The sequence below is a fragment of the Labrus bergylta genome, chromosome 10 (assembly GCF_963930695.1).
Source record: "Labrus bergylta chromosome 10, fLabBer1.1, whole genome shotgun sequence".
Classification (NCBI taxonomy): domain Eukaryota; kingdom Metazoa; phylum Chordata; class Actinopteri; order Labriformes; family Labridae; genus Labrus; species Labrus bergylta.
In genome coordinates, this window is record NC_089204.1 from 11,164,615 (window position 1) to 11,308,793 (window position 144,179).

General features: G+C 39.4%; 6 protein-coding genes across 7 annotated transcripts in view; 4 read left to right on the plus strand and 2 right to left on the minus strand.

Moving 5' to 3' along the window:
- Window positions 1–10,435: 10,435 nt before the first annotated feature.
- slc30a6 (solute carrier family 30 member 6) lies at window positions 10,436–73,459 on the minus strand. Its single transcript, XM_020626883.2, has 15 exons — window positions 73,259–73,459; window positions 71,334–71,380; window positions 69,293–69,379; window positions 62,107–62,191; window positions 47,068–47,110; window positions 46,703–46,768; window positions 40,904–40,984; window positions 38,824–38,859; window positions 35,196–35,290; window positions 27,685–27,733; window positions 17,902–18,021; window positions 16,928–17,030; window positions 16,792–16,839; window positions 15,576–15,644; window positions 10,436–13,155 (listed from the first exon to the last, which is right to left on the minus strand). The coding sequence occupies exons 1-15, from the start codon at window positions 73,440–73,442 to the stop codon at window positions 12,526–12,528; spliced, it is 1,743 nt and encodes a 580-aa protein (XP_020482539.2). The 5' UTR covers window positions 73,443–73,459; the 3' UTR covers window positions 10,436–12,525.
- An 8,391-nt stretch (window positions 73,460–81,850) lies between these two features.
- On the plus strand, window positions 81,851–95,218 carry sult6b1 (sulfotransferase family, cytosolic, 6b, member 1). The gene is made up of 7 exons (XM_020626273.3): window positions 81,851–82,237; window positions 87,334–87,446; window positions 90,418–90,507; window positions 92,257–92,383; window positions 93,138–93,232; window positions 93,644–93,797; window positions 93,903–95,218. Exons 1-7 carry the CDS (start codon window positions 82,042–82,044, stop codon window positions 94,028–94,030), a joined length of 903 nt encoding a protein of 300 aa, XP_020481929.2. The 5' UTR covers window positions 81,851–82,041; the 3' UTR covers window positions 94,031–95,218.
- A 1,053-nt stretch (window positions 95,219–96,271) lies between these two features.
- znf365 (zinc finger protein 365) lies at window positions 96,272–109,852 on the plus strand. The gene is made up of 6 exons (XM_020626866.3): window positions 96,272–96,408; window positions 97,366–98,051; window positions 99,051–99,360; window positions 100,129–100,300; window positions 100,565–100,611; window positions 103,395–109,852. Exons 2-6 carry the CDS (start codon window positions 97,376–97,378, stop codon window positions 103,615–103,617), a joined length of 1,428 nt encoding a protein of 475 aa, XP_020482522.3. The 5' UTR covers window positions 96,272–96,408; window positions 97,366–97,375; the 3' UTR covers window positions 103,618–109,852.
- A 9,137-nt stretch (window positions 109,853–118,989) lies between these two features.
- adob (2-aminoethanethiol (cysteamine) dioxygenase b) lies at window positions 118,990–122,157 on the plus strand. Its single transcript, XM_020626972.3, has one exon. The coding sequence runs from the start codon at window positions 119,134–119,136 to the stop codon at window positions 119,893–119,895; it is 762 nt and encodes a 253-aa protein (XP_020482628.2). The 5' UTR covers window positions 118,990–119,133; the 3' UTR covers window positions 119,896–122,157.
- A 2,294-nt stretch (window positions 122,158–124,451) lies between these two features.
- Window positions 124,452–127,806, minus strand: LOC109976714 (early growth response protein 2b-like). Its single transcript, XM_020626725.3, has 2 exons — window positions 127,346–127,806; window positions 124,452–127,211 (listed from the first exon to the last, which is right to left on the minus strand). Exons 1-2 carry the CDS (start codon window positions 127,512–127,514, stop codon window positions 126,115–126,117), a joined length of 1,266 nt encoding a protein of 421 aa, XP_020482381.1. The 5' UTR covers window positions 127,515–127,806; the 3' UTR covers window positions 124,452–126,114.
- Window positions 127,807–143,003: 15,197 nt separating this feature from the next.
- The window catches only part of kif11 (kinesin family member 11), a 17,006-nt gene continuing 15,830 nt past the window's right edge, over window positions 143,004–144,179 (plus strand). For both annotated transcript variants that reach the window (XM_020626374.3, XM_020626379.3), the window contains exons 1-2: window positions 143,004–143,150; window positions 143,375–143,472. In XM_020626374.3, coding sequence (XP_020482030.2) covers window positions 143,399–143,472 — 74 coding nt within the window. In that variant the 5' untranslated portion in view covers window positions 143,004–143,150; window positions 143,375–143,398. The remainder of the gene's footprint in view (window positions 143,151–143,374; window positions 143,473–144,179) is intronic.

Genomic DNA, 144,179 nt, shown 5'->3' on the forward strand with positions numbered 1-144,179 from the left:
GCACCACCTCCTCCTGCGTTTGATTTTTCTTGAATATTACCTGCCGGTTTCAAATTGTATTCTTTATTTAACTTTACAATACATTTACATATCTGCAGCTGTCCTATACATGTATGTAATGTAAATTAATCTTTGTTCAAAGTTGCATCTTTATATAATAAAGCTGTTTTCCAAAATAAACCTACTGAAGCATATTGGAGCATTTCTGATTAAGTAATGTGAATATCACCGTCAGTGGAACAATCTAGAGATGTCATTGTTCATGCAAAAAAAAAACATTGCACATTATGTTCAAGGTGATTTGGCTGAAAGTCAGTGTTCTCTTGTAGGGAGACAAATGATGTCAGAATTCATGTAAAAGAAATGAGATGCAGGTTTGTAATTAAAATTTCAAGATTTGACATTCAGGCAAAGTAGGATTTCTGTGAATAGTATAAAAAAAAAAAAATCAATGGCAGACATTGTATTCCCCTGAAGGATGAAGTTGTCAGAGATGATACATTTGTCAAGGTTGCTGCTCCCTTTATGTTGTATTTTTCTGGTATGTTATTTTCTCTATGTTAGACGTTCAGTTCATCAAAATACATTACTTATCTTATTAAACAGGTGTAGTTCAATTGTGTTTTTTTATATAACAAAAATTGTGTTGAAGATGTGATGTTTATGAGAACATAATGATAAATTCATTTGGAAGGTAAATGAATTATCATTAGAAGAATTGACAGTGGTTATATTGATAAAGAACTTTTTAAAATGATATTAAAAAGATGAACTGTGCAGTAACGGGTTTAAATTTGGTTTAAATTCAAATTTAAAATTAATTAAAACATTAACATTCAAGCAAGAATAATTGGCATATAGGAAGTAACAGTCGGATCAAATACTAAAGTCAGTTCTTGAATAACCAAACTGTCTCCCACACACACACACACACACACACACACACACACACACACACACACACACACTGCATTGTTAATGGGAGGAAAGTACTGTGACTGTGAGTGAGCAAGGAGGCGGTGACAAGTCAAACAGTGTCAACGTCAAACAAAGCCATGTTCAAATTTAGTTCAATGGCGCCGCCCTGCTGCTGCAACAGAGACACTGCACCACATAAATATGATCTTGGTCTGGACTTAGACTCTCTCTGACCTGTGACCTCTTATACACAATTTGCAGCCAGGCAGGTGTTTGTCTGTTTGCTAACCTGGACACAGAAAGATGCGGAGGGTTGTTTACATGGATACAAGATTTAGAAGACACCTTGCAGTGAAAGGACAAGTTATTGACACTTCATAATGAATACTAAATTGCAAAGCTAAATATAGAGGTAGCATACTCTGGTGAAAGAGAGGGAAATTAAATGAAAAAATACAAAACAGTGAAAGGAATATGTCCGTTGAATGTATTTCATAATTTTGATGGGTCAGGTAGGATTTGGCCTTTCTAGACTTCAGTAGTTTTTGGGTGCAGTGTTTAAGAATTAACATAGGTAGCTGAATAAAAACTAAATGGTGAACTGATCACCTTGTCTTTAAGTAATACCAAAAGTCATTAAATAAATGTTTTAGGTTGTCCTGTAGTGACTTGTTAATTAAAGGGAAACTTCCAATATCTGCTTTCTACATCTTACATTTAAAATAATGAATAAATAAAGACCTCATGCTATATTCAAGATGATTTGAAACTAGAAATTAAGTTGTACAACAAAGGAGAAAACACACACATCCAAAGCAAATAGGGGAAGTGCTGAGTCGAGCAAAAAATCACCACTGAAATGTATTTCACCAGGGCGAAATACATTTCCATAAGAGGAGCCCTGCAGTGTGCGAGCCGTCTTTCTCTTTGCTTTAAATAAAAATGAAGACCATCAACTAATTCGGGAAAATATTTAAGTATATAAACCAGTTTTGAAGTAGGCACATATTCTCAGATACTTCTACACAATTAGATAATTTCTTTGCAACCAGTATGGAGTCACTCCCTGCTGGTCATTATTTAGAATTATGGATTTAATACGTCCATTTTTCAAAACAGTATACAAATCACATTCAAGAAAAACACGTAAACAGATGTCAAAATAAAAACTTGAAACATTCAGGATTTTGTGTGTGTTTGTTTGTATCATCATAGAGCAAGAGATTACTGTTGCGTTACTAATAGAGAGAGTATGTACATGGGGAGCTTGGTTTGTGTTTTCAGTACACAGCAGCTCCATGATTACTAGTGTGACTCTAAGTGCTTCGATTTGAACTTTGTGGATTAGGTCAGCGACTTTAATGTTCCCGCTGGACTCAGAGTGTGTCTGTATGAGGATGTGTGTGTGTGTGTTTGTTGGATTAGTCTCTATTTGAAGTGTGAGGTCTCATCTAATCCGGAGGTTGCTGTAAACAGATGCAGTGATCCTGCCTGTCTGAACACAGTGTTCACTGCTAGTGTTACACAACATGTATACGCAAGCACAGTCACACAAATGCTGCATCAGCCACATGCACTAAAGCACACACACACACACACACACAAACAATGCATTCATCTGCTTTCTTTGGAGAGTGATGTTATAAGATACAAATAAACAATATATTTCTCTGTAAGTACGTTTGAGGAACAAATGTGTCTGCAATGTCACAGGCCACGCCCCCTCTGTTTTCTGACCCAGTTTTCACACTCTCTGACCTCATGCCACCTCTGACAGTATCAACACTATGACCTCACTGACCCTTCAACTGTACTTTATGGGGACATCTTAATAGTCTCAACTGTAACTACAGTCGTTTGAAGCGGTGTATGACTTGGCTCATGCTGGAGAGAGAGAGAGCTTAGATATCCTGTTTGTGTTTCTGTGCCAACTTGTACCAGGATGCATTGCAGTTAAGCAGCAGCAGCAGCTTAGCATTATTTCATAAGTTCTCCATCTGCAGAATGACCCAATATACTACATGAAGGAGTAAGCACTGTATAAGAATCTTAGTATTCTCTGTACTCATATCGTGCGAGGCTATTTTCTAGTAGCTAGTTAGCTAGTTGCCAGTACAATCAAATATCAAATGTCATTAATGGTCAAAAAAGAGCAACCCATTTTGCAGCTGCAACCCAAAAGCACAGAGAATATCTATAACATATGTAGCAGTTTTTAAAAATATATAACTCATAATTAAAAGAAGAGCTAAGACTGGAAACCCTTAAACCATCCCTATAATCACATGTATAGCTGTGTCTAAAAACATTTCCAGTCTCACCTTTCCCTCCTGGACAAGGACATTGTTGGTTAAACTTTGGATGCTTTTTCAAAAGTGCGTGTCATAGTTTGTCAAAACATTGACAAACATAACTCCCGCTTTTCAAACCATTGCGACTGTGATTAGGATTAGGACATACTGCGTCATAATATAACACTTTTGACTTGGATTGCCTCTTTGTGTCTTCAACACATCCTTCTGTGAACCCTCTGAAGATCAGCTGATTGGGACATATTCCCACTGTGCAGAGGCTCGTGGGTCAGAGTAGACAGAAAACATGATGTACTTTAGAGCACTGCATTTGACAATTATCAAGACTTAAAAAATCTGTACTATTTAAGTTTTGGTTCTGAATCTATAGTCATTTATGATACATTTTGAATATTGTTACTTTTGCAGACTGGTTAACACTGTACTGTGTTTACCAGTTTTTAAAAGTCTCTAAAAGAAGCACAATTATATCATTAATTATTCATCACAAGTTGATGACACACTGCTAATTAATTGCATTTTTTACACGGAATAACATCTTTTTTATGTTCCTTTTATTTATTCAAACTTTTTATTTTTGTTTCATTTTGTTTGCTTGTTGATCGAAACTTCGAGCAAATAAGGTGGATGGATGGTTCTGTTGAAACACTGGCTCAAAGTCACAGTGAATTGTCTGTTGGAACTCCGACCACAGGACCCTTGTAGAGAACCCGTCTTTCTTCAGATGCTGCAGCTCGCTGCTCGCCACAGGGCCCAATGTGTTGTTTTGAGGAGGCTGACAGGTCGAGTCAAAACAGAGAGAGTGAGGGAGGAAGACGGAGGAGGAGGAGGAGAGAGAGAGAGGAACAGAGCGGCCAGAGCTGCTGGGAAACCCACTCAAAAGGCTACGAGCCCCGAGCTGCTTATTTGGGACAAACATGGAGGTGCTGGGTTGGTAAAAGTCAAAACGAAGATTTTGTCTAGATGTTTTATAATGTGTTATCTTTATATTCATGATTGTATGTGTTTTTACTGCTCATATGATGGATTTGTTGGAGAGATCACAAAGAGTCTGTGAAGTTTAGGTCTTTTCAACTAACAAAATTTGAGTTATTCATTCACTGTTACACATGTTTGTTGCTGATATGGTGGAACAGCCTTTCCCAGCATGCACTTGGATAAAAGCAACTGCAAAGAGTTGCCAACAGCATAGACAACAAATCAGTTCACAGAGTAAGGCTAACTGTGTAGGATTTATTAGAATAGTGTGGAGGAGGTATAGGATATTTAGTTCATGAATCACAGATTTACTGATGTCATGCTAATGTAAAGCCAGCAGGATGAGCATGTGAAGAAAGCTGCACAATGCAGAACGATTTACATTTATCTGAAAGGGTGAAAATCAGAAAGAGTGCCACATCATAACCATAAGACAATGACAGGCTGTGTTTGTGTTTCCAGTTTTTGTTCCTAAGCTCCTGTAAGGGCGCGGTCACACTGGCCATCCGTATCGTGCTGTACTCAAGCACGATTGGCCCCCCGCTTGTGTCATTCCCACGCTGGCCGGTACGGCCTGCAGTCACACTGGCCAGAACTAACCGTGCCTAAGCACGATTACCTCTTGTACGTAACGTCGTAATACAACACATGTATTACATTTATGTTATTTATCTTATTATGAAGCGTGCTCAGTTTACAAACAGGCGGACTCGAGAGAAAGAGAGAGAGAGAGAGAGAGAGAGAGAGAGAGAGAGAGAGAGAGAGAGAGAGAGAAAGGGACGCACAGGTGAGTCTGCGGCTGCACATCAGAGAACAACACAGAGAGCATGACAGCTACTTTGCGGCTTATTGAGTCATGTTAGTCAGATACAGACATGAAACTCTGGATTTCTCCATAATGAAGGCTGTCAGCATTGTGTACCCGCGTGCTTGTGCTCGTGCATGAAGTGTACCGTGCTGAAGCACACCTCTCCAAAGTGTACGGAGGCATGGAGTGGTCACACTGGCCAAACGAACTGGACTTTAGGGTTGAATCGTGCTTGGGCACGGTACGGATGGCCAGTGTGACCACGCCCTAAGGTACTGGTTGCTTTCGCCTTTCATCTAAAGGTAGGGTTGGTTATTTTCACCAGATAGACTTTTTATTAAGATTTTGGTTGAACTTGTCTTTAGGTCCTGAAAGAAATTAATAATTAATTAAAAGCAAGGAAAATCGGTCATCTGTAGAAGTTGTAAGTTGGTGAAAACTGTCCATTTCCACCAAGGACAAGAGATTAATACATTTGAGAGAGCTTTTAAGATGTGTTACTTGACATAGCACTTACAGTAAAGATGTGTTTTAATAAATGACCACTAAATTAGTACAATTACATCTGTAAAACCTCCAATGTTAACCTGTATTCCGCAGCCTCTGACCCGCACTTGTCAGGACACTTGCTCCAGCCTGGGTTTTTTTTTTGTGTAAAGCTGCCCCAGCAACATGGACATGATGACCCCAGCAGTGTGAAGTGCCTGCTTTAGGATGACCCAGAAAGCCGAGAGGCAAGCAGGACAGATCTCGTTCATTTTCCAGGGATTTTCGGCACAGATTACAAAGGCTCTACCCTATTTGTTTTGTAACAAGCATGTGAAGTCAACACTAATACAAACGCCGCAGCTCTGAACTTTAAAATGCCAGGGGACCTTTTTTAGAGGCTTAGGGCCGTTGAGCACGTCCAACGCTCAGGGAGCAGAAGCCTCGCTAAGCTCCGAGGGCAAAGTCCTTCTTTGATTGTTTGTTGAAAATCTCTACCAAAAGCCACCGAACAAAAACAGAGGAGGGATTATCCCCTTTTGGAGAGGAAATGAAATTCTTCAGACGAGGCACTTAAACAGGTTTCAGGATGAATGAGGGGAGTGTTGTTTGGGTGTCGGATTGTATGTTGGGGAAAATATGAGCAATAAACATTTACATCATTGTAGCTTCAACAATTCTAAGAATCATAAAATAACTTTTATCAACATCAAATGAGAGTATAAATTCTGTTACAGTCCCACAAGGCTGTAAAGCTCATTACACAGCCGAGAACACAATCAGAGGTTGAGAACAACTGAAAGAAAAGTCTGATATTCTCACATCTTTTCCACTAGTGGGAAAAAAACTGTAAAGTATGTCCAGAGGGTGGTGCGAGAGGAATGGCTATGCTACAACTTAAAAAAACAACAAAATTTGAAATACACAACATGGCCAAAGGTATGTAGACTGTCAAACAGGTCAAGCATGTCATCAGTATACATGTTCTTAGAGCCTAAAGGGATTAATCCAATATCCAAGTTTCTGCCTTCTGTTTTATTTCGCACTATTGGAGTCTGCATGGATGCAGACATTTGTTCCCTGTTAGCAGAAGCAGAACTGACAGAAGCTTCAGACTGAAAACAGAGTGCTGTTAAAACAATGCAAGGGGCTGAATTTGTTGAACGTGTTGGGTTTGGAGGTCCACCAGTGGCCATGGTGAATCTCACTATAGAGCCCCTGGAAGCAGTAGCCAGTTTTGGGGGTTTATGGTTTATCCAGCAGTTACCTTTACAGGACTCCTGGCCAAGACTTCCTTTCCCATGTATTGTCTTTGTTTATTGTCTTTGGTGGCGTGGCTCTGACACGATGCTCGTCCTACAAGGCGATGCTGTTCTTATTGAGAGGACGGTTTTTGGCAAAAAAAATTCGGCTTGCAACATGTCATCCAATGTCAGCTGCTGGCCGTGACATCATGCCGGCAGCGCGTCTGCTCTACAACCGAGACCAACTCCTACTTCTATGCCCGAGCCACACACCTGCCCAAGGTTTTGTTTTTTAAGTGTGCCCTAAGCCTCAGACCTTTTTATCTTCTTTGTGAATTTGTGAACATCTTAATATGCACTGTTAGGAAATTCATTCATCCCTGTCTGTAAAACCTTCAAATAGCGGTTAATATGGCAGGAAAGGCACTGGATGTGTTTTTGCACTGCTATTTTACGATGCTATTTTATTTTTATTTGGACCATATTCAATGTTTTATGTTTAATATGAATGGTGCTGAATGTTGTCTTTAACGACATATAACGGTAATCTTAATCTTGATCTCATAGTCAGGCAACTTGAGAGGCGAGAATGGAGTTGGTGTAAAGAAAAGACCTCTGAGAGCAGATTGTTAGCTGCAGATCCATGCAGATATCTGTTAAACGACATACAGTATATCCCAGTTAACACATGGGCAGTCAGCCAACATTGGTTATAAATCTGCATTTGTAAGTAGATTCTGTAAATAAAGGTTTAAAGCATTTTTAACGCTGTTTGATCATCATTTGCAATGTTGTTTTGTTGAAAATAGTGATGTTGTGTCAATTAAATGTTTTCTTTTTATGAGGTTAAAATGTGTCTAAAAAAGCTTAATCATGTTTTTTTGTGATAAGAGGATTTGGACGGCCGCTGTATTACTTTAAGATTTCAAATTTAGTATATTCTGTCTTGGAATGGCAAATCTCCAATTTCAGGGTGTTAAGAATTATACAGGTCAAGGAGAGATGCAACATTACAGCCAATTGTCTTCTCTGCTGAGTGAGTGATGTGCTGTGGTCTGACCTCGTCCTAGGATGTAAAATACCAGCTAACAGAGGAGGTAAGGATGGACTCAACACTGCCAATGTCTTTAGCAGGTTGAATACCTCAGCCTCGGCCAGGAAGTGAGAGAAGTGAGTGATATGTTTGAGTGAGTTTGAAGTCTTATCAGACAAATACTGCAGCACAGGAGTTAAAAGACTGGATTGTAAAACTCTGGTTGTCAAGGGCCTTGAATTGTAAACAGAGCTGCAAATGAGGAAACCTCACAGGGTAGCTTTAATTTGTTTTGAAGAAGGAGCCAGAGGTCAAGCGGTTTGTCAGCGAGCATCTCGTAATGTTTGGCACTTCCACGGTCGCTGCATTTAATCATGTTTTGGAACAAAGCCCACAAACATCCACCTTGTGAACTGATTTAACTCTTAGGAAAGCTTCCCTCGGAATGTGCCAAATCTTCTTCTCTTTGTTTGATATTAAACAAACACGTTGATCAATGAGTACTGGTCTGGAAAAGAGTAGAACTTGTGCCTATTAATGTTTTTTTGGAGACCAGGCGGGTCTGTCAGTAAAGGGGTCAGGAGCCTTTTGGCCTCTTAACACATTGCGGCTCTGCTGGACTCAAAGCTGTCTCCTCACCTCAGCCTCACTCTGCGGCCCGCAGCAGCGCTCATTCATTTGAATATTTTCCGGGCTGATAAGGATGCGAGGGCGATGAACTGCAGGCCAAAAGGGTAACATGATTGCAGGGGAGAAAATAATGACCAGACGCTGCTAAGTCGCTAAAGTGTGTCATACATTATTATGCAAGCATGGCGACGCGTGGCTGAAATACAAACAAGGGGAGGAACATTGCTAGGGTTTTGCCAAAAGAGTCGTCAAAAGAGTGTCCTGGGTTGACATGTAATGTTGTGTCTTTATTGAACGGTCCCATGGTCAGGTATAGATAATGTACTTTCTCAAAATTAAATCAGTTCTTTTATATTTGAAGTATTTTAAACCAAAGAAAGTATCTTCAGTTCGGAAAGTATTTTGGTTCTACTTCAGTTTTTTTTAAATTATATATTTATTTTTGGGCTTTTTTGCCTTTAATGGAGAGATAGGACAGTAGATAGAGTCGGAACTCAGGGAATGACATGCAGGAAAGGAGCCACAGGTTGGATTCCAACCTTGGAGGACCATGGTCTCCATACAGTGGTTAGTGCGCGCGCATGGACTATTAGCTCAGTAAACATTACCCTGATGGTTTTTTTTTGGTCTTCATAGGTAGTTTCATGCTCCTTTCATAATACACGTACCCATCCTGGTCAGTATAACAATTTCCATGAATTGCAATTTGCTAACCAATTCAGAGATACCTTATAACTGATTTTCTAGTGTTTGCTAACTCCCGCCTCACTTCAGCCCCAACCAGTCAACCAAACATGGTCACACAAAACTGTAGTCCACAAACCGATGTGTAATACCACAGGTAAAGAAATCTAAGTTTGTTTCACGATATCTTTGAGGTGATTTAATACAACGCAGACTAAAACGAGTTACATAGTATATTTTGTAACATGTGCATTGTAAAGCTTCTAAAGAAAAGGAGGGCTGTAGCTTTTATTGCGAAATATCTCTGTGGTATGTTTGAAGTGTTGCACTTCAATGTATAGTTGTTACAATTAATTAAGTTTGCCACAGGAATCAATGCACTGCCCTTCAGGTCTGTAGTCTGATTCAAGGACTTGTTGAACTACCACCACTCTTGAGCTGTAAATGGGGAATTACAGCAGGTTTGTTTTAAGGTTAGGTTAAAATCAAGAATCTTCACTATGACAATGGAACCACTTGCATTCACGTCACATATCAGGACATTTTTTTTGCAGGAAATGCACAGAATTGTGAGAATGCCTTTGCAAAACGAGGATCTCAACTCTTTCGTACAGTTTATCTGAAGTTGATCTACTTACTTACTTATCAGCTCTGTAACAGGAGAAGAGATATCGCCTTTACAACAGATGCTGTGAGGTCAGGAGGTCATCAGTTCATATCAAGATCTGATGAAGAGGAGAGGTTTCCCATTGAGCCTTGAGGGAGCAAACAGACTCACACTGATGTAGATCTGTGACGCCTGCAGAAGTAGATGGACGAATGAAAGGCATCTGGATGTTTTCTTCTGATGTCTTTTAAATGACCATATGTACAGAATGATGGGAGCATGTTAAATGAGAACACCTCTTTGTCATTTTAACTTAATAGCCTCCAGTTCAGTCCCTTAAACTGTAAACCTTAAAAAACCATTGACATGTATCTCTATGTATTTACAATGTGTGACACCATTTTCAGTGAAAGTAAAAATTCAGTCTATATTTTTGTTAACAGCAGGTGGATTAAATGAAGGTTCCCTTCATGCTTTGTCGAAAAAAGGCAAAGAAAACGAGTTTATATGCCCCATCTGAATGTTTCGACTCATTCATCGTTGGTTTTTCTGCGGACGTTGTGTACTTTTACTGAATTACCTGTTTTAAGTGATGTATATGCACAGGACTGAGTGACACTTGGTGTGTTTTTGTCACTTAACAAAAGTCAAACAGATTATATGGAACGATTCCTGAATGAATGCAAAAATGTGTATAGTAACTCAAACTCAACGACAAATAAACCATATAAAGCGTCACAGAATAAAACAATAATATTTTCTTTGCTCACTTCAGGTCATGGTACAGACTGAACAATGGCTGTCCTTTCATAGCCAGGTGACAGCTGTGATGCATCAGAAGAGAAAATATAAGAAAAAAGCTGGATAGCAATTTTCACAACATTTTTTTTTTTTTTTTACATCATTCTTTTTTTTAATAAGCATACCATGGTGTATATATCCTCAATGCTCAGTGTAACTCAAAGTGTGTCCTCTGTAAACAGCATTTCTCTGACTTGGATTAGCACTGTGTTTTACTGTTAGGTCCAAACTACATATATTTCATTTCTCAACTCCACAGGGAAATCACTGTTTTGTGACACTCAGCCCGAGTCCAGATCGAAACTTCCCCTCACTCATGAACATCTTAGACAAACAATACACTCTGAAAGGTATCCCATATTCTTAACCACAGGCTCAATAGTTCATATGGAAATACAAAGTAAAAATAACTGCCATCAACTTTTCTTCTCAAAGCCTTTGAACTGCGACTGGAGAAGATCAAATGTTTTTGCTGAACACGTATGAAGGAGTTACACATACACAGACTGTAGATGAGAACGTTATGTCATCTGAAGAGCTGATGATGCAGTCAGTGTGCTGCCTCACTTGTTCATATTTGTTTAAAGTGAAGATTTCAGAACAATCCTTGTGATTGTGTTGTTAGTCAAACAATACATGATAAATTAAGAATTCTGCAAAAAATATTGATTTGACGTTTCACAGTTTTAATCAAGCAGCGGTAGTAGTTCTGCAGACTAAATCTTGTGATGTAATAACTGTGCCAATTAAAGAGCATTTATTTTATTCCAAGAACAAATTTGAATCTGAAAAAAAAAAAAAGGGAGAAATATTATCAGAACAGAGGGCAGGACAGATCTCAGCCTTTACTTACACATATAAACAGTCACATGTTTTTGTATGGAACAATACATTTTGTATGAATCCAGGACAGGTGACTGTAAAAACACTCAGGACACTTTAAGGCAACACTTTGAAGCAGATGAATTAATGCTTTTCAAGTGACAACAGAACATTTAACTGTTTGTTTTTTTTTCAAATCATAATCAGTTTCTAACCGTCAATCTTCTCACTCCATTTGGTCCAGTACGCTGTTTTGAGTATTGAAACCCCTTTCCTTTTCAATATGAGTTTTCTTGTTATTGTGATCGAGGACTTCCCTCATGTTAACTGTCAAACTGTTTGAGTTTAAGTCTCTCTGAAATGTCTGAAGCCAAATCTTTTTTTTAAATTCTAATTGGAAGATTTCTCTTTTCGCTCACAAGGAATGTTTAACGCTGTCTCAAACAACTTTCCTCCCAGTGTTTCCTCATACAAAAGTTACAATTAGTATGGACACATTGTTTGTCCCACAATGAGGTGGTTTTGCAAGTTCCTAATAAAAAAACAAAAAGCATATCCAACCAGAAGTCCTTCTCTTACACTACAAAAACTCAAATCTTAGGAAGTGCTTTTGTCTTATTCTAGTAAAAAAAAAAAAAAATCTCATAACACTTATTATAATCCATTTTCACCTGCTAAGTCCAGATGCAAATCATATTTCAAGACAGAAAAAGCAAAATATAAGGAATGCGTTGCTTTTCAGTATTTTCAATGTTGAAAGCAGATTTTACTTAGGTCATAAAATGAGATGCACTCTAAATTATTTGGCACATCTCATTTTAAGACACTGAACATGGACAATTTGCTTGCTGCATTTGCAGTGTAGTGTGTAAGTGTATTGAGATATTTTGGACTAGAAATGAGACAAATACACTTGTTAGATTTGAGTTTTACTGGCACTGTGGTCCCCGTTTCAGTAAAATAAATACCCCACCACACCCACCATCACTCCTGAACATTCAGGGGAGATGCACACTACAAGATTTTACACCAAACTCAGATTCTCTAAAGTTACCGTCCTGTTGTTGCATTGGGAACCAACGGTTGTAGCGTAGACTGACCTGTCTGCCAAAGAAACAAATCCCATCAGTTTTAGAGACCTTGACCTCCATCATGAAAAAAGTCTTTGGGAGGTACAGAGGCAAAGTTCTAGCTCAGCACAATCAGGGTCTGTTCTGTCTGTACTGTGACTGTGAAGCCAGAGGGTTGCTGGTTCCAAACCTGAGTGGCGCTGTCGACCCTCCATAGGCAGTTCTGTAGCTTTGAGAGGAAGGCACGCCGCTCCCACCCACACCCAGTCCATACCCCGCCCCTAAGCCCTGCACACCAAGTCCAAGTCCACCTCCAGGCCGAGCAATGCCCTGACTCGGCATCCCTGCATAGGGGTACGCTCCGTAGGCGAGTCCCAGGCCTCCATATGGCCTGTGGGTGTGCTGCCCTGGCGTGGGGAGAACCATCGGCTGCATGTTCCTCCCAGGTGTGTCGAAGGCGAACTCTGGAGGAGGGCTGCTGGGTTTGGAGGGCGTCGAGGTCAGCGGGTCCAGCTCTCCAGCGGAGGAGTACAACAGAGGAGGCATAGAGGAGGAAGAGACAGAGGTGTAGCCTTCAGCAGCACCCAGGGGGGGCGCAGAGGTGGAGGATGAGAGGGCCCCTGTGAGGAGCGGTCTGGTCCAGTCATCCTTAAATATCTGGACGGTCAATGTGGAGACGAGCGGCAGCAGTCGGTTGGTGACGTGAGCTAGAACTAGCTGCTCGTTGGCATCCCGGCGAATACGGACGTGAGCGGAGCCAGCCTGAAACAATCAGAGGGGAAGAGAGGCAAGGTAAGAAACAGAAAGACGAGAGTATGAGCAGAGGCAGAGAGTGAAAAGATCAGGGATGAAGGGCAAAAGGGTAAGAACTGAAATATAATTGGACATTAAAACAAATTACTACAACATCCTTTGAAAACATAACAGAAGTGTTAAGAAGAAACATTTGGTGTTTCTGTCCTCTGATATTTTTCTATTATTAAACCTTGTTTCTGACTTTACCTCTACTGTCCTGTCTGAATAAAGGCATACATAGTTAAATAATAAATCTTAACCAACAATAATTATATGAATCCATCACTGATAATTACTGTTACTAGGGCTGGGTATCACTTGTGATTGGGCTAAACACAGATGGTAATAATTATAATGTCTGATTTTGAATCACCTCAGACTGTTCTGTAATGATGCTGATTTCCTCAGCAGTCTCTATGGAACAGAAACTTCTAACATAGCTGGTTAAATAAACGTCTTGAAGACTAGATGACCTTCATCTCAGCACATCTCATCTCAACAATCAGCCTCTGACTCTGAAATCTGACCTTAAAACGCTAAACTGAGCTCTACATTTTGTCAGTGTTTGCTAATTTCCCCATCCTCATGGGAACATTCAGACCTTAAAAGGACAGAACACACACACACACACACACACTGAGTCCCCCCGTGGGGCAGAAGTGCAGTCAGGGGGTCAAATCAGTTTGGACAGCTGCTCTGTTAGCAGTGGGCCAACAACCAACAGTTGTGTAACTGCAGGAACATCATAGGAAACAACAACAGGAGCAGCAGCATCGCTGACAGACATAAAAACAGCGATAAACGTCAAGGAGGAGGTAAATAGAGGACGCTGCTCCTCCTGCAGGCAGCATGTGGTATAACTGCTACATACACACAAACACACAAAAACACAGGCATAGCATGGAAGAGTGAGGGACAGGAACACAGCCCTAGCAGTGGGGGCATGCGAGTCTGCTCATCAACTCAGATGTGTTTTGTGGAGTTGGAGAAGACTTATGACCGTCACCCTCGGGGGGGGGGGCATTTTTCAGAGCCATCGGGTCTCTATTTGACCAAAGTGGAGTTGTGTCTCTGCACAAAGTCAGACACGTTCCTCCTGCATGTTGGCCCTCGCCAGGGTTGGCCCATGTCACAGATTATGTTTGTGATTTACATGGACAGGATCTCAAGGCACAGCTGGGGGAGGAGGGTTTCCAGTTTGGGGATACAAGCATGAGTTTCCTCCAAATGGTGTCTGGGCTCAGCCTTAGAGTTAAGGTGAGAAGCAGAGTTAAGGTGAGAAGCTCAGACATTCGGGCGGGAAATCCGAGTAGAGCCACTACTTCTCTGCATCACAAGAAGCCAGTTGAGGTGGGTAAGGCATCTGATATGGGCGCCTCCTGGTTGCCTCTCTGGAGGTTTTCCAGGTATGACCAAATGGGAGGAGACCCCAGGGTAGACCCAGAGTTTGGTGGAAGAATTGTATATACGGTCTGGCCTGTGAATGCCTCAAAGTCCCAGAAGAGGAGCTGGAAAACATTGCTGGGGAGAGGGTAGCCTGGGTAGACGTACTTCTCCTGCTGCCACCGTGACCCTACCTTGAATTAGCTGAAGAAACTTGATGGAGTAAGGACCCCATTAAACTTTAGGGTAAAGAGCAGTTAAGCTCTGAATTATCATTTGTCTTGCTGATTGTGTATTTGCAAAAAGGTATTCAGATACCAGTGTGTGTGCATGCTGTTTGTAGATGCTTTGCATGTCTGTGTGTTTTTTTCCAAGACACGCCAGCTGGGCTTGTTAATCGCCGCTACTACAAAATAAAACATACATGATGACAACGTAACACAGACATCACCAGTGTTCCCTCCAATATCTGGAGAAAGAGGGGGAGGAGAGAGACAGCGAGGACATCTCCGCATGAATGACTTGTTCCTTCTTTCTGTCTGAGTGAACAAATCCACTGCTGATCATCACTCAGAACTGACGAATGACAGAGAAGGATCAACGAGACGGAGGGGGGATCGAGATACAAACACAGACAATCAAAACAAACAAACGGGGGGGGGGGCAGGAGGAATGAGAGATAGAGAGAATAATAAAAGAGCAAAGGATGAAGAAGAAGTTTGGAAAAAGGAGTCAGAACGGACCAAGGTCACAACCCTAAATCTCGTTAGATTGGGACTGCCTCAGCTGCACTTCATGACAGTTCTATTAGCCTTATAGTTTATATTCGAAGTGTCAAGAATCACAATAAGAGCTAGAAGACAAGAAACTCCTGTTTTAACCTTAAGTTTTACACTTCACTGTTTGACTGAATCTGGTTTTACAATGTTAGAAATACAAGCTGAAAAAGACGCTTCATTTCAACTACTGCTCTGCATCTTTGGATCCTTGGTGGAGAAACATACCAGAGATCCAAAGCCAACAGTCCAGAAGTGCTCGTTGCGAACCTCAAGAACTCCTTCCAGCGTTGACACCTGATTGGTCACAAAGAGGAACAATCAACCAATGACCATGTTATTACTGTAACTTCACATACTGGTTGTTTATACAGACATTAATACCTTGTTTGTTTTCCTACACATTTAAAATATGTCATGAGAAAAATATTCTCTGTATTTCTTCCTGACTTTAAGATACAGATTTTTTTGTGTGAAGCTGAAAGGCTGAAAATGTAACAATCACCCAAACGGTCATTTTTAAGTCTTAAACAGCTCATATTATGCCCTTTTTGAGGTTCGTATATTTAATCTATGTACCTACTTTTGTACGTTCACAATAGCTAAAATCTGAAAAAAGTGTCTGTTTTCATGTACTGCTCCTCCTTGTTCCCTCTACGCTCTGAGTCCGTCAGCTACGCTCTGTTGAGCCCACACTGTTAAGACCCCACGTGGGCCAAATCTGCTCTGATTGGTCTGCCGATCTGCTCTGTTGTTATTGGTCAGTTGCTCAGCACGCTTCTCGGAAATGTCCCGCCTCTTTTACTATATTTGGAATGCAGCCACTGGCTCCGTCCGAGGGTAGCATAAACATTAGCACCTTAGCACTACTGTGCTACCGCAGGCTACGGCATATCGTGGTCGTGCTACAGAAGTTAACGGGTGTGCAACATGAGCTGCTGGGCTTGCCACAACGAGCCAATGGGCTTAGATCAGTGATCTCACATTGACAATGACGTCGGACTGACAAATTTTTATCGAGGCGGGCTAGAACCGAACGTTACATGCAGCTAACGCTGCAGCTAACGCTGAAGCTAACAGGAGGACGTAGGAGAAGCCGCGTTTCCGCGGACTTTGAATTTTTGCAAATAGATGTGCCTAAACATGCACAGGACACTTGGAAAACACACTAAAGAGCATATAAAACCAGAAAAAGCATAATATGGGACCTTCAACTTTTGGTAATATTAGTAGGGATTTTTTAAATGATATCCTTAAAATCATCTTTTAAAGACTTTTAAAATAATAACCCAATAATGACTTTTATTGTCTTTACAGAGATAAATCAATACATATTTAATGTCTCTGAGAGGCGATTTGTCTAACACACAGCGATAATAATGATAAATACCTGAAGAGGAACACGTTCAGAAATACAGTTCAGCTGAATATCACTAAGCCTCACCTCTCTGAGCAGTTTGTCCAGCTGGCCAATGATGTGCGACGGCGTCGTCTGTGAATGAGACGCGAGGCAGTTATTAAAATGACCCTACTTTGAATATGTCAGTGTTGGTCTATGAATAAAGACGAGATGGTCGTACCTGCAACAGCACTTTGCCGCTGTAGACGCTCATGGGATACATGGTGCCGAAGGTCATCAGAGCGATGGCGACTGCAGACGCTGTGTCCACTGCATTATAGTTACTGAGAAAACACACAGAGCAAAGGACATGAGGAACTTCTAAATATGAACAACATTGAAGAAATTAAAGAAACATGAATACTGAAGGAACACTGTAAGATCTTATATTTACTGCTTTGTTTGCAATTGCCTCAATCAGACACAAAACGTTTAACAAGGTTATTAAATCTTTAGATCAAGAGATTCAAACATTTGTTTTCCTATATGCAGCCATATGTAAGCCTGATTCAAAGAGACACCAATAAGACAAAAGTCTTCATAGGCAATATATTACTTCATTTTGAGGTCAGGGTTAGTGGGGTTCTTATGACTTTCGGAGGCACAAATCCAAGAGGGCGTTCCAGGTAATAAAATATAGAATGCCACTGTTTCATTATATCTTTGAGGAAACGTTTGAACCACAAGCTCCATTTATGAGCTCTTCTGAAAGAGGATGGAGTTTGATGTTGAATTTTGTTGTAAAGGTATGCTGAGATATTTGGTGTTTTCCATAACCCGAGCTAGCTAAAACATGTAAATGTTGCACAAAATGAACCCTTGGTGACCCTCTCCCCCTCCTCTTTCTTTTATATTTTTATCACCATCACTCTAAATATTTCAAGGAACAACTAACTACACTTTTGCCACCAATTCAAAAGTCTCATTTTCTATCCCATCTCTGCATGTTCTTTTTCCCACTGGGACGTCGAGCATGTGGATACATTTTAAGCTCAGTGAGAATAAACATTTAGGACAGTTTAAAGCAGCGACAGGAAACATTGAAACAACAAACTAGAGCAAGACGACCTGGTTTCATAGTAATTATGAACAGTTTTGGGCGCTGGTGATTTGGAGGGTTTTTCCAGCTGTTTTCATTGGGAGATATATACTCACTTGATTTCTATCAGCATGTAGGTGATGCAGAGGGAAAGAGCTCCTGCCATATTGATCAGGACGAACGGATTCATACGAGGCAGCAGCACACTGCTCAGACCTGGAATGATGCCACACAAACTGCACAAACACACACCAAACAAAGCAAAACCGGATTAGTGAACATGATCAACTCCAAATATTTTCAATAAAGACTAAATCAGAAAAACTGAGATTTTCTTTTTCATTTTTACTCACATTCACATTTTCAACCCAAACACAGCTAGTTAAAGGTCACAAATCATGAAAAATACATTTAACCATGGTTTTCTATGTGTGTGCACCTGACTTGTCTACAAACCCCCCAATTATGAGTCCATCCTCTCTGGCTTTTGCCTACTCCACTTTTTAGAAAATGTGTGCTCAAACAGGCTGTTGAGATGTTCCCTTCATGACATCACAAAGGGCAGTAACCCCTCCCCCAGTTGGGTGACACTCCCACAGCTAGGTGTTAGTTCTGTCCTCTGAGTCTGCCTCCTCACTGTAAACAATTGGGTATGATGCAAGAAATCCCAAGCCACAAAAGCCCTTCCAGAGGGGCGTGGTCAACCACAGCTCATTTGCATTTAAAGCTGCAGACACAGAAACAGCCTGTTCTGAGCAACGCTAAAATAGAGGTTTATAGGCATTTTAAAATACAGGATCAGAGTGGATGTTGAGCCAGAAACTTCAGAGACACGGTTTGGGGAGCTCTGAGACTTATTTAGACTGGTTGAAAATTAGGATAATATGTTACCTTTACAGTTAACAAAACATTGATTATCATTAAAGATTAGTGCCTTAATTGATCAAAAGAAAATAATTGTCTAATGCTTTGGTGTTATTATACTAGCTAATGAAAAGTGTTTTGGTGTTGGACAGTTAAGTGGACTAAAAGATTTATTTAAACGTAGGACTTGAAAAATTTGACTTTTTATACACCAGCTAACAGTGTAATCTGTGTTAGTATTCATCAAAGTCAGAGTAACATTAAACAAAACAGCACACTGTACACACTGTGAAAAGGGATTAATGTTAGCCTGTAACAATGAAGAAATGAACTCTTTACATTTAAACAATCTAACAGAACTAAGTTTCATGGACTTAATTGTATCAGTATGTGTGACATGACGACCCTTTTTACATCTTATATAAAATAAAAACATATGTTTGTCAGTACTTGGGTGCAACTAGCTCAAATTATTTCTGCTAAATTAATACATGTGAAGTAGCAACTAAGTTGATCTGTAAGTGCTCCACTACATATAATGTTATGGTTTTAATACGCTTTTGAGGATCTGTGATGTTTATACATTTGTCTTTTTGTGGATCAAGTTTGTTTATTACGATTCTATTTTTTTTTTTTTTTAAGAATCATTTAGCAACAGTAAATCCATTAATAGACTTTTGGACAACAGTTCTATCCAAGCATACATAAGTCAATTGACCCCAGAAACTAAATAACAAAAAATATAATAGATAATAAATAATAATAGAAGTTGACTCATATTTTACTGACTGAGCCAGCTTCTCCATCTGTTGCCTGTGGTCTCTGGAGGTCTGAGTCTTTTTCCTCATCCTCTCTGTAGTAGGCTGTAGCTTCTCTGTGTTTATGTTTGTCTTTGGGATTAGGCCTTTAACCCGATCACACCGCCTTAATTGACTTTAGTGGACTTGAACCCGAGTTGATTGGATCATTCTTGTTTTGTTTCATGTTATGTTGGTCTTTGGCAGGAGCCTAAGCTGCATTTTACTACATTTAACTGTGTTGTTAAATGATAAAAGAAAATGCCATTCATGTTGTCTAGATGGACCAGAAAACTATTTCATGAATGTTTCCAACAGAATGAATATGATTCTTCGCTGAGGCTTAGCACTTTGTTTTTGCTGTAACAATGAGATTCATAGTACAGTTCTGAGACTCTGATAAATGATCAACAGATACTTACATTCACTGCACTGTAAATGTTAAACTGCAAGTTTCTTTGCTTTTTTTAATAAGTGATCAACAAACAAAGAGCTGCAATGATAAGTTGATACATTTTGGGGGAAATCATTGGTAAAGATTTGAACATTAACATTTTCTGTTCTAAATATTTCCTGTTTAATGTTTGTCCTTTATGATATTCATCAGAATTGTTTTTTGGTTCATGGGTAAAAAACAAAGAACAAGCAACAAAGAAAGGAATTTTGTAAGTCTATTAGTTTTTTACATTTGTATGACAACCTCGATGCATCAATCAATATTGGAAACATGTGTAAACTAATCCTAATGGTTCAATTGAACTAAGCCAAGGTCCAATCTGAGCTCCAATTTTCACTAATGTAAATTCCATGTTTTGAATTTAGCAAAAACAATTCCCAACTTCCCTGCTCAGCATAAACCCAAACTACATTTTGGCTTTGATTTCCTTTCTCAAGCATTTTTATCTATCAGGACTTCTCTGTGCACTTCAACTCGTCAACAAAGGTCGGGGTGGTCTACAAAGTGTTGCTCAAAGGCACTACAGCAGGGAGTGATGTATATGAAAAGGTTTAATGTGGTCTGACAGCTGGACATGATGCAGAATGATGTGACACATGAGAGAGAACCATGTGACGTTGGAGGTTTAAACAACAGCTGTGTTATCTGAATGTCTGAGGAGCAGATTTAATTGTCTGGAATAATGCTGTTAGATTAATTAAACAAGGTCAATGAGGACACATATCAATAACTCCTCTTCCATTTACTGGGAAGGAATGAAGGCTGTTAAATGATTTGTTTTTTAAAATTGGTAAAATATCACTAAGCTGAAGCAAAATCCCGCTCACTGATCTGTTGATTAAGAATCCTCTTCAACAGAAGGTTTAAAAAAAATCTCTTCATAATTTAAATAAACCAGGCATGAGGGGAAGCCAACGGGCTAAGAAGGAATGAGTTGATACAATATTGATGAATTCATCAGTCAATTAAAGGTTCTGTAGTTCTTGAAAAGATTTGAAAGGTTTACTATTCAACCAGAGGAGATTTTCAGACCTTATTAAACAATCTCTTCAGACACACCTCCTTCATCCCTCAGCTCCCCCCACCACCCCTCCTGTTTCACTTTCAGGTTTTTGTAAGAAAATGAGCAGCAGAATAAACATCTGAAAACAAGATTCTGAGATCAATTGAAAGTAATGATATGAATAAGCAAAGTTCAATCTATTTTAAAGAAAATGTTTTCTTCGGCTTGGAAAGCCTGTTGTTACTACTTTAAAGCCAATTAAAGTCACTCAAAATGTGATATTTTGAATTTCCCTTCCTGCATAAATAAATTACACAGCTAACACGACTTAGCACTCAGAGGCTAAGTGTAGCTGCCTGCTGGTCTAGTTCCCTCCCAAAACATTCGGGTGATTCCCAAAACACGGCATCATCCAATTCCAATCACTCTCTCTGTAAACATCCGGCCCGGTCTTCCTGAAACAGATTAATAGGTCAATGAATGCACACCCAGGCGGATGGTTCCTGGGCTGTGTGTCAGATTGAATTTCCAATACGTCAAAGGCCGGCGCTCTGTGGCTGCTATCGCCTATAGCATCAAACACAGTCACAAACATGAGGAGGAGCGCAGAGGCAGAATGACGCAAGGTGTCTGTCATCGGATAAAAGTGAAATCACAAACAAGTGACATGATTGTCAACATGTTATTAATGTAATAAAAAGTAAGCAAGAGGGGAGAAAAAAAGAAGCTGGGCAACCAGATTAAGATTGATTTTAACTACATTTTACTCTACAAGACAACTTAAACTTTTCACATAAGCTCATTTTACATTATCGTTCAGCTCAGTTATAACCACAAAATCTGAAAACTGAGGATTCTCAAGTCAGAGTCAGATAGTGATTTTACACTTGCACAAGCACATCTGAACACAAACAGCAACATCATGAAGTCAGTGAAGCTAATGTGAAAACACAGAAGGTCATATTTAAGGAAATCTCATAGTGTCCTTATTGTAAAGCACTTTGGGCCACTCTTTTAGAATTAATGGTGCTTCATGTACAAAGTTTGTGACTTTGAAGATTTTATTTATCTAAAAACCCAGTGCTATTTAATAAAGCCTTGACAGAAAGAAGATTACATAAAGCCATTTTAACTGCAATTAAAAAACACACCTTGAAAATGACAGATTATTTTTGGGTCAGTTCCTGTAGCCAAAGCATTTTACTGAACCCAGTGAACCCGTTGTGAACCCATTTCATTATTAACACAACAATGGGAATGAACTGCCAGCTTTGACTGTGCAGAAGCTTAATGTGTGTAACAGGCAAGAACAGTAAAGACAACTGAAAGACAAAAAAGACGGAGGGCAAGGAATATAGAGAGAGAGGATAAGGGAAAAGAAAAGGGGAGAGTTGGGGATGAGATTGACAATCCCAGTGATCCCATAATCCCTCTTGATGCATTGATATAATTTGACATGTGACCTCATCTGTGTTTGTGTGTGTTAATCCAAACATGTTGCAGACAGAGAGCGACGGATTAAAGCACAGCAACAGACAACACTGGATATACTTGGGTCTCCAAACTGGACTAAGGACAACAAAACGGTTACTAGAAAATATCCACAAAATGACATGCTTTTTTCAGTTGTTGCCAGATTTGAACCTTGTCCTTAAGAGTATTTGATTTAGAAAAAGGTTTGTTGATAATATTGCCGTTTAAACTTTAAATGACACATTTTGCTTTGGTGATAAGTTCTGCATCACACTTTGTTTCTGTTTACCTCCACAGTGCACCCTCATGCCCCTAAAGACTGCACCATGGGGGAGTTTATCAGAGCTCAGTGGGACACACCTGATTAACCATTCAGGACATCCCTTCATTGACGCAAATACAAAAACGGTACGTTTACATAACCAAACCCATGTGATAGGATGGGGGAATATGCAAGAAAGTTTGTCACATAACATTTAAAAGACACATCTAGGAGGTGAGAGGAGTTATACAATTGATTATACGGATAGTGAGTTATATCATGATTTCCATCTGTTCAAGATGAAGAAGAGGATGGAACATTTCTATAATGAAAGGATATTTATGCCGTGTTGTTATTATGAAAATGCCAACAGAGTGCTCAGAGTAGGGTTTGGACCAAGTGGCAATCTCAGGTATTGAAATGTCATGTCATTATTCGTGGAAAAACTGCAAGAGGGGGGTGGTTTAACTCATCTGTTTTGATTTTATAAAGTCTTTGAGATATGCAGAAATCTGCATAGAGTTGGGTGTGTACGACTGCCAGGTGGGTGCGTTGTAGCCGATTGCCAGGAGGCTAAAGGCCCACCTTATCTCCATCTCTTTGCCTCTTTAGGTGGTTATCGCCATCGCTGAGCTTCAAAACTCCTCTTTAGAAACCAATGGGTGTCACTGAGACGGTATTATGATGTTCATTTTGTAAAATATGGTCCCATTTGGTGTAGATATTAAAGCAGGGTATGTGTTGAGGATTGGCTATTTGTGACTGACAAATATACCACAGTGACATATCAATCCAGACAGATGAAAGCAAACACAGCTAACCTGATGTCAAAACATGATCACTTCAGCCTACTAAAGAAAAGGGTTGGCAATGGCTAAACTTGCCAAGCTTCAAAACTTTAGCCCACAGACCTATGGGTGAGGTCATGCTTGACATTTCAACTTCCTATATTTGGTCTATGGTATTTTCATAATCTCAATTACAAATCTTGTGATTAGATGCAAATAAGAAGTTGGCCTTGGTCAATAATCGCAAAGCAAAATTCATTGCTGTTTTATTAAAATTACGATTGAGGTCATTACCTGATGATAAATACAATACAAATGTGAACTTAAATGAACTTCACTTACATAAAAATGACATGATTCTTTTAGATTAAACTAATGTGACATAAGCAGAATTTGCATTTGATGAAATTCTTCATGAGCCAAACTTCTTGTCCATCATACACAACATATTTGCCCTTCCTTTCTTGACATTGCTTACTTTCAAAGACACACTAACATACACAGGTTTCAGGCCATTGGTTGGTGTGGCCGACAGAACAGCAGGCTTTACATAACCCAGTTGGCCCTCAGACCCTGCTGGGGTTAAATAGGGAAACACTATTACCACACAGGCACACACGCACACATACACATTCTCAGAAACCACAGAGACGCACACAAACAGAGACACAAAGACACATTACAAGCCAACACACACACACACACACATACAGGCTTCTACAAACACATGCACGCTCGCACGCACGCACGCACAAAACTAGGCTGGGACGTCCTGTTCTGTTCTGCCTTCTTATCCAATCACGGCTCAGTTCGGCTGCAGAACTCTCCAGGCTGTCGGCCCGAGAAACCTGCACTGCTGATGAGAGAGAGTGTGTGTGTGTGTGTGTGTGTGTGTGTGTGTGTGTGTGTGTGTGTGTGTGTGTGTGTGTGTGTGTGTGTGTGTGTGTGTGTGTGGGTGTGTGGGTGTGTGTGTGTGTGTGTGCGCATGTATTCTTTTCAATTCAGATGTGGGAACCCACTATTGGATGTAATATTAATCACAACAGTTGACACTCAGCATCAGTCTGCTCTGCTCAGATGTGAACTCCTGAGAATTTCAAGATAACTTTCAGGAGGACTGCTCCTGAAAACCTCCTGACCTGCCTGTTCACATACACACCTCACAGTGGGGGACTATCCCCGTCCAATGGGAGGAGGGAGCGAGGTCTCCTGAGGCAAGACATGACGTAGAAAGACTTACGCGAAAGTGGCAGTTAAAGAAACGGAGTCTGCTATAACAAGCTATAATGACAGTATTTGCTTTTATCAATGCTATGGGTAGTTTGATGGAACCACAATGTCAACAAAACACAACAGAAAACAGGGCAGATGTTTCAAATAGTGCACAGAGATCAGAGCGGCCACGTGCATACAGTCTATAATTGTGCACTGATCGCAGGGAATAAACGTCACCACTCCCTCTCACTCGCTCGAGGTGAATTCTCCTGATAATATCCTGCTGCGTTCTCGTATCAGCTCCCTGAGGTAAGATACTGTAATCCTATTGTCTGTAGATTTAGTTGTTGTTGAGGGACAAATACAGAATTGGGAACCAAAGAAAATAGATCTAAGGAATAGAATTACTTGAAATGGAAACTAGGATTTTTTAGACATGTAAGTCTAGAAAGAATACATTTGTAATTTGTAATTTATTTCAAGGATAGCCCCTTGAGATGCATCATCTCACTTTCGAGGGGGTCCTCACAAAACATAAATATAATCATCAGTAATACAAAATCAAAATGAAAGGTAAATCTAAAACATAATACCAAAACATTTAAACACAGAGACACCCACACAACATACACACACACACTCACAATCACTCACACGTAATGCTCCTCCAAGTCTAGCCACCCACCAACCAGCCAATATTACACAATCAGAAAAAATCTGAAGAAACAAAAAAAAGAAAAGAAAACCTCTGCAATAACAAACATGTAAAGGTAGAGGTAGAGCTGTGTACACCCATGCACACATATGCACCATATAAATAAATAAACTATTCCAACACTAACTGAGGTCTAGTAGAAAGTTTTAGGTGATATGCCTTGTATTACTTGGTTGGTTGGTGTAGTGTTATTATTGTGTGGAGAAGACTTTCTCGAGTTATAAATAGTACAGAACACAGAGTTTTGTCTACTAGACTGCATACCCCCTCACCCCAACCCCACACAGACACACACAAAATGAACGACAGACTTGGGACATAAAAAAATGAACTTGTGTTGTATTAATTTGTCTTTTATCCGATGTGTCACAGCGGAAGAGCAGTAATTCTGCCCTTAGGACACCTACAGAGACCCTGAACACGTCAGACTTTCTTTCTCCTCCTTTGCCCTCTTTCACAACATCGTCGCTGATCAAGAGATTTTAACATGTCAGGTCAGGAAAGTCAGAATTTGTGTCTGGTTAATCAGAGCAGGTTGTAAAAAAAGGAAAAATGCTTCATGATAAGAATTATATACTTTTTTTTATCATCCCTGCTGACGCATTGTCTGAGCTTTAAGATCTTTACACTTTCAACAATTTATTTTCCAAATTTTAACATGTCTAGCAAACTGTTTGAAACTGTGATATTGTGTTGAAAGTTGAAAACCAGTTTCCATGTTTTCCTTGACTGGCATAGAATACTACTCCAGTGAACATTGCAGTTCTGTAGGGAACAATTTTGCAGAATTTCAGCGTTATTCAACCTTAGTGCAAAGTGTCACCTTGCTGTCAACCACAAATATCAGGTTTCCAGAAAGAGTCAATGGTCAGAGTTTTAGATCCCTGCATACAGCAAAGCATCAGAGTCTCAAATTTGCAAGGGAGCAAACACAGAGAAGACAAGACAGTGGGAGAAAATGGGGGCACAGAACAAAGCTCAACAAAATATAATACAAGAAAGGTGTTTATTTGTTGAATTTGATCAATTCAGTTAAGATAATCACATATAACTGTCACATAAAATAATCCTGGCTGCTTAGGGGTCAGCCCAAATTGTAAATCACTCCTTCGAAAGAGCCTCATTTACACTTACAGTTGAACACTGATTATGAAACAAGGATCATCTCATTTCAGTTTTTGTTGTTTAATCATCTAGTTGTTTCTCTGTGTGCAATATAGATAGATAAATAAAAGTCAAGTACCTTAATACTCTAGTATCATTTTTACTTCAACCCTTCTGTGTTATAAATGGGCATGTGTAACATCGTTATAAAGTCACCATAATACTGCAGACTTAATGAGTCTATCATAGAAAAACATTTTATTCTCTTATGTTGCAAATGAGAATATGTATCAATGAGCGCAAAATAAAATAGATATATACATTCAACGATCAGTCGACTACAGTGAGAATCTGATTAGATCAGATCACATTCGACTAACCTTAGTCGTGGAAACACCTATTGTTCAGTTGTAAACTGTCATTTTAAAAGTGAAGGAAAAGCTCAAATAATGAACTAATACGGTGGACTAATCAACTAATTTTTGGATTTAATAAAAAGCCAAAAAAATAACAATAACTGGTTTGAATCTTTCTGTGGGGTTTGCATGTACTACGACCTCCTACCGTAGTCCAAAGACCTGCTCATTAGGTTAATTGGTGGTTCTAGATTGTCCATAGGTGTGGATGTGAGTGTAACTGGTTGTTTGGTCTTTGTATGTCATCCCTGTGATTGACTGTACCTGCTTCTCACCCAATGACAGCTGGGCTCCAGCACCCTGTGACCCTGAGCAGGATAAGCAGTAAGGATAAAGAATGGACGGATGGATCAATCAATGAGCTCATCTTTTTGCCTGCAGGAGAACTAAGGACCCAGTCCCACTGTCCCCCTGACTCTGTGACATCATGTCCACCACATTGACTGACAGGAACCTTTGACCACACGGGAAGGCCATCTGTGCCTGTTTATACACACACACACACACACACATACACACAGATTCACACTGTAGGTAGTGACACACACAGGAATGAGCACTTTTCCATCGTGTGTGTCTGTGTGTGAGTGTGAGTGTGTGTGTGTTGAGTCAGTGTAAGAAGATCTGTCCTGTTCCTACCCGAGAAAGAAAACTGCTGATAAAGAACAGAAAATGAGACTGAGAGTGAGAGAGCGAGAGAGAAAGCGAGAGAGAGAGAGAAGGACTAAAAAACACAAAAACAGAGAGGGGTGATATCAGAGGAAGAGATAAGCAAATAAAAAAAAGTGATTCAGACGTTTCTTACCTTCGACTTAGATCTGCCACATGTTCCTGAAGCCAACTGCTGCTGGCCGCTGGAGAGAGAGAGAAAGAGAGAGGGATGCCTTTAATGTAAAAAAAGTAACAATATAGAGGAATGAAGAACAGAAACCAAAGTCCTTATAACCCTTAACATATATATAACATATATTATCTATGTTTAGATACTGTCCTGGTTCTAGTTAGTAGATTTTCTGAATCTTAGGTGTTTGGGTTTGGTGCTTTAAAAAGCAATGTCTACACTCACTTCACATTTACCTTTATATATTTATTTGGTCATGTATCTTTTATTCACACGTCACAGACTCTTTCTGTCATTCTGAATTTGCCATATCCAAACTGACGTGGTTTACACATTTGTGTCCTCAAATTGAAGCATGAACTCTGCTTCGGGCTGTCGCCTAAATTCAGTGACTCACCAGTAGAAAGGACCCCAAGTCACCTCCCTTCTTTTCTACTGATCTTTGCACTTCAGTTTGACATGACAGGATATAACTTTAGAAACTTAATTAAACATAATTAAATGGCAGCATTACGGTTTCTGTGTGTCAGTATTTTGTTCTTCCCTATTTGAATTACACGAAGCATTGATATAAAGGAAAATATTCTCATTATAGCATCGTATAGCCAAGTCTGTTGCTTGTCCGCGCCGTTTTTTTTTTTTAAATTACGTCTCACCTCAGGAGACCCCCTGCCCCCCCCTCCTGTGTGACAGGGCAACCCAGTCTCATGTCAAAATGTGTAATACCTACATTGGTCCACAGCGCAAAACGTAGTAGTTTCACAATAAGGGCTCTAAAATTGTGACATGTCTACGTTTCCTTTTGTCTATTCTTTTGTATAGGCATACCTCAGGTCAAGTGACTGCCCAGTTTTCCCCTGGCGCAAAAAAAAAACCATGGCGGACATCCCTTCTATTTTCGGCGGAAAATGCAATATTTTAAGATAGTTTGAGGCTTAAGTGTCGTTTTGATAACCTTTTCTGGCGACAAATGTACATTGTATCTTCATAATCTTCGTTCGGTTTATGTTTATGATCTTCAGTTTGTTAGTTTCTACGAAGATTCTTTCAGGTCTCGCTAGACAAACGTTGGACTGTTACGTTTTCTACTGTTGCTACGGTGGTTGCTATGGATGCTATCAACAACGAACGGGAAGGAAGTGGACGTTCGGTTCGCAGCTCTTTTTTTGGCTGCTTTGGTTCCGGAATTAAATTTTCCCATTCAAATCCTACATTGATTTTTCACAAAATCTTTATATCAAGAGATTGGCGCTTGGGACCAAGACAACAAGCTACCCCAACACTCGTGACTATAGTACATTCAATTCGGCACCAAAACGGCGTCAAAATTGGAAACAAAGGTATAGGTTCAAGACTGTGTACATCATTTTCGTCCAGAGTCCACAATCCATTGCGAATGATATCGTTTATTCAGTCTTTCAGGTCTCGCCAGAAAAAACGTTGGGATGTTACGTTTTTTACTGTTGCTATGGTGGTTGCTATGGACGCTATTAACAACAAACCGGAAGGAAGTGGACGTTCGGTTCGTGGCTCTTAAAACGGGTTACACATCAAACTAAGCTCCTATCCAATAAATAATGATTTCTGTTACATTTTTATGGATGTCTTTCATTACAACCAAATTTAATAAAACGATTGGAACAGATCGATGCATATTAGCAACATTATAAACTATAAAATGTAACAATCCTTAATACATAAAGACAATACTGTACAGTTTGTGTGATTTATATGATTTAATAATTTTATTTAACAAAATAATCCTGACAGATTAATACTATCTTTTAAAACAGGTTTGATTTGACCACTTTTTTACAATATATATAGTCTAGATTATTTTACAAAACCCATTCGCTTTAGTAAATATTTGATATAGTGGGTAGATATACATTTTTTACAACCCTAATTATGTTCCCTCTGTGCACAATGCCAGACATAACTACCAAAATTCCCATTTCTAGAATAACAGTCAAAATATCCGAAATTAACTGATATATGTACTTTATTTTAACATAGATCATATATGTACTATGCAATAAATACTTCGGCCACACGAGATCCATGACATATTCAGTGAATATATCTTTAGTAAGCCTTTTATAATCCTAGTTACAACCTTTTTTTGGAAACGGAAAAGACTACAATTATGGTGCCATTCAGTATCAAGCTGTATGACTTGACTCTGAGGAATTGTAGTCTTTTAGACAAATCTCAGTGTTTCCCCAAGAAGTAATATATATTTAATTGAGGGTACACAGGGGAGTTTAATTGGATGGTTAACACATTTATGTTATCAGATAATTAAAAAATAATTGATACATTTGTTAAAATGTATTTTAACCATATATAGCGGCTCCCCCTGTTGTTTTGGTGAGCTGACTACCCTCACATGGTACTTTGTTCCAAGACCTCTCTAAAACAGTTATTCCCATATCTGTAGCCCCTTTTGTTGCTGAGGTATAAGCCTTCAAACATGCCCTTGGGTCAAGATTCAAAGGGCATTATTTTATGTTGAAACCTCATCTTCACATATGTTCAGCTCTAAGCCAAAAACTTAAATATTCTCATTTCATAGGCAAGGGGTCTTGCAGTCATACTTTCATAGAGCGCTTTCAAAGCCCAGTACATAAAATGTATTTTTTATTTTTATTTTGTTTGTTTGTTTTGGTTTAAGTATATCATAAAATCTGGGGACCTATATGCTTGGAGGACAGCCTTAAGTGCTTGGTTTAGAATTATGGCTAAAAGTAAAAATCTCTTATGCTCTTGTCCATATTAATTCATCCTAGTACTTTTTTTTATCCTTCTTTCCTTATAGAAGAGTTAATCTAATTTGTCATCAGTCATTGTTTTAATATTCAGTTTAATGTCTTTCATAGAGCAACAGGGTTGAACAGGTCAAAAGGTTTCATGTCTCTGCTAGGCCTCAAATGGTCAAATTAGCTCTATTAAGCACAAAGCATACAGCATATAATGGAGAATGACCCTCTGTCTTTTGGAACATTTTCACACTTTTTAACACCCTTTTTTGATGTTTTGGTAAGTGTTTCAATTGTGAACGGTTTGGCAAATTGAGAGTGGGGCCTTAAGTGACTTGTGATTTTTGTTTTGGTGACAGTTCCCAATCTCACGAACAACTGGTGAAAATTTGGGGGTTCTAGGTCAAACATAAGTGTATGAAAAAGGGATTTGTGTGATTAGTGTATTGAAGAGCTCAGCTCTCTGTGTGTGTGTGTGTGTGTGTGTGTGTGTGTGTGTGTGTGTGTGTGTGTGTGTGTGTGTGTGTGTGTGTGTGTGTGTGTGTGTGTGTGTGTGTGTGTGTGTGTGTGGGGGGGGCGTTGAATCGATAGTGAACGCGCCATCGGCCTTTAAACCGACAGTGGGCGTGACTGCACGATTGCGCATGTCAGCAGCACTGGCAGACCATAGCATATTGGGCTTTTTGAATGGGTTTTTGCTTAGATTCCTGGAATGGGATCTTTGGTTAACACAGATTTAATATGTGTTTTTGCAACCAACCTTAAAAAACAACAGTAAATACCCCCTGAAAGATCTAATAAAGAGGTCGCTCACAAGTGACGATTATCAATACGTCATTATTTGATGTCAGTGTCATGCGCCCGTTTGTAGTTCTTATCGCCGGCCGTTTACTTTATTGATTGCATTTTGTGGTATTAATCTAATCCGTCAGGATTATTTTGTTGAATAAAATTTTGAAATCATAAATCACACAAACTGTACAGTACTGTCTTTATGTATTGTTACATTTTATAGTTTATAATGTTGCTAATATGCATCGATCTGTTCCAATCGTTTTATTAAATTTGGTAGTAATGAAAGACATCCATAAAAATGTAACAGAAATCATTATTTATTGCATAGGAGTTTAGTTTGATGTGTAGGGTCTGATGTAACTCGTTTTAAGAGCCGCGAACCGACCGTCCACTTCTTTCCGGTTTGTTGTTAATAGCGTCCATAGCAACCACCATAGCAACAGTAGAAAACGTAACAGTCCAACGTTTCTCTCGCGAGACCTGAAAGAATCTTCGTAGAAACGAACAAACTAAAGATCATAAACATAAACCAAACGAAGATTATGAAGATACAATGTACATTTGTCGCTAGGAAAGGTTATCAAAACGACACTTAAGCCTCAAACTATCTTAAAATATTGCATTTTCCGCCGAAAATAGAAGGGATGTCCGCCATGTTTATTTTTTCGCCAGGGGAAAACTGGGCAGTCACGTGACCTGAGGTATCCCTATACAAAAGAATAGACAAAAGGAAACGTAGACATGTCACAATTTTAGAGCCCTTATTGTGAAACTACTACGTTTTGCGCTGTGGACCAACGTAGGTATTACACATTTTGACATGAGACTGGGTTGGACAGGGACAGTCTACCACTGTGGCGTTTTTAGTGCATATGTGAAAACGGTTAAAGACGCAAAATAAAACATAATACTTAGGAGTTTTAAGTTGGAAAAGCTTTGGCATTTGCATGTCCTGTTTGATTCATTTTCTTACGATCACTCAAGTTACCTAGCTGCTCCAACTCTGTTTCAGATTACATTTTATACTAGAGACTAAAATTACACTTCCGCTCATGTGGACAATCACTTTTTTATTGGCCTACATGTTATGTCAAAAGAAACAAACCTCTCTGGGGTACAAGTACTCTGTAGTCTGACATGATCTGAAGAACAGAGCAGAGAGCTTTACATTTTCAGATGGAGGCAAGAACAAAAACATCATTCTTGTTCACAGCTCCATGAAACATTGAGACACACAGATGTTTTATTTCACAGCTGACTCCCTCAGCTCTGTCCTATGGATTTAAGCATCATGTGCATGCCTGCAGTTTAACATCAAAACTGTTTCACTCACTCTGCAGCATTAAACTGTTTAAACAGAGACTAGCAGAGAGCAGTCATCCTCTCAAACCCTGATTTGGGATAAAAATACTTGATGGGTGTGGGGGAAGGGGGGGAATGGGATCACTCACTTCTCTTTCTCTAACATGCTGTCTAACCTTTAATGTTTGACGACACTGTGAGGCCTGAAGGCTCAGCATCGGGTCAAAGGCCCTTCAAATTCCATCCTGCTCAGACCTGAGAGTGTGTATATGTTTGTGTGTGTCTGTGTGTGTGTTTCTATGTGTCTGGGTAAGGTTGGGGTGGGGGGTTTGTTTGTTTTGTTTGGAGGTGAGTCAGTATAAACAAACATTTTAATAGAGTGACTTATTTATGATCCGTGTGTACAGGGAGAGGGTACAATGTTTCTGAGAATGTGTGTGTGTGTGTGTGCGTGTGTGTATGCATGTCTCTGAGCCCGCCTGGCCCTCTGGCACAGTACATTACCACTGTCTGGAACACAGTTGCGTAATGCACTTTTAGTCTTGCTCTGTCAGAGTCTGTGTGTGTATGTGCATATGTGCACGTGTGTGTGTGTGTGTGTGTGTGTGTGTGTAACGAGTGAGATATATTGTGTGTTTTGGCAAAGTAAAGTGCCTCTGTGTGTTTGTGTGTGTAGTTTCATCCCCCTCCCATTCCGAAATGTCAGATGTTAAGTGATGTTGAGACTGTTCCGAACACAACAGCAGACAGCTGACACGCACAAACACAAACACACTCACACACACAGACACACACACACATGCACACACCGACACAGACACACACTGACCTCATTCATCAGTACAGACTGCTCATACTGATAGTGACTCAGAGAGAGGAGAGGAGAGGTTTAAAGGAGGGGAGGAGAGGAGAGGAGAGGAGAGGAGAGGAGAGGAGAGGAGAGGTTTAAAGGAGGAGAGGAGAGGAGAGGAGAGGAGAGGTTTAAAGGAGGGGAGGAGAGGAGAGGAGAGGAGAGGAGAGGTTTAAAGGAGGAAAGGGAAGGATGAGAAAATAAAAGCAAAGGGGTGGTAGTGAAGGGAGAGGAGCAGAGGAGAGAAGTAAACAGGGGAGTTCCTCTATTGTATTTAAGTTTCTGAATTTATTTTCATCTGCATCTTCCTACATGTCTGTGCGTACAGTCGTAGCTTCTGTCAGTAAATAAGTTAAATAAATACATTTGACTGAGGCTGTAGACTTAATGTGTGTTTGTATTACAGATGTACCTATTGCAATTTCTTAAACTGGGTTTTCAAGTTTTCAAGTAAACTGGTGAAGGAATTCTCACTTTCATACAAGTGGAGCGAGTGCCAGGAGTCGGTCTTTATTTATCCACCAGCTTCTTCACCTCACCTGACGGGCACCTCACGTCCACACTGCCGACATGTGAGCTTGTGCTTGTGTGGCTGTCCCGTTAGTGTTGTCGTTGCTGTGTGAATGGCACAAAACACTTGAAACACGGATGGCTCGTGTGTGTTAATTTGAGCGGACCTGCCAATCACTGTACAGGCTGGAAATCTTCCAATTCCAGTCAGTAGCTGGTCAACCTCTGCACCTTTCTTTATGTATGTTTATATGCGTGTGTGTAACGGTCTGTCTGTTTTGGCAGTAGACAGGGTCTCAGACTAAAATGGTTAAAACTTCAGGTTATGTCAGGTTGAAATGTCCTGGGGTCGACATTGGCCAGGCATGGCCTCCCTGTCTGCAACTATGCGTGTGTGTGTGTGTGTGCGTGTGCGTGTGTGTGTGGCCACTGCATGTTGATGTGTTCATGCGGCCTTAAATACAATATGTATATTAGTTTTAGTGCTTCTTTTGTGTAAATGTGTATGTGTGAGGACTGGAGACAGCTTTGGAAAGTGAGATCATTATGTTCAGTTTTTCTTTTTTTAGAAGTACAAATTATTTTGTTCTTTTGCTGTATGAAGTTTTGGACATCCATTTAGTCATTCTGTTTAGCTCTGGGAAACTGTGATGACCATGTTTTGCAAATTTGTTAAACCTTTTGTAGGAGGAACTATGAATCAAAAACTGTGAGCAGTTCATTCTTGAATGGATTATGCATTGAATCATTAGTGTCATCCCTAGCACAGAAGTAAATCTAAGTAGTCTTAGTGGCATGGATGTGTTGTCATACGACTCATTCCTTTAAATTAATTTCAGATGTGGGGACGAATGTTCACTCACAGGCCACTCCTCCTCCTCTTTTCTTTAACACCCAAAACTAATCTGTTGAACATAATCTCAAACACTTAATTCTTCATATTTAAAGATCAAACTGTGTTTGGTTTTATAACCTACTGATTCCTGCAGTTACAGAAGAAGGGACTAACCTCTGATCTCCCTGCTGCTTATTGTGGTTTATGTAAAGACTAAACAGTGAGCAAGCATTTCATTTGACTTCAGTAATCCCTGAAAAATATAACAAAAGCCAAATTGTCCGAGCTCCCCAGTGACACAAAGGATTACCAAACCACAACTGACCGGAGGAGAAAACCCAAAAGAAACTAAAACAACTACTGTAAATCCAGCCTCCCTCTATATAACACAGAGAGGAGAAGGAGAAGAAACGGGTGGCTGTACCTTCAGAGACGTAAGCAAAGGGTTTGTTCCTGACAGACAGCAGAGTCAGCAGGTTGAAGAAGAGAGCGACAAAGGTCCCGACCAACAGACGACCGCTGCAGAGAGACACAATGAACTGTTACAGTAGAGGATTTTCTTACAAAACAGACATTTCTCAAACTGATATAAACAAACATTAGCTGCTTAGTCGGTAAAATGTCACATGAACATTTTTATTTTTTTCCCCAAGGAACAATGTCAAATCTATTCTCAACGCCAAAATAGTATTATCACTGTCATAGAAAATATTTCATTTTACTTTTTGGAGTGTGCCGAAAGGTACAAAAGAAGTAAGAAGCTGGAAACAGAGAGCTCTGTCTTTTTTTCCTTAAACAATACTGAAACTGATATATTGGTTTTTCACATGCTTGGGGTGCAATGTGTGAATGCATCCCAAACCTCCAGGTATCCAGCTTTAACCAGACAGATTATAAAGAAGAAGTAACTAAAATAAAAAGGATTACTGTACTTTGTTCTATCATATGTTGTCATGTATGCAAAAATAGATGTGATGGTACTGTGACATTGTTGTCGGTCAAGTGTAAATACACAAAGGTGATGTAACAGTAGAGCTTCATTATGGCATTATTGTTGTGTTTTTTAATGAAATATGGGAAATAATAGAAGGAGAAAACTTCACAACTATAAAGGCTAATTGTTCAAAAGAATTTGGCCAACTATTATACTTTCTAAAGCTTTTTGTTGTATTGCTGAAGTTCTGGGTGAAATTAAGGATTGTATGGGATAGGCAGAAATAATTATTGGGCTTCAGCCTCAGCCTATTCCTTTTATGGTCATCGATCGATTGGATTTGATCGTATGAAACGTACTGGTGTAAACATGGAAAGTGTCTTTTTCTGTATCTGTAAGTGGACTATTTACACATGTGTTTGACTCTCCTTGTTTCTTAATGGATGGCCAAATTACAAAATATTCATTCATTCACTTCGAGCAGTTTCCACTGAATACCAATCTTTATTTTAGAACAACAGGCAGCAGATGATTTGATGACATTCATTTCTAAATACAGAATTTCAAATTCTAAGAACTGTTTTACCTCTCATCCTCTGAGGTCAAGTAAATATCCCTTCTAAACCTGTCTAGTCAATGTACTGAGTTTGTAGAGAAGTTCTTTGCCTTTCTAAGTATTTTTATGGCCTAAAAGTTCAAATATAAAGCAACAACTGGCTGACCTTTAAAAGTTCATTTTCCAGAAATATTGAGAAGTGAATTTTGCTTTGTGTCTGCATTGCTCATGCAGAGGCAGTCCTGCACATGCTCAGCTTCAGCAGCTAGTAGAAAGGAATCAGAAGCTGGTGACGTTGCTGGTTTATTTATTTTTTTCCAATTCCAATAGTTGAAACGATCTTGTTTGAACAGAAAAAAAACCTATTTATCAGTCCTAATTTTATTTCTATTTATCTTATCAAGTTCAACTTTGAAATAAACCACACACACACACACACACACACACACACACACACACACACACACACACACACACACACACACACACACACACACACACACACACACACACACACACACACACACACACACACACACACACACACACACACACACACACACACACACACACACACACACACACACACACACACACACACACACACACACACACACACACACACACACAGAGCTAGCTCACTAATCACACAGGACAATCCTTTTAAGAGCCTAAAAATTGTTCTAAACAATCAGCAGGAGGTGAAGGGCTGCCCGACAGTGAGCCACAATAACGTGATGACCCCGACCGATCACCCCCACCTCCCTGTAAGAACAGATTAAAAAGAGAGAGAGAATGTGCGAGTCTGTCTCTCCGCCCAGCAGACACCTGTCCCTCTGGTTAGCGTCTGTCTCACATGCTGACCAATCACATCCACTCAGAGAGGAAGGGAGCGAGAGAGAAGAGGGGAGTGAAGGGAGAGGGGATGAGGGGAGAGAAACGAGGGGGGTAATCTTGTCACAGGAGACAGGTTTAAGTCTTGCTGTGTTTAAGGTTATAAAAGCCGTCACTAATCTGTTTTATTATGGAGAGAAGAAGGGAGACAGAAAGGGGAAGAGGGAGAAGAGCTTGTGAACTTCCCATAATGATGATTTTGTTGGGCAAAAGAAGAAAAAAGAGCAATCAAAGACAGAAAACAGAGAAAGACTTGAACATAGGAATAATTAGCCTCGTTTATCCACTTTGTTTTAATTCTACAAGGTAACTTAAAGGTCACATATTATTCTCATTTTCAACATGTTTAAATAAGTCTCAGAGCTCCCCAAAAGATGTCTGTGAAGTTTCTTGTTCAAAATCCACTCTGAGCCTGTATTTGATCATGCCTATAAACCCCTCTATTTCAGCCCTGCTCAGAACAAGCTGTTTCTGTGTCTGTAGCTTTAAATGCCAGCGAGCTGTGTCTTTACACGCCCCTCTCTGGAAGGGAATGTGGCTCATGCCTTCTTCCACCATGCCCAATTGTTTACAGTGGAAAGGCAGACTCAGAAGGCAGAACAAACACCTAACTGCGGGTGTGTCGCCCACCTGGGGGAGGGGTAACTGTGATGTCACAAATGGAAAATCTCAGCCCAAATGCGAAATGTTTTCTGCCTCCAGCTTCTTAAAGCTCTTGTGAGGAACTTTTGGTTTGTGTAGATTTTGGGGACCCCTGTGGAGATCTTCTCTTTTATGGATTTTTCCCTCTAAATGTTTCACGAGTGCTTATTTAGAAAAAAAATCTCATCCTGCTTTCTTTTCACTGTCAAACTTGTCACTCATCCTGAATCTTTGCTGTAGAAAATGTAAAGAAAAAGGCTGGTTTTGAAGGAAGGTTAATCACTTAGTCAATAACTACCACACAAAAGCAACTTCAGACATTAAAAATAACTACCGGTACTATTATGTAGAAATAATCAAGTTTAATGCTGATAATCTTGTTTGTTTTTGTAGCTCATGAAGAGTTATGATTAATTTTTCATAATCAGCTAAAAAACCCTGAAAGAAGCTTTAAATGTGACGATCTGCTGCTTTTTTGTAAGTTATGAAAGGAAATAAAGAGCTTTGGACATGTGGCAGTTCTTGGGAGAGAACAAGTCATAATCATTATGTGAGCTAGTATTTGAATGAATGAGACGAGTCTGATTTTTTTTTGAGTAAAAGACTTATTTCTGTTAACTGTTAGCTAATAAACATTTGTGCAGGTCAGGTCTTCCTCTTTTAATTTAGTTGGATTATTGGGTGTTTGTTCTGTGCTGGTGAAAACCTGAGGCAGGTGAGTGAATGAACTGTGCTGGTGTGAACGCTGTCATAGTAGGACATTATCAATGTACACTCAGTCACTCAGATTCTTGGAATCTCTGACTGTGTCATTCCGTCTGTTTCTCTGACCCACATGTTTGGGGATGTTCTGTTCAGACAACAGCTGGCATGGTGTCTGTGTGTGTGTGTGTGTGTGTGTGTGTGTGTGTGTGTGTGTGTGTGCGAGACTGAACCATGTTGTGTCTGTTTTATTTATGGATGTAATAAGGGAATTTGTTTATCTGTGCAAGTGTGCGTGTGTTTGCATGGAGTGGTTATACTTACGTGTGGACCTCGGGCTGCTCCATGAAGCGCTCCACACTGACAAAACACACAAAAACACAGTCAACAACAGTGGCCAGGTGGGATTACTCTCTGTGTGTGTGTGTGAGAGTGAAAGTGAGAGAGCGAGGGATAGAGACAAGAGACAAGGAGTGAACAAACAGAGAGAAACAGGAAAAAATTAACGCACTCAAACACAAAGACACAGCCCGTATCTCCCTCTGTGGAGCCATAAACAATGTCTGTGGTTGGAGTGTGTGTGTCTCTTTTCTCGCTAAGAGAAAGAGATTAATTCAGAGAAACCTAAAAATCAGATAGTTTGCACAAACAGCGGGAGAAACTTGGAGTTAAGTGTCTTGCATAGTATATTTTCTGATACTAGATACCACATTCACAGCTTTATCCAATGGATTCTGCTACTGGTATTCAGATATACTCATACGTATAGGGACTTTGAACTGCAATCATCTTACAAATAGAAAAGATGCAATACAAACAAAGCTCTTTACTATTGATACAGTTTATGATGTAAAAACAAACAAACACTAAGCTGTGTCTGAATCCTGAAGAGTTTAAAATCTATCTCAGTCACTTTGAATTAAAATGATGAAGTTACGGCCCTATCAGTTTATTGAGTCTGGAGCATCCCGACTGCATCACGATGGACTTTTTTCACTGTTGATCTAATGTTTGACAATATTATGAACTACCCCTCGAAACAAGTCTGTTATATTTCTATTTTATGAAATAGAAGAAAATAAACTTTAGTTGCTTTGGTGGATTAAGTGTCTGCAAATTTTAGTTGAGCAGCCAAACGCACACAAATATCTGCACATGAAATTGTCAGCATGCCAGCTGCTTGACCTGCATTTGCGTGTGATTGTGTGTATGTGTTATAATATTGGAAATACCCCTCCCTTCCCTGAGAACTGACCGCAAGACAACCCCACACGGGATGCCTGGAGGTAACTGTGTGTGCGTGTGTATGGGTAAGAAAGAATGGCACAGCCTGGCAGTGACATTCCCACAGCCCTAAAAAATTCACAAGTGCGCACACACAAACACACCCCAACCCCCCCCCCCCCCCCCCCCCCCCCACACCCACACACACCCATTCCCCTTTAACAGTAAATCCTCGACCACCCCTTTAAAGCATGACTTTGTACTAATATGATGACAGACATTGGTGTGAACAGATTTCAGCAGACACACACAAACAAACATATAGTTTAGAAGTGTCAGTGTTTTTTAAAGGATTTAACAAGTTTAAAAGCAATTTATCAAACCTGTTGTACTTTATCTGTTCTTTAACTTAAATGTCATTAGTGAAGCACACTATAAACAATAGCATTCTGATATTAACTTCTAAGCTTGTTCTATTACAAAGCATGACATACAAAGGAAAAAATAACAAATAAAAGCTTTTGGCAGACTAATTAATGGACCCATGTTATTCAGATATTGTATGCTAATTTAAGGTGAAGAACATGAAGGAAACTATCTGGATACTGTATGAAGCTGTACTCAAACAGTAACAATTTCCCTGAGTGAGGATTGTGTTAATTATCCAAGTTAGAGTAATTACAGCCTTTGTTGCCAGATTGAAAGTGTAGAGAAGTGGCACGAATATCCTGGGGTGTAATTACAACATTTTTTTCCATTGTTGAAAGGCGAAGTTTAGCTGAGAAGGAACAAAAACATGCACCCTGGGTGGAAGAAGGACTCTGGTGAGATTATTAGTGAGGAACATGAACAAAGATAAGAGGGAAAAACAATTGAAAATATTCAGTGTATTGCTCTGGAAATTCTAATTCAGTGGTTACGCTAAGTCATGCTAAGAGAATAATTGATATTTTAATTAAGAGAGACAGAATGAGGGAGACAAAGAAGCACAACAAAGACAAAGATGCAGACATGGGATCTTAATCTGGCTCAAATTGCAGACAAAATCTTTTTTTATTTATTTATTTTTAATCAAAAGTATTAGTCACATTTAGGGCTTCTTGTCTTGTTTATAGTTTTTAAGTGCTTTTTGTGAGAATGAGCGAGTGTTTCTGTATATGTGTAAGGTAGAAACACGCACCTCTCCTTCAGGATGAACAATGCTCCCAGTTGTATAAGAACAGTTGAAGCAAACACCGCCAGAACCTCCAATCTTTCAAACCTGTGGAGTGGAGAGAGGGAGAGAAAGAGAGCAGGAGAGATTGTTAACCAGAGTGAGAGAAACCTTTCCAGGCAACATCAAATCTCTCTTTCGTTCAAAGACCAGCATTGACTGGTCCACAATGCAGAGACTCGACTAGTCCAGGTGGTGGATGCACTGGATTTATAAAACAAGACATGGCAACATCGGGAAACAGATTACAGAAAACAGTAAAAGCACCATTTCTCTTTCTGGGAGTTCTTGATCTACCTTTACTATTTTCCTTTGGACTGCTGGAGTTGACGGCCTGCTGTCGAGGACATGCCTGACTCCTACATCAATTAATATCAGTCATACTATTATTATTACTGGTGTAATGCTAAAATCCAACTGCTTTAATTGATATCATCAGTCCATATATCAACATCATAGTTAAAAAGTAGAGCTGCTGACCTTAACTTCTCATGATGTTGTCAATACTTTGCTGTTCCTGCTGATATTACACATACCGGTACTTATACCATTATTTTTTTCACTTTTAGCTTAGGTTTTATGAGCTGTTGTTGTTGCTCTGTTTGTTTGTCTCTATTTTTCTGCATCCCACGTTTAAAGCCTAACACAGTCTCAGCAGACGGCTGTTCAACCGGAGTCTGGTTCTGCTCGATGTTTCTGCCTGTTAAAGGACATTTCCTCTGCCACTGTTACTTGCTGCTAAATGTCACCAAGTGTTTTGCTCACTTCATGGTGGATTCATCTTGGTTGTCCGTAAATAACAATAAAAACAAAAAGTATTGTCTAGACTTGCTCCTTTTGAATAAATTGGTTCCACACAAAAAATATATTTTCCTAATCTACTTTTATTGGAAGCAAAGATCATAATTGAAACTAGAAAATTCCTTTTAACATTTGAGAGATAAATTGGCTTATTTCGTCGATTCCCATGGGTTGTAGTTTGTGGGATTTTTTGTGGTGTTTTTGCTATTTTTGAGATACCCATGATGACGAGGGTAGTCTCTTAGATCGTCACACGCCATTTAAGCTGCACATTGTGATGTATCAGTTGTTCAATTTGTGGTGACCATGTCGAAACAGAGGGTTGAATATTTGTTCGGAAGACGAATAATAATGGAAACTTTGCAAAGCAGCCACAATAATAAAAGTGGAATATCAACCTTCATAACCTCCCCCTCAAAATTACACATACAAAAGGAAGTTTTGCAATATTTATTACAACCTACAACATGCCTCAGAATCTCCCTACTGTCTTGGTAAAATCAAGAATTTTAGGTCTCCTTTTTCCAAAGCTCAGCAAGTATCAATCGAACTTCAAGGCCGGGGGCATAGATATATCGCCTCAATCCAAAAGTGTTACACGACATACCAACAAATATCAGCATTACTTCAAACATTATGTCATCTTTATTGTTAAAACGAAAATGAGCCTGCGTATTAACATGTACAATCATCAACGTTTTTCTTGACTTCATAAAAAAAACATTATTGAGAGAGGCCCGGTGTGTTTTCTTACCGCCTTAGTATTTATAGCAGTACATGTGTGAAAGAAGTAAAACAGTCCCCAGTATTAATAGACATGCATCATTTGAGAGAAGAAAAAGAAGCAAGAAGGCACCAGCAACAGAACGCCAATATACAGTTGTAACTGTTGCCGACCTCCTCACCTCATCACAAGGTCACGGGGTCGATCCCGTCGCAGTCTGTCCATGAGCCGCTTTGTCTCAGTGAGCGGTCTGCTGGGCTTATGGGGGTTAAAGCTGATGCTGACTGTCAGTGATCTGATGCACTGTGTCTTTACAGAAGCTATAAAGACTATAAGACTATAAAGAACTAAACTGAGAGCCTTTGTGCATGCTAAGTGAAGTGCATTATACATGTATACATGACACATCACCACATCACATGCGGAGGCAACTTTCAACAAAGTGCTCCATGCAGGCCTGGATATGCAGAGCTCAGTGTACAAGTGTTTGTTCTTTCTTTTACAAGCAGTTCCCATATTGTACCTATATGGAAAGTACTTTTCTACTAGTGGTAGATATATTAGAATATATAATACACATTACTACTAGAGGCTACATTCACATAACATCTACTGTAGTCCTTTAAGAATGCTATTGTCTGATGTCACCCCAGCCTATGATACAAGCCTATGCTAAGAGTGAAAGAAACTACAATAACATGTGTGTGTGTCTTCTCGTGTATGTGAGTCAATCCTCCATCCCCAGTAAACATAGACAACCTATTAACCTCTACGTGTCTGCTCGAGGTCATTGGTTGGACAAATGACTCTCTTTAACACACACACACACACACACACACACACACACACACACACACACACACACACACACACACACACACACACACACACACACACACACACACACACACACACACACACACACACACACACACACACACACACACACACACACACACACACACACACACACACACACACACACACACACACACACACACACACACACACAGCGCTGTTTAGCCTGATCACTTCTATGCTGCTAAGTCAAAGGTCGAGCTCTGTACCACCAACAGCCTGTGGTTAATCTAAATGGGCGCCACAGAGACGTCCTGCCGTCTGCTGGATGCTGACATACATACAAGGTTTGTAGAGAGATGGTGGTCTATACAACTGCTGCCTGTAACATTCAAAACCCTTTAATGACACCAATAGTTCGTATTCCTTAAAAAACAGCAGATAAATAACTCCACCAATCTATTTATCTTCTATAAAAGTTGATCACTATATAATCACAATCTGTCTAATAGATATTAAAGAGCTCATATTATGCCCTTTTTGAGGTTTGTATATTTCATCTATGTAACTACTTTTGTACGTTCACAATAGCTAAAGTCTGAAAAAAGTGTCTGTTTTCATGTACTGCTCCTCCTTGCTCCCTCTATGCTCTGAGTCCGTCAGCTACACTCTGTTGAGCCCACACTGTTAGACCCCACGTGGGCCAAGTCTGCTCTGATTGGTCTGCCGATCCGCTCTGTCCTTATTGGTCAGTTGCTCAGCACGCTTCTCGGAAATTTCAACATGCGCTGCTGGGCTTGCCACAACGAGCCAATGGGCTTAGATCAGTGATCTCACACTGACAATGATGCCGCACTGACACATTTTTATCGAGGGGGGCTAGAACCGAGCGTTACATGCAGCTAATGCTGCAGCTAACAGGAGGAGGTAGGAGAAGCCGCGTTTCCGCGGACTTTGAATTTTTGCACATAGATGTGCCTAAACATGCACAGGACACTTGGAAAACACACTAAAGAGCATATAAAACCAGAAAAAGCATAATATGGGACCTTTAAGACATGGATTGTATTCTTCACTCTTCAAGTACATTTGGTTCACAATCATTAATGACATTATTATGACGTTTACAGGGGGACAATCAGGCCTGAAAATGAAATCTCACGGCCAATTCAGAATTTTAGATGTGATTCTCTGGATTAAACTATACAACATTCAGAGGTTTGCTAAAGGACCAAACTTTACTATTTTTAGACTAATCAGGAGCCATTTTAATATATTTGGGTCCAAATGACCAAAAGTAGATTGCTTTAGCTGGCACATGCCTAACACACTCTGTAGTGCTCCTTTCTGCAATGATGTCAGACACTAGAATCTTACTCTTGTTCTATCAGTGGCTCAAACAACCAGTTTTTTGTGGCTTTACTTTGAGCATCTCCAGCATATGGGTGGTCCAAGGTAGGAGAGTCTCCCAGATAACAACTATGACCTAATGCTTAATTTCTTTCTGTGTTCTACATCTAGTAACTTCTACAGAACACACAATATTCACTTATTCAACCCAGCCAGACCAAATCAAACAACCTGAGCCATTGAACACGAGAAAAAATCTGAGGGGAAAGCTGATTTGAATATTTCCCAGACAAACTGGCTCTGCTCCTACAAGGTTTAAAAAGAGTCAAAAAGCTGCTGCTAGTTAAACCGGCCTATCTGAGGTGTTGTTCAGCTGCTGGCAAAACATACGCACCAACAGGAGGCTGAATGAACACACACTTTCATGCATAGATTCCACACATGTATACACAAACATAGGCTTTATGAGGGCTAAGTGAAGCATTAAATCAGATTTCCACTCCATCACCACTCTCCCACACCTCAGGGTTAGAGGTCACCCGTCAGCTGCAAATACGCACATGGTGAATAAGAGAGTGCAAATGATGCGTTAAATGCTGAGCAACTGGATTAACAAAGTTAACCTTACATAAAGCTATATTCAGACCAAAAGGTGAGATATGTCCTTTCTTTACATGATATTTGAATTCCTGATCATTTGAGGTTATACACATTGGTTTAAAAAAACTACAAATGTATCTTTCCAAAGATGCCAAAAAAAAAAAAAAAAAACTGCTGTTGTGTCTGGATTCATATGATAACATTGTGGTGCACACAGTTCAGTACATGTCACCTGCATCTCCATGAACTGTGTCTGGATTAATCTATTGCCTCATCAAACTACTTGAGGTTGATCAGTGCACAGTTTGATGACTTGTTAGCTGGGATCAGTGCCAGGGTTTCTTGGAAGGAAACCAAACACCTGCTTTCCGTTTCAATTGCAGAGCGCCTGTCCATCTGTGTCCTCTAAGAGACAGTTTGACTGGGTCCAGAAGTTCACACAGAGGCTGAAAGCTGGCTGTTTGTAGTGCAATGAAAACAGAATAAACACATTCTGTTGTGATTTCATTGAAAGGAACAGGTTGAATGGTCAAAGATGTTTGGATCAACTGTCCTGGTGCAATCTGAGGGCACTGGGAGAGTTCAACGCTGATAGGTTGTGTCTGTGCTGAAGGTGTTGGCATGCTCAAGACAGGCGGGAATCTGAATCTATCTCTGTCCTTGCTTTTATTTTGTCTTTAAATTGTGCAACACGAAAGATCTGGTTACCTTTTCGCTGTAAATTTTCATCAGGATAATATCAACATAGAGAAGCTTTGGCAGCACATTGTCATTTGATGTATAACTCCAGTTGTTTGTTGTTGGGATATGGCCTTCAAACAAATTAAAAAATATCACATTTATTGGGAGACAATTACTTTCTAGTTCTTTTTGGTGAAAAGGTAGAATAAGTAGCATTGCTTGTTGCAGCTTGTGAACACAACTTTCAAACTGGGCCTCTCCTCCTGGGCTGTCCATCACCAGAAGAACACACTCACTGCAGCACGTCGTGTGTACGTTTACTGTTTGTAGCTACACTGCAAGCTACCACATGCTAGAATATGTTAACCCCCTGATGTTTGGCACCTGTGTGTCCAACAGAAAACTGGCCAACTGAGCATCCGCTATACTCGCCGGTTTAAATCCAGTCCAATCACTGAATTGTGTCCACTCCCGAAAAACATGAAAATCCAGGCAGAGTAGAGGGTCTCTGAAGACACCACCACATGTGTATGGAGGCCCATACGTGATGATTGAGCAGCATTGCTTTTGATTTCTCTATTTTATATTTTAGGAAAAAGCTACTGACTCTATTTTTAACCCTGTACTGCTGCACTTTTATTTTAACAGACACTGAATTGACACTTATGTCATATTAAAGTATTACATGATACTTTTACAAGTAATACATTTGCCTTCAGGGCCATCAAAGGGTCTGTGTGGTATTGCTTGGATGACATGAAGTTTATTCTCAGAGAGTGGGTGTAATGTGCAGATGTTCATGGTGAACTCACCCGAAGGAGTAGACCTGACTGGGTTTCTTCATGGTCACCCAGGAACTGATGAGACAGGTGATCAGACTAAGAGAGGGGAGGAGGGAAGGAAAGAGGAAGGATAACAGGGGAGGAGTGATAAGTTATTGAAGAAGGGATGGAAGACAAGAAAAACACAGTGGTCATCCACAGTTCATCCACAGCTGAATGTTTAATAGTGTTTCTTTATTGATTACATTTCCAATTTAAAGTTAAGTTATCCCATTATATTTTTAATAAATGATGAAAGATTCAATAAAAATAAAAAATAGATAATGTTTTAATAATCCAAACAATGAGGGTCACAACATTTACATAAGTTGTTTTTTAAGGCAGAGCAAACTCACCTAAAAAGGTCGAAGATGGTGAGGTAAGTGTAGGCAGTTAAGGCTGAAATAAAAAAAACAGAGAAAGAAAGACATCAGAATTCATATATTTTGTGCATTGCAAAATCATGTAAACGCTCAGAACCAAGAACATGTTTGATCAGTAGATCTCAGGGACAGAAGATGTTTAAGCTGCAGGTTCAGGACGACGTTTGGCTGATCCAAACAGATGCACACAAGAGAGAAAACCTGCTGTCTGATGTGGAAAAAAATATCTGGTTTTAAAGATATTCAAAATAAATATAAAAAAGTTCCATTTTTGTAACAAACTGATTTGACCCACTGAAATGCGCCCCCAAAAAACACAAGGGTAACAGTTGCTGAACACATGCACTACTTGATTTTAGTTCAATGTAGTTTATATTAGTTTGTTTATAATTAATCAATGTTATCCGACTGAAAGCCATAAATAATCTGCTTAGAAATTACAAAAACATTTCCTGTTATTCAACAAGCCTTAGAATAATATAGATTTCATGTTTACTCAGACAACTTTATTTATCTAACAGGACAATTTGGTTTGTAAAGTCTATCCAGATGATGAACACACACTGTCAACCGCACAGCAGACAGTTTGCCAACAGATGAGACAATAGATGAATCAGTACATTAACACAGATACCCACTGGCACCCTCGTGTTTACTTTGATATACAAGTAACTGCTGAATTTGATTCAGTTTCCAGGGCAACAGGCTTGTTTGAAGGCTTTTGGGGGCAGCCAGCAGATAACAACCCAAAACTAACAACCAATATAAAACTTCCTCCTCTGTGTGCTGGTCATTGATTACAGTCGTACAGTCAACGTGAGACACGAGAATGGAGATGATGTTCAGACATGTTGTCTAAAACTGGATTATTATCTGCATGACAATCTGTATGATATCTGTTAGCGGGATTAATTAAACAAACTAACTTCTATGTAATCGTTTACTTACTTGCTCTCCACGTGGATATTTTTCTCCATACAACCAATGCTTGCACTTGATTGGAAAATTCCAACCAGCAAGAAGACTCTGGTCTTTTGCCTAAAGATTGTGCATTCACCTGTAAAAATATATGATTGTGTCTTAATGAGGGTTTCACTTTCAAGTCATTGAGTCAGCCCACAGTCAGCCAGTCACTCGGGCATTCACTGAGGCAATCACCTGGACTACGACCTGGCTCGGAACCGATTAGCCAGTATGCAAACAGGTAAGCCGAGGGGTCAGTTAGCCAGTTAGTAGGCCAATTAGTCAGTCAGCCAACAAGCCAATGAAGTCACTGCACACTTCCCCGTCTCATATTTGTCTGACAGTCTGTCTGCCTAACTGTCCATCTTACAGCCTGCCGACCTGCTCTCTGTAATCAGGCTGTGCTTTGGGGGATGAGGAGAGCGGATTAGAGCGGCTTTGTGCTCAGAAGAACATTTTGTTTCCCCACTACCGGCGTTGATGTTGGCCAACCTGACGCTGGGTAATCCTGATAAAGCAACTCGCAACAATGACCTGGAGAGACAGATGCACAGAGAGAGAGAGAAAGCGAGCGAGCGAGAGAGAGAGAGAGAGAGAGAGAGAGACGGGCAGCAGGACTGAGACTGAGTGACACAGCGACAAGCAGGGAGAGAGAGAGAGAAAGAGACTAAGAGGAAGGCAGATGGGTAACTGGGTGACTGAAAGGTTGAGGCAGACAGACGGGCAGAGAGAGAGAGTTTAAAAGACAGAAAGACAGGGTGGCAGACATGAACACAGACAGGCAGACAAAGAGAAAGTGAATGAAAGAGAGTGAGGGACAACCCCTTACATTGATGAAATAGGAACAGAGAGTAAGGAGGAAAACATCTAGGAAAGGAAAACAAAAGCAGAACCGAACCAAGTCAAACACAGCTGTGTAATGAACTTGGTATATTAACCTACAATGCCAAACGTTGACTCCACACAAAACGGGATAAAGAAATGTTAAACGGTCACATGCAGGGTTACTGCTATTCATTTTACACTGAAAGCTCAACTTTCACCGCTACACCGCTGATTGTGAGTGAAACATTCTGACTTATTTCCAAATCAAGTCAGTGTGTCATCAAGTAACATTCTATCAGTTATTAGGTTTAACTTTTACTGTGACGTATAGTGCTGGATGGTGAAAACAAGATGCTGCGTTAACTTTCATGTGTTTGACACTTTAGTCAAACCTTTTTTTTTTTCTTTAGGTGTCAGAGACAGAGGCGTCATTGTCTTGAATAACTCCCTAGCTGGTCATTCTTGGTGTACCCAAAAAGCCCCAACACTGCTGTCTTCACTCATTTCTTTAGTAGATAAAAAGATTTGCTGCTGTGTGCCTTTGCAATGCTAATGTAGTGAAGCCTTTCTGATAAGCACAACACATTGAGCTAGAGCATCCCAGACAGGTGTCACTTTGTTTATGCAGGTTATGCCAAAAATTATATAGCAGCCCCCTTTTTTTTTTAACTTAAGAACAGAAACCCCTGGTGTATCGGAGCCTTCACCTAAGGCCTCATGATAAATCAACCGTGATAAGATTGCAGGTTTAAAAAAAAGGTCGAGCAACGTTTGTATTTTGGAATCATAAGTAGTGTTGTGCTTTGTTCACTATTCTATAGTGTTTAAAGTCAACTTCCTCCTGCTGTTATTTTGATATGCAGCAGGTCATCCTCCCATAGGGATCAATGCGGTTTGATGTCATCTTGTTGTGTTGAATCAAAAGCTGCAGACAAAAACAGCAATAATAACACAAACGCTGACATCAACGTGACCCTGAAACAGGCCCGGACCAAATCAATACATGGCCTTAAGTTTCCCTTCGCTGTGCTGTGGATAGGTTTACATATAACCACACACACACACACACACACAGGTTCAGTTTCTTTATAAATCTCCTGCTTACAAACACTGACACCCAGAGGACGTGTGGATGTGTACCAGATCAACAAATACAAAAGACAGGACATCATTCTTGTATAAAACACACACCCACACACAAGAGGAAGGATAGAGAATGTGATGCATGCCGTAGAGAGGAGAGGAGAGGAGAACTCTTCCCCTTTTTTTCACAATATGCAAAAACTTCCACACTGATCATCACTATCAATATTTCCCTAGATCCCCTCCTTTGCTTCTTCTAAACTGTCCCTCTCAAGGCGAGATGAAGAGGGAGATGAACAAGAAAAAGAAGGAAGGAAAGGTGAAAGATTAGGAAGATGCTGAAGAAGTGAGGGAAGGGAGAGACAGATGAGAGAGAGAAATACGAGCAGGATGATAAATATTTAATGCTGTCGGTAGAAGAGCAGCCATAACACACGCACGCACGCACGCACGCACGCACGCACGCACGCACGCACGCACGCACGCACGCACGCACGCACGCACGCACGCACGCACGCACGCACGCACGCACGCACGCACGCACGCACGCACGCACGCACGCACGCACGCACGCACGCACGCACGCACGCACGCGTGCAGGTGTTGCGTTTTACATCATTTGTGTCACACATGACATCGGGCTTCGTAATTTAACTAGCATGAAGAGTGTTCTTGTTTTGACCCTGACGATGAACTTTGAATAATGTAATCGAGTTACTTGATGCCTATCCCAAAATAAACCATTAACCACAACATCACTTAAACCTCTTGGCCCACCACTGGCTGTTATTAACAAACAAATGAGGATATGATGCTTGACATCAGTGTGGTTTCTACTTTAGTTTATGCTCCCATTTGTTGTATTTGAAGGAAGAAACACATTCAAGATTTTGTCACATGGTTTGGAAGTTGGCTAAACTCCACCATTGCAGTCGTGTTCCTTTTTGTAAAGCTTGTCTGACTTAGCAACAGCAACTATAAGGGTCAGTACTTAAGCAAGGTCAATCTTTGGACACCCAGGACACCCTATATGCAAAAGGACTGATGAAAAGTAAGGTAAGTTGTATTAATCATAGCGCAAATACTTTGTTTTTAGAAGCTGATTCATTGGTAAGTTTTAGGAGAAGGTTTAAAGATTTAGTTAATGTTTTTTTGGACTTATATTATTACATCCACACATTCAAACACATCGATAAAAACAAACAAGCGTGCAGATTGAGGAGCTGGATGTGCTAACCACAGCAAACAGCAGCTTGCTGTCATCGGTTCCGGTAAACAGTAAACTGAGACCAAGAACTCACACACAGTGGGTCGTGGTGTCAGGTCAGCCTTTTGTGCAGATGTAAACTAAAAGCTTTTATTGAACGTCTCAAATGCTGAGGTGAGGTGAGGAGGAGGAGGAGGAGGAGGAGGAGGAGGAGGAGGAGGTGGAGACAATGATATAAGAAGAGGACAAGAATAATTAGGAGGGGGAGGCTGCATTTGCTGAGAACAGTGCCCACTGCTGATGGAGAAACATGAGCCTGGACCCCAGAGCGACTCACACACACACACACACACACAAAAATAAACACGACAGACATACAAACACATACTCAGGAAGGGCACGTTCACAATACTAGTGATCACAGTGTTTTCTTAATATTAACATGCATTCACATGGAGGCATATTGAAAGTACTGAAACTCGACTTACACAGTCACGTCTTTCTGCTATCACACAGATAGTTTGTCATCCTCACATATGTCAAGAAGCTTCTGTCGATATGAAACCATAGCAGACTAAAATGGATTCTTTGGGCTCCATGTGGGATTTGGGAGGCAGCTGGTGGTGATATGTTAAACCGAAAAACACAGCCACTTACCCAGCCTCATGCCCCCCTGTGCCCTGACCCTGTACCCTGCAAACCCCCTGCTGATAATAATCAATGTAACATCATCTGTTGAAACAAAATGACCATTAGCTAAACTAAGTGCTGGCATGTTAAAGCTTCTCCTGCTGACCTGGGGGCTGAATTTATCAAGCAGTCATAACAGGCTAATATTTCCACATTTATGCAAAAGCCGGGGCTTTAGGTGTCAAAATAGCAGCTTTTTATGACCATGATTTCTTGACTTCTGTCTCTGTTAAGGCCCTGACACACCAAGCAGACAGCAAAGAACTAGTGGCCACGAAGGCTGACTGTGGCATCGCCTCCCGTCGCCTTTGTCATGGCCAAAAAGTTGCACTTAAACAGATTGCAAAGACTACAGCCGACAGCCTCTCACCAACCGCACTGACGCCGACTGACACCTATTTAACATGTCGAAACGGCTGAAAGAAGGCAGACGGGTAGCGCCGGAGTTGAACACATCACAAAAATTAGGGTGACAATCGCTCACCGACGGTCAAACCAGGACTATGAGGATTATGAACTGATGATTCATGGATTAACACGGTTGTAAGATTTACGTTTAAAATATGAGATAAATCAAATACAGAGAAACCGCTCCTTGGCTAGCTAAGTGGTATTAACCCATAGGTTCTTTACATTTTAAAAACAGATGTGTTATTTGACCCTGCAAAGATCAAACTCCGACACCATGAGTTGAACCAGAAGTATTCGAGGTGCCTGGCAGTCAACACAGGACACTAAACCGTTCCCCATTCTGCAGGCTGAACGTCATCAAATGAGAGGAAGCTGCATTTCAGTTTTGCATCATTTAATCTATTAAGCATATTTTATCTATTTTATCTGGAAACATCAATGATATGATTTTTCTTTCATTGGTTTCATACACTAAAGAAAAACTAATCTTACATCAACAAGTTATTTAGCTTGAAGCCAAAGTGCTCTGCAGTGTATTGTCCTTTTACAGTGTATAATCTCCCACGGGAGCAGAGCTACAGACATCAGACTGTTTAGGTGATCGAGTCACACTGAGAGCAAAGCAGATGTGGTGGCTGTTTAGGGAGAAAGAGGAGCTGAAGACACACACTCTCACACTCTCTCTCTCACACACACACACACACATACAAGGTTACTGAGTGTGTTAGCTGAACTGAAGGCCCCGTGGGATGCTCTGCTTCACCAGCTGTGTTCTGACACACAGGAACATCAAGGGCCTGGGGAAACCACAAACGCACACACATAAACACACACACACACACACACACACACACACACACACACACACACACACACACTGCTCCAATCCCATTTGCACACTCGGCCAACTAAAAAAAACAAACTTATGGATATGCACACATACAGTACAGTAGAAAATATGAGCCTTATTTATCATGGGTCCTTTTTTCAGTCTCAATATTCATTATCTTATATTTAAAAAAAAACAAATTGCTGTATTTTATTCCTTACTGTCCAACATCTGTTAGTTTTTACAAATGAATGACACAATAAAAGTATCTCGTTCTTTTGTTTTGACAATGATGAGAAAGGTGCAGAGCAGAAGAGAGAGGAAAAACAAGCAGGAAGATGAGGAGGAGGGAAAGTATGAAGAAGGGAGGGAGGATGACAAGGAGGAGGATGAGATGCCTTTATTGGTCTTCGGAGCAGACACTTGACCTGGTTTCTTGCTCTGGGATGAAAACAGCTGGAGACACTCAAACACACAGGGGTTCACATGTATACTGGCAGACACATCAACATGTGCAATAATTCAGTACATTTTGTTGAGTCAGATATAAATCACTATAGGGCTGGGAATCCTTGGGTGTCTCTCGATTCAATTCAATTTTGATTCTTGGGGTGACGATTCAATTCAGAATTGATTTTTGACTCAAAACAATTCTGGATTCATTGATCCATGGATTCTAAGTCTATTTATGAATTAGACCATACTTCAGGATCTACTCCAGTCATCTGTGAGACTGGCTGAATTTCTTGTTGCTCCAATTGGCATTCTACTGAGCTAAAGAGCTAGCCTTAGCACTTAGCAGGGGATTAACTGATTAGCCCAAAATATATATATATATATATATATATATATAAATAAATAAAAAATAAAAAAGTTAAGAATCTCGTTTTGACATAAATAGATTTTTATTTGCCATAAATCACATTTATTATATATGTACATCATATATATTTTATTTCTATGTCTATGTCTTTTTTCTCTGTTTATTGTGATGAAATTGTCATCCAGAGGGAAAACTCTTTTCATGGAAGTTAATTGTTTGAAGGTTTGCAAACAACAAAGTATTTGTATATGCGGCACTAACTTTCTCTAACAGTCCCCACATCAAAGCGGCTGCTTTGTGATCGGACCCTGTAGGACAACGATATGTTGATGGATAAATATGACACTGTAAAAAGGGCTGTCAATGAGTCTTGTGCTGAGAGATTGGATGAAATCTGTTGCTGCTGTTTTCTTCTTCATAAGGAGAAAACATGTAGAGCACTAGCTTGCACAGAACTTGAACTTTAAAAAAAAAATTATATATTTTTAGACGTTTGGCTTTTATTGGATAAGGCAGTGAATTGAGTAGGAAACCAGGTAGAGAGAGTGGATGTTACATGGCATGCCAGAAAGGAGCCAGTAGTTATCTCAAGAAAAGCTCTTAAACCCACAATGATGGTCATGGTCTTCCCAGACATAACTATAAATGTAAGGACACACATACACTGAGGCTGTTTAGATGGGAACTGCCCATGCTTGTATCAGCTGGGAGGAGAGGAGAAGACAAGAGGAGGGGGAGAGAAAGAGGTGAGTTAAGGTGAGAGACAGCTGAGAGGTTTGTGATCGGGTGTAAGTGACACAGAGAGTTGGGCTGTCTCTGTGTGTTGAAGTAAAAAAAAAAGTAGCAGACAGATTGACAGAAAGACACATTGATGCCCAAACTGATACAGTGTGTGTGTGTGTGTGTGTGTGTGTGTGTGTGTGTGTGTGTGTGTGTGTGTGTGTGTGTGTGTGTGTGTGTGTGTGTGTGTGTCTGTGTATTTCTGCGTGCGCTTGGTCGAGGAAACAAAAAGCTGATGGCTTTACTTTGTAAAAAGGTTGAAAGCTGATCCAGTTGCCCACTGCACAATTTGATATGGGAGGACTGGCTTGACAGCACACACTCACAAACACAGACCCACAGACTCTCTCTCTCACACACTCACACACACACACACACACAGTTCTGTAGGATCATCATCAGCTTATGTTTCAGCAACATTGCAACAACAGCTCCGCTTCAACAGCACTGACACACTCAGACACAAAACCTTGCCTTAATCTGCACAAACTAGTGAGTTACTAGGAGTTACGGTAAATTGGGATAATCATCACATATACACACATAGCTCAGTGTGAACACAGGCTGTTTGAGGTGTAGGTAAGTTAGTGTTTTCAAAAGTATAAATACTTTGTCAGTTTTTCTGGGTGTTACTAACAGTACAATCCCCGAGAGTTTTATAAGTGAGAGCATTAAAAAGCTTTAAAATAAATGGATCTAAAAACATTTGTTGAACTCAGAGAGCAGAGAGCTTCTGTTTTCAAGAGACGCAAAAGTGAATGGAGGGAGAATCGCTTTTTCAGAAATATGATTTCCTGTTTGATCGAAGCAGATACAATATAGACACATAGAACAAACAAATGTGCTTGAATCTATGCAGAACCGTGATTGTGCAGCATTAAGCCCCAGCATGTTCTGCGTAAACGCTGACCAGCCTTGATAACGGGGTCATTTCTGCGGTTTAGTTTCCACCAGGGTCATACTATGTGCAGGGCAGTTTGAACAAGACCTGGGGACTATTTAAAAAAAAAAAAAAAAACTTCTATTGAACCCATCCCAAATTGAAGATAAACATTAGCTACGGATTATCTGTGCAACAAATCAGTTTTATGCTTTGAAATATCTTAAATCCCATCATCCCTATCAAATACAAATTATCGAATTCAATTAAGATGCACAAGATGACATGAGTACAGCTTATTGACTGTTACCTAATGAGCCATGATTCTAACCCAATATGGGTTTAAGCCAGTTCCCCTCTAATTAAATGATCGATGCATTTGTTTTGTGTTCGCCAGAGCAGGAAATGAGAATGGTATGTTGTGTATACTTTGTTGCCACCCTAGTGGGAAAAAATATTGCAGCTCTAAGAAACTTTTGAAAAGTGAGTGCCAACACCAGCTATACAAAGACATTTGCTTTTGACAGGTTATAGCTGTAAATGTTTTGATTGGAAAATACACGGCTGGCTTCACATTCAAAGTAGGATAATGTAAGTTGGTCGCACACAGTCACCCTATTTTAGACATTATTAATTTGACCATTACCAACATAAGGCAATCTGTCCCATGATCTAACTAACAAACACAAAACCACAGAGGGAGGGACGTCAGGATCAAAGAGTCTGCATAAGCTGCACAATGATTATCTCTTTCAGCGGCTTCAAGGGTTAACCGCCTCAGCGCTAGGAAGGCATGTATGGAGTCCATACGGCTGTGTGTGTATGGTATACTGTGTGCATTAACTTGACTGTTGAGCCGTTAGCTATGAGCTAATGGGGGCAGAGCAGTGTGTGTGTGTGTGTGTGTGTGTGTGTGTGTTTGCATGCATGACTTGCTGCAGCATGTGCAGGAACATGTACAGTATACACACACACATATATATATATATATAAATACAAGGCTTTGTCTGCCTCGGTGTGGCAGTTGGTCGGGTACATGGTATTACACTTGCACAGGGGGGGGGGGGGTCAGCAGGGACATGTACACGTGTGTTGGGGGGCAGACTTTTATATAGGATTTACTTCATTTAAACTAACGGTACAAATGCACTGTAGGCGTGGGACGTACACATATCAGCAAAGGCACTAATGCCTCCAACTGACCGACATGCACTGGGAAAAAAAGACTGTTTGAATCTGAGGAAGACGCAGTTTGCTGAACAGTCCTTTGCAACTCACTGCACAAGTGATTTGTGTGCTCCAGTACTTCCACTGGATTCTGCCTGTGTGATTCCTTTAAAAAAAAATAAAAAATTTAAAAAAAGGATTGGATATATCATACTTTAGACCAGGCCATACTCATGTATAATTATACAAACTATTAACATTATATATGAATGACCATTATTTTGTTTATTTATTTTTTTTTTTTAAAAGGTTTGATGTTTATTCCCAGCTAAGTTCTGACATCAGCCACGGTAAAAACAACTGACACTTTAAATGTTTTCAAAATTTGAAGAAGAGACGCAGACAGAGATCATTTGTAGAATCTGTACTTCATCAACATAAACGTGTGTGACAGATTTTTACTTCCCACTCCCTGCTCATTTGTTTGAGTGTTTAAAAACAGTTACAGTAGGTGTGGAGCGGGTGTAATGGTTTGAACAAGGCTTACTGATGACCACAGGTTCAAGAGAGTAAAAAGATGCAGCACAATAACCTCCCTCCCTTTGTAGCAGAAATAAAAAATAAATGACAATCAAAGACAGTGTCTACCTTCATTTAGGAAGGCCGTGGTGACTCTGAAAGTGTAGACACAGATTTTTGTCCATATGTGTGTACATGCAGAAGCCACACTTGTGTCTTTGAGGTGCATACATATAAACATGCAGAGCAGATGTAAATGTGTGTGTTTTCTTTGACTAATGAGGTGAAAGACAAACACTGAACGCTCTACATCATAAGGGTTCACAAACAGCTGTGGGCATGAAGAGATCTCATTGGCCCTGACATGCGCGCACGCACACACACGCACACGCACACACACACACAGCCATAATAAGATATATAAAAACAGACTGTTTATTCAGTCAGTGTGAGGGATGGCCAGGGAAAGTGAGTAAATGAAATCAACCTCAGTTCAATCAGTTCATATGACAGCAGAGCAGAAAGGACACAGTGTACACAGTAAGGTCCTGCAGACAATCTGATGATGAATGATAAACAAACACATGAACAGTTATTTGTGTGATATAACAAATCATACTGGACCAACTTAGATGGCCTCTACTGATATTGCAATTAGGGCTGGGCATTGAATCAAATTTCATTGTCAGTCAAGATTTTGTCTTCCCAAGATCATGAAAAGAAATGTGTTAATATGCGGGTCCAGGTAAGACGAGAATGAAGAAGCAGATGTACAGTATACAGTCGTAATGTTTTTTCACAATTGGATGGTTTGGGGAATTGGTTTCCGAAACAGTGGGCATTTGCAACAATGTATCATTTTATCATCTGATTCAAAACAAAACAAGCTTTAGGTGTGAAAACATCCTTACAGCTGCTGTGTTTGCAGCAGCTGTAAGGATGAAGACTTTCTACATGAGGAGGAATCTGACTGACAGTATTGAGACTGGGCCGCTGTCTGATCCTGCTGTTCTCATCAGGCCAAGTATCGACGGGGGGTGTCGCCTTCCCCAATGTGTTCGATACCTCCGTCCTTCTCTTCCTGTCTGCATGACACCCGACGCCACTGGTGTGTGTGTGTGTGTGTGTGTGTGTGTGTGTGTGAGGCTTATTCTGCAGTATTTGCAGGCAGAGCGGGTGAGCAGGGATAAGGTTGCATGTTGATCTTTTCATTGCAGCATTTTCTTGAGTGATGGAATCCCTGAGAGGATTTCATGTTGGTGGCAGACACGAGCCTCGCTGACCATAAACACTGCTTCTCGATACAAAGCGGTCTCATCGCACAATCATATGCAGGTGTTTTATAAAAGAGGTACATGCAGAGAGTCAGGAAGCACTTGAACCTGCTTACATATATTTTACAAAAACTAAATGGCCTTTAAGCCTTCACTCGAAGACACCTGATCACAAACATTACTCTTTATCATCGCAAACTACTCAGTCTGAAAGTACAGTATATGAGTGTTGTCAGTTCAGGTCCCCGCACAGATCAGAGTCTGGTTGCTGGAGAGATGCCAGGTCACTTCCAAAGTACTGCCAATGCCCTTAAGCAAGGCACCGAACCTCCTCCTGCTCAGGAGCGCTCCCTGTGAGCAGCCCCACTCTGACATCTCTCCACTAATGCATGTCCATAGGTCTTGTTTGTGCTGCTCGTGTATTTCAGGTTATGAGAAGCATGTCTCTTAATAACAGAGTGATTGGTTATCGGCTCAATAAAATTCATACTGTACATCCCGAATAAGTACCTTCTTTGTTTACCTCCACCTTGAACTACAAACCTGCAGAGTTCTCCTAGTCAAGTTCCCCTGCGAGCAGCACCCTGCATGAAGCTTTGGATAAAAATGTAATTCATAATAATAACAAACTGTATTTATATAGCACCTCTTTAAACCCAAAGTTACAAAGTGCTTTAAAATAAGACAAAAACCACCAAAAACAATAAAATGATGAAAACAAGAGACAGGGAAAAGGGAACATGAGTGTGTGTGTGTGTGTGTGTGTGTGTGTGTGTGTGTGTGTGTGTGTTTTAGCCTCCTCGATATGAGCTTGTCACAACATCCAGAGTGAGGCCAGTGGATAGCTCAACCAGAGCAGACAAATGTTTATAAGTGCTTCTGCTCAGCTCACACAGCCAGTGAGACAACACAAACACACTCTCACAGTTACCACACACTGAGATTTATGAAAGCTGCTGACAACTAATATTTCATGCATGTATTCTTTAATCCAAAACCCTCAGTACTTAATGAATCCAGAGCAGAGCTACATTTTCTAAAGCAGGACCCTGAGTCAACAAAGTGATGACCATCCAACTTGACTTGGCTCTTTAAATATTTATGTTAATCCAAGATAATCTAGTAGTTGATCAATACTAGAGCCCGACTGATTAATCGGCCAGCTGAAAATATCGGCCAATATTAGCGTAGCCAGTGACTATCGTTATCAGCCAATTTCATCGTAGATATGTGCTGATATGACTAGATTTATTCACCATTTAAATTGAGTTTTATTGTATTACACTAGCAGTTCTCTTTTTACCTGCATAATGTGCTATGGTTACAACAAGCATCATCAATTGTCTTCCAATCTGGTCACTTACCACTAAGGAGATTACTGAACCAATAGCACGGCTGTACTATCGAGCTCTTAAGATCCATAGTAACCTCCCAAAGTGGTCACACCATTGCTCTGCACTCACAAGCTCCAACGCCTTGACTTTCCTGAATGACATACACAGCCACGTTATTACATACTATTTTCAGATTAAAAGCAACACTTCACCAACACTCGCTGCACTTCTACCGACACATAATATGAGACAAGTGTGCCTCACTAAGTCAGTCTCACAGGCACTCATCCCAATCCCTGCATACAAAAACAACTATGGTCGGAAGTCCTTCTTTTATACATACACCAAAATTTGGAATGACATTCCCCATCACATTAGAACTTTACCATCTACCTCATATTTCAAAAATACATACAAACGACACCTTCTCCACACTTACACCTGCACTCATTAATTGTTCATGTATTGTTCAAGTATTGTTCGCAGTATCTGTACTGTTTGTTTCTATTTGTCTGTATCTGCCTAGCCCATGCTAATGTCCTGTAAATGTGTTTGTCTTGATGTGTCATGACTGTGGTTTATGTTTCATGTTCTGCAGAACAGGAACCTGCTGGAAACCAGTTTTTTTAAACTGAGTCAGGCCCGTTAAACTGTAACTTAATGTTACTTTTAAACTTTCCTGTATAATAAATGAAATGAATCAACCTCCAGAGTGTCGAGCAGTGATGCACGTACATGCACAGTTACTTTAAAGTTGAGTGACCATCTTGTCTTTATTATACTTTATATCTTTTCCACAAGTGTTTGATAACTGCATTTGAGGGATCAACACAATAAATGTGTATATATCTATATCTCGCTCTACAGATTGAACATATATCTAAGAAAGATATCCATCGATATATCAGTATCAGTTTTATTTTTTTTTCTCCCCAACACTGATATCGGAATAGGCCCCAAAATCCCACATCAGTCGGGCCCTAATCAATACAGTGCACTTTAACAATAATCTATTGCGTAAGCATGTTAGTGCACATGGAAAAAGTCAACAGAACGAATTCTGTAAAGTTAAAACCTGATTTCATTTTAATCGTTTTGGAAAGATCTATATCAAAGTGTTATCTTAATCCAATAAGTCTATTTTTTTATTTCATTAAACTGTATTCTCAATTACATTTTAAAATGTCAGTCATAATTCCTGATTCTACAGGACAACTGTGTGCACCAACTTGTTGAGTGATTTTAAAACTATCCAACCTGCAGCCTAGCAACCTGTGTGTAGCGTAGGCAGGGGAACAAAGATCCTCCATTTCCCCTACTTCCAATCCTCTGTGCATGTAATTTACTACTACATGTATCATTGATTTAAGGCAAATATCCTCCAAGAAGTGACTTGGAAAATATATAGGCACTTATAGATTTTACATGGTCAACATCTTGGAACCGCCATCTTGATGAAAAGTTATGGTGATGGAGAGTATGTGAAAGATATGTGGTGCTTTTGTCTGGCGTGTCCCCATTCTTCCCAAATCTGGTCCTAAGCCGCCTGACTTTAAATAGTTGATTCCTATTGATGTTGAGTTCAACGTCATAAGATGTGAAAAAAACTACAAAAATACGATTTTTTTGTGAATCATAATTGTGTTTTAAACAAATTGTTTAAAATCTTATTTGCATGACGGTGGAAAAAAACAACACACGTCACCGTGACGATGTGTTCTCTGTGTTTGTAGCACCAGAGGGTGAAAACAGAAGCTGTGCAAGATTCTGTTTCTACAACATGCCCTTTAAAGTGCCATATTTTAACTGAGGTGACCCCCCCCCCCATCGTGTACACACATGCTGTATACACACAGACACAAACAAAACACATCTGCAGCGTTAGTAGCAGGATCAGTCTGCACCCCTCCGGAGAGATGACCCTGCTAACACACATTTAAAGACTTGTTTATTGTGTGTGAATGTAGTTGCAGCACCACACACACACGCTCCTGTGTGCATTTGTGCGAGTGTGTAGCTGTCAATCAGAGTTTACTGTGTGTAGACAGGTATCTCTGCCTGTTAGTGTCTCTGTCCACATCTCAAAGTGTTTTTTTTCTTTGTGTGTTTCTCTGTCAGTTTGTGTACATCTTTGTGTGTAAGTTTGCATGTGTCTTTCTGCATCTCCTCTGTCCCTTGTGTTTGTGTTATGTGTGTTTTTTTGACAGTGTTTTGTGTGTGTGCTCACCCATGCTGTTGGTAGAGCTGCACCACATCAGCAGACAGCCGGTGCACAGCAGGTTGAGAGCCCCAAACAGCAGGATCCTCCACGACTGAAAACGACAACAAACAAACAAAATAACTGTTAAAGAACAAGAATCTAAGAAGCAGAGTGGCTCAACCTCTGGCTCTGGTCACCATCAGGGTCATTCATTAAACACACAGAGTGATGGGAGAAACACTTTATGTATTTGTTCTATTTTTTGGATAAAAAAAATCCTGACAGCTGAAAACATCACTGATGGTCATTAAAAGTTAAGTATCAGTCAAGAAATATCAAAAATGTGTTACTAAATCATTTACGAAAGTAAAAACAAAGTCTGCCAAACTTCAAATAATGCACCCGACACTTTCCACAAATAGGCATGTGATTGGTTAAAGTAGAAAAAGGTGTTTGAAAAAAACAAAAAACCTTAGGCTGTACTTAAATCTTCTTTAAAACTCCTCATAAAACTGTGATGACACAAAGCTCCTTCAGAGCCAAAGAGGTTTTGTGTAACTGTGTTCACAGGCTGAGTTCTGTGAACAGGGTTTCCCCGGCTGTCAGTCAGGTTCTGTAGCCGACTCTCTGGCAGGTGACCAGCTGTCCTCTTATCTCAATCTAAACCTACAAACCCACTCAGTGCTGCTGATGTACAGTGAGTTTCTTGCCCTGGGGTTGACCTGCTGTGTTTAGTATTTGGGTGAATTCTCAAAGTAAGTGGGGTCTGGCCGTGCTGCCAAACTCGTTCACACGCTCTGAATCCCAGAAACACCAGCTCAGGGGGGAAAGTGATTTTCTTGTGTTTCAAATACATGGAACAGACGTGGCCATCGAACAGGCCGGGGGGGTCTGGCACAGTGTAGTTCCTAGAGCTCAGGGGGGAAAGTTGCATTCAGAGAATGCAGGAATAGAAAACAGACTTTGTACTGAGAAAAAGCAAAATTTAATAATTGTATATACTTTATTCATCCCTGAAGGAAATCTTGGTTTTACACTCTCACTTTTATTGAGAGACATGCTTCTCACACACATAGGCCCGAATCACACACATGCACAAACAGGACCTGTGGACATGCATTAGTGGAGAGATGTCAGAGTGGGACTGCTGCACACTGCTATGCAGGGAGCGCACAGGGGCGCCTAGGCAGTGCTCAGGAGGCGACCTTGCACCTCTCCAGCTACCAGACCAAATGCCATATCATGGTCCGCATCGGGACCTGAACCAGGGACCCTCCGGTTCCCAACACAAGTCCCTACGGACTGAGCTACTGCCACTCCAGACCCTGCACATTCCTATCAAATTATTAACTTAAATCTACAAATCCATTAACCAAGAAGGAGATGTAAAGTAGCCAAAATATGAAATATTAAGCTGAAAAAAGAACACTAACATACAGGGTTAAATCAGATTCATGATTTTCTGGATGTTCTGGAAATGAACTCACTGCATACATTTATTATGTTAAAGATTTATCAAAAATGTAGGTCATGGAAAAACATTGTACGAACAAAACTAAAACTGTACTATCAAATATACCTTGATTTGGCTGTGCCTTGCCTAATTACTCATAAAGCTGTTAAATCAGTACAACAGGTTGCTTCCACCTTAATTATTCACTGATTTAATGCAACACATGCGGAGCATGCAGAGTGACAGTCAACATACAGCAGGACAACATTGTTGTGGTCTGGTGCATCGTTTGACTTTAGCCCAATTATTTATTTGACCAAAAACATTTGGCTGTCTACAGAAAGACAGTCCATGTGGAGAGCAGAGGAAGAAGAATGCATAAGTTATGCTCTCCAAGAACTCATTGGCTATCATCGGATAAGAATTTAGCTTTAATTGATGTCTAAATGGACTCTAGAGAATGAACAGCAGTCACAATCTACACAAGAGGCTTCATCGTAATCAGTTACTCATGTGTTATAGTCTATACTGTTTGTGTTGGCTCATCGAGTTAACCCACTGTGTGCCAAGCCTTTCAGATACTTTTGAATATTCCTACTACAGTACAGTTGAGAGAGACCAAATTGAACAGGCTCCCTATTGGCTGCATCAATGGGCTGTGTCACTGATGTATCATTTGTGTTGCACATGTACAGTATGCATTTGTTGTTTTGTCAGTTGTTTGACTAATAGCAAAAAAAAGTTGCTATCTAGGGAGTTTTTTTGGATGTTATTGTAATGTTGCTCTGTTTTTAAACTTTGCTCATCTTAAGGCAACTTAAACTGTTTGGTGTCAATAAGTGTGTGCTCATGATTAAAACAAACATACACTGAAGGTATTAAAGACAGTAAATGTCGTAAACTGCTGTCCTTGGTTTTGAGATCCACCATGAGAGGCTTCCTTTGAGGTTTACAATCCTCCTTTACTTTGCTTCTGAGATAAGCAGATGGTCAAGAAATGTCATGAAAACAAGAGCAGACGTGACATAAACCAATGCTGTTCATAGTGTTGAAGAAATTTGCTCTATACGTTTCAACACTGCTCTTACTCCATCAGCCACGATGTACATATAGCAGAATCTTCAATGAAGAAAAAAAATACGACCATGAGTTTAAACCTGCCCTCAAAGCAGAAAGACAGAGTGAGTCTGTGTGTGTCAGATGGCGCAGAGGCAAGGAAAGGAACAAGGGAACATGAACACGTGTGTGTGCGTGCGTGCGTGCCAGCGTGCGTGCGTGCGTGCGCGTGTCCGGCCCTGTCACTTCGTGTTGGAGTCATATGCCATGGTGGGGAGCGCAGAGTGCTGTGAAATCTACAATTACTGTGGTGTGCTGTGTTATGACAGCACTGGGGCGTCTGGTGACAGCACTAGCCAACGACAGGCATGGGAGACCCAAAGTGTGTGCGTGTGTGTGTGTGTGTTTGTGCACACACACGTGTGGATGTGTGTGCGTGCTTACAAGCGTGCACGCGTCTTGTGTGTGCAAACAGAGAGACGGCGCTCTGCCCAAAACATTCCCCACCCCCCTTCACGTACACAGAGCGCCCGGAGGAGAATGCACGTTGTTAAATCCTTGACGCTCTGCTGCCCCCGTCTGTCCGTCAGCGGCCACGTCCGGCTGTCCGGCGGCGTCACTGTGAGCCAACATATTGAGGTTACATGTGACATCAAAGTGACAGAGCTGCAGTGCCCGTACAGAGGCTCAGTCACCAGGTACTGTAATAAATAAGGAGCCCCTGCTGATGCCAGGACAGATTACATCATCGCTGAGCGCCGTGGTACGCTGTGGCATCATCGGGCAGCGTCACGCAAATGTGTGTCATGGTGGTGAGTAAATACATGACTCGTTTTAGCCTCTGAAGAAGAGAGGCGGAGCAGGAAGGGGAGGTCATTGTCATCCTGACAGGGCGGGAGTGTGTGCCGGGGGATTTGTGGGAGTTTTAGACTGCAAAAAATTAAAACCTGCAGCATGCCGCCGCTGCCTCCTGCCAGGATGTACTTCCAGCAGCAGAGAGAACACACACAAAAAAAAAAAACGTCCTCTCCCATTCTTTGTCTGCTTGGATCATAGCTGCCAGAACTATGTGTCTCCAGGGCAGCTGTGTTCCCCTCTCAAAATAAACATCTACTTACATAATGAATCTGGGCTGTGGTGGTGGTGACGGCGGCATCTGCCTGTTAACGGGGGACAGAAGAGTTTTCTAACTCCGTCATCTCGCTGCAACAAGATGACGCCTCTCGGTTTCCTGTCCTGCAGTCATGTCTTTCCTCTGCTGACGGCCTGATGTCTCCACTTTCATCTGAACATTATGTTACTGCAAGAGTGTCTGATGAACTAAAGTAATATAAACATGCACTGCACAACAGATATGGTGTCTCATTTTTGATTAAGAGTCTGAATGACTAAAGAAGACATTCTTCAAGGAAAGTTTCTAGCTCTATATGTAGTTGTTTACTCAGCATTATTCTATAAATGAGGTGGTATGCTGCTGTTCACACATCGGCTCACCCCAACTTATAGCGGGAATTCTACTCAAGGCAAAAGTCCAGATAAGGTTGGGGTGAAAAACTGGGCCATTTGCATTCACATTATGCAGCTTGTGTAAACAGTCTATGCGGTAGAGTGACTTCTGTGGCCAGTAGCAGTCAAGCTGCCATGGTACGGGTGGCATGAAACTTTCAAACACGTCCTCATTCTCAAAAAAAAACCTCAGGCAAGTCAAAATCTCCGACTAGAGAGGGACTTTAAACAGAGTTATAATTAATACCCTAATGTCTTTCATTTTCATGGACATGTTTTGGGGAAATAGGAGCATTGAGGTTTTATCTGCAGAGAAAACAGAGATTTTATCAACAGGTTTATTAGTCTAATAGTTTTCCTGTTTCAGTCATTTGGAACCACCCTACAACATTTGTCGTTATCTCTTTTAGCAAGACTTTCTCTTCTACACAACAGTCTGATTATTAGAAATCAGTGGAACTCATTCACAAGAGAAGAACTTTACCTAACATAACGCACAATACCTGTTTGGGTACCTGGCACCCAAACTGCAGACCTAAGAGTCCTGCTAAGACCTAACTAGTAGAAAACACGGCTGGAACTTAAATAAAAGATAGTTCATGCAGAAAATATTGTAGGGCAACATACTGATATGATATTCTTAAAATGATATGTTCACACATCTTTGGGTGTCTAATGATTCGATTTTGATTCTTGGGGTCACAATTCGATTCAGAAGCGATTTTCGATTCAAAACGATTCTGGGTTCATGGATCCAAAGTCTATTTATGAATTAAACCACACTTCAGGATCTACTATATAGAATATATAGATGTAGAAGGAACTGTCTGTCATATGTTGGGAAGGTTATGAAGAATGATTCATGTGGATAACATCACACACAGTTTCTTATCAAAAGGTCTTAAAGACACATCATCTGATGAATCAAATACGGTTTCTATTCAAAAGATTTCAGCACAAAATCCTCCTTCAGTCACTCAGTACCTGGAATCGACTAGGACTTATTCCAGACACAAAGGAGACAAGAGCGACGGCGTGCTGAGGAAGAACATCTCAACTTTCGCCCGTTTGAACTATGTTTGGCCCCTAAGCCTTGTACAACACCGTGTAATCCAATCCAAGGCTCTTTGGCAAGGCAAGACCCCCTGCCAGCGTTAGGTCAAAGTGGATTATGGTATAATAACGCTGACGCGCACACACACGCATGCACAGTGGTTTTTCTGAGGTGTAATATTTAATTTATATTTATCAGGCGGATCATAGCCTGCAGCTATAGAAGTTCCTCTGCACGCATTTGATCCAGCGGTACTGCATTAAAGGTGGGAGGGACCCCAACAGACCACCCACTAATTGCTAAACAAGCAAGGTTAACATGCTCACCTTTACAAATGGACTGTTGTTACAAAGCTGTGTTATTTACATGTAACTGAATATTACTTAGGCCTGACCCAGCATGACCGAGGAGGCAAGAAACCAAAGATTCATCTCGAGATAACACAGAATAAAGACACATCTGGATTACTCCATTTCGTTCATGATAAGAGTGGTCTTGTTGTCAAGAAAGACCCACAAAAGACTAACTCTAAACTCTAAAAAAAACTAAAGTGTATCCAGACTAAGACAAACCAAGGCTGAGAGGGATTAACACCAAGCTAGGACAAAAAAAAGATTTAAAAAAAAAAACCCACGAAAGATTCCTTTACATTTACCTTTTTCATGCATGTATAGTCTTATAAGCCTATAGTCTCTATGTGTGGTTGAATAAGTGAGCCATGAGGAATGTTGGGTTGAATAATAAAAATACTTTGTACAAGTCATTTTTAAAGAGAGACTTTCCTTTGTTGTCTATAAGCAGGCAAAAAATGTCAACATCTGAAATTAACAAACATCTTTAATGAACATCTGTTGACTCTCAATGTAAGTTAAGCTCATCCCTGTTCAAATAAATGACAACGATCTCCAACATTATTATTCAAAGTCATTATAACTTAAAAAATAATTATAATAAGAATAAAAAAAACACTGGTTGGTGACAGTAATGGTTATGGATAAGACGATGCACGTACAGTTCAGACACTTGTCGGCACTGATCTTGGCCGGACTTGAAATAAAATCAAGAGTCCCCGTTGCCGAAACATCAAGAAAAGAACAAATTAAAATACAGACTTGCATTCTATGCAATCAAGCATGAATCATACTGCCTCAAATCATTTAAAAAAGATACTACTAGTGTAGCAGATTAGCATAGTAGTAAATTCCACTGGTCAAAACTACATCTAGTGTCACTGTATTCTTTAGTGAACAGAAACTGTAAAAGAAGGTTCATACGGATGTTAAGAAACTGCAGTCACATTTTCCATGTTTAAATGAAGTCCAGCTGCAGAAAAAGTTTCACTCATGCTTCCAGTAATGATGCAGGTGTTCATTGTTTGAAAGTTCAGGATAACACGCAGTTTAGGAGGAAACTCTGAAACAAAAATAGGCGTATCTTAAAGATGGGAATGTAGATTGATGTTTTGACTTTCCATAAGTTGGATTGGATTTTCATTTGATCCCGATTGATGGCTCATTACACTCCTACTACACACGAGGAACAATTAAGTTATTAACTGAGGTACAACAAAGAAGAGCGTTTGGTCAAACTTTCAAAGCTGGGTCCAAAACTTTCAGTTTAGGTATTTTATCATGTTACAAAAGCAATGACTTTTATTTAAAGATATTTTATCTGACATGAATCCAAGATGAACCTCGCTGATGTCTGACCAGAAACACGTGTTAACTTTTGTAGAGCGATACAACTGTTCATTAACTTATCTGTTCATCAGATAAAAAAGGCTGAAACAACATATTAAAGCTCATACTATCAGTGCATAAGAAACTCTTAACAGCCTGAGCAGACAAACCTGAACTATACAGAAAGTAAGATCGCAGGTTAAAACTCCCCGTTATAACAGGTCAGCCAAAGCGAACAAGCCTTCAGCTTGTGTCTGATGGTGTTTAACTGTGAGGCTTTCACTGGAACATGGTGACCTGCTAGACAAACAGGATTACTGGAGGTGTTTGGGTTAGGCTGTGCAGGAGAAACAGGATCCATACAGCCTAAAGAAGAATGGGATTATAAAGCAAGGACTCTCTATCTACTCGGTGAAACCAACACAATGAGGTTTGGTTAATTTAGTTATTTCTAAAAGCACTTACCCGTCTATCTGAGGAGACCAGTCTCAATTCCTGCACAAGTTTCCCAAAGATGGATCTGTGCGTCTTCCTGAATGGATGAATGGTTCCCTGCAAATTTAAAGACATCAAAAACATCAAAACTAACGTCTAAGTAATGAAAGAAAATTACACATTCTGATTCAGAAAAGAGTATGCAGCAAAATAAAATCTAGCTTCAGTAATGTCTAGTTTCCAGAAATGACATTAAGATGAATGTGAGTACAGTCAGTTTCATCAGGACAGTGACCGTGAAGAAGAATTGGAGGCAAATTGTGACCCACACTGACATCCAGTGGTAGGTGAGTGAATAACAACATGACCCTTCAGAGGATTTTTCTGCAAAACCGGGGCCCTTTCCGAATACCCACAGTTAGTATGCAGTGCGTACTTTTCAGTAGGTAGTTTCAGTATACTGAACTTTCGTGGTCATTCAGTAGGCATTTTTTGGGTCCACCTCAGTATACTGAACATTTCAGTATGGATACTAACTTCCGGGTTTCATGCAGTATGGATCGGATGCGTGCTTTCAGGAAATTCATTGTATTTTACCACCCACAATGTTGTGCGAAATTAAAGGTATATCGTCACTTCACGTCCGCCTCCAAATCAAAACAAACGAGCGTGGATTAATTGAATACATTTTTAATCTAGAGTTAAAGTCTCGACTGAAATAACTACTTTTAATTAACAACAGAAAATATAACAAATATCTGCATTATTATAAAACCTTTCCCCCCTCTATTTAAATAATGTTTTAACTATTTAAATGCGTCTTTATTTGTTTACTTTATATTCTGTATATTACTGTCTTTCATTTGTACTTTTCTTTATGTACTGTATGTTATTTAGTTATTTAATTGGTTTTTTACTTGATTTACATTGTGATATTGTTTTTTGTTTACCTGACTGTATATGCGCATTACTCTTAAAAAAACGGGTGAATGCGGCCGGTTCGGGAAACATAAATGACGTCACTTCCATACTGAATGAATCACATGAAGTAGGAACAAATATCTGCCTACTGTGTGTGCATACTGAATAGTAGGTACTAACAGTATACAGCACGGATAGTACGTACTGTAAGAACTTTGCATGAGGACGATAACATCGGAACAACATAAGCAACACTGGAACATATCGACAGATTTGACTTTTTTTTCTTTAAAGATGCTTTACAACAGAGGAGGGGAAAGGGGTCGCATGAAAGTTATCTTATCAAAGCAAACTTTTAAAAGCACTTCATCGCTTTTATGATGTCCCTAAAGATTTCAAGTTAAAGCATTCCAACGCTATCAACCATTTACATCCTTCTTATTTCAACTCTGGTTTGACTTTACATCAGGCGAATCTAAAGAACGACATTTTAATTGAGTCATTTTCCATTTAAAAAAAGGATATGCATTATGCAGATAAGGATGCTGGGGAAAGGGTTTCACGCTTTTATAGGTAGCCGAGGTAGTAACAGAGCTGAGGGATGTCAAGGAAAATTGGGAGCAGAAAGGTCATGTTGAGAAAGTGTTACGTGTTGGACCTACTGGCAATTAGAGGATAACAGCAGCTGACTTACAGCTACCAATAATTGGGGACAAAATGAGTAGGTCTCTACTCTTCAAGCATGGCATTAGAAAAACGGTTTTATAACAGAAGATAAAAGGTTTTTGTTATAGTTAATAAAGTAATGCTGCTGCCTGGCTGTATGTTATATGTCACATCATTAACTGGGGCAGCAAAATGCAAGTGTTGTTTGGGTGGGTACACTTAAAAAACATTGCCTGCATAATGACAGCCTTCATGGCTTTAAACTACATAAATCACTGTCACTGTAAAAACACAGTAGTATACCCTGCTGTAAGCCTTCTCCAGTTTAAGTCCTGTCTGAGTTTGCTCTCTGTAGACCAATCATTGCAAAGAAATAAACATAAAAAGAACAACATTACTGGAGTGCACTGATAGAGTGGTGAGGTTTTGGTTTTCACTGAAAGACAGTGATCAACACTAAAACAAAAACACCAGAGACACTCACCAAGACGTATGTGTCATGTTCATGCTTCTTCCTGTGCAAGTTGACATCTGTGGGAGAAAACAGAGGCCATTGTTAAACCGTAGTAACAACAAAACACAACCTGGTGGGGAAAAAAAGACAGTATACTAAATTCCTGGAAGTCTGACAGACTGACTGATTTCGACTTTAAATTTCAATGTAAGTACAGATGATAAAAGGTGGTGTTTTTTTTTTTTGTTTTTTTTTGCTTTACACAAAAATAAATCTGGTTTTATTCTTGAGATTAGTCCAACCATTCTGTCAGGAATAATGACATTCAAAAAGAACATCTATGTCTCACCAACCCTCCAGGTCGCCCGACAGTGGCACAGACAGACTCCCTCTGCTCTCCACTGTCTAAGTTTTTACTTTTTTTTTTAACAAGCCTTAATGATTTGTCTGATAATACCCTTTTGACTCTGGACATCACAAGCCTCAACACAAACATACCCCATGAAGATAAAGATAAACTTTATTATGACAGGTTAGAGGCTTTAGGATTTTATTTAGAAGACCTCGACAGCTCATCCAATCAACCATTCAACTGATTCTCGATCTGGCTAAATTTCTTGTGAAATATAGCTGATTTAGTTTTGTTTTAGATGTAAGTTTCGGGTACAAGAATTGACACTATATGTGCACCTTATTATGCTTACGTTGTTGTTTCTTCTGTTTTTAATCAAGCTTAGAATACACACTTGTCAAAGATCATAAAATGGTCCAGATTTATTGGTTCATTTTCTGTATTTATCATGGAAATTCTGAAGATTGACACGATTTTGTCTATTTTTTAAAAACAGTTTTGATAATACTTTTGAGTTTACATATAAACTTCAGCTATGACACGATGTGTTTTAAGGACATGCAGGTTACAAATGACAACAGCTCTATTATCAGTACACTGTACCGGAAGGACACTAACAAAAACACCCTGACTTCAAGTTTTAACCAAATTCTCCTTAAAAAAGGAGACATTTTATCTATTAGACATTTTTAGCTCTCATTCTATAGAAGATTTTAAAGAAAAGGCTGTGGACATAAGAAACTGATTTGCACAGCAGGGGTACCCAATGTTGGTGGATAAGTTTCTGCATATGAACTGGCCAGGATTTACTTAAAAAGAGTGTCAAACAGGAAAAGAAATAAAATCACTGTGACGTGGCTCACTCAACACTTTGCCTACCCGAGCACAATCTGTTTTTCAAAGAAAACATTTTCACATCCTAAAGTCTGGCAGGTAAGTCTGTTTTCAAGTTCTGTTTGTAAGTAAAAGATTTCCCATAAACAACACCGGAAAATGTTGAATCATCATTATCTTCAACTTTTATGTGGAAATTGAATTGAATTTATAGATATTTTTTTAGTTTTACATACTTTATTAATTCCACAGGGCACATTCTGGTTTACCCTCTCAGCCAAGCTTCTCAAACACAGCCTCTAAATCAAATCATGCACCAACAAGACCTACAGACCATTAATGGAGAGGTGAGAGAGTGAGGGGCTTTTATATTGTTTTAATGAAATAATGCTGCAGAATCATTTTCTCTGATGACCCATCAAGGCATCAAGTCTTCACTATAAGTTTGAATTAAAAAAAAAAAAAAGGACTGCATACAAACAGAATTCAAGTAATAAAATCTGGTGATAAATGATTGTGAATGTTTTGTAGTTTTTAATGTTCCTGACAGGAGGCTAAATGCTAACAGGATTAGCTACTCACAAACGAGATACACTGGCCACAAAGACAGCCCTCTAAACAAAACACTGACGACTACAACCACTAACACTGTCGCTGTAAACAACCAAAAAACTGAATCAGATGAAAAAGCTCAGCTCCACCTCAGAGTCAGCTGTTAGCCGCCTGTTTGATTACGTGTAGTTAGCTGTTAGCTGTTAGCATAACAAACCTGAATCATTGATGTTAATGACATCAACTGACACCATGTCAGGTTTATCCAGCGGACCCACTTTCCTCTCGGTCACCCCTGACGGCACCACGTCGGGCTTCGTGCCGAACTTTCTGGGGTAAAAGTCACCGGCATTGTGGTAAGATAGACCCGAAGACGTGGACATGATTCCGTCCATCGCCATTTTGGACTTCCTGTACCCATAAGCCTCTTCTACACGGCTGCGCTGCGCATGCGTCAGTCCACAGATCTGTATAACACTGTGCACCACATTTTAGCCAGACGATCCACTTGTTATTGAGATCGTGTTTTTCTTTTTTTTCATATTTACTGCAAAAGTCCCTTTATGGCAAGCCGTTCAGGAAATTAATATATTGAATTTGAATAATATTCAAAGTTTCATTCAATATATTCAAAGTTTAATTCAATATATTCAAAGTTTCATTCAATATATTCAAAGTTTCATTCAATATATTCAGAGTTTCATTCAATATATTCAAAGTTTCATTCAATATATTCAGACTTCATTCAATATATTCAAAGTTTCATTCAATATATTCAGACTTTGTTCAATATATTCAAAGTTTCATTCAATATATTCAAAGTTTCATTCACTATATTCAGACTTCATTCAATATATTCAAAGTTTCATTCAATATATTCAGAGTTTCATTCAATATATTCAGACTTCATTCAATATATTCAAAGTTTCATTCAATATATTCAGAGTTTCATTCAATATATTCAAAGTTTCATTCAATATATTCAGACTTTGTTCAATATATTCAAAGTTTCATTCAATATATTCAAAGTTTCATTCACTATATTCAGACTTTGTTCAATATATTCAAAGTTTCATTCAATATATTCAAAGTTTCATTCAATATATTCAAAGTTTCATTCACTATATTCAGACTTTGTTCAATATATTCAGAGTTTCATTCAATATATTCAAAGTTTCATTCACTATATTCAGACTTCATTCAATATATTCAGAGTTTCATTCAATATATTCAAAGGTTCATTCAATATATTCAGAGTTTCATTCAATATATTCAAAGGTTCATTCAATATATTCAAAGTTTCATTCAATATATTCAAAGTTTCATTCAATATATTCAAAGTTTCATTCAATATATTCAGACTTCATTCAATATAGTCAGAGTTTCATTCAATATATTCAGACTTCATTCAATATATTCAGAGTTTCATTCAATATATTAATTTCCTGAACGGCTTGCCATACCCTACCCTAGACGGTATATAAATGGTCTTAAATATGGAGGACCTTCGCACCAGTAAAACAATAGGCCTATATGAATGAAACTTTGTGAAATAGTAAGGGAAAAGATGATAGCGATCAGTACTGTTAGTTGAACATGTTGTATTTTCTGGTAGGCTGAAGTAGTATTGTTTTTTATTGTCCAAAAAAACACATAAATCCCAATCCAAATACACAATCGAAAAGCTTAGTTTACAGCTTAGTTTATGGACTCATTTCTAGGGATCATTTGTCTATTTATGTTTTTCTATCTTTTGTAGGCTAGATAAAGCAAACACAACATTCATACCCATGAAACAAAAACTTTGCAACTCAGACATTAATTTAATATCAAAAACTGAGCTTACCTGACATTATATATAACGCTGATTGTTTTCTTTTCAGCTATATTCAACACATGCCTGTCACCGTACATTCATTCAAACAGTCCAACACAGCTGCCATGTTGTTCATGTAGCAGCTTTCAAACAGGTTAGTGCAGTTCAAAGTTATTTTCAGGTCACTAACATAATAAGCATACTTACAAGACATGACAACAGACCACACCTGGCAGAGTAGAAAGGTGTCTCTACGGTGCTGTTGTTGTTACTTTTGCATTTTAGTTGCTTTAGCAACTTCTTCCATTGCTGGTCAGCAAACAGATCAGCAGGATTTCCAAGAGTATTCATTCATAAAAAGTATGAGAGAAAAGAAGAGAAAGCGTGACAAATCCAAGCGTGACAATGTTGTATTTTGTCTGAGACCCCATAGAGCTGCATGTGTTGAGATGATGTCGGATTCCTTTATGTAATATTGTGTGTTTGTGAGTGTGATCGGTCGAAGTTAAGTGTATGTGGAATGTATAGTTCCTCTATTCACACAATGATGAATGGAGATTTCTGTGTGCAGGAGATGACACTGAGGCCCCAGAGTCAAAGGAAATGTCTAAAGAAAGGGGTCGAGAGAAAAAGAGAGAGAGAGAGAGAGAGAGAGAGAGAGAGTAGGGGGAGGTTGGATGGATTATGTTGAGAAAGCTGAGAAAAAAAGAGGTGCTATCGATAGCCACCTAGCAGCAGAAACAGAAAAAAAAGGAAACATTGAATTGCTATTTAATTCATGAGGGAACAAGATCCACACACAAAAAAAAACGGGTAAGAGAGAAAGTCAGACACACTGATTTATTTTTAATTTGTGCAGGAAGTGCTTCAGACTGCACTGTAACACTACAGGTTTTTTCCTCCATCTGGCTTCCAGCCCTGAATAGCCTCTGGATCTGTTTCCTGCCACATTTGGTAGCCCTCATGATAAATGCCCCTGTGTAACATGAGCATTTCCAAACACTCAGCTCATAATTATTGTACAGCACAGTGTACATGTGTGGGAGAAAAATGCAACTTCTAAATGTGCCAACAACATCTGGCTCCATCAGGGCCTCTCATTGTCTTGATTTGTTAGATGGTAATGTGTAAATCTGCAGCACGGCTGTAAAGTAAGAAATAAACGAGTGCAGCTGCTTGTGCCGCGTCCATTTTGAAATGTTAGATCTGTCTGATAAGAAAGGAAATAATGACATTAAATACTTCCTGTTGTGGCATTATAAGCACTCTTAGATTAAATGTTCTCTATTACCTAAACCCCACTGTGTAGCGTTGCAGCCCCTACAAACCCCAAAAACATTCTTCTAAGCAGCTTTATACTTACTTGTGTATTAAATTGTTTCTAAATGTGGTTGTAAGATGTTTTGAAGGTTCACTGAAAATGATAGATTTCATTTTTGGGGGGTCCTGGCGAGTCTGACTCGAGTCCAAGTCGTGTGTGACTTGTGTGTAACTATAGAAAAAGTGTAACAATGAGTTCATTTTGTGAAGTACTTTTCCTGTTGTATTTGTTTTATTTTGAAATCCAAGATCTCCTGTCATTTCACTTCCTGCCTCCATGTGCTCACCAGTCCCTTGATTACCAGGACCTGTCCTCACCTGCTCCTAATTATCTCATAAGCCAGTCAGCTCCCTCCTTTGCTTTCCCACCTCAGTTGCCAGATTGTGTTTGTTAACTTTTGATTTTTCTTTTTTTTCTTTTTTTTTCTTTTTGCCTTTGCTCTAATTTGACTTGTTTGCTTTGTTGGACTGCCATCAAGTGTACGACCTCATTTTTGTCAAGTAAAGACCAAGACTTTTTGCTTCACTCTTTCGTGTTCTGTTCATCTCTACTTCTGTGCATTCCAGTGTCTGATTACAGACAGTGTAGCAAAGTTGGTCTTTGGCGCGGAATCCAAAAATCTTAGAGGAAATGAGACAAAAAAGCAAATAAGTTCTCTGGCAAATAAATTGGCAGCCAAGCCTTTATTCCAATACTATCACATCATGACAAAGCATATTTGAACAGGCTGAGAAACTAGAATGTTAATCCTTAAGGGTTACACAACGCCAGGTGACAAGTTGTTACCCAGCTTGTTTAAATTTGCTTTGTCATCATGAGATAGCTATCTGAGTAACATGTTATACCATTGCCAGAGGAAGGCGTTGTTTTTTCTATTGAATTACTCTTTTGGGAAATGTGAACTTTTTATTATTATTCATTTACAAAACATGAACTATTCCTTTAGGCTCTTAGAGTTATAAAAAGATTGTGCAGTGAACAACAATTTTCCAATGCACTGCACCACAGCATTTGTAGCTAAAGCTATTTTCCAATACCTGTCCCTGAAAAGGTTGTCACTTAAATATTCAGGGAATGAAAAGAAGAAGGGAAGAGGTTAAGAGTGGATTACAGCTATGGAAGAAATAAAAGTTAACAAATTGCTTGTATTATTTGAAAGCCTTTATTACTACCAACACATCCCCAAAGAATAAAAGTACACAAACATGAATCTCTGCCAGATGACAAAGTGTCTGTGCCATTTGTCTTGTGAATTCAATGCTGTCACTATTAACAACAGTAAAGACATAAAATGACACCAACATCATACGTATGGTAATCCCCTTATCCAATTTGATTCTATTGAGGTTTGGCCTCGTAAAAGAAACCAGTCAGTCAGTGTGAAGTTGAAGCCGACTATAAAAAACGTCTGAGAGCATGTCTGCAACAATGCTGTCTTTATTATCTCCACTAAAATGAAACACATGGGACAGAGAATCAAGAAACATGAGCCAAATGTTAAGACAGTGGTTCTCAATTTTTTCTGCCAGGCAAAAGTGCAGAATAGCATCTTCACTGTGTGACAACAAACTAAAAAACCTAACATGCAGCTTTTAAAGAGAACACAATTAAAAGTGAAACATGAAACTTTAAAATGTGTGATCTGTGGAAATTCAATTTCAGCCTTATGTATACCATTATACTTAGGGGCATTGTTTTTGTTCAGCCTTTTACCCCATCACTCAACAACAGTAATGGACCTCACTGATGCTCTTGTCTCTGAACTGAAACAAATCCCTGTTGAACATCTGGAGGAGGTCATGTTCCACAATTCCACATTCCCAGTGTGCAGCCCCCCTAAGAGCAGCCCATTCATGCCCAGGATTCTGTATTGAATGTTTAACTGTTATATTACAATGAAAATAATCATCGCAGTGGTTCTGTATCAAGTCAACATAATTAAACTGTGCAAGTACACTGGTTCGTTGTTTGAATAAAGGTCTGAATGTTAGTGTATCATTTCAAAAGGATTTTCACTCGTGTCAATGATTCAAGTAACAGAATATCAAATGAATTCTGTTGAGATGGACTGAAACACATCCAATGACTTCTAGACTTTCTCCTCTTTAAAGCTCTTTTAAGTTTTCACTACGAGATCTGATAACTAGCCTAGATATGTTTATATAATAATGAGTAAACAATGTCTCAATTATTATGTTGTAACCTCTGCCATCTATGTGAGTCAACTCAAGGCAACAAAAGTACTTCGTTCATGTCTTTGTCTACTGAATTTCCCCCCTGGGATTCATAACGTATTTCTGATTCTGATTCTGATTAAAAACATACTCACTGCTGCTGCAGTCTGCACTTAATTAACCACATATTTCCCGGAAATGTCACATATAACTAATAAAAAGTTTAATAATGCTGTAGTAGCCTCAAATCAAACTTTAGCCAAAAGCTAAACATAATGTTAATTAGCAACATTTCCTGTTGTTGATGTTTTTTGTTTTTTTTTACAACCATGCAGTAATTTCAACAAGCGCTTATCGCACACATGAGTATGTATTCATCAAAGAGGTATGCACAAGAATACAGGACAAAAGGACAAAATGATAACATCCAATTCTACTGGAGAATGTATGACAACATCCTGTATCTGCAAACATAATCCATCCCTGAGTCCAACTCATTTGCAGAGGGGGCTACTAAAATATCCCCATGTGCTTACTTGATGTTGGCTCGTGTGTCCTCAATCTATGACATATGAACGGACTTCAGATGTTGCGAAAGTGAGATTGATTACCTCGTGTAGTATTTGTAATTCTTTCTGAAAGATTTTCATTTTCTCAGCATACCAACATTTTTTCTTGATAGGTTAATAACTTTTTTGACCCAGAGAAATCGTATTTCTCGGAAAGAAAACAAAGGTTATTTCCCTCTAACGCAGGATATAAACCATATATGAACAGCTCTGGATCCAGTACCAGTAGTACTTGTATGAATAATGTCTCCAGGATACAGGCTCAAATGCATGCCAGAAACTGTGGTGGAAAAGGATACCTTTGTCCCTTCTGCACTTGACACGTACATCATGTGGGTCTTTATTTCTCATTATGTTAATAGAAGTGTTGGCAAAAGTTCCTTTTCAAAATATGCTGATTAAAATAAGTTGTAAATAAAAGTCATTCTGAGACAGCTAGTTGCTAGAGAAATTGTTAGATCTGCTGTTTTAAGGCTGGTATTTAATTTGCACTATTGGAAATAAATGTACAGTCCAGTGTTTTTTTTCCTCAATGATTGTGACAAATCTTATAAATATGTATGCCATGTCACTTAAGATATAATGTTCTTTATTCACATCACATTGTTGTAGAATGAAACGTAAAAAATAAGGTACAGTTCAGATGATAGAGTTATAAAAAAATAAACCAGAGTAAGAAAAAATGATGGCAATGGCAGGCTGCATGTTGGAGTAATGACAAACACATTTATATACAAAATGTTATATTCATAATCATTAACTATGACACTTAGTTACAATACTTGTTTTCCTGGACTGTTGTGTTATTTGCATGTGCCAAAAGAAAATTAGCAAGGACAAAACATTTTGTGTTACAGCTGTAACGTCCGGCCTTTCAAATTCATCACAAGTGGATGCCAAAAACAATTTACATTTTAAACAGATAATTCTTTCTTTTTTTAAGGCATATATTGGATATGACAGCTGAAGAGAGACATGAAATATTTGGAGGAGAGTGTGGGGGATGACATGCAGCAAAGGACCGACTTCAGATTCAAACCTTCTGCCGCTGCAATGTAGCCTTGGTATGTTTGTGTGACATAACTTAGACTTAGACTTAGACTTTCTTTATTGTCATTCAAACTTGTACTTTACAGTGCAGATAAGAACGAAATTTCGTTGCATTTGGCCCGTTGCTGCCCGTTGCTGCTATGGCTATCCTGATCTTAGAGGTCACTCATGGTCAATTGACTGGAGAGAATGGTGAATGCACAAGTAGGGCTATGGCTTGGGCTTTAAAGATGCCTGAGCAGCACAGGGCTTTCTGGGAATGGAGCCCCTCTCACTGCCAAACTCTAGCCTGGTGGAGGAATACAAATGTGCCAACGCAAGGCTGAATATAACACTCACAGAATCCCAGGAACCCATGGTAAGAGGCGCTGGAAAGGGAGAGCAAAGCGACTCTAGCCAGTCCCCTCTCTGACACCAGGATATAGTGAACCACATCCAACAAAACAAAGGGGTCTCTGGTTTGGAGCAAATAAAACTACCTGTATAAAGGCTACTCCAACTGAACGCCATCATTTGGTGATAGAGGAAGTGTGCCACCAAGGCGAAGCAGCCAGGTTTGCCAAGACCATGTCCTAAGCAAAGCGTGGCCATAGATAGCTTTGGATGTGTAGAGAGGAGGCAAACTTCATGGCACTCCATGTGGGCTGTGGAGCAAGCAGACAAAAAGGCTTAGCTTCCTCATTAAGGCCACATGCCCTGCCTTTCGCACACAAACCTATATTTTGTTAGGGAGGAAGGCTAGGTGTCGTCAGTGCACTGTTCTTTGTCGGCTGCAAGACAACACAAGGTGGACACACCCGCAGACACAACCCAGTGCTGAGGTGTTTAGTGGCTGATTTTGAATTATAGACGTGCACATTATCGTATTTTTTACACCACTATATTGGCACCAATGAATCTGAGGGTAGCTGAAAGCTATCTTAAGCTTCATCTGACTGCATCTTTAAAGTAAGGACATTATGCTCAGGTTTCTATCCAATAGTTAAACTGTATGCATGCCGAGTGAGAAAGCAAAATGTCCTTACTTAAGCAGTTGTCTTGTAATAAACATCCAAAGCACCCTGATGTGCTGAGGTTCATAATTGGCATTGTTTCAAAATGGAAGCAATGTTGCCTGTTGGGGGTTGCTGTTGGTGATTGTAGCACTGTCTCTGGTTCTCTCAGGTATGTTAAGTAAGTGGAGTAACACCAACTCCAAGAACAATATAACACAAGTGAAGTGAAATGAAGTGCAGAAACCTTGGGAGTTTTATCAACCAGCCCTTGTAAGTCATCGATTAATCATTTCCTTTTGCATGTGACCACAAGGGGAATAACATTCTGCAGAAACTCTAGGAATAAGATTTATGTCTGTTCATTTTTTGAAGGTTTTTCTTACAACCCCCAGCTGTTTGAGGAAGGGGTATCAAGCCAAAATATTTTCCTCTCTTGAGGTTTCTTCCCCTTTCTCTTTCATGAATCAGAAGTTTTTCTTCGCCTTTTAGGGGATTTTGTTGCTCATTTGCAACCGCTGGTGAATCTGAGCTGCACAAAGATACATATATACATATACATATATATAAATACAAGATAATATTGGTACTGTTTTGGATTTGTGCGAGAGTGTGCGAGAGTGTGCGAGAGTGTGCGTGTGTGTGCGTGTGTGTGTGTGCGCATGTGTGTGTGTAAATGAGGTCCACAGTCTGTCAGCATGTACCTCCCATCTGGTGAACATTGCACAGGCATCAGACACACCTCCTCAAACGCATACATTTTTGTGTGTGTGTGTGTGTGTGTGTGTGTGTGTGTGTGTGCGTGTGCGTGTGCGTGTGTGTGTGTGTGTAACAGAAGGAGGAGACACCAGGCACCTCCTCCTCTTTTTACTACTACACACAGACACACTCACCCTTTCTCTCTGTTTCTCGTTCATTTGCAGGGCAGCAGTGGACAGACGCCGCTCCACTGCACAGAAAGCTGCTTTTCTGTTTTCAGCCTACACCCTTCATACTTGTCTGTGCGCGTTGTTAAGAAAGCTGTAGATACTTTCTGTCTGAGTTCCTGATTTGAGCAGTTACACAATACTGTTACAGGATGAGCTCTGAAGACTCCACTGACAAAGCCCTGTCCAGGATGCAGATGGCAAAGGAAATGAAGGACGAGGATAAGTTGTACAGATATAAGGGGGTCCTATACCCCTGCCTCATGTGCCCCGAGGATCATCTGAAGGCTTTGGAGAACATGGAGGCCAGGGAGGAAGACCTCATGCTGATAGCGTACCCCAAATGTGGTGAGTAACTTTGGTCAAATTTTAAAAATTCTTAATGAACTGAAGCTGTTCTGCATGAGAGGAACATATCAAAAACAATATACAGTCATACAAATTATTATTGTTCTTCCTCCCTCTGTTGTGACCTCTGAACACTCTTGCACTGGTTGCTTGTTATCTTTATGACTGGTGAAAATTAGGCTAGAGACACCACTGCTCTCTCCAAACAAATCTGAATTGCAGCAAACAGAGTTTAACTACAGAAACCAACCGAGTTATGTTCTACACAATTTTTATAGTATTTTTAAGCTGTAGAAAAAAGTTCAAAGATGGTAATGACTTTATATATTTCTGTATTTGGATCCCCTTTAGTTCCTTGATAGCAGCTGTCTTCCTCTTGTCAGGAATAATACAGCCACTGCGTAATGCAATAATGACTTTCTAGCTTTGCAGTATCCAGCCTATGACACAGCTAATAATTACTGATTTGGAAGAGATTCAGTAAATGAGAAAATGTGTTTTATGAATTACGCTTAAATAAAGTCTGATATATTGTACGGCTAAAATTTAACCGACATTGGTGGAATAACCTTTTCCATTTATGCTGAAGTGAAAAAAGGTGAACATCCACACAAATGACCAAGCATCGTATTCATATTTCTTTTGGCTTTTAAGTTGAGACTGTACTCAATTTAGCCATAACTGTGAAATATGTTCTTCACCTTTTCTGCAGTTTGACATGATTGGTCATGGTCCTGTAGAATGTTGTCATTGACTAAATAGAAAGTTGTGTTATTACAAAAAAATAACATGAAACATGATAACATTTAAATACAATAAATGTAAAATGTTAAAGACTAATGGCAAACAGTCACAAAACATCACATTGTAATTCATCATAGTTGTTAAGGTCTGTAAAATATGAAATGTAAATTAGTTTTATCAGAAATCCTTTTACTTAAATGACCTGATTGTTTCAGGGATCCTCACCAGTAACATGATTTATATTATGGAGGCTCTTAACATTATCTGCAAACTTTTCTCAATGAGAAAAACCTCTGCCCTGTAAGTAAATGTTTTGGTCTCACAGTTTATGATGACTCAACTTCATCCAATTCGAACTCATTAGTGAATCATTTTGTCATGCCCATAAAAAAAAGTAAACTTCATTTCCCAGTTTTTCCACATTAACCATGCCTTGCAGTCTTTTCTACATAAAAAAATTGTTTCATTAAAATTATAAAGTTTTGGTATCACAATCTAATGTTGAAAAAAAAAAATCTTTCTATATATCCCAAACCATGAAAGGTTCAAAATGTGAAGAGCTGAACAAGGGAATAACATTTTCCAGATTTGTATTTATTTGCAGCTTACCAAGAAATACCAAAATTAACGTCTTGAATAGAATAAAAGTCTAACAGACACTTTGAAATACAATACACTGCAAATAAACGCCAAAGATCACAACCTTTTTCTTGAACGTTTCAAAAACAGCAGCCTACTTTGTTTCTTTTGTTCCTCTTGACTTTCAAAAATGCACTTTTCCACATACTCAAAACATCTGCACAAAAAAAAGAGAGAAAGAGAGAGAAGCGAATTAAACTTCCTGGTTGGTTCACTTAAGGACAGATAGACATCTAGGATTTGAGATCTAGCAGCTGGAAAACATCAACATAGTCTGCAATGTTTCTAAACATCTCCATAACTGAGATCCAAATGTGTTTTGAGCAAACACATACTGAGGCTGTATGCAAGGGAAGAAATCCACCTCAAAGCTGACGACATATTGAAAAATGATCACAGCGGAGTATTTCCAAGCCTGAGGGCTGGGAGTTGGGACCCTGGCAGGAGGAGAAGATAAAACTAAGGGGTCAAGAAATGGCCAACAAAAGAATGTGATGACAAAACAACTTTCTGGAACAAAAAGCTGTTTACTTTGCCAGAACACACCCTCATTTATTAGACACATAAGATGCAAAATAAAGTTTCCTTCCCCTCTTGATTTATGTGTTGTAACAGTTCACTTCCTGACTCAGACCACACCATAAAGGTTTGCTTTTTTAGCGGGTTTTCTGTAAACTGACTGCAACTGGCCAAGATCGTAGTGATATTTTTACAGATACTATTTTGTTTTATGCTGTTAAAAGAAATATGTTAAAATAAAATATATTTCAATTAATGACTTCAATGTTATTTTGAAATTGTTGGTGTTTTGGAGCTGACTGTACCAGCTTTTTGCTGTGTTAGTTCCTAAGCTAAGCTAAATTAAGCTAACCGCTGACTAGCTTTATATTTATCATCATGAGGGAGGTAGGCCTACTTATATTATTTTCTTACATTCAAAATGATTTAAAGAGTTAATAGTATTATTTTGCACTATCAACAAGAGCACAGTTGCTGTGGAGATTGTTTCCCACTGTGCTTTTCGTGGAAATTAACAAGAAGAAAAAGGAAGAATCGAGCGTAATGAGAAGCAGCGATAACGTTTGCTGGGTTAGCATCAGAAGCTAACAGGCTGTTTAGCAGGGCATTTCCTTTGTCTGTGGACTTTACACTTTGGAAGTTCAATCAGAACATCAATACAAGAAAAGGAATGGCTAAAGACAACAATCCCTTCAAAAGTTGGCTGGTGTGAAACTCTGAGCAATAAAGTAGAAGAAAAAAAACATGGCACATTCCAAAAAAAGGTAAACCTGTTTCTTTATCACGTTCAGAAGTTATGCTCAGAATTCCAATTATGTTGGAACTACACTAAGATGGGTCTTTATGTATGAATTTCACTTCCCATGATGAGTAAAGAATCCCTCCTAATACTGAAAGGTTTTATATTGTTAGCTCAGTTAGGAAGTCCCAGAACATTTAGTAAGTCATTGTTAATTTTAATCTTTAAAATTATATTTCATAACTGCTTCCTTGAACAGCTACTGTACGTTTGGGCTCTTAACCTTTCTTCCAGTGATGCTTCAATAACCTTTTCACCTGAACCTCTTTGCATGCAACCTGGGTATTGTAGTGCATGACTTAGCATAAATGCCTTCGTGAATGTGGATGTGATTTATTGATATATAAAAGCACCACAAAACACCAAATTCAATCTCTTTATCTAAAAAACACAAAGAGCTCCCAGTGTCGTTTGTGCAGCATGAAAAGCTGCTGTCAAACTGGTGCGTTAGAGGAATGTGGCATGTTTTTCTTTTGGGAAAGTGTTTATTTTTGCCCAGCTGCTTGCTAGTGGAGAAACGACATGAAGACAAAAAAGTTAATCTTCTTTGGAGGAATGTCAGATTACAAACACACCCAGCCCACATCTCTATGCATAAAGGGTCAGTTTGGACAGGGGCCCACGTTGGGGATAATGGAGCTTTTTATCGACAGGGGTGTAACTTAACATGTCCTCCATCCATTCAGCCAATGGAAGCCCTTTTTTAATGGCTGAATGTCCAATTTAAAGTCAAGGCAGTTAATCAGTGTTTCATAGCAGACCGCAGCAGATTCTGGTTTCCTGGAGTCTCTGTGATATATGGAGGAGATTAGAGATCTGTTTGGCCTTCACTTCAAGAACAATAAATTTACAGTCTACTGCCGTTTAGTGGCCGGTAATATTTACTTCTGTCACTATTTTTTCTGTGTGTGTGTGTGTGTGTGTGTGTGTGTGTGTGTGTGTGTGTGTGTGTGTGTGTGTGTGTGTGTGTGTGTGTGTGTGTGTGTTTGTGTGTTAATTTAAGTGTTCCTAAAGAGTTTTTCCTATTCAATTTCTGGGATCTGGGAAACAATTTTTTAACATTTTAGATTTTTAGAACTATTAAAAGTCTCTCTTATTTCCAAAGCAAGCTCCAAGCTCAAGATCGCCTTGGTTACAAGCGCGCGCACTAACCATTGTGCCACCAGCGTGCGCCGGCTGAAACATTTTTCATGTATCTGAAAAACATGGCAAAAAAAGAAAAATATATATTATAATGTGCATTGAAATAAACATAAAACTTGTTCAGTGGTCCTACTAGTGTTTGTGTTAAGTGTTACATGTCAAAATGGGACTTTCACTATTCACAGTTACAGAAGGGTTAAACTTTGTTGCACACCACACAGAAAATAAAGTGAACACAAAACACACCTGGAGACAAAAATGGCATGACTTTTTCTCTCTAACCATACAGGTCATACCCAAGCCATAAAACAACCTTCAGATAACTCAGGCCGATGTTTCCCCTCCTGTTATATGTGCTGCAGAGTCATTATTTAACAGCAGGATCTGTCAGGGAAACAAGATTAACCTGCTGGAGAGCTACACACCAGCTAGATGCCATAACAAAAGAGAAGGAAAGAAATGAACAGATAACACATTGATGTTTTATAACCGTGACTGCTGTGGGTGCACTGAAGAATGCAAATAAAACAATCTGATGTTGAATTTGAAGCCAACGGATTCCAAATACTGAATTAGTTGCAAAATTCAAATGTATTTACAATGTATGACAATGACATTGTAACAAATATGCAGGTTTTTTGTAATATTTTGTATGAATTATTACATTGTCCATCGAAGAAAAACTGTACTATGACACAGTGATATTAGGATGTTGAAATTAATTGTTTATACAATGCACGTCGGTGTGGACATTGACAATTCGATGCAGTCATAGAACATTAGCAGTTGTTGCATACTGATGTTGCTTGTAGATTTTCAATCCACAGCTGGACCTATAGTACATATTTACTTATTTTGGGTTTACAATGTAAAGATATTTATGCTGACATTGATTCCTGAAGCACTTCATAATTAATAAAAAAGGACAACATATTCATCTGACTGATTGTCTTCAATGATGAAAACGTAGCGATGTCCGGTAACAGAAAATTGAGGATACAACTCATCGTGATGCATCGTGCGTCCAATCGAGTCGAATCAATAATAATCGTAATCCAATCATATCGTGAGACCAATGAAGATGCACAGCCCGACAGTGATATGTGCAATTTAAATCTCTGCAATTCAGATTTTTTATATATTTTTTTAAATGTTTCTGTTCCTGTCCAGAATAAGAACTGGAGGGTTGTTTAACAATGCTCAACACTACAACATGTAGATTAAAAAGTGGTGTGGTGTGTGTTTTGAACAGGTTTTAATTGGATGGTTGGCGTGGTGAGGAAGATCATTACTGAGGCCACTGGAGAAAGAGCAGAAACCAAGATGCCCCCACTGATCGAGTTCATGGGACCAAAGGTTTTAAAGGTACTCACCGGATGTGTGTTTGTCTTGATAGACTGTTTATATTATGTTGATGTATAGCCGACAGGAATTAATTGGTTTGTGGACAACAATTTGAGGCCTTTAGAGTTTGGCATTCTTGCAATCACCATCTTGGTTTTACGCAGCCAGAAGTGATTATAATTTGAGAAGAGGGTGAAGTTGGAGGGGGCGTTAACAAAAAGTCCTCAGGTAATCCTAGAGTTAGCTTAGTTTGCAAGATGCATTTATTAATCACTGTTACTTTTTTATTAACTGGGATGCCAGCTTTCGCTGCCAAAGCAAATTAAATAATGTTAAATAGAAGTACTTTCAAAAAAAATTAAACAATCAATGTGTCTTTACATCCAGTCAAACTCTGAACTAAACGTTTTTAGTTGCTGGGAGCGACTTAAAGTTGCCATGCTCTAAACATGTAGATGTATTTTCTATTTCACTATAAATGGAACCATAATGTAATAAATGAACACCATTCTTTTTTTGTGTTACATTTTTTATTTAGAAATGTACAAAGAAATTGCATCATATATTCAAAATGTTTCCCCCTTTACTTCCCCCCACCCCCCTAAAAATGAACATCATTCTTGAAGAAGATTCAAAAATTGTAATTGAGACCAAAAGCTCATTAAGAAAAAATAACTGCTGCAATCAGCCAATTGAGAAGTAGGCTCATTTTAACTTTGTATTGTTGCAATCAGTGGCGTGATCCCCCTGCTGGCCTTGAGAAAGAATATATATTCAAGGCGTTGGTGAAACTTTTCAGACCTATACAGTCTGAGTCATGTCTCCATAATTATAACCTACAGATGCAATTTTCCAGCCGTTCCTCATTATGCAATGAACAGCCCTTAAATAGTGGAACTTTTGCCCACTAAAAAATGAAAACCCTCTAAAATCATTTTGTTGTGGGTCAATCCCACCTCAGATTGTTGTACTTCTGAGTGCTAATTTATCCAATTTAAAAAAACAGGATTACTTATTACTTATAAGAAGAAAAAAAAAAGTAGATTTTGGTATGAACTGATCAAGTCTATATAGGAACACAATCTGAATGTCCTGGAGCTCTGTCAGTGGAGGGAATTCTCCTCTGTTTAACCCTGGTTTTTATTACTCTTCCCATCCTCCGTCAACAACGCTCTATTTCTTCTGCCGGGTAGAGCTTACACAGTTACTCTGGTTGTTTAACTGTTCATCGTTTTTCTGTCCTAAACCGAGACTTTATTTCACTGGGAGATCGTAAATGTTGGTGGACAAAACTGAATGGTGAAAAGGAGGCTTATCGCAAATACATTTGAGCCTTGATAGTGTATGAGTCAATAGCCCTTTCATTGTGTAAACTACAATTACTTAACCCAATAATCTAGTATAATGAGACTTAGCTGTCTTTTGTACAGGACAAAAATAATTCAAAATGAATACAAAAGACAACTGGACTTTGTTGAGGTTCTTGACGAAACAAAAAGGCTGCTCTTCCACTGTATGGGTGGAGTCTAGGAGTGAGGTTATTGATTGAGGAGCTGTGCAGCTATTGTATTACAGAAACTATTGTCATTCCAAGAGGAAGGAAGATTGATTGATTTCTTTCTTATTTCTCCGCTGTGACCTTTTAGAAAAAAAGCTGAAAGAAAATAAGAAGACAAAAGGGCACACACTGGCAGATATGATGGTCCAGGAGATTTCTGTGTGCATGAAATGAAAAGTTAAGACCGAGATTAAACTATATATAAAATAAGACTCTGCAAGAACTGAAGTTATTTATATTCTCTCAGAGGTAGTTTGCATTTTGTGAGCACGCTACATGCTAGAATTGGTAACCAATAATCTTGAAGAAAGTGTCCCTAAAAAAAGTTATATTTAGTTTACGCGTACAGCTGAAGAGTTTTCTCCTAAAATGTTTCCGTAAAAATCTGTTTCTTCTTTCAATTTTCATACCAAGCATTTTTGCACTCACAGTAGATTCAAAACTGAAAGAAAACTACAGAAAACAGTAGTAAAATAACCACATATTTAAATACAAAACTGTTCTTAATGTTTTGATTGCCTTTTTCTGATTTTGTCAGATTTCTCCACAACTGTTCAGATTTTCATGACATTTGAACGCTGGTATAATTAATGATGTGTTTATTATGCAAATCCAGGCAGAAATTCAGACAGAAAACGGCTGAATGAATTATGAAGCCAAATTCTCTAAACTACTCTAATGCTTCAAATTCTCTGGTTTAACTAGTAACCTAGTTATTGTAGCTATTAATATTTAAACAGAGGCAGAAACACAGAAATAAACTTGCTGTTTTAAAACCAAAAGCCTTGAAAGGTCAGGGACACACACACATCTGCTGTTGAAAAGTTAACTTTTTAAGTTTAAATCTATAGCCTGAAAGCAGCTTTGACCATTTATGTGACATAGAGGCAACAACACCAGAAAACAGCCTAACTGCTGTTTAGAAACCAACAAAGAAAAATAAATCACTATTTACTTTGTAATGAAACACTTTCCTTTTTGTTAATGATGGACCATTCAAATCTTTTTTTATAACGGTGCCAAGCGTTAGTTTGATTTAACATGTATTCAATGCTGAACTGTTTAAATCATGTAAAATCAATTGGGAGGAAAATACCTTTTTTCTCAGTGAGAGTTAAATGGTCAAGTCTCTAGTCTTAAAACACAGAATCAGTGGCTCATTAGCTTAGCTTAGCATAAAGAGCAGAAACAGGTGGACAGAGGTGAAACTGAATCAGACCATGTTTTTTTACATTGGGAACTTAAAGCTCTTTGTGTGAAATGTTGGCAGGGAACTTTTTAACTCTTTGTAAATATTATTTTAAGAAAATGTATAATTCTGGTCAATATGCTGTATGTTATATACTGTATATACAAAACATATTTATATTTATGTACATTTATTTATTATAATATATGACATTTACTATCCCTACTGCCCTTGTCTCCCCTCAGGCTGTAAATGAGGCTCCATCTCCAAGGTTTCTAGGGGCTCACCTGCACCCTGATAACATCCCCGCCTCCTTCTATGCAAAGAAACCCAAAGTAAGTTTCAAAGCTTTTGTAGTAAGATGTTAAGGTGACCCTTATCAACTAGGGGCAAGGGAATCTAGTAAGGTCAAAAGATCAAAGCTTACCATGAAATCTTTTTATTAAAAGTCTGATGGGGATATAAAACCATATTAGATTTTCAGAGATGGAATGCAAAGAAAATCTGAGAATATCAAAAATCAGGAAATTACAGGGGGGGGGGGGAGGGACTAAAGGCTCAGACATTGGTGTTTATTCCCAGCATCGCAGACTGTTTTTTAGGAACATTGACTGTCACCTTTCTGGCAGGGAAAAAAACAGAGCTTGTGAGAAAAGTGTAGCAGCTGAATACAGTATAAGTGGTCTTACATCTACCTATAATGTAGTTCAAGTAGTAAACTGCCAGGGAGAACTATTACATTTCCTGTTACCAAGGACAAGGGGCCCAGGACTGGTGTAGGGATTCTCTTGAGCCCTTGGCTAAGCACCATGTGTGTAGGAGTTCTCCCACGGAAAACCACTAAAGACCTGGCTGGACCTACATGGAGGAGGTTGATTGTTTAAAAGAGGTTGAAGTGGTATCCCGATCTGAAAATGAATTGTGTTTTGTTGTAGGAATGCTTGCCATGGATCCTGAACACACTAGGGGAAAATGCTAATCACCCACATTGCTTTATCATCAGATTTACAATAATATGTCTTGTACACTTGATCTGATCTGCAACTGATGATTAGTGTGATGATAAATGGCATGCAACCAGACAGACCAGGTAAATCTTTCTTTGTAGTAAGGGTGAACTGGGAACTGACTGTCTGAATATCCTCAGTACAAACTGAAACGCATTCCCAGTGGAGGTGCCGTTGGCAAGGGTTGTCCCTTGTTACAGATTTGGTTTGTTATTTTCATATACAAGATCTCAAGGTACAGGAAGAGGCACAGGAGGAGAGTTTCCAGTTAAAGGACCTCAGAGTTGCTTCCATGTATTTATCAGATGACTATTAGCAGTTACTTGGGTGGTTTACAGCCAAATGTGAAGCAGATGGGATAAGCACCTTCAAATCTGAGGCAATGGTGTTCTACTGGACAAAGTGATGGATTGCTCATTTGAGCATAGAAGTGAGTTACTATCTTTAGTAGAGGAGCTTAAGTAAGTTTATGAACAGCATATCAGCAGTAAAAGGGTAAATGGACTTTTCTAGTCTTCTGACCACTCAAAGTGCTTTTACACAACATGTCACAATCACACACTCATGGCAGAGGCTGTGACATTAAGTTCCAAATTGTCCCTCCATACTATTCCATTCACACTGATGGAGATTGGGATCAAACTCCCAACCTTCCAGTTAATAATCAACCAACTTTACCATTGAGCCACAGCCACCCACCAATGCACCAGCCCACCCGGGTAGGCTATTGTACCAAGGCATACTATTGAAGCGGGAGCTGATCCAAAAGGCAAGGCTTTCAACTTTGCCAGTCGGTTACAGTTACAAGCTCAGACAGTGTAATAACCTTTATAGCTCAATTTATTAGGCATCAGAGGCATTACACGAAAAAGCATCTTTCTTTCTTTGCCGGACTTTGTATGTAATATGTCTTTGTGTTTATGCCCATGTGTTGTTTTTCTTCTTCTCTTGGATGATGTTTTATTTTTTTTGTGTCAAATGTATGTTCTTCAGTCTACTGTGTTGAATTTTAACTCCATTGCTTTTAGCGCTTCTGTACAACAAATATTCAATTGCAACTTTTTTTGTGTTGCGAAGATGCTGGTGATCTTCAGGAACCCTAAAGACACTGTGGTCTCCTTCTATCATTTCTGCAACAACAACCCAGTCCTTCCCTCTCTAAAGTCCTGGGACTCCTTCTTCTCTGACTTCATGAGCGGAGACGGTGAGAAAAATCCACACTTCCAACCCTCAGGAGCCAAAGACATTTATGTTGCATTTTTTGATTAATTTGTTTTCACCACCCAACAGACAACACAGTTGTATTATCCCCCTATCATGTGATGTATGGCCAGACTAACCCTTCCTCCTTATGGCCTCACAGTGTGTCAACCCTGTAGTTGACAGATATAAGTTAAGATAAGATAATACCTTATTGATACCCAGAGGGGAAATCCAGGCATTGCAGCAGCACAAAGACAAGTAGCAAGTAGGTAGTACAAAATCAAAATCGAAACAGAATAGGTAAGATAAATTCAAATAAGATAGAAAGTATATACAACTGGAATATAAAGGAGTGAAGTAAATTATACAGGACAATGAAGACGATCTGTGCGTTGGATGGAAAGTTAAAGTAACGAATAATGATTTAAAGTGACTTGGTATGATGAATAGCAGCAGTAAGGAGGACATACATACTACCTTGAACTGCCTGACTTTATGATCCTGAGCTCAGCTGGGTTTATGATGTAGTAAACAGCCAACTCAGCGGGCTCACTGAGAAATCTGTGTTGACTGCGGCGCTCTACTCAGCGAGTCTAGTAAACCAGGAAACACAAAATCTGAGTTAAGATGATTCTCACGCCTTCTCACAGCAAAGTATTCTCATACCTGTATGTTAGCAAGACGGGGCAAGAAAAGAGGTTTGAAAGTACAAATAGCTTTCTCATCTGTTTTTATCTCTGTGTATGTATGTTTAGTTCCCTGGGGGTCTTACTTTGAGCATGCCTTGGCCTGGGAGAAGAGGATGGATGACCCCAACGTCATGATTGTCACCTTTGAGGAGCTAAAACAGGTAGATACCATTGGGTCACTTTATAAAACATTTTAGATTTTTAGATATTTCCTTTTTACGTATTTAATCTTCAAAACACCACTTATTATAATGAGATACTGGAAATGAGTGAAATGTGTATAAGAAGCTCTTTTCCCAAACACAAGAACCTTCTGAGGGTTTTCATGTCTGTTTTATGTTTACAATATTAATACAAAACTACTGATTCAACAAGGTAATATATATTTTCTTACTCTTTAAGTTGACAATGTCTCTATATTTCCAACAGGGTTTCAGTACATTTGATTTCTTCTAGTCAGCCAGAGGTTTCAGTCAAAATCCATGAAACATCAACATACAATTGAATCTTGCAGAGCAGAGATCATCAGTCACAGTCAGTAACAACTTTGTTTTTTTTTGTCTGCCCTGTAGAACCTGAATGAGGGCGTCCGTCAAATCAGCACCTTCTTTGGCTTCAGCTTGACCACGAGTCAGGTCCAGAAGATCACTGAGGAGAGCACCTTCAAAGCCATGAAGGAAAGCTCTGCAAATGCCCACACTATTGGGAACATCATCTTCAGGAAAGGTGCCTGAGAGACTTTTTTTTATACCTAAACTGTTTTACCCATTTCACTAAATTTACAAAACAGATGGAAAATATGATACCTCTCCTATTTGAATCCCTGTGCAGGTGAGGTCGGTGACTGGAAGAATCACTTCACACCAGAACAGAGCAGAGAGATGGATGACGCCTTCAACAAACACCTGGCAGGAACAAGGCTGGGAGCCAAACTCAACTACCAGATTCACTGTCAGTAGGAAGCCAGGGAGAAATCAAAGGGAGGGAAATGTGTTGTTTTCTACGCCTTGGGGACTTCTCTGCCCTGAGCTGAGGGCCCCCTCCTCAGGATAGATCTGCACAGATCTCTTTCTTTCCTGGTTTGGACTTCAACCCCAAAGGCATCAACTCTTCTGACATTGTTGGAGGCAGGAATGTCAGGCAAAAAACTGCCTGGGAGGCTCAGTTCAAGCAGTAAAGTCCGTTCTGAAAGGCTGGAATAATGAAGAAGAAATTAAAAAAGAGGGGATGCAAGAAGTAGATAAGAATGCATTATGGGTTATTTACCTTTAACATGATGGCTGACACATATCATTCAAGGAATAGTTTTACATTTTGGGAGATCAATACCCTCCTTGTATTTTAAAACTTAAGAATGTTATAGCAGGGCTCACCAAAAGACTGCTGTCCAAGTCCTGTAAAGAAACAAACCCAAACCTTATTTTGACTTAAACTGCATATGTTAAGTTTTAAGATTGGGTTATAATGTAATTTCACTTGTATGTTCATAACTTTAAAAAATGAACTCACCTTTGCTCAAACCCCCAATGAAGGTTGCGACAACGTTGTGCCCCCCCCCCCCCCCCCCAAACAAAAAAAAATGTCAAACTATTCTTTTAACCAACTCATGGGATTCCACATTTTGGTTCATCTGGAGTCTATCTGTTTGTTAAATAGAGAGATGTCAGTGAAAATAACAGTTTACAACTTAAAAAAGACAATACACAAGCATAGGCTATGTCAGAAAACCTTTCTTATTCGTTTAATGACTTAAGTACTGCACTCAGTTTTTATAGTCATCAGAGGAAATAAAACTTCAAGTACTGCATTGTGTTTTAACAAACAGCCAAGTCAGTTTGCTCTGAGCAAATCAAAAATGTTTAACCAGGCCGTTGAATTTCTACTATTATGAATGTAGCATTGTTTGTCTCTCTCAGGTGTCAGATTTATCTATAATGATAAGTCCCAGGTTGCTTTATTTCCTCATGTTTAAAAGCTGTTTACAAACATAACAGTTGAATTATCCTCAAACTGGCAGCTATTACTTGAATCTTGTGGAGAAACTGTAGTGTTTAGATAGTTCTTTAATGTGATTTTTGGCTAATACATGACCTACATTACATCTCTTTTCATGACCATTACATAATCAAAATAAAAGTCAACCCATATCTCAAATTGTTTGACTCCTTTATTGCTCAGCAGGATGGATTCATGCATGAAGCAAGAAAAGCCACCAAGGATCTGCACATGTGGTTATAAAACAGGTATTATGTGTGTATAACTTAAGACACCTAATGGAACAAACGTGATGTTGCATAGTTAAACACCAAGTGAGCCACACAGATACAGACTTGAGAGTAAATTGAATGAAGTAAAATGCAAACAAAAAAGGCTGTCTGAAAGGAGTCCAGTAGCCTATTAAAATATCTTAATGAGGACAAAGTTGTCCAATGAAAGGGTTAGAAAAAAGCAGAGCCACACGCAAAGTCCACAGAAACAAGGATGAAACGAAAAGATAAGCACAGAAGGCAGACTTAATACACACATGGTCAGACAAAGGTGAGACGGACAAGACAAACATAGTTACAAATGCAGGAAAACAGACTAGGAAGGTAAAATGGTCACTATTATTCCTTGAGGTGTAAATAAAAATAACTTAATAATAACTTTTTTTTATCTGTATTCTTGTCCTTGTAAAAATCTCCTGTGGGAAGATTTTAGTTGGATGTAAAACAGACTGATAATAACACTGACGCCTCTATATGGCCTACAAAAGCAAACAAGACCAACCACAACAATGTCATATTTTCTTAAAGTTATTTTTTCAATGCTTGGAACCGCTGCCAAGGATGACTGATGAAGTTAGTCCAACTTTTTTAACTTTTTAAAATAGTTTCCACAGCAAATATTCTTAGTGAGTAACAAGTTTGACTGATCAAAGAAAGCAGGATGTATATAGATAGATATAGATAGATAGATAGATAGATAGATAGATAGATAGATAGATAGATAGATAGATAGATAGATAGCTTTAAGCACTGGTGCAACTCTACAAGAAAAGTAAAAAACAAAAAACAGCCTAATGTATTTAAAAAAAAGTAAAGAGTTCCAGTAAAGAGAGCTTGAAATTCAAAACCGGAAGTAATATTTCCACTAGCACCCCAGATTTAATTTTGAAGGGTCAAACCGGATGTGTTGGTGTTATTGTTCCTGGTCTTGACAGCGATGTTCTCCGTCTCTCCTGAATGAATGACATCATGCGGGATGCTGTCTGTCCCATAGTCTGTCCCTATCTGCGACATGACACCTTCACACAGTGACGGCTACAGGTTGATTTAAAACCTTTACAGTGCAGGAGGTAAGAGCAGCACCTTAACGAGTTTATAATAATGAATCAGCGATTGTTTCTGTTAGCTAGCTAGCGTTAGCCTGTACAGAGCTAACCTGGTTAATAATGCTAAAGGCTTAGTTATTTAAATGTGATGTGGAGGAATAATGAGCTTTATTTTCTAAATAGATCCGCTGTTAGTTGATCAGGTCACCTGTCTGTCCTCTTTGGCTTTTATTCATGTTGGCTCAATGAGATTTAACAATTAGATATAAATATAATTGTTTATTTACAGTCTGTGGTTGTAGCTGTTTTTGCTACATGATGGCTCATCATCACAAGGAGATCATTTTAATTTCTGGAGTTTTAGAGTATTTGTTTTTACAAAGCAATGAAAACTAACTGAACATGCAAATGTGATCCAGAAATATAAATACAAATCTGTGCTGGTGAATATTACTCCAAGACCATTATTGTAATAACTATTTGCATTTAATGCTATTATTTTTAATGTGCTCTAATGATCAAGCCACCCAGCAGAATAAATGATATATTTACTATAGTTCCATCATTAGTGATGCAAACACATAAATTATGCATCACTTTGTAAACAAGTCCTTTCATTGTTTATACATTTGTTGGTATACTTTGATATTTATTATTTTGCACTTACTATAGGTGATATAAAAAAATGTAAAGATTGACTGCTCTATAATAATTGGCTTTTATAATTCCGTTGATTGAATAATCAATAATGTCACAGCTGAAAGTATGTCAATTTTCCTTCTCTCTAGATGTATTGATAAATTGCTAGCTTTAAATCTTCAGAGAATCTCAATTAACAGGGCGTATTGTTTGCTCTTAGTGTATTTTTTTTGGAACAACATTTTTAAAAAAAATGGAATCAGAGATTTTTTTTTTTTTTTTTTGACTGATTTAATATTAGTTTCCGCTCTGATTGCTGTCATGTTCTTCTTTGTTTTCCAGGTTTAGAGTGATGCAGCAGAGGTTGTGTTCCAGAGGCTCTGGTTCTTTCTTTTTGGAGAGGAACGGCCAGGCCTGTGGCGCCATCTCCATCACTTCCCGTGACCTCCCCTTCCGTTGCCCCCGCTGCGGTGAGCAGGAGCGTTTCGGCAGCCTGGCCTCACTCCGTGCGCACCTGGAGTACCGCCACTCATACCGCTCGCCGGACGTGACCGCCGGTGGTTTCAGCATCACCGGCAAACTCCCGGACCCATTGACTGCTGCGATACCCTGGTACGACATGAGCCTCCCGACCCGCAGGGGGCAGCAGAGCATGGGGAGGCCACCTCACGCCCGCTCCCTTAGTGACAGCAGAGACAGCGGATACCTCCACTCCTACGGCTCTGCGAGGAGACGCACACAGAGTGTCGGGGTGGGTACTCAGGCTGATGAAGAAGACGAGGATGAGGAAGACGACCAGGAAGTCGGGACTGAGGATGAAGATGCTGGAGAAGAGGAGGATGAGGACAATGAAGGTGAAGAAAGACATGGTGGGAGAAATGAAATGGATGTCAAAATGTCTGACAAAAAGACAGAGGCAGGTCACCATCACCTGAACCACCATCACCTCCATCACCTCCTGTTCCCTGCTCCTGCTCCTCTTGGCCCCCCTCCAGACCCGGACCTGGACCTAGACCTGGAGCTGGTTGGTGCGTTCAGGCTTACATGCTTAGTCATTTTGTTTTGTCTATGGAGAAGAGTTTCTTGTCTAAATAAGTAAACAGTATGTGCAGAGTGTGATCTGAGAGTTGATCAGGCAGTTTAAAGAAAAGTGCTCTGTTGAAACACACATTCAGACAATCAAAGTTTGTAACAACAGTTCGTGTGCAAGACAAAAACACAACAACAACAACACCACCGGAGCAAATTAGAAACAGAAAACAGACAATGAATTAGGTAGGCCTTGAGAAGAGGTGTGATGTGCAGAGTTTGGGGTTGTGTGACTCAAAGAGAGAGAGACTGTTGCTCTGTACTGAAAGAGTCAGTGCTGCATGATTCCAACAAGTTCTTAACTTGTTATTTTAGTACTTTTTAAGCTTTTATTTAATAGTGACAGAAGGGAGATCTTAGCAAATAAGGCGAAAGAGAGTGATGGGGAACAACGGCAGTGGTAGAGTCGGTTGTCTCTCAACTGGATGGTTGAGGTTTCCCCAGATCCTGCAGCCACATATCCGATTTGTATCCTTGGGCACTTTACACAGCAGCCTCTATCAATGTGTGTGTGAATGGGTAGGTATGACCTGCGATGCAAAAATGCTTTGAGTTGTCAGAATACTAGAAAAGCGCCATACAAGCTCAAGGCTGTTTATCATTTTCAAGAACTGAACATGTCATGGCTATTTAAACTAGATGCCACCAGGGAACCAGCAATGACATTACATTCATGCACTGTAATGTCTGGATTAAAAATGTTGTGGATATATATCTAAGTACAATTCTTTGACCTGTAAATACTGACAATGTCTGTTTAAAATCCTATATTTAAATGATGTATTTTACATCTTCAATACTGAAATGTATTGTTCATGTTTGTGTGCAGGGTAGATTTACCCCACATTCTGTCAATTCATTGTAATGTAAATGTGATCTTCTCAAACAGTCGTGGTTACAGTAACAGTACCTCTTGTCTCTGTAACGGTAACCACCAGAGCAGAACTCATACACCGGCTTGGAGACGGCAGCAGCCTCGGCCGCAGTTCAACGGCGACTGGCCAGCATCCTGAGGGCGGCCGACAGCACCATGCAGCGTCGACTGGCCAAGGTGAGCACAGAGCTCGCCCAGACGGACACGGAGCTCCTGTGTGAGCGAGCTCACTCACAGCACCTGGCCCAGGAGAGACAGGAAGTGGCTAACAGGGAGAGGTCACTGAGCCGGCAGGTGGACGTGGCTGTCATGGTGATCGCCGCGTTGAGGGAACAGCTAAATGCCTCAGAGAACGAGTTGGAACGCCGAGAAAGGTAAAAAAAGGCACTGGATCTGCGCTTCCTTAGGACTTAGGGGGAAACTCAAAGTCCTTAAGTGATGAAGGGATTCAGTTTTGTGAGAGTTGTTGGGAAAAGTGGTCATTGCTAGTCTTGGGTAGATCTGCAGAGAAGATAACAGAAGAGTGAGCAATCAGGAAGGAAGGTACAGGCCAAATAAATCTAAGAGACAAAAAAACATAAAGAGCAGGAACAAAGCTACACAACACATAAAAGGACTGGCAGCCGAGCACAAGAACTGATCTGGTGTATATTTAGTAAGGCTGGCGAGTGAAATGAAACACTCTGCTGAGAGGCTGCCAAGAGCAGTGGGGACAGGTAAGCAGATGGTTGGGGTTGTATGGAGAAAGAAAGGAAATTCCAATGATCTCTTGGGGATCGATGGGAATCGAAAACCTGGCCGCAGAGAAGAAACAGAAGGACAGACTTTGAACCTTAAAGTCTGACATTACATTCTTGGAACCACATTTAGCTGTGATGCTGCTGACATAGTTTACTCCAGAGATCTAGTGAAGTCTCGAGACTTACAGGAGACACAATTGAAGCTGCAGAGGCAGAAATAACCTGACTTTTTAGTCTCAAGTACGTGTTGAACTGCAGGAACCTCATAATCTTACCGAATGATGTAGTTCATTCTTCATATGAACTACATAGTTAGGGTTACTTCTCAAACTTTTGAGGGCTCCTCCAGAGCAACAGGATTGATTAAAGTGCTGCTTTTTCAATGCCTTGTTTGTATTCCAGAGAGGTGATAACAATACAAAAGTTTCTGGAAGCGGCAGCTCGACAGGAGACTTGCGGGAAAGTTCGAATCCAGCAATTCATCGAGAACCTGCTGCGACGCATCGCTCTGGCCGAGAGACTTGTGGAGTATTACCAGGTCAACGGCAGCCTGCAACAGTGCAACCACTACAAGGTACAACAACTTACCCAGGGCAGGTTTTTCTCCACTATTTGACAACTACAGTGACGTGGCATATTTCAGTCTGTGCAAAGCAACACAGATGTTTTCAAATGCCATGTCTGATGAACTGAATGTATTAATAAGAGTGATGACAGTGAGCGTCCACACCCTGGAAACAAGAAACAACAAAACCAACTGAGGGGGCATCAACATGTCAGTACAGTGCTGTTTCTATGCACCCACTCTGACCTTTGATCTTTTCTGTGTTCACATTAGTACCAGCAGCCGACTGATAATGGACCTCACAGAATCACTAAAAGCAGGTGAGTCTGCACTTAGTTGTTTGGTATGGTCTTGTGTAACCCTGTAATGCAAACAAAATGAATGATTTGTTTGTAATGTTTCAAATACAAGCCTATAAGTTAAGCCAGGGCAGCGCAACACTGGACAAAGTGTGTCGGAAACTTAACATTTTGAACCCTTTTTTAGGAAATGCAGAATTGTCTTATTGTGGAAACTCTTTGGAAAGTTCAAAAGGCGCCAATTATTTTAAATAAAGACCAAAAGAGCTGTACTGTACTGTACTAAACTCATTTTGAAATGCATCAGAATTTACTTTCCCTCTTAAGCAATGCGCTGACTTTTAATACTTCATCAGATTGTATTCTCTTATGTCATCCATATGAGTTTCTTTAGAACAAATCATTGATCTTATTTCTTAAATAAAGGTACATTTTCTTAGGGCCTCTTTCTATTTTGTTGTTAGACACTTTACAGCTAAGCTGCTTGAAACAAACTCTGGTACGCTTTGTCAGATAGTTCTTTTGGTTTGGGGTGGTGTGAATGCTCAAACGAACCCTGGTGCTGACCAAAGAACTGAACTCTGATCCGCTTAAAACTGGGGGTCTCGGCTTGTTTCAAAGTGCATCAAAGTTAGGTTCGCCGTAGGTGAGAACACGTTCCAGACCAAACAAGGGAAGTCAACCAAAATGCAGTGCATTGTGGGTTGAATTTGGCGAGCATGGCTAACGTTGGGATTGCTAACAACACCAGTCCTCATTGCAGGTTAACATTAACCTGCCTGTGCTAAGTGTGGTTACACATTGCCTCGGTCGATATGCCAGTTTAAGCTGACACAGAAGACATATAACTTTGTCTCCATTTTATAGATCAAAATACTGCCCATCTGCACCGCGCTACAGGGTGTCATTCTTCCACCGTCCTGTTGTTTTCTTTTGGAGTCATAGTGCTACTGACGGCACTACAGCTTCAAGTGGCTGGTGGCTATGATACACGACATTTGACAGGCTTTGGTGCACTTGACAAAACACAGTCTGAAAACAAACCAAATGAAAAATGCAACAATGTTACAACTTCACCCCTGAATCACACAGAGTTCACCGGACTTCATATGTGAAAGCGACCTTAGATGACTATATAAGCCTGTTAATGTTGATGTAACAGTCTTCAATAGGGGCGCACTCGATCCTGTTCCAGCCATTTGTCTCTGGCTGTTAGCTGGAGCTTCTAAAACTTTTTAGCATATAGTGAATTAGACCACAAGCAGCCGTATCTCAGTAGCTCAGTAGCTCAGGCCGGTTCGAGTTCCCTGTACAGGCCAAATATGAATTTGGGACTGGTTGCTGCAGAGTTGCAAGTTCACTCTCTGAGTACTGCGGAAATGCCCTTTAACAAGGCACTAAACCCACAACTGCTCAGGGAGCCGGTCCCGGTGTGCAGCCCCCTCACTCAGACACATTTCCTTTTTCTGCTTTTGGGCATCAGGTGTGAGTGAGTGAAGCGTGTCTCACAATGACAAAGTGAAGAGTCTTATTTCCCTCAGGATCAATAAAGAGTATAAAATAAGGGTTTTAAAAATACTGCACAGTAACTTGTATCTCTATCCATTCATTCAATAGCTGCTTGGTCTGCTGTCCCTCTGAATCAAGCCAAAGGTTAACACAGGGGCTGCTAAATAATTGATGAGGACTCTCGTCATCTGTCGGATTACCCTGTTACCATCACGTGTAATTCATCCCTATTTATGTATCACCTGGTCCCTCCACTCAGTCCCTGGAGAAGGATTACCTGTGTGTCTGTGTGTGTGTCTGTGTGTGTGTCTGTGTGTGTGTCTGTGTGTGTGCAGCTGAAAGAGTGTTTTTTGGGGTTGGTGTAAGTCATCTGTGCATCATGAACAAGAGTGTTTTTCTTTATATTCATATATGTATAAGTGGAGAATAAGCTTAGGCCAGTATAGGAGGTAGTAACAGAGGTCAAACGGTGTCACTGCAAAGCATCAGAGCCGTCGGGACACAACAGCATTGAGCCTTTTTTCTTTCCTTCCTTTCAGGGCAGCATGTTTACATATTGTGCCTCTTGTTCTTCCACAACACCACAACAAATACTGGAAAATATATTAGCTCTTGTAGCTCTACATCAACATTATGTTGTAGGGCTCAATGTAAAACTTCTATTGCTGAGTGACGGTAGAGCTTTATTTAGGTAATGCTGCATAATTTTAATGTGAAATAAGCTTCAGTTTTTCAATTTTTTTGAGGTTTGACTTGAGCTATTAAATTACAGCATCTTGTTGTGTGCTTCTCAGGAAAATTTGCATCAACCCCGACTGGTTTTTACAAAATGTGTGTAGATGACATTAATGAGCCTTTTCTTCCCAAAAATCTTCTGGAAAATGTGTTCAAATTTAGAATAAATGTGGACAGAAACTTCATATCATTGTCACATAGTTTTCAAATTGTCAGTTGATTGTAGCTGCAAAGTTAACGATTAAAGATGCCGTTAAATTAAGCTAAAAATGAATACCACTAAATCAGCGAAGTCATAACTACAAGTTGGCTTCCACTTTTCATGAAGATCCCTCCTAGTGGCCAATCAAGGTACTGCAGTGTTAGCGTCCAAACTTTGATTTGGTTATTGAAGATGTCCCATGTTAGTCTATTGGGGGAAAAGGTTCACATTTGAAAGGCACCCATAAGAAGTTTTTCTGTAACTTTGACCAAAGTGATGATTTGTAAATTCCGGTTTGGTTTGCATTCAATAATCCTTTTTGTGTTTTCTTTTCTTTGTGATCATTTGATATTTCCAGGTCGGCGGGAGGTCAGCTTTCCTCTTCTGGTCTTCATGACAACAGATCTCACTCCTCACACTTTGGTGGCTGTCCGCCGTTCTCCAAACCCTGTGGGGAACGAGACAGGGAGCGGGAGCACCGGGAGCGGCTCGCCCAGTCATCCAGGCTGTTCTGCCGACCCGAACACAGAGACGACATCTGGAACCACCAGCGGCGCCGCTCAGCCGGGTACGAGGCGTAGAACTGTGGAGAAGCACCAGAGGAGAGGGGGTGTCAGCGGGTAAAACTATATTCAACAACCACTATTATTTCAGTGTGTTAACCTGTGGAAAAGAAATATTAGGTCACATTTACATCAAGCTTCTCTGGGGTAATTAATCTCAGCTCTGAAAGGGTTCCTCCTCCAGTAAAAACAATTGTTAATATCAAGAAAATTACCACAATAAATACAATTTAATCTGGATGAGAAGAGGACAGATGGAATTTTTCTGCTTAGATTACTACAAAATCCCTCACCTGGCAGGACGGCAATATAAAAGCAATTTCTGAGCCATAGTGATGTTTTTTAAATAACCTTTTGTAAATTCATGTAAGGTTATAACTTCAACGGGGATATGAAATCTAATCAAGTATCTTATTTAGACATGAAATTGTATGCACATCGGCAAAATTTCAGAAATCTTCTCATGTCTCAATGTTCACCAATGGAACAAAAACAACTTTATCAGGACTTAAAAAATACAACACATTTTAAAGTAAAACATGTTCCTTTTTTTAAGTCCCAGGACAAAAATATGTATATTATACACTGCTTAAATCATTAAAGGATTACTGAACACTGAACAGAGATCCATTTCTCACCACTTAAAGCACATTTTTATGTTAGTTAACAGTAAGGAACAGGACAGCTCTGCACAGTTTATTCTGATTAAATGCTTGATGCATGTATACGCACAGCAAATCTTTTTGCAACCACATGTATAGATGTACTAGAGGTTGGCGGGGCATCATGGGAGTGATTCTCTCTGTTGACCGTAGTCAAGACGAACGAGTGAAACCAACCTGAGGAAGAGAATATGTTCACCGACGATACATCCAAGTATAATTTACATGACGTTTTTTTTATCACAGCAGCACATATAGCAACAGTACGGCAGCTTTCAGTAGCAGCTCCCGCTGCCTTGTGCAGCTGTCTTTGATGTAGCATCCGGTGTTTCCACAGCAACTATAAACATTCTGTCTGTCTTGGCGGCTCATCATGGCGGGCGCCGGGAGAAGACACGTCCCATCACTATTTAGATATTTTAGTGTGAACATTGTCATAAAATTCTACATATTACTCCTTTAAGTGTTCCTTTAATTGTATTGAGCAGTGTATTTTCATTCATACATGAAATAATGTAACATAACGTCAACTGATTTGGATAAATACAGAAAAAATATTGAATTTTTTAAATTCAGTTTCAGGCTGAGGACATAGACATAAGGTTTAACTCTACATCGGAACAGGGTCAAATAAGAAAATGCAATAAGTGATATTACTGCATGTCACATTATCATGCCATCGTGGTCATGAACACTCTAGTTGATATTGAGATTTTTTTATTGCCAACACTTTGTTTAGCAGATGCACTTTTCCACAGATTTTTATACTGAATGAAACCATTTTAAAGTGTTACACTGGGTGTACGTGTAGGTAAATGTTCAGTATTCAAACTTCTCTCATGTCTCAGCACAAATCATTTTATCCATTACAACATCATCTCTCAGTCTATAGTGATGCTCTCTGTCTGATTCCTCTCCTGTGTACTTCAAGGAAATTTCAGGTAAATATGTACTTTTATAGTCATCTTCTTATTTCAGTTTGAAGTACTGTTGAGGTCTGATAATGTCAAAAAAAAATGGTTTAAATGATTTTGATCCTTGTGAATCCAACAGAACAAGGGGTGAACAGATCCCAGTGATGTTTCTGACACTTCCTCTCCTCTGGTTGAACCTTTACATCCCGGTCTGGTTCTCAGAAAATACTCCCGAGCAGTCCAGTCATCCAAACTGTGTCTGTGCTTTGAAGGCCAAAGCTTACCCCTCACTCCTTCACAGCTCCTCCTTCTCAACCAATTATGGCCACTCCTTTAAAGTATACAATAAGTCATAATGTCACATGAGAACAAACTGAGTTGCTCTTATGTTATACTGTATATAGAATTGTTAATATTCTCTTCTTTAGTGGAGCGTTTTTTGTAATGAAGATGTCGTCATGTAGCCCCCTTCCAGCCCTGAAGTGGTTTGTAAAGCACAGACACAGAGTTTGATGGCAGCAGACCTGGGTCAAATAAACTCTGCATGTCATTCTTGGCATTTATTGAAAGAGGCTTCATGGTTCAGAGCTTTGGCACCTATTCACATGCTGTCTAAGGACTGAACGTCGAGTAAAACATGAGATATGTTGACTGGAAAATACTAGATTGTGATTTGATGGATTCTGGCAGTCTTGGTTCAGTAGCCGATCACCAACCAATACTGCTACCAACGAGGAATTAAACCAGATACTTAGCAGAGCAGGTACAATATCCCAACTGTCTTCTATAGTTTTATATATCTTCAACAAGACAAGAAGAGGATCATCAATTGCACGCTGTCCAGTATTTGTTGGCGGAGCTTTGCACAATAAATAAATGCACAGTTAGACGGAGAAAACATACACCTTCAAACAACTGCAAAGCTATCTGGATGAATATATATTATACATATGTCCCTTAAACTGTATGTGTCGATATATTTACAGAACTGTTAGTTATTTCTAAGTTAGTTATACTGAAGTTATTTCATTTGGAGAAACCAGAAGCTTGTTTTTGAGGCAGATGCAGATCCAGTGTAAAGATGAACGGGTTCCTCTTGTAGTTTGCCCTTAAACTTCCTGACAAACAGCTTTACTCAGTTTTCCCTGCTTCCCGTCTTAGAAAACGGAATCTTGACTCTTCACTGTATTGCCTGATTAAAAAAAGAAGCCTTGAAACATGCAGGGTAAGGTTTCGCCCCAGGTCTGTAGGACCCCAAACATATAACGAATGTACACCGAGTTAATGTATAGCTCACACTGAAGAGGTGCCGTGTTCAAAGACCAGACGTTTGACTCGACTTTGAACCGGCGCTCATTCACACAGAAACGGGTGGAGATACTCCGATCACTAAATGAATGACGTTGCATCAGCGCTTTCATCCAAAGTGGCTTACAGTGCCGTGAATGCAAACAGTTCACTTTGCAGTAAAACTAAACAGCTCATGAAAGCTTGTTTAGTCATTCCTTTCTCTATAACCATCATGTACCATCTCTGTTTACACGTCATCTTTGCACTCATACAATGATAAGAATGTAAATGTAAAAGACAGTATTTGGTGTAAAATGTATCTTTGCTGTCGTTGGTTTAGGTTTTGTCGACAGTGTTAATAGATATTTTGTATACAAAGCTATATGTATCGTCAAGTGGAAGTAGTAGTCTTTCAGTACTTAAACTTGGCAAAACATTGATCTTGGTCAGACAAAATCTTTTTCTGTGTTCAACGAGGGTGTCTTCAGGTTCTGGAAAGATAGACTTTTCAAGGATTTGCCTTGAACATGGGTAACTAAAGAAGCGTCTGTGTATAGTTTTCATGCATCATGGTGTACTGCTTCTCTTCGGATGGGTCACCATGATTCTTTACTTTCTCCTCTAGCTGTAGTTCTTCTAAAGGCTATTCTAATTGGCGTTAATAAGGTAAAGCAAACTCTTAAATCTTTGTAAATAGAGCTTGCAGGCACCCTTATCAATGACCTGACCAGCAGTTTTGTCCCCCGATGATTTCACCCCATTCTGTTGGAAGTTGCCAATTTGTTCAGCCAAATTGTTTTCTATCAGTTTAATTAACAAATAATGTCTGAACTATAACTGTACCAACAACATACTACATTACATAGATTATATATGTATTCTGCTTTACAGCCTGGAAAGTATTAGGGATTCCTATTTTTAATGGCTTCACATTCCCTGACAGTACCGAGCGTAAGCTTGAATTTTTTGTCATTTACTTTCCCCAGCTTCTTTCCACACACTAAAGCCTGATCCTGAAATTGATGTTGGATGATTTTGCACTTTGTGAGGTTCTGTGCCGATGATCAGGAGTGAATTGCCACTGCTGCTGTAAACTAAAAACCCCATTTCTCTTTGATTTTCAGTTGCTTAAAAATATCAACCATTATATGTACAGGACATCTACTTTCATCAAATAGTAAATGACACATATATGTATACCGTAAAATATGGAATATAAATCACACCGATGTATAAGACGCAGCCCACGTTGGAAAATAGCTATTAAAAGTGTGTCTTATAAAACTGGATTTTACGGTATATAAACTTTTAAAGCTATTGTGAGGAGTTTTCAATTTGGGTTGATTTTGGTGCCCCCCTGTGGACAAAGTGGTACCTCTTATCTTTTTACTTGATTTGTCCAAGACTCGGTTTTTCTGATTTTTTTTTTTTATAAATCTTGCTCCTTGGAGTGTCTGTAAGTAATTCAAATATTCATATGTGACCTGTGGTGCTCAGAAAATTACAAATTTAGACTTATAGTTGAGTTTTTTGTTTTTCTGATGTTGAAAGGATCCATGTAAGGTTTTTGGTCACGCACCATGCACACATGTAAAAAGCAGATTAGAAACTAGTTGTTCATATACATGAGGGAACCATTTAGTTATACACAAAATATCAAGCTTCTCAAATCCCTGTCTTCATTATTGCTGAAACATTGTTTTAAGTTTTCATGACATTCAATGGGCCGGTGTGTATTGTGGAGAAACCATTGGAAACATTGGGATAGTAAAACGAGGGTGTTAAACTTGTTATGCTTACACTTTGGAGTTCTACACTTTGAGATGCTTGCATCGTTCTTTTCCCCCGTACTCTTTCCTAGAGGTGGTGGGAAAAAATTGATTTATGTAATAATCGAGATTCTTATCCTCTGAGATTTAAAAAATAACTTCCAAAAATCGTTGTTTTTTTTAAACACCTTCCGTCTCGCCGTCCGCACTTCGCGGCCTCTGTAGAGGAAGCTACTGGCTAGTCACTCACTCACTGCTAAGTGCTAAGGCTAGCTCTCTAACTCAGTAGAATGCCAAATGGAGCAACAAGAAATTCAGCCAGTCTCACAGATGACTGGAGTAGATCCTGAAAAATGTACTAATTAAAAAAATAGACTTTGAATCATGAATCCAGAATTGTTTTCAATCGAAAATAGATTCTGAATCGAATCATGACCCCAAGAATCAAAATTGAATCGTGAGACACCCAAAGATTCCCAGCCGTACTCTTTCCCTCTGTGAGTGTTATGTATCACAGTGTTTACAACAATAGCAACCTATGAATGAAATCCTTTTTTACCAATCGTCTCAAGTGTAGAAATGCATTGTGGTAATCCTATAAGGTCAACATGACTTAATATGCAAGGTTCCCTTTAGGTTTCTACACCTCACCACAAGAACGTATTAATCTCTACACACTGCTCCTTTAAGGAGGGCATGTGCATGCATACTTTTGGTCATTGTCAAATGTTATTAAAGAACACATGTTTCATAAATCTGTTGGGAAAAACTCCCTGAAACAAGAGTTGTGGGGTTTTTATGCAAACAGCAGCTTAATTGTTGCCAGTGTGCGTGCAGAGGAATGTGTGCACTTTTCCCTGTGGTGTGTCTCTGGCTCACTGAAGAGATGGTGGAAGATGCATGAGGAAGCCCCACTACTACTATTACATATGTAGCTATTGTGTGATTGTTACAGCATGCTTCATATGTAGCAAAAAGTACTTATAAAATACTGTTATCTTGTACGATGTGTACTTTTGTAGCAGAGCGAGGTCTTTTTTAGTGGTACAGTATTTGAAGGAAAGTTGCACTAGAACAACCCAGAGCACTTAGCTTGCAGCTGGTGGACTTGATATGAGCAGGAGTGTTGTATACTGGACAATCAGCAGGTTACATGCTCAGGTTTGGCCGAGTGTGGAAAATAAACGTATTACTTCTGTGGTTTGAAATGCTTTGGGGGAAAAAGTGCAAGAGTTGTGAAACGGAGAGCGAGAGAGAAGAAAAAGCCTGAGAAGAGTGTGAACACATAACCAAACACGTATTCCTATCTGTTAGTTTGATTCTGACACGTCTACCTTTTTCTTGCCGTGAGTCGGTAGAGATGACGTTAGTTTTTATGTTGTGTAAATCTGTTGATCTGCGCCAAGTTTGATATCCTTCAGTCCATCGCGTTTGTCTGTAGGGATTTTTCGTTTTTGAAGAAGTAATCTCTAGTTTCGTGCCTTCACTCAAAAACTCTGTAGTCTGTACAACACTGTGCAAAATGCAATACTGTGAAGAACTGGAATACTTTTTATGTTCAGGTCTGTTGGTCTGTGTGAAAACCATCAACGATTAAAGAACAAACGTGACATCAAGATTATCAACATGTTTTGTTTTTATTCTATTTATTTCTGTTACCCATCTTCTATGACCTGGAATTATCTCTATTGTGATGATTAGTCATGTGACCATATTAACACACCTGTGTATGCCTGTGTGATTATGGGTTCTGTAATGTCAGGGAACAGGGAGAGACCCCTGATTATATCATCACTAACAGGATGTCATTTTTATAATTTAAACATTTCTTTGCATCCCTAAAGCCAGCACAAACAGCAGCAGAGTCATCCCTGTCACTCACTGAGTGACTTCATCAAAATCATCATGCAGGAGACCCTGAGAGGCACATTCTGTGGATGCACACGCACATATGAATCTCCGGCCGACCTTTAACCTTTTAAAAAAACTTTTTCAACACTAAATGAAGAGGGTCGTCTAATTAAGGCCTGACTTTATTTGTAGAAACATGCACAAATAGCAGGCGAGTAAAAGGGACTGGGCCTTCAATTGGAATGGGCTTTAATTTGAAGTTTTATGGTACGTCAATGCAGACTGTATCCTTTTCTGTACGATTTCTTTTATCTTTTTTTGAATATGGACAAAACTCAAACGATTCTGTGAAATAAAAACACAAAAATGTGACACAATAACAGCAACAATCCTCCAAAAGGCCTCCAAGAGTTTCAAACATCTATGCACCTTGCAAATAGATCCTGCACTCTTCATAGTTAATCTGAAGTACCAGCACTAGCCACTTGGTGTCTCTCTCTCCTTCACTTAGGAACTAGGGCTTTTTTTATGGCGCTCTCTGTTCAGTGAGTTCTTGATATCAAGATTCACTTGATGGTTCACATGACTTTTTCTTCTTGGGTATAAGATTCATGAAATTGCACAGAATGTTTACTGTGAGCTTTTTATGTTGATTTACTAATCCTGAGTAATCACAGCACGCACTGCTGTTTGAAACAACATCCTTTCATATTCTTTATTCATTCACAAAAACAGACCAACTTTTCTAACGTCTCAACTCATTGAATTTGGACTGAAAAGAGTTGGGCAACTTGGTGGAAGCGCAGACTTTGACCATTTCTGAAACTCAACAAACTCACAAACACAATTATGTCGATCACATCCAGTACAATCATGTGGTTTGTAACACGAGGACGTTCAGGTGATACCTTTGTAATGATGATGTTGATGAAACTGCCTGCCATCATCAGACTCAAACACACAAACACACATGTGAACCCGCATGATGATGATGGTGACTACAGATCTGTTTGCCATCAGCTATTAATACGACTGCAGAGTGTGACATACGCCTACACACTCACAAGAAGGCTGCTCTCAGTTTGCATCATGCATGTTTCAGTACAAACAAATAAAAGCAAACCGGAAATATTTTTATATTCTTGGGTAAAAAGTTCAGATACCGACTGGATAAACAGACAGCTGACCCCAAACCTTTAAAAAAAAAACATTTCCCTATAAGTAAATATCAATATTAGTACTGTACCTGCTTTAACCAAAACAATGAACTTTCTTCGTTTTGTGCTATGACTGACTTGTTCCATGTTCTCTTTTTTAAGCTAATGACATGTTTTGCTTTCACTGGTAAGATGCTTATTTAGGAACCGCTCCTGTGGGTCAAATATCGAGCAGTGGTCCTGTAACCGCAGAAATGATTTCCCTGCAAAAAAACCCCCCCAAAGAAACAACAACTGCACTTACAGCAAAGGCGACGCAAAATGCATTAAACAAAGTCAAAAATACAAAAGTGGAAGTGGCTCAGTTGAATTTGTTTGTTATGACAAGACATTTAACACAATATGTTAAAATGAAAGTAAAGTGCAAATCAGTTGGGCTGATACAGTGCGGCTGCTCTTGTAGGTCATCAGACATGTGGATGGTAGAAACAAATGTGTTTAGGATCAGTTTGAAAAGGTGGTTTCTGCCATTGCAGCATTTTTTCATTGGCTGCAGTCTAAAACAATTTATGGAGCAATTGCAAAATGTTTCGTACCCATTAGAGCTCTAGACCCAAATATATGAACGCTAAACCTTTAAATATACAAGACTGGCCCTGTAAGGAAATGATTTCTTTTAAGTTGTGCAGTGTCTAATAAGTTTTTTAATCCACCCTCCCCAGTATTGAAGTGAAACATTTTGACCTTTGTGTTGCACAGTGAACTGATGACTGCAGATTTGGTTTGACCAAAGCCAAAACACTACATGTTTACACTGACTCAGAAACAGAACCTTTAATATGTCAGTATACTGAAGTATAGCTGTTATAATTATACTACTAATACGAGTTTTACTTTCATGCCAGTAAGCGTTCACATGTAGAATCAGCCTGCATGGTTTTATCGCTCCTTTTTTTCTTTCATTCTTTTTTGACCCCAATCCAACAAACCATCTGTCTGTTGGAAAAATATCTGTGAGATTTTGACTTGAGGTCACGTCAGAATGTTGAATGGCTTGTTGTGTTATGGTTCCTCGTTGCATTACAGCGTGTCAATAAATACTGCAGGCTGTTGTTTATCTTTCTTGGAGAGAGTAAACACTGTACACGACACTTTGACGTCACTCTTGTGCCTCACACAACAAGTCCACACAGAAACACACCCCTTTGACGTTGTTCAATTGCTTTTCAGGAAGAAAAAAAAAGTGTTTTCTGGAGCAGTCACGCAGCCGTATCAGCTGTGAGCATCTACAGATTGTCACCCTGCAGACCGGCCACCATCTGAGGCCATGTGGGCCACAAACAACAGACTGTTACACGCAATGCCACAAAATGAGTCACAAAGCTGAATTTGTACAGGGAGAAAGGATGCAAATATATATCCAAAAACACTTAAAGAATACATTTGTAAAAATGTCTTATTTACTTTCCTGACACAGAAAGCAAAAAAAAACATCCCATCATAGTAACTGTAGCTCTCTCCACACACTTAAAACATACAGTCAAGCCTCTACTGCAGTTTGGGCTCAACAGTTGTAATCTTGAAGTCTAATTTATCGCTCCTTTCAAAAAAGAACCCAGAGTCATCTATGAACTCACTTACTATGTGAGAGTTTCTTGTGAGAATCCTTCCGATCCAGTTTCCTGTCTTTACCCTGTGGACTGAAGCCTGTCATAAAACACATTTGGAATCACTTGAGTTTAAGTGTCTGAGGGACAATGGCACGCAAACTTCAGACGAACCTTATTTGGGTACAAAAAAAACGATATCTGCAGATTGGAGCGTTTTGGTTATCATGGGAAACAAAAGAGCTGCAAGAACTTCTAGCAACACTGACGACCTGATGTGTTTGATGATCGCCAGTGTTCTCATTTTTGCATCAAAGTCAATAATAAAATCTGCTAAAATCCAAAGAAATGTTATGTTGTTGTTTTTTTCTCATTGAAGTGTGAAATGAATGAGATCATTTTAAACAACACAGCTTTTAAACTCCAGTCAATAGCAAACAAACTACATAAACTACAGCGTATCACTTCTGGTGCTTTTAAGCCTTGAGGGGTTTTTAGTTTTCAGATTATTCAAAAACAACTTTCATAGTCGACGAATAAAAAAAAAAAAAGCCAAAAGCTCCTCCATTTTCTTTAATAATTTAAACGTTAAGTTCACATGTTTTGGTTGACACTGACAGGAAATCGCAGACGGCCCTGCCTCACAACTTCATCATTTTTATAGAAGCCACTTCATTGAATTTTTACCAAATGGAGAGGGTTCTAAGGGCCGTTTTTATCAGGGTTTTTCTTTTTTATAGAACACATATGGGGCCTATTATCTCAATTTCTCCTCAAAAAGTTTACCCTACAGGAAATGCATCACATTTACTTCACTGAGAGGCCAACCTTGAGGGCCCTTTTTCATGTTTTTGTCACTGGAAGGCAACTTAGTGGGAATTTATCAAGATTTGTCCATTAAAAGGCCACCAATCTGTGTCACAATCTACTCGCTGAGAACCCCACAGGCCTCTTTGGCTTGTTTGGAAACTCTGGAAATGGCACCCTACTTGCCACCCTATCATGATTTTTTTTATTTTCAGGCAAACTGAACATGTTCTTCCCTGGAAGAGTTCTTCCCTGGAAGAGCCCTCTGAAGGCATCCATTTAAGGATACATTAGTCAGCATATTATTCAGTTTTCCCTATTTTTAGGGCACATATTTGTGCAACATTCTCTCCAATGGAAAGGCCCTTTAGAGGGCACATTAAGTTTAACTTAAACTTAATGTTTTCTCCACTAGAGGGCCCTTTATTAAAATACCCCCCACTAGAAGGACACCATACCATGCATTCTCTAGATTTTCTTCAATTCTTGCAGCAATGTTTTTTCCACTATTAGGGCACTACAGATTGTGCTTTATGATGTCCTCCAGGAAACTTGGGCCTCTGCACAGTGCAACCAAAAGACACATTCCTTCCATTTGCAAACAAAGGGTAGACGATAAAGTATTTTCTATTCTAAACATTGAACACTTTCATATAAAATGGGGCACTTTTGCAGGGTGGGGGCATGGGTCCATCAGTAAACATGAGCCATGATTACAGCAAAATGAAAATGTCAACTTTCATACAAAACCTTCAAAACTTCTATGTCTAATATGAACAGCAGGAAAAGAGTACTGTGTTCAAGTTGAACTAAAATAGACACACTTCAAATTGTGTAACTATCTTATAAGTGGACTATGTCCCAATTTAAACCCACGACCTATGACAGCAAGTCTTAAAAGTGTCATCTCCACACACATTACAGCGTACAGAGTTTCTGCTGTTTACTGTTGTGTTATAAATAAACACAGCTCTTTGTGTGTATGTGTGTATGTAACTGTGTGTGTGTCTGTGTGTGACCCGCAAGCAACAGCCTCTTGCACCATAATAATTCATCCTGTATATTTTATTTGGAGGAGCAGGGCTTCCACAGTTTGGCTCGACATCAGCTGTCCGAGCTCTGAATCATGTTGTCTATTTTCAGCATGCCTTCACTTCCGAATGATCAAAAACACCATGTCGCTTAAGAAGAGCTGCGATGTCAAGAGCTGACCGCACGCACTCATTCTATGACTGTAGTTATCTGGCGTACAGATAAGGCCACTGTGTCCCATCGAGAGTAGGTGGCTGACAAACTGACTGCCGCAAGCTGAGGATTGAGGAGCTGAAGGGAAGTGAGGAGATGATCTGTGTGGGAGCAGGTGACATCTCTATTGAAGGAACTGTGTGTTTCCTCATGATGAGTTCACTCACACAGCCTCGGAGAAAATACAATCTTTTTATTGTGGGTATTAAAGAGTCAACATGAGGGCGTCCTGCTGGAGAGTGGGCAGGAGGAAGTACCAGCTCTGGTTCACACAGCAGCGTGTCATAGATGATCTGATCATCAGAAGAGAGCTCAATATACACACAGTCAACACATCCATGTGGAAGGTGTCGGGGAGCCCTTTTTTTTTATTTGTGTCAAATGCAGTTTATTCTTTTTTTTTTTTCAAAATCTCTTGGTGGCACAGTGGCACAGTGGTTAGTGCGTGCGCCCCATGTATGGAAGCTGTAGTCTTCCAAGCCAGACGGCCCAGGTTCAAATCCAGCCTGTGGCTCCTTTCCCGCATGTCATTCCCCACTCACTGTCTCCCTGATTTCCAACTCTATCCACTGTCCTATCTCTCAAATAAAGGCACAAAAAAAATAAAAAAAAATAAATAAAAAGCAATACTTAAAGATAGTTACATCATTTATTAAATGAAATGCACTTAATTCTGGTGGTGCAATGTTACATCTGGAACTTTTTCTTACCTAACTTTGATTCATAGGAAATATTGCATGTCTGATTCCACTCTTTATACCTGACTGATGGAGTTACTTTTAAAGATTCTTTATAAACTCAGCACTTTAGAAAGGTTAAAACAGTTTGAAACCATACAAAGAAGTTAGCTGTGTGTCCCATTTCCCATCTGAATTGTTAGAATTCTTTTGTTTGAACATAATTTCCAAGCTAAAGAATGCTAAAGTTATTTTGCAAATAATATAGAGGTACCCTAACGTACTGATTGTCAAAATTGTTGATACTGATTCTTTTCAATACCTCATGTTATCAGAAAATTAACATCTCTGATTTTTTTTAGGAAGAATGTGCAACATTTTCCAGCATTTGGTGACATCACCTACACTATAGGGACTTATCACGATATCAGAATAGTTGACATTTAATCATCTTTTAATTGACAAACTGATTTACTACTTATCATTTCAACTACGCTGTTGTGTCACCAAACAAGCAGCATATTTTATAAACAGTATGTTATATGCAAAATGGTATAATCATATTTTATAAGGTAACATATGCAGGGGGCGAAGGAGAAGAAATCACTTAGATGTGTACTTCATTGCAGCACTTGAGTTTCCCCACTCTTATTAATTCATATATTTAAGAAATGTTTGTTTCATGCGGTTATTGCCATTCCTCCAATTCTTTCTAAAGGAGCTGTTTTCAATGATGCAGGCTTTTTGACCTGAATCCAAGTGTGAGAAATCAAGACAGCTAAAAAATATATATATTTCCATATTCAGGGAACAACAAAATGAATCAGATTTACCCTCAGGATGTAAAGTTGATCAAAAAAAATCCTGGAAATAGACAAAGAGACACCTCATTTAAAGCTGAAACACTCTGATCAGACATGTCACACCAATCCCTCCCACTGCTCCCTGTCTCTCTCTGCTTTGATAACAGTAATAAATGAAAATAACTCCCTGAAAAGGTTGATAAAAATTCCACCAGAAAAGCCTCTTTATCAACTTGAATTTCCACCAAACAGGCTGCCATCTCTCTCTTTGTATGAGCATGTTTGTGATTGTGTGGGTGGGTGTTTCCCAGTAGAAAGATGTCTAAATTAACTGCCTACGTCTTTACAATGAAATGCCAAACAAGGATGCCACAACAAGTGAGTCATGCTTAGATAGCTACATGAGTCATCGTTGAGCTTGCGGGGACTGTGCAGTGGCCCACCAGGAAAATAAAATCATGCATGCATGTTTATCACTGTTTCATCTTACTGTGCTTCTACTCAACGATAGAAAGCAGCAATGCCTAAAGGCTGCATGACTTTTTGACCACAAACACGAGAGTTTGATTACAGTATGATGAGGCCTATACTTACAGGGAGGCTTGTGTGGGTGTCAAGAGTGCATGCAGTGTTTATGTTTCACACAGTACCAGCTGACTTTCTTGGACTAGGCCAACTTCAACATTAAACTCCCCTGGTTGATTCTCTTCATAATGCATTTGTTGTCAATTTTCCAAATCACTACTGTTTTAAGTTTTTTGTTCATCTACTGGCTTGTCCAAACAGTTATCCATCTATCAAAGCTGTGAAGTGTAGCTCACTTCAGTAGCCAATAGGTAAGGCTTCTTAACCATATTCAACATGTTTATACATTTCAATTTAAGTGCTATACTCTGTTACGTTTGGCTAGTTTGAACTGTTTAAATATTTTCAACTGCGATAACTATTCCAAGTTTGAATATCGCTTTAGCCGGGCCTAACTAATTCAATAGTTTAGGCTACCTAACAATTAAACAATTCTATATCATAGTTTTTAAGATTGACTATGAACATTTTTACACATTTCTTTTGCTAACTGTTCCAACTACTAGTCCATCATTGAAGCTAATTCATCTATTACTTTTAGGTTGTTAGTGTCCAATAATTTGGACTGTTTATTTTCAGGTGTAAATAATTGTACAAACTGGTAATCCATTATAGCCTACTTTTTTGCGATCCACAATGAGCTGACTACAAATGTTGATCAATTAGGCTATTTTCCCTTTCATGCTAACTATAATGTTCACAAATGTCTGTACAGTTTAGCCTATATCTACAATAAATAATGTATGTATCGGTAGCCTATAACATTTCTGCCTGTGACAAATGGTACTGTGGTTTAAATAGCCAACATCTAACTTGATATTTTTAAGACTTTAGCTGTGTGATTTTCAAATTGTGTTGATTTTTTGTTATTTTCTCATAACACTGCAGAAAACCTATTGCATATATGTACTTCCCTTTAAGGGCCACTGCAGTTGAGACATTATATATTGACAGTAATTCAGTAATGACTGAGGGCAAAATTCATTAAAAGTTAAACTTTCAGGGGTATGTTGGGTATTGTAGTGCATTGTTAAGTAGAGATAAAGTAATCTACACACACATATGGTAAGACTAAACTTATACAGGCTTTATAAAAAGACTTCTCAGCAGTTACAGGTTTTTTTCCTTTAATATTTGAGTAAATCTTTATTTTTCCTAATCTAACACGCTTCTTTAAGGCCGACTGACTTCAATTCCCAGAATGCACGAGGTGTAAGCTCTAAAGTTCTGCCTGCTGCGGACGTGTTTGACAGTTATTCAAAAATGGGGAGCAGAGGTCGGCAGGAGCGAGAGCAATGATAGTGTCAAATTATGTATGAAAGTCAGCTCTAATTGTATGCAGTACTAGAGTGTAGGTGCTGTGTTATTTAACAATCTATAAAACGAAGTCGTGTGTTCATAGGTTCACATCAAAAACACGAACGTATGGACGCGTGAAGGTACAGCTGCTGTGTTTGGTTGACCAAAGAGAAGGGAAAGGTGAAGGGTCTCACTCTGACATTTATTATTTTGACCTACAATAACGTCGTCAAAAAGCACGACATTACAGTTCTGTATGGTATAATGTCAAATAGATTCCAATTCTTTAGTATTTTATAATTTCTTTATTAATTATATTCGACCCAATTTCACGTTTTGTGACTGTGAGGCATTTTTTGGCTTATTTTCTACAGTACAGAAACAGATAAGATGAGGTCAGTCATTTGAGCCCCATTGGTGGACAGTGACAAGTTAAAAATAACTCAGACAACACCAATTAGAATTATCCTAATATTATCATCAATTATTATATAAATAATATAAAGAGGGGATTTAACACAAAGCGCACAACACATATTTAATACCTTGTTGCCAAGTTAACCTTTTTATCAATATAAGACAAGTTGACTTGCATGCCACGGATTTTACAAATGATATATTTCCGCTGTTTTATAACATATAAAAAAAGGTATTCGACGTTTGTGAATTGACATTTTGCATTAACTTCGTGTTTTAAGATGCATTCATTTTAAGGTTTGGATAAAACGAATCTTTTTGATGTCAGGCTCATTTTCAGCAGGCGGAGTGAGACGTCCTTTCTAAATCACGATCTTCGGAGTTAGCAACGCGGCTACCGCTAACGGGGGGACAAGTGGAGACCGGTCAGTTCCCTTTTTCTCGCTTCGGTATGATGCCTGGGGACACCAACATGACCTCCGTCGTACAGAGAATAGCTCGGCAGGCTCTTGTTACGTTTAGGAGCGCACCTCGAGTCGGTGAAACGGCCGGTAAGACGTTTCTGGACAACCACGGTAAACTGAAGAGCCTCATGACGGAAGTGCGAGCGGCGGACCTGAAGCTCGTCCCGCGGAGAGCCGACGACGGTTCTCCCGGCGTGCTCACGTACCACAGTGCCTCGCCCCCGGTCACTTACATGCATATTTGTGAGACGGACCATTTCAGCATGGGGGTGTTTTTGCTTAAAAGTGGCGCATCTATCCCTCTGCACGACCACCCGGGAATGCACGGCATACTCAAAGTAATGTACGGGAAGGTCCGGATCAGCTGCTTCGACAGGCTGGAGCGGGCGGACGGCAGCCCGCAGGCGGTGCCCCCGCTACCCCCGGCCCAGCTGGGGGCTATGCGGCGGTCAGTGCTTCGCTGCGCCGGGGAGTACACAGAGGAAAGCGGGCCGTGCGTCCTCACCCCTGACCGGGACAACCTCCACCAGATCGACGCCGTGGATGGTCCCACGGCGTTTATGGACATCCTTGCCCCGCCGTACGACCCGGACGAGGGCAGAGACTGTCACTATTACAAGGTTCTGACTGATTCGGATGTCAACAACACGGAACTGAAGGAGAAGGAGGTCTGGTTAATGGAAATCTCACAACCTCCGGATTTCTGGTGCGGAGGGGAGCCGTACCCGGGCCCGGAGGTCTGCCTTTGAGCCCACCTGGCACCACTACCTGGCTGTCTTCTTTTCTCGACTTGGGTCTGGTTAATGCGCCCTGTGCGGAACAAGGCTGGAGCTTTTGGACTTGGTTGGACAATCTTGGCTAAATTTAGGATCAATCTAAATCCTAAAAAAAAAGAAACCATTTCATGTAGACCTTATTAAAGGGTTAACTTTGGGCTTAAGTCAATTTGCAGAACCTGCTCCTTTTAGTGAAACAATGCAGCTCACAAATAGAGTGACCTCACTGTTTTGTATTGTTGCCAGTGATTTCTGCTGCTGCAACTCAAATGTGACTCTCAAGTTTCTATTTCACTAGAACACAAAATGAAGCCTTAGGTGATACAAACCTTCACATTTGGACTGACATGGGTTTTATCACTCTGTGTCAATAGACTTCTATCTTAATATGCCCCTCAAAGTTTCTCTGTTGTTGTTGAAAAAACAAAAGATAGATTTCAGATACGACTTTATTTAATTTGTTGGTCGTTAACTTTCTCTCCCATGCTTTATGTTCGCTCTTGATCCCCTGTGTTGTTGGAGGGGGCTTCAGAGGTGTTCTGAGTCTATAGAGGCAGCAGGGTTGATGATGGACAGCTGACTTTTTACCTTTGCAGATGCAACTTCTGGCAATATCCATTATTCTGCAGCAATGCACAGACAATTGAGGTGTGAGGTTGTGCACCACCCGCCACCATGTGAAGTGTGTTTACCCGGTGGATTAGGTTTAGTCGAAGGTGGTGTTGTTTTGTAAACAATAAAATAGCTTTTCGTCTATCTGCTGAGGGGTCTGTAACTACAGATCATCAAAAATTAGAGTCTCACGTCGGAGAAACAGGCAAAATTAAGACGCTGTAAGTCTTCATATTTTAAAGGCCAAACAGATGCTATACAGGGTGCTGATGCTGCCTTTTCTGCTTGAAACTTTTGTCAACAGTTGGCGCTTCAAGTTGAAATTTCAAGACAGAAATGATAGAGGGAAGGATTACAGAGCAATACTATTAATAAGCTATAACCTTTGCAACATTTCAGCTTTCAATATTGCATGCTCTCTGGTGGAAAACTTGCTGACAATAAGCGAATGATATTTATTCAACATGTGCTGTTCAACATACATGAAGCCTGTTGCGTGAAGAATACAAAGCATGCACTTTTCCCAAGCTGCAGGCCTGAAACACAATCCTCCGTTTTATAATCGACGTGTCATGAATTCTAGTCTTCTCTTGAATGCAGAGTTGTAACAAAAGTGTGCAGAGCTGAGTCTCTCCTGGGACCACGGAGGGACTGTGTCCTTGTGTTTGAATTGTCTTCCTGCTTTTGAACGTTTGTTCCAGTCGGACGAAGAACTGTGAAAGTTTAGGTTTGTCTTCTTGGGGGATGAAATTATTTCCTTTTTTCTTTCGTTGTGACAAACTGTTGACTGGCCTTCTTGTTTTCTGAGAAGAGTGTGATCCTCAGGGTTGTTTGTGATTAGTTTGCTCGTCTGATTTTCAGACGATTGTGTGAAAGATGTGCACTAGATCAGGCTTCTTAACACAAATGTTGTCCCACTGAAGGAAATAGATATTTAGTGGTAACAAAATAAGGATCATGAAAAGTCTCCGGTTTGACACAGAGGACATAAAAGATGAAGGTTGATTTTATAATAAGGTTTAAATATTCAAAGTTTTATTGACTTCCAGAGTTAAGCCAACAGATGAACGATTTCTCTGCTGCTTAAAAAAAGCTTCAAGTAGAGCAGCTGTTAGTTTCATGTTGGAAATGTGTGTGTCTACTGAAATCAGTGGTGGATTGACAGAAAAGCACTTCTACTCAATTAGAATCTCTGCGTGCGAAGCTTTTGATTCAACAATGATTCTAAATCTGGAGTGATGCAATATGAATAAGTATTTAACACCACTGTTCTCACAGTCCTGGATTCATTTCAAACACATTTTTATTCTAGAGGAGTGATTTGCTGTTTGTTGTACTAAAGTGGGAGTCTAGATGACGCTCCATCAGTTTCCTATCTGATGAATAAACAACTCTCATTCTCTAAATCAGGTTGTTGAATGGAAATAATTACTGTCTGTTTGTTTTTTGCCTGTAATGGAGGTTTATCTCTGCATAAAAACAACTGCTGTCTATTTTTTCTAAAAGTGTTCTGTCTCACCGTGTGAGGAGCTGTGATTGACAGATAATGTTGTGTGAAAGTGTTTCAGACAAGTTTGGCTTCTCTGAAAAATGTCAGCAGAATAAAGTCCCTTGAATAAACTATCTAACCTTTATTTTATTTTTTTTTTTTTTAACTGAGTTTTTCATTTCAACACACCTTTTTTTTAGGTTATTTATATTATTGTTTATTGGGGGGGGATCCCCCTTAGCAACAATTAAGTCAGCAACTATTCTTCCTGTGGTGAACACATGCAAACAGTGAAATCCACAAAATCATATTGTTCAAAGACCAAAGCAAAACAGAAAATAAAATCACTCGTATAACAACAATTGTGAAGCCTGTAAAGCTACGTTTAGCAGCTAAAAGATGCTCTGATCATCCTTTCATGCTTATATCAAAAACTTTTTAAATACACTGCTGTTATGACCGAATGAAGCCTTAAATATCAAAACCTGACAGCTTAAATGTTGTCAAAATGGCTTTTAATTCACACATCGTCCCATGAGTAGCTGTAATGTATCTGTTTATTTGTTTCCCATTAAGAAAGTGCCAAGTTAAATACATTGTTATTTCTATCAGCCCAGAGGCTAATATCACGTATTGGCCATTTCAATATCAAATTAAATGTATTTCTATTTGGATCATATCTTCAAAAGAAGATTTCCTGTTTTCTGTCTTCACTTCATCTGTTTCTCGTACTTTTGTGTTCAGAGGTCACTATCCCTTACACCAGGATTTCCCAACCTTGGGGTCCCGACCCCACGTGGGGTCGCATGGATTTCGAATGGGGTCACCACAATGTTTTGTTCATTAATCAATGAAAAATAGATTATATATTAAAATGTATTGATCACAGGATACTGTGGGCCAATGTCAAAACAAGAAACTTGCAGAGTCTGACCGTCTGTCATCCACTATCCTTTCTTCTTCTGTCCACAATGATACACACAGAAAAGCCTAAAAGTGGTCTTAAATTCATGTTTACTTGCAGCACTAAAGAAAAACTATTACATGATTGAAATTTAAAAATTAATTGAAGCAAAGACTTGGATGTGTTTTGGATGTCTGGGGTTGCCAGAATTTTGTAAAGTCAAAGATCACAAGCCAAAAGAGCCTTTTAAGGTAAAAGTATAAGGGCTTATACTTTCTCCAAGAAAATATTTTTATTGTGAATCATCAATAGGTGTTCATTTTTATTTGCATTAGCTTGACATCGAAATGAAAGCTAATCAATGTGTGACTCGACACTTCAAAGGGGCATTTGTAAACATATAGAAATCCTGGAAGTCCTTAAATTGTGATGATTTAATTTCCTTAGTCATTACGTGAACATGAATAATGCTGGTTTTATGTGTGACACCTACATTGTTTTTGTTTCAGAGCTGGCAGTGTTCAGGACAGAGCTTCCATACCAGTTATCTTTGAGAGTAGTTACAGTAACAGGTTAGTCTTTATGAGCAGAGGGATTTGTTTCTGCATCCCATTCCCGTTTTGAAGGCTTCATGCACTACATTGACTTTTTGCCATAACTTTTCCCAGGCACACAAACGCAACCTACTGAAAATGGCTCCATGACACACTTTTGGGTCCCGACCCCAAGCAGTTGACAATCAGGGCCTTAAAGCATTACCTGTTTTCACACAAAGCACTCCTGTAATGTCCCTCACAGAAAGTTTACCCTGTCAGTCCGGCGTCTCAGGAGCTTGGACATGATGTAAAGAGGACACTGCGGTCATGATGTTTCTAAGATGTCCAGTGATTGATTTGATTTAGTTGCAATATATTGAAAGGAATTAAGGATTCACAAACAACTACCTCACAGTGCAGATTAAAGTTAGATTTCATGGGGCGCTGATGGAATATAGTGGTTAGGTCGCGCTCCAAGGCTAAAGTCCCGGGTTCAAGTCCGACATGCAGGTCCTTCCCTACATGTTGTTCCCCACTCTCTTCCTGATTTCCTCTATTCGCTGTCCTGTCTAAATAAAGGCTAACACCAACCTCCCCCACCCCCCCACCCCTTAAAAATACATTAAAAAAATGTCTAATGTCATGCTTTGTGGAGAACTTATTCTAAAGTGCATGTTTTTATAAAGCTCCTGTGAGCTGGTTATGAAACACACTTAAGTTAGTGCTGATGATTCTTTATGAGCTACAAAAGCGAACAAGACCTTCAGCGAGAAGACTAATTACACCTTCATAGAATTTTTTTATTTTCTGTTTCGGCTCAGGTCTGTGTCAGAGGAGGACAATAACTGCTGTGACGACTTCTTTTTTTGTTTACTTTTTTCACTGTGATGATCCAGGGGAGTGAAATGTTTGATCAAAATAAAGATGAAGGGTGTTTGTTTTGGTAAGAAAGCATTTCTTATGCATGAAGTTTAGTCATGAACTCCGCAGGGGTCAACAAAATCTTTTTATTTAATGGAGTTCTGTTTGGGACTGAACACATTTTCATGAGAAGAAAAGGAAAATTTTTACATCTTAAATTCTCTGCCAACAGAGTAAACGTGCTCTGAGAGATTATCTGTTATGATTTATAAAACTCCAGCAGGAACATAAAATAGACACAGAGTTGATATTGTATTGTAGCATCGATAAAGGCAGGCAGGCAACAACAACTCGACAAGTCAACATTTATTTGCATCGACAAGAAGCATCAGTCCAGCAGAATAAAAGCTTTAGTGCTCGACTTGATTGCATAAAAATGATAAAACAAAAAACACAACTTTCTATCTCTTGCTTTCTCTCACATTCATCAGGAAGAAAAAGCTGATCGGATCAAAAAGTCAAAACACTCCTGAAAGCAGCCAAAAATAGCAAAAATGTAACCAGAAAGAAACAGATTATTAGGCTACAGTCTCATCAAATTCCAACAAGGTTACCGAGCTCTAAAACAAACTGTTTATCGAGTGCAGTAAACAAACATATCATTATATTTTTTTACATTTCAAATAGGATACAAAACCAGGTTTTTAAAAAAAGCTCAATTTTGCTGCATCTTACAATAAAGTTTCCCACTTAAGCCCCGTCCTGATTTGTGATGTCAGAGGTGTACTCTGACATCACTACTCTCCCACACTTGTCAAAAATTGTCCAAAAATATTTTTTTTTGTGAAACAGACAGAGTTATACTAAACCAGTGGATGTAATTACAGTAGTTTTGCATCTTTTTCTATTTCTATCAACTTGTTGCATGGTGACTTATTTTAGTGCTCACACATATAAATGATCATTTGAAAAAAAAAGAAGAAAGAATGTGTGGCATTGCAAAAATACAAGGCTGTGTATATGTCTCTTGTCAATCCTTAAAAACTAAATTTATTTGTGTTGTCTATTATAATTCAAAGTTTTTCAAGAAAATATTATTTTTGTTTCATCCAAACGTTCCCCCTGATAACTTCTTGACTATACGTGTATTGTTTTTGTTTTTTTTAGATTAAAAAGTTTTGCATCTGAAACCAAACTGCACTAAGCTGGAGGCAGAGCAGCAGCAGTAAACTCCCCTGAACCACTTTGCTGACTTGCAGGAATTTGGTTTCGTCTTTGCAGCCTGAATTGTGACTGAATCCCTGAGATCATGAAGCATAGACTAAAGACACAATAATGCCTTGCCACAGAGCTGAAGCAGGCTGTAGCAGGTGAGCACATTGAGGCACACATTCAGAAACTGTTCACCTACTAAAATCACCAAACAGTGAATTAGGTGAACCACACTTTTACTTTTACTTTTCAGTCACTTCAACCCCCAAAATACTCTATTTTACTAGATGACTTTGTTATTGGAGAGTGGAGATGTTTTTTTTAATTAATGATCACGTGACTGATGAGTGATTAATATTGTTTAGCTTCTGTTAAAAAATAATGAATCACATCACATCATTCGAAACTCGGATACTCCCTGATTTCTTTTCAAATATGGCTTCCAAAGAGATTTGTTTCATGTTCTTTGTGAGATCAACAGACTGTGGGATAAACTGTGAGCTGTGTTGGCACTTGGCAGGCAGGATGTTTTAGGAGCTGATAGAGCTTGTGTTCTGTTTCAGGCCAAGCACGCTGGATTAGGATGCAGAGGACTTTTTCTCCTTCTGTCTGAGATGAATCTTCATGTGCCTCCTCCTCTCGTCACTCCGCGCGAACTTTCTCCCACACTGGTCGCACGAGAAGGGTTTTTCCCCGGTGTGCGTGCGGATGTGGGTGGTTAGGTGATCGCTGCGGCTGAAGTTCCTCATGCAGATGCGGCACTGAAAAGGTTTGTGGCCGGTGTGGATGCGCAGGTGCCGGCTCAGCTCGTCCGACCTGGAGAATCGGCGGTCACAGCTCTCTGCAGGGCACGGGTACGGCCTCTGGTGGACTGGTGTCTTACTTGGCCGGTTCGGGTACTTTCTTGGTCTTAGGATGGGCCTGAGAGGGAGGTTTTGGTGGCCTGGAAAAGCTGCAGCCATCGGGCCTTCTGTCGCAGGCGAGGGCGCACCGAGCGTAAAGTTCCTGATAGTGTTGAGAGGCGTAAGAGGAGGGGGAACCCTGAGGGAGTCCAGTGGGTACGGGAGGGATTTCCTCTCCGGGAAAGCCGTCTGGATGTCTCTCTGGCAGCTCTGCTGGTAGAAGCCTCCGTACTCAGGCATGAGTGACAGAAGTGCGGCGCCGTCAACTGTTGGTTTGGGTACGGAGCTGTAGGACGGCGACGCGTGGTAGGACATGGCGCAGGTGGACGTAGCCAGGTATCCCCCTGCTGATTGGTCCTGGTATATGTCACCGCTGCATGAGTAGGAGGTTGCTGGGTGAGAGTGAGGATGGGGATGGGGGTGAGGGTGAGGATGAGGAGGCGCGTACATGTGGCTGATGTCGGGCTGACCGTGCGCCATGGTGCCTTCCCCCGCGTCCGCTGCGTCTACTCCTCCTCCGCTTTCACCTGCTGCGTAGAGATCTGGAGATGCTGAAGCAGATTCGGACTCGGTCACGGGCCCCGGGGTGGCGATGTCAGCACTGACCACGTTGATGATGTCCCCCGGTGTCCACGGTCCACCTGCGCCTCTGGAGTCCACCGAGAACTTCCCGCTGAACGCCACAGGGTGTGTGCGTAAAGTTGCCACGTACTGTGCCAAGTCTCCGTGGAGAAGCAGATCAGTTGGACTCCTATCCTCGAACAGAAGATCACCTGAAACACGTGCAAAAATACATTAGAATAGACCCTATAGACTGATTGATTTTTCTTTTTTTTTTTAAACATTCCGCTGCAGTCCACGTCACAATTTTCCATCCAAACAACCCTAAGGGGAAATAAAACCTTACCACTTTCATCCAGAGGAGGTTTCCTTTCATGTTCGTCCTCACCTACAGCCTCTTGTTTAAAAACAATCTGTGAAGGCATCTCCCTTTCCGCTGCGTACACATCTTTAGGAAAACTGTCTACAATTCCGCTGAGAGACATAGACACTTCATCGGCTATCTTAGCAGTCATCCTTTCTTTGAGATGGAGATCAGGCGGTTGAAACTAATTAAACATTCCAGTCAATGTTGTATTTTCTGCCTTAAACACAATGACTAATTTCCCTCATCTTTCTCTATTAACCCCTGTCTCTTCCGCCTCTCATCTCTTGTTAATAGCTCCTGGATGCTGCAGTATGGTTATAAAGGGAATCTCTGGGTCTCCCGTTACGTCATTTTCCAAATATGGACTTGGCCTTAAAAAAAAAGAAGAAGAGGGAACTCCAGAAATAGGACTGGCGGAGCTCGCCGTGACGAAGCGTCGATACAATTGAAATGCATGATCCAGCTAAAATAAAATACAAACTCTCAGATAATAAACACGATGTTTATGTCTTTATTCCAGAATTAATCACAAACACGAGCACGTGCCTCCTGCTGCTCAGACTCGTGTAAGGGATTGAAAAACATTAAAGCTCCATGATTCGGAATTCCGGTCCCACTTTCTCCATACATGGATTCTCCGGTGAGGTGAGAGGATCCAGCTCTGCATATATGGCTGGTATCCGGGTAAAGTGTGTTACATTGTTTTGTCTTTGTGCCAGCTGAGCCCACACACTGACTGCACACAGCCATTTGTTTTCTCCTCTGCCTTGTCAGAAACAGATTACTGCTCTGACTGAGGCTTGCTATTGTTGGCGCGCTGAGATAGATGGCGTGATTAGTGAGGAAATAATTGCTGAATTAACTTCCTGGAGAAGCTGCGTGGTCTTGATGGTATCCCCCCCTTTTTTTTTTAAAGGATAGGAGAATTAAAAGGGATGTTTTTATAAGGATTTATTCTTAGAGTAAATGGTAGATTGCTGAGTGGGAGAAAACCTGCAGCTACAAATCCATCAATTTAGGGAACTGGTATAATTCAGACATATTTCTTTTTTTTAAATGGTGTGGCCAAAGAAAACATCGATTATGGTTGTATGACGCATATACCAATCACAACAAAACCAGAAAACACCTTCTAATTACTAATAGGCTATTTTATGGTGAACCAGATGTACCATAAAATGTGTTCTCTTTAAGTTTTTGAGTCACATTTATACACATTTCAATGTAATATTATTTGAAATAACAGGGCTTTATATGACAAAATAACAGCATTTGGGGTTTTTGTCCTTAATCTCCGGAAGCCCAAAGCAGAAATACATTTTATTTTACTCCATTCTTATATACGTTGCTTCACTTATAAGACTGATTTTCCTAAAAAATAAGGATTAATTCACCTAAATCTATTCATTTTAGTTTAAACAGTTTTATTGTTATAAAGAGTAATTTCCGATGGTTTTCTCAAGATCTTGAATTATTAATGTTGATCTACTGAGATAATACAGTGGTTTTTGTCTTGATAAAGAGTACATTTCTGGAGATCTCAAGAAAAAGTCTGATATGAATAGGAAAAACTGAATTTTTATCTTTTGAGAACAAGATAAATAAGTCCAAATCTCTTGAAAACAACCAAAATGTACTTGTTATTACAGGAAAACAGGGTCAGTTAAAATGAATAGCTGCATGTCGTCTTAGGCTTCTGTATTAAGAGAAAAACTACATCAAAAACGAAAATGATTTTATTACTGAAGATTGCATTTACCTGCTTTTGTTAGCCATATTACAGCCCATGTTTTACAGATTGTAGAACAGAGAATTTTTTTCACTTAAAAAATGTCCCTCTGAGTTTTTGTTGTTTGTCTTATCTCATCTTATCTTATCTTGTGTTAAGAATTAAGACTTGGTTTTTGTGATGAATGAAGAGGCCAACAGGTCACACCAGGGGTAGTTGATGCAAAGATGTCAGTGTCCTGATGAAATTAGCATTTAACTTTGGACATATTTCCACTCTCATGGCTATTATCTCACAGCCTATCAAACATTATAATTAACATGGAACATCCTATAAGCCTTTGCTTTTAGCCTGCACGTGAAAGCACACACCCATTTCCAAACACAAAGTGTTCTTGGAGCCACGGATAAGAAAAGTAAATTCCCTCTGGAGAAAGGCAAACAATGATTGGACCCGAGGGGCATCAAACAGGCAGTGAAAGTGAACTCGTATTTCCTCACAAGCTCAGCGAATAGTTGAAAAAATAACTTAATTTCAGATGTAAATGAAATTGTTTGGATAGCTCAAAAGTGATGAATCACATATTAAGATTCACAGGGCTTCATGCTAACCCCAAAGTAAACACTCAGAAGGCTGCTCTCGCTGTCGAGCACGTGTAGAGTCAGGTGATGTAGTGAAAGAGTAAGAGAAGGCTGAGTAGGATGGTAGTGGGAGTTGATGGATGGGTCAAACAACACAAGACTTTTAACCACACCCTAATCTTTTCCTGAACAAAAAGTACTAAATATAACAACACTGTGACTGTTTCATAACATTCAGCGTGACTTAGAAAGTATTTCTGGCAGAAAGGGGCAGACAACAGAGTGTAAAAGAAACAGAGATTAAATGGACTTTTATGGTCTTTTTGAGACATCGAAGTCTAATATGTATTAAATACCTAGTATGAGAACATGCTGAAACTTGTTTCTTTAAAGCCAAGTCTTCATGGCAACTTCTAAAAGAGTCACTCCACTGAATGAGCATTACTGTAAACTCCTATCACACCCAAGTTTCTGCCGAAGTTTGCCAGTGAGATTTTACACTTGATGCTTAAATGTAAATGATTCGTCCAGCCAAATGTCAAGATATTCATATACTGTGACCCTTTCAATACAGTTGCCATTGAGTGTGGATAATTGTAGCATGTTTAAATCAATATCTCTGGCTTTGGTGAAGAGCATGTACTTGGTTTTGCTGGCATTAAGGACCAAGCTGATAAATGCATTCTGAAGAGTATTAAGCAAATTGCAGTTTCTCTACAGCAAGCTGTACAGAATCAGTAGAACAATGAAGTACAATAATGTCCACATAAAAATGAATATTAAAGTCTGTCATAGACGAAACAATAATATAGATTGTAAATAAGATAGGGCCCAAAACTGAACCCTGTGGAACGCCTTCTGTTAATGGCAGAAACTCAGATTGAATAGTTCCATCCTTTATACACTGTAATCTATCAGACAGGTTGTTCTGGAACCATTTCAAAATGCTGGCGTCAAACCCAATGTTATAAAGAGTCTGAATGAGAAGACCATGATTGACTGTATCAAACGCTTTTCACAAGTCAACAAAAACAGCAGCACAATACATTTTCTTGTCTACACTAGTGGCAATATTGTTAACGACTAAAGTGACAGTAGAGGCAGTACTGTGCAAAGGTCTGAAGCCAAAAGGATGATGGCGCAAGACAGAAAAATTTGAGAGAAATATTTGAAGTTGATTATTTACCAGTGATTCCAGGGTTTCACTGACACATGTTTCACCAACACACGTTTCATTATTCAATCTACAAGTCTTTATCCTAATTTTCACACCAATGCAGTATCACCACAATAAAAATAAAAATATATAATATTATAATCTCTTTGTTTTGTCCATAAAATCTATGCAGATCTTCAAAGTCCCCAGAGGATGAAACTACACCTTTCCCGCAGAATCACCTTCTGGTTTATCATTTTTTTAATTTTTTTTTTTACATCTATTGAATGAATAAATTTAATTTCTGTATTATTACATGAACTTTCCTCAAGCACCATCTTTCAGGCAAAATGTGATTTTGTCATGGCAAGATTAAATATTTTAACTGATAAAGGGTCCTCTAAAGGGTCATTACAGTATTTTAGGATCTACAGTAATTGACAGATATAGAGAGAAAAGGTTTTAGTCCTACTGTAGTAGATTGCTTCAGGTGGCAGCTGTGAAACAAGCTTTAATGTAGTCAACATAATCCTTCAGGATAAATGAGTTAAATGAAAGAGGGTCTACTAAAAGTGCTTGCTGTGCCACTTACACTGTTATTAATGTCTGGAAACATTACAGAAAGCGTCACTCCAGAGATAAACCTTTTTTAAGATCTTTTTTTTAAAGGAGGTAACATCTCTCTCTTCCAAACTCCTGAGGAGTTTTAACCACAGAAAGAGGAAGTTGGTGGTCCACTGTGACCAGGATGTTCTCTTTATACTGTGCCTCTTTCCTGTTTAAAGGGTAAGATTGGATCCTACACAATAAGTATTTAAGGCACAATAACACTCACACAAAATATATTTTTACAGAGGCAGAGGTAGATTGTATTTATATAGACCTTTGTATTATTTTTTGATGTTTTGGCAATATGGTCACTCAGTTACAGTCATGGCAATAAAGCTTGTAAATTGAAATTGAATTGGTAGACAAGCAACTCCCATGTTCTGCACAGTGAAACTACTTTTTTTTTTGTCTGGTGGCTTTAAAAACAGCAATGTAGCTAACAGCTGACTATGGTGAAAGAAGATCTTACCAAAAAGGTTGAACTCTGCAGGATTCTTCCTGTACTATTGTCAAACACTTTGAATTACAATCTGAGTCTTTGGCAAAACCAATTGGAGGAGGAACTTTAATGAAGGAAAACGTATCTCAATGATCATGTTGCAGCTGTGACAGCACATTTTTGCAGCAGCTGGTTGTAGTGATCTGCTTTAGCAGTTCCACAACTTATCACATGTACAGTCTCTTAGATCAAAATATATATAATTAAAAAAGCCAAATTAAGTGTTCCCTTTAAACAGAGGTTCTTCGTGCTCCTCAGAAGACAGATTCTGCTGGATCACAGAGAAAGGAACAGAGCGAGCGGCAGGACTGCAGCTCTCCGAGCCTTTTGAACGCCCACAGTTACAAAAATGTTGGTGTGTATTGTCGTTGTGTGGCAAGCCGCCCACCCTGTGGCAGATGGGGGGTTTGCTCGGTCCACGAGCACACGCATGCATTCACGCACACGCACATACACAGACACACACACACATTGCAATGAAGAGACTAAGAAATCAAATGCACAAACTTTGGAAACACAAAAAAACTCCCACACTTACATGCATGCATACACACAAACATATACACACACACATACACACTTTCACTTGGGTCTTCACCGTAACAAACATACACACACCAACACACACTTTCTCTGTCAGAATCTGTCGAACAAACACTCACAAATCCACCCACATCTACACAATCCTTCTTTTTCCTCTCCACACACACACACACACACACACACACACACACACACACACACACACACACACACACACACACACACACAAACACACACACATACACACACACACACACACACACACACACACACACACACACACACACACACATACACACACACACACACACACACACACACACACACACACACACACACACACAAACACACACACACACACACACACACACACACACACACACACACACACATTGCTCTGTGGGGACGGTGCCCTGCTTCCACCCTTCGCCCACGCTCCTCTGGGCCGCTGAGGCTCTGGGGGGTTTCTGGTTTTGTGTTTGGTGGCTCTGGGTGTCAGCCGGGGGTCTGGCAACTCGGTAGACCCCACCACGCCGATTAATCATCTGTCACCTCGTTTTTTTGTTAATATGGATCTTTGTCTTCATCCTCAAACGAAGCTCAGGTTTCTGACCGCCTGCCTGCTTACCGCCTGTCGCCCTGTTTTCCATTTTTGCAACCAAACGTCACCAAAAACAACAACAACAACAAAACTCCTTTACGTGGCTTTCTTCACGTTAAAGGTTCAGTGCACTCATCTGCTGTCTCAGTGAAATCTGTTACCTTCAAGACCTCATATCGATATTTGACGTTGAAAGGTTGTTTAAAAGATCCAGTATGAAAACAAAATGTTTGAATACATTTAAGTTTTGTTAACACAGAACATTTTCCATATTTCGGCTAATGCTAACCGCTGCTAGCCACCTTGCATACATTTCTTTCGAGTTGAGCATTACATCAAATCTAATCTACAGTACTGTGATGAGTCTGAGAAGTAGTTGCCTTTTTTTAGGTCCTAACTCTTTGGAACTTCACTTTAATATTTCAGGTTTTTATTTTAAAAATAAAAAAAAGATGGCCTTCAAATGATTCAAAACCTGATCCTATCCATTTCAATTGTATAACTCTCCAACCAATGGGTTCTAACCTGTCTCCACATGGATCATTATAGTTTAGACTTCTTTTGCCTTTGGCTAAAATGGGAAGTTCTCCATGTTTGGATGTAGTGAGAAAACACATCGAATCCACTCCGGAGAATGAAATCCCCCCTCCAACAGACATGTCCTTGTCTGTTTTTAAAGATGCTCAGACTGTCATTGAACAACGTTAATCATCTAAATGTTCTGCTCGCCAGTGTGCCAGAATTGTAGGTGTTTTGTAAATAGTTAAGGACTCATTTGGGAAGGAAACAAACAAACAAACAAACCTTTTTGTTGAAGAAATATTTGATAAATGAATGTTCAGAAGAATCTAATATTCTCTCATGAAAGTAGCATTAGACCTCACTTAGCCTGAATGAGTCGGTGTTGTTCAGTTTGGTGAAGGGACACTGACGTCTTGGTGAAGCCAAACAGACGTCAGGGTGAATAAAACGCCATAAATCATTCTGATATGTTCATCTGCTTCATAATGAATTGGTTGGTGCGCCTCACATTTCTCATTTTGGGATGAATTCTTCATCAACCTGCAGATGAGAATGAGTTTGGGAGGTTTAGGCAATGAACCCTCACACCGAAGCCATCAATAGAAACGATTGCATATTCATGGGAAATGTATTGACTGCTGAGTGTCAGATAATAGACAGGCCCGTCAATGACCCTGGAACTGCAGTGAAAGGCTTCAACACAATCTGTGGGAGCAGAAAGTGTCGCCGGTTGCTCTCAGAGCTTGTCCTCTCATATCTAATGAGGATAATTAGCTTCCAGAGCATCCAATATTCAAATCACATGCATGAAGCCAAAGATAGAATGGATCACTTTATGAAAAAATTAGAGCCCTAACGTTTAAAACCACAAGTTAAGAACATCTCAAACACCCAATCAATATGTCCAGATACAGAAGCTCAAATTAAAGAAAACTTAAAAATGGTCCTATGGATCACTGATTTTTTTTTCAATGTGCACAGAAAAATAACAGTTTTGTTTTACAATTTTGTGCTTAGTTTTCAAAAATGTCTACAAATAGTTGAAATGCTGACAGATAAAAGCTTTGTGTGGACAACATGAACAGTTATCATGCTGCTAATGTGTAAGTGCAGTTTAAAGCTGATTTAAATTTGTTCTTTTGTTCTTCTCTACAAATCTTGCTCCTTCAATATTTTAAACAAAAATACATTTCTCAAAAGCATGAACCAGAAGATTTCACGACAAATGCATTGCACTTCAAGAATTCATTATGATTCACAACAAAACACACAACCCTGAAGCAGCAAATCCTCATGTTTTCAGGTGCTGGACCTTTACATGTGTATGCAGTATTTTGTTGTTTTGCTTAAAAGGTTAAGTCTCAGTTTTGCTTGAAAGATATACTCGGTTTTTTTAAACAAATAACTTGAAAATCCATCATCGAAATTGTTGCAGATTTTTTTGGGGAGTATTATTATATTATATCAACAAAGATCCAGTGTGTGAACCATAATGGAGGCGGCTCCAACCATCCTTAACACATGTTTGGATTGTCCAAAATAACCTCAAATGTCTTGTAATCAATATAAAAAAACAAACTAAAAAAAACGTTATGATGTGTTTTTGCAGTCCAGTTCGACAACATTAAAGACCTTTTTTAATACACATTGTTGTCGCCATGCACAAACTATGACAGCTTTTGCTGTTTGGTACAAGCGACCCAATACTATTATTTTATAAAATCTATTGTTTTGTTAACTTTTAATTTACCTATTTTTTGTCCAGTTTTTTTTAATTTAATTTCTTTATGTCTCTCTTGTTGATCTTAATTTTTTTTATTTTTAACATACATTATATTGTTTCACTTGTACACTAAATGCTACAATCACACCAGAGCAAGGATTGGCTTTGTTGAAACAGAAACATGTCGGGGAGATATTGAGATATATTGTGTTTCTTCGAGTATATCTGTGATTTATTCAATTTTTTATGACTCAACACACAATTCAAAAGATGTGTGTTATAATGCATGCTACTACTCTGAGCTAAATCACATAGGCTACAATTAGCCATAAGAGGTGACAACTTCTCTAACACATAAAAACAGGCACCCAATGAACAGCTAACTGACTTCAGACCTTTTCTGAATCCTTCATACTTTAGACGTCTCAGCATTGAGGCTTCATGTAAGAAAACATGCGGACATGTGGAAACAATGCAAATTTAAAATTTATAATCCAGCCAAATCAGACAAAACTGTATTATGTGCAACATTTCTCCAGAGACTGAATTTGAAAACTCACGCACGAAGACGGAACCTTTAAATGAATAACAATAATCGTTGTGACATTTTTCCTGTATTTCACTTTCACTTCGTACAACCCTGGTGAATTATTATTTGATAAAACTTGGTTAAAATAAATTCCTGAAATTGTGAATGAAGATAATGTGAGTCAATTTACATTCAGTTTCTAGACATTTCAGCTGTTATTATTCTTCACACACAAATCCTCATGCAATAATTGTAGCAAAGAGAACTTAAAGTTAAGACACAAAACCACCAATCAGAACAGAACTCAAGCTAGAAAAAGAAGCTTGATTTCTTTTTAGATGTTTATCCAAATTTTCCATCTTTTAAAATACTACTTAACATGTTTTTTACCTGATTTCTTTCATACAGCTATTTATTTAAGAATCTCTCATTTCTCATAGTAAAACCTTTAAAGTAGTGTTGTGTCTATTTGCTTTATCCACAACCAACGTGGATCAAGACCCACATGTGAGAAAAGAACAAATTTCAAACCTGCAATGAAAAGAAATCCTCCTTATCCTCCGTCAGGGTCCCACCAAGACGACCTCCGTCAGGCCTCCTCCTCCTCCTCAGAGTCGGATGAAGAATGAAAAAGAGCAAGAGAGGGATCGAGAGAGATCTGAGATGTTTCTTGTGGTGAGTGAAGCCCAAATGTTTGACCACTAAGTTACCCGCTCTGGATTTCTGGCTCGCCCCCGGAAAAGGGTCATCATCACCCGGGGTCTGAGTGGGCTGTCAGTGACAAAGAGAGAGAGAGAGAGAGAGAGAGCGAGCTAGAGAGAGAGAGAGCTAGAGAGAGTGTGTAGGGGGGGGGAGAAACAATACGATTGTTCCCACCTCACTTTGCTTCCACCCTCGCAGTTAAAATTGTTATGTTAATGACGTGGAGTTCTTATCTGGACAGCAGATTGTAACAGAGGGACGTTTCTCTGACTGGAAGACGAGGCCGGAGATGTTGGAGCGGGCCAGCAGCTTCTCCAATGATAGTGAAGATGATTAGAAGGTCAAACGCTTTAGGACTTCAAGGTGGAAACAATTTAAAGGTTTGACACAATGCTTTCCCCAAAAGGTGCTTTGAGGTTATCAAAATCATCTTATTCCAGGGGATGCTAGTGGCTTGGTGAGACTGTGGTCCTCCGGACGCTAAGGCTGGGTTCGAGTCCATCCTGTGGCTCCTTTACCGCATGTCATTCCCCACTCTCTCTCTCCATGATTAGAGCCATAAGACATTCAACATTTTGTGCCACATATAATACACATTTCACCAAAATTCAGCCTGATCTGTTTGGACACTTTTGTTTGGATTTTTAGAAGAATTTCAAACAGACATTCAGTGTATTCCCGCTGACAGTGGGGCTGAAGATGTTGAGTTTGTAGTTTGTTATTGGAAAAAATAATACTAACATATATTATGATAAAATATTAAACATTTTGCCTGCAATGTGTAAACTGCTGTTAATGAATTTATACAGAATGATAAGATAAAAACTGGACATCCAGAGGATTATCCTAAGTGAAACGTCTGTGCAGAAGTCGAGGTTATTGGATGTGTGAGTGCAGCAGAAAATACTCAGCAAAATTCCAGAGCGAGGGTGGAAGACGTTTACATCACACTCCCAGCGAGATCTTGCACATAATGAGGTTGTTTATTATACTCTTCTCAGGTTGCCACTTCTTTTCCATTCTTTTGATGATACTGTGAATAAGTTCAATTAAACGCAGCATTGATATGAAGGCAATGCTGTGATATACAAAAATTCAGTCATTACAGTGTTGGAGATCGTTGTTTGGTACCATCTTGGATATCTGCGTCTTTTTTATGCTATGTCTATACCTTCTGAGACCCCCCCCTCCTCCTCCTCCTCCTCCCCTCCTCCCCTCCTGTCCAACTGGAAGAACTACACACTATGAGATTATATGAATAAGCAACTCAGGAAGAATTCGGGAATAGGCTGTCCTGAAATGTTCAGAACATTTTCAGGATTGCACGTATAAAAACTATAGTTTGGTTTTCTGGAGAAAAAGAAGCTGTAAGAAGCCCAAACGAACAACCTGCCCAGAAGCAAACAGCAGACACACATAATTGTCAGTGTTGAATATGTGTGTAGCATTTAGCAGCTAAATAGTCAGATATTTCTTAAGGAGGCGGTGGAGACCAAAAACAGAGCTAAAAAAGAGTGAGTATGATTTACCAGTTGGACACATCCCTCGATATGATTGATCCTGTTTCTGTGTAGCTGCTGGATGTTTGAATAAATGGATGTGGGGTGCTGTATAGCCTAGAAGTAAAATCGTGCACCACATATAAAGAGGCTATAGTCTTGAAGCATGGCGGCCTGGGTTCAATTCTGACCGTCAGCACTTTGCTTCATGTCATACCACACTCTCTCTTATCCTGGTTTCCTTCTCTATCCACTTTTCTCTCTTTAGTAAAGACATAAAAGGCCAAAAATAATCTTTAAACATCTAAAATAAGTGGCTGTTTGTTACCAAGTTCAACTAAACATGTTAAAAGATGCTATGCTTGTTTTGAACTTGTTTCCGATGAAAACTACTGAAGGCAGACCTTGTAAGTGCAGGTTTAGATCTCAATGTCAAGCTTTCGTTTCAGTCCATTTAAAGTCAAAATTTGATGGTTCAGCATAACTTCATATTTGTCACGTCCAATCTGATGCTCCTACTGCGGCAAACATATTTATATGGTGAGTCTGCCCTTCACATGCATCTCTGAGGACACTACAGTAGCTGATTTAACCCTTATGATTGAAAAAAAATGCTTCTATCAAGACAAATGTAAAATGATGAGCAATTTACCCAAGTTTCAACACATTTCACGACACAAACACTGCAGAAAGTAAACATGATGAAGATGGAGCTCTTCTTGTTTGCTGTGTGGGCCGGCTTGGCAGTCCCTAAAAACGTGACATTTCAACTGGTTGAGGGTGGTTTTTCAGAAGAAGCAGGACAGGCTTGGACAGTCAGTTTTGGTTTTTAAACTAGACAATTTTACAAAACTTGTGGAAAGATCAAGCTTTTGTCCACATGTACATTATTTAGGCCTACTTCATTGATAATAAAATACAGAGAAACCAAGTAGTACATTTTTGTCATTGAGCATAATATTATCAATCCTTATGTTTAAATGTTTTAGCACTGTTTAGTTGAAAAGATTTCAGAGTTAGATGATATGATGGTTGAAAGCCTTTAAGAGTTAAACAATTAAATTCATTCACAATCTGCTTAAACAAGAAATGACAAGATGATACAATACAAGCCGACAAGGACAAACATCGTTCTCACAACACTCTGCCACGCAGTAAAACACTCCGTCTGTGTAAAAATACCCTTATTTAAGAAGCTGAGTGTGTTAGTATTGCTGTGATATGTGGGCCTACTCTGCCTGGTGGTTCTTTCTTGAGTTTCTGACTTGGAAGTAGAACAGAAATGACCCTTCAATTGTGCTTTTCTGTGTTCGTTTTCCCCCTATAGTCACCACCACAATGGATGTTAGCACGACTTCCTTCATGATTACTTCTACCTTTCTACAAACGATGTTTTCTGGTAATTTGCTGAAACAGATTTATTGGTTTGTTTATGTCTTAATTTTAAACATGTCAAAATAAAGTAGATAAAAGGTAAACCCAATTGCCATATTCAACATAATACACATGTTGTAGGACAAAATGTACACTGACAGTATATTATCATACTCCTTTTGTTCTTTTCCAACAGTTATATCTCAACTACTGTCATGAGTTTTTCTAACAGTGTCTTCCTTTAATGCATGTGTCTTTTAAAATCAGAGCCTAGTAGTTCCTAAGGCTTTATGTTAAACATTTCAATGTTTGACCCCAAAATTCCTCATTTTCAAAAGGAATCAGAATTTTCTGTTTTTTTTGCAACAGCATAATTTGTTGTATCGTGTTTTGTGACCAAAAAAAAATCACCTCATTTGACTTTCATGACAGCCTGCACAAGCTCTTCATCCAAACGGCTCAACATCTGAGGTCAGCTGTGTTTCCTGTCTCCTGACGCAGAGCGAGCTGTGCATGCTGGTTATATGTTTGGAAAGTTGTACGGATCAAAGGAACTTACACATCTGCACTCATTATTGGTGAGCTACCTCTGCTCACTAAACACTTTGTATTTTATAATAGTCATTATTTAAGCTCCTGTGAGGAATTCTTAGATGGTTATCAAACAGACTGAAATGAATATTGATGCTTATATGTGACTAACAAAGACCATTGGCGAAAAGATTGATAATTCATAGTCACTTTTAATGCTTCTAACCACTGCCACGGGGAAGTTGTCAGATGAAGTAAGCTAAGACAAGATCATTTTTATTGATCCCTCATTGGAGGAAAATATCATGTTACAATCGCTCAAAAGATAACAGCAATAATGAAACCAAAAAAAAAACGTTTCCAGCCACCCCTTGTCTTGATAACAAGTGACAGCACACTGCAGAAACAGGTTTTGATCAAAATGTATACACAGTATTTGAATGTACTTGTGCATAACGTGTGTAAAGGAAACTTTATGGATTAACTGAGGGAACATGGCAGGTAAGGTAATCAATGATATATTGATCACTTTGCTTTTCAAAACAAACTTAATTTAAGGCAGACAGTTGAGGTTTTGTTTTGGCTGTTGTTTTTATTGCGGTCTATAAAACAAAGATCTCCAACACGGCTGCCAGATCAGCATGATCACATCAGATGTGAGATAACGACAGAAAGAGCAGACTTTTGGGGGGTTTCATGTAGCCCTATGTCTTTGAATTCATACATGCATTAGTGTTTGTGTGTGAGTGTGTGAGTGTGTGTGTGTGTGTGTGTGTGTGTGTGTGTGTGTGTGTGTGTGTGTGTGTGTGTGTGTGTGTGTGTGTGTGTGTGTGTTTTAAAGAGGTTGCAGAGCAAAAAGGGCAACCCCCTCGCCCTCCTCAGGGGGCTGTGTGGGCGGACGGTGCTCAGCAGATGGATTGCTTCTTGCCACTGGTTACTTCATAAATCTGGAAGAGACATGGGCAATTTATTAAATAATATTGAATATTTTGGTTTATCTCTCTGAATAAAGTTGGAATGTAAAATTATTTTACCTTTTCATCTGACTGATGATCATCTGTTTATTCTGAGGTCCTTTGTGTGACTCATTTTCAAGTGTTTACAAAAAAAAATGAAACCAGTTCTTATTTCATGGCAGGTTTTGTTTTGTTTGTGTAATAAAGGGAGCGGAAAAGCAGCATGAGAGTTTCCTTTTTTTCTAATTTTAACATTTTAAAGGTTTGTTTATTTTGTGCAACCACATAATTGTGTGCTGAGCATGATTATGTATCTATGGGTTTGTATCAATGAGTTTTTGATTTGGATGTATATTTTGCGAGATGTGTTTGGTGTAAGTGTGCTAAAAACCTTTTGCGTTGTTAAAACATCCCTGAGAATTTGGAATCAGTTCAGGTGCTTTTTTGGTTTGCAAACTTGTTCGACGTCTGCCCCAATAACTGCCAATCATTTGTAAGTGACAGATTCCCCCAATTTCCCAACCCCCTACTCTGATGAACTGTGGAGTGAGGTCCTTCTTAAAGTACACGAATCATCTATCTGTGCAAAACTTGCTGGATGCGGATGTCACCAGGTTCCCACAAGCCATGCTCACATGTTCTGGTCCTGCTCTGTTTTACAATCCTACTGGGAGGGGATCTTTGGGGTCACTTTCAAGGGTTACTGGTAAACTGATTTCATCTAATGCTATGACTGCATTCTTTGCTGTTACTCCTTCCACAGTATCACTTTCCTCCCTAGAAGCAGCCTTTACAGCCTTTGTTACCCTCCTTGCCAGACGCCTAATATTATTTAAGCGGAAATCCTCGACACCCCCCTCACATGCATGACGGATAAAAGAATGCCTTCATATGGCCAAACTTGAAAGAATCAGATGTACTGTGAATGGCTCGCAAAGAAGATTTTGCAAGGTGTGGGACCCTTTTCTTATGTACAAGAGCTGGACCTCCAAGAAATCCCTGAATAGCAGTTTAATTGTTCCATTTTCATTAAATTTAGAAATGATGGGCAGTAAATTGACTGACAATGACTGTAAGCTACATGAATGACTGTTATTATTGTCAGCATTATGATGATACAGATGTATATATGTGTGTGATAGTATTTGTGTGTGTGTTGTTGTGTCTGCATATGTAGGCCTACGTGTTTTACCTTGGTTTACTTGTTGTCTCGTATATCTCGTTTGATTACTTCTTGTATCTTTTTATCTGTTTTGTTGTTGTATTGATCATTTTGATGTGTGGGTTACTGCCCTGTTTTTGTTTGTTCAACTTTGAAAATGCTAATAAAAAAAAGAATGGGGGAAAAATAAACTTTTGCGTTTTACACACGCAAACATTAAATTTACAAAGTCAGCTTTAAACCAACTTATTATCGGCCTTGGTTTCGTTTGAAGAATTCTCTAACTGAACATTTTGTAAAGTAAATACTACCAAGAAGGCCATTGTGATTTTAATTTAGGAAGCATTCATAAATGTCATATTATATGAGGCCTCAAGCTCTGGTCTCAGAAAAGCCTCAACATACAGAAGAAAATAAATCAGGCAGATATTTAGAATACACAGTCTCCTCGTCAAACCAAAAAATTAAATTAGTCTTTAGCGATAAATTAATTTCACCTCATGTTGGCTACATTTAAAAAAAAAAAAAAAAAAACTGAATATAGTTAGAAAACATCAACAAATTCTAATTCTAACTCTAATTCAATAGGCGAGTTATCCTCATCCAACACAACTTTAATAAAAAAGACTGCAATTTTTTGGTTCTACGCGCACAACGAGAACACATGTGGATATTAATCACTGACTTTAAATAACAGCGGTAATAATTTAACACTCAAAGTGACGTTTTACCTACAAACAATGTCGCCACCTTGTGTTAATATTTGGGCATTTTTACTATGAATTCCTACCGTGATGCACCGCGTCAACGACGTCATGCCTCGTTCTGACCAATGGCGTCATTTGTTTGGCCGTTCGTCTCCTCCTATTGGTCGAGGGAAATTTAAAAGTACCGTTTGAAATGTGTCCTGTTCGTGGTTTTTTTTGTGCGCCAGAGAAGTTTGTGGTAAGAGACAGTGTCACTGGAGGGGGCAGGAAGCGCTTAATATAATATATCACTGATAAATAGTACAAGTTGGAAGTAATAATCCGTAAAGGGAGCGCAGGACAAGTGCACATCGTTTCTTAAGTAAGTTCATCGAGTTTAAAACTATTTCTACATTTTGCCTGCCAACATGCTGTTTTTAGTTTCTGTCGGTAGTTCTGTAATTGTTTGCAGTAGACTGTCGTGTTATCGTCTTATTTGCTTCTTTTAGTTTGTATATTTCAGAGCTCGTTTGATAAAATCGTATACATGTTGTTGTTGTTGTTGTCGTCTGTGTGTTTATGTAAATTGTGTAACGGTGCTTACAGAGGAGCAGAGGAGGATCTGCTAACATGGCTTCACACAACCTGAGCGGAGTCAAACGAGAGGAAAAGGGCAGAAACATCCAAGTCGTTGTCAGATGCAGGTAAGGAAAGCGGACCTACTTTCATTTATGATCGTTTCTGCGACACAACCTGACAGACTTTGAACTTCGTTGAAACGTAGCAGACATTAGTGTTCATAAAATACACTCAGTTTGAGCTGACTTCACATGAAGGGCTTTTATTTAAATGTCTTGATGTTATGGTTATTCAAAATTACTCTATTGATCTGTTGATGTTATCTTTATAGTGTTGCAGACATTAAAGTAGAAGTTGCATCTAATTCTGTATTTCAGGCATTGAAATTAATGTAGAGATGCAGATATTGAGGCACAGGTTTATTTAATGTCAAGTTAATTCACATTCAGGTAAACCATCTGTTTGAGAAAACTACTGAAGGATCTTGGATTAAACTACCAGCTCTTTAAACATGTTTAGATATCCCCTGCAAAACTGATTTAATTACTAATAATAAGAGATTATAACCTTAACCTTATTCACCCAAGCTCTGCTCACATTTTTGTTAACGTTGAATAAAAATAAGAGTATGGTCATTAGGTCTTTTCCGGTAATCTTCTTTGTTGGGATAAGGACATAACAGCTGTGATCATAGTCTTTCACCTCATTTATTTTTCATCCAGAAGTACTTTTAAGGATTTTGGGAATAAACAGCCGAGGTTAACCAAAGTGCTGATGGAATAAAAAGCTAAAACATCAAAACAACTAAACATCATTCAAATTATATTTTAAA

Coding starts and splice junctions, on each gene's coding strand:
- slc30a6 (XM_020626883.2), bottom strand. CDS start 73,442: ATGGCGATGGACGGAATCATGTCCACGTCTTCGGGTCTATCTTACCAC. Junction 69,380..71,333: donor AACATGACACATACGTCTTG/GTGAGTGTCTCT, acceptor TTAAATTTGCAG/GGAACCATTCATCCATTCAG. Junction 13,156..15,575: donor CTGTTGGCTTTGGATCTCTG/GTATGTTTCTCC, acceptor TGATTGTTTCAG/GCTGGCTCCGCTCACGTCCG.
- sult6b1 (XM_020626273.3), top strand. CDS start 82,042: ATGAGCTCTGAAGACTCCACTGACAAAGCCCTGTCCAGGATGCAGATG. Junction 82,238..87,333: donor GATAGCGTACCCCAAATGTG/GTGAGTAACTTT, acceptor TGTTTTGAACAG/GTTTTAATTGGATGGTTGGC. Junction 92,384..93,137: donor TGACTTCATGAGCGGAGACG/GTGAGAAAAATC, acceptor ATGTATGTTTAG/TTCCCTGGGGGTCTTACTTT.
- znf365 (XM_020626866.3), top strand. CDS start 97,376: ATGCAGCAGAGGTTGTGTTCCAGAGGCTCTGGTTCTTTCTTTTTGGAG. Junction 100,301..100,564: donor AACAGTGCAACCACTACAAG/GTACAACAACTT, acceptor TGTTCACATTAG/TACCAGCAGCCGACTGATAA. Junction 100,612..103,394: donor CACAGAATCACTAAAAGCAG/GTGAGTCTGCAC, acceptor TGATATTTCCAG/GTCGGCGGGAGGTCAGCTTT.
- adob (XM_020626972.3), top strand. CDS start 119,134: ATGATGCCTGGGGACACCAACATGACCTCCGTCGTACAGAGAATAGCT.
- LOC109976714 (XM_020626725.3), bottom strand. CDS start 127,514: ATGACTGCTAAGATAGCCGATGAAGTGTCTATGTCTCTCAGCGGAATT. Junction 127,212..127,345: donor ACCTCCTCTGGATGAAAGTG/GTAAGGTTTTAT, acceptor CACGTGTTTCAG/GTGATCTTCTGTTCGAGGAT.